The sequence below is a fragment of the Bubalus bubalis genome, chromosome 1 (genome assembly GCF_019923935.1).
Source record: "Bubalus bubalis isolate 160015118507 breed Murrah chromosome 1, NDDB_SH_1, whole genome shotgun sequence".
NCBI lineage: Eukaryota > Metazoa > Chordata > Mammalia > Artiodactyla > Bovidae > Bubalus > Bubalus bubalis.
In genome coordinates, this window is record NC_059157.1 from 47,523,056 (window position 1) to 47,667,234 (window position 144,179).

At 45.5% G+C, this 144,179-nt stretch overlaps 2 protein-coding genes and 1 pseudogene across 5 annotated transcripts; all 3 read right to left on the bottom strand.

Moving 5' to 3' along the window:
- Positions 1 to 3,511: 3,511 nt before the first annotated feature.
- Positions 3,512 to 32,586, bottom strand: IL10RB (interleukin 10 receptor subunit beta). 2 transcript variants are annotated; one of them, XM_025281485.2, is made up of 8 exons: positions 32,388 to 32,586; positions 30,002 to 30,125; positions 25,213 to 25,370; positions 23,542 to 23,708; positions 18,096 to 18,243; positions 10,448 to 10,605; positions 5,292 to 5,347; positions 4,388 to 4,519 (listed from the first exon to the last, which is right to left on the bottom strand). In XM_025281485.2, the coding sequence occupies exons 1-7, from the start codon at positions 32,434 to 32,436 to the stop codon at positions 5,306 to 5,308; spliced, it is 846 nt and encodes a 281-aa protein (XP_025137270.1). In that variant the 5' UTR covers positions 32,437 to 32,586; the 3' UTR covers positions 4,388 to 4,519; positions 5,292 to 5,305. The 2 variants fall into 2 exon arrangements, with proteins under 2 accessions (XP_006048306.1, XP_025137270.1); XM_006048244.3 differs by lacking the exon at positions 5,292 to 5,347 and having other exon boundaries at positions 3,512 to 4,519; positions 32,388 to 32,585.
- Positions 32,587 to 34,031: 1,445 nt separating this feature from the next.
- On the bottom strand, positions 34,032 to 68,391 carry IFNAR2 (interferon alpha and beta receptor subunit 2). 3 transcript variants are annotated; one of them, XM_006048245.4, is made up of 9 exons: positions 68,252 to 68,391; positions 57,466 to 57,557; positions 53,981 to 54,022; positions 52,254 to 52,377; positions 50,352 to 50,524; positions 48,100 to 48,254; positions 46,529 to 46,697; positions 39,999 to 40,129; positions 34,032 to 35,613 (listed from the first exon to the last, which is right to left on the bottom strand). In XM_006048245.4, exons 2-9 carry the CDS (start codon positions 57,518 to 57,520, stop codon positions 34,855 to 34,857), a joined length of 1,608 nt encoding a protein of 535 aa, XP_006048307.3. In that variant the 5' UTR covers positions 57,521 to 57,557; positions 68,252 to 68,391; the 3' UTR covers positions 34,032 to 34,854. The 3 variants fall into 3 exon arrangements, with proteins under 3 accessions (XP_006048307.3, XP_044795453.2, XP_025137291.3); XM_025281506.3 differs by lacking the exon at positions 39,999 to 40,129 and having other exon boundaries at positions 35,470 to 35,613; XM_044939518.2 differs by lacking the exons at positions 52,254 to 52,377; positions 68,252 to 68,391 and having other exon boundaries at positions 57,466 to 57,559.
- Positions 68,392 to 130,626: 62,235 nt separating this feature from the next.
- Positions 130,627 to 131,363, bottom strand: LOC102409091 (annotated as a pseudogene).
- Between the last annotated feature and the right edge of the window lie 12,816 nt (positions 131,364 to 144,179).

The following is a 144,179-nucleotide window of genomic DNA, read 5'->3' on the forward strand; positions in this document are numbered from 1 at the left end:
CCCAGCTGCCTGCTGTTTCTGCTGGCTTTTCCTTGTGACGTTTTCCTTTGGGGTTTTGTGATTTCTAGCAGTTAACCTCAAGTTTTATTTTGACCAGCCAGGAAGAAGGATCTGGGGCTGCAAATCTACAGTTTTGAGATTATAACTTCTCAGGAAAGATACTACTTTGCCTCTCCAATCAGAAACAAAACTGAAACCAAAAAGGTTCACTTGCAGACCCTAGTAGGCTGAATAACGACACTCAAAGGCACCGGGTCCTAGTCTCTGGCATCTGTGAATGTGACCTATTTGGAAAAGGGGTCTTTGCAGATGTGATTAAATTAAAGATCTTGAGTTGGGTAAGTTCTCCTGGATAATTACCTGTTCAGTTCTGTTCAGTTCAGTTGCTCAGTCGTGTCCGACTCTCTGTGACCCCATGAACTGCAGCACGCCAGGCCTCCCTGTCCATCACCAGCTCCCGGAGTTTACCCAAACCCACGTCCGTGGAGTCGGTGATGCCTGGGTGGGCCTTAAAATGCAACCACAGGTGTCTCTATAATACAGAGACAGGCAGAGGGGGAGAACCAGACAGAGGAAGAAAAAGTGATCTGAATACAGGCAGAGATAGCAGTGATGCTGATGCAAGCCAAAGACTGCTGGCATTTGGAAAAGGCAGGCGCAGACTGTCCCCTAGAACCTTTGAAGACTTTTCTGGCACCTTGAATTCAGCCTAGTGATACCGATTTTGGACTCCTGAAGTCCAGAGCTGTGAGAGAGTAAGTTTCTGTGGCTTTAAGTCACCAACTTGTGACACTTTCTTATGGCAGGAAACTGATATGGGGGTGGGATGAGATTCATTTATTCCTAGTTCACACTTACACGGGGTGGGGGGGGGATGCGCTTTGGGATTTCAGACTTATGGGGAGGTGTCCTTTCCACCCCACCTTGGGTGAGCCCCGAGTCTTGTCTTCTGTCCACTGCGTCCTTGCAAGGGGCTGAAATCCTACAGGGTTTGTTGACTGCCCTCCAGGGTGAAAGGTGGCATAGTTCTTCCTTCCTCACTAGGGATCATTTGAAATGTTGTGTTTTTAAATGTTATGTCCAGCATTCTACTTGACTTCGTCTGAGGGTCAGGGAAATTGCCGTACTATGGGACAGGGAAGCCTAGATGAGATTCCCTAAGATTGCTGACGTCTTGGGGGCCAAATGGTAGACATGTCCCCCTCCTATTCATTGTGCAGAGACATGAGCAATATTTCCTCATGAAAGAGGCGGCCAAGAGATACATGGAGTCGTGAGGAGGGTGGCGAATATGAGGGCGACTTGGGCAGACATCCATCATCAGTGGTGGGAGACAGGGGTGTGTGTGTGTGAGGTGTGCAAACAGACAGCGCATCCCCCAGTGTGGCTAGAGACCCTGGTCCCTGAGATGTCTCTGATTCCACCCCCACAGCACTGTATTCAGGGCAGGGCAGGCAGTAGCTCAGGGGTCAGCTCCTGGCCCAAGAGGGCCTGTGCCCTTCTCTGCCCTCATCTTAGCCGCACTGTGGTAGGAGGAGACACAGAACACGCAGCTTCGATCCCTGGGTTGGGAAGATAGATCCCTTGGAGGAGGAAATGGCAACTCACTCCAACATTCTTGCCTGGAGAATCCCATGGAGGGGGAGCCTGGCAGGCTATGGTCCATGGGGTCGCAAAAAGTCAGACAGAACTGAGCAGCTGAGCACGCACATATGGGCTTTGAATTCCCCCATACTTGGTAGGAGGCTGTTACCCTTGCGGTCTCCAGCCAGTCAGTCTCAGGCTTCAGCTGGTCCCCTTGAAGCCCCTCAGGACCTCCCAGCCCTAGAGGATGAGTGCTGCTGCCAGTCCCTCTGCTGGGGAACCACAGAGATGGCTCACCCCTGTCGTACCCCTACGCCCACCTGGGTGGGCTTTTAGGACTGGAAAATCCATATCCACTCTGCTTCGCTTTGGGAAGCCTGCTCAGGGTTTTAGCTGCAACCATTAGCAACTGACTGGCTAAAATGAGTGTCTCAGCCTGATTTGGGGGAGCTCACAGAATCTCAGGAAGGGTTGGAGGAACAGCCTTGGGAGGTGAAGGCAGGAACAATGTCCAAACCAAACCCAGCAGAGAATCTGCCTGCAGTGTCAGAGACCCAGATTCAATCCCTGGGTGTGGAAGATCCCCTGGGAAAGAGAATGGCAACCTACTCCAGTATTCTTGCCTGGAGAATCCCATGGACAGAGGAGCCTGGTGGCCTACAGTCCATAGAGTCGTAAAGAGTTGGATACGACTGATCGACTAACCCTTTCAACACTTAACTGCTGGTGCCGAGTCTCCCAGGCTACTGGATGCTTCCACTGGAACCCTGGCCTCTACTGCTGCCCTGCACGCCCCTCCCCATCTCCCAACTCAAAGTCCGGCAGCTAGGGGGCTGCAAAGGAGCAGGTGGCATTTTGAGCCCCTAAAAAGGGAGAAGGGTTCACACTTTCCAAGATGGAGACTCCTCAGACACATGAAGGGCTTTAGGCAAGGACTGGATGAATGGGCAATAAAGGAATATTCCTTTCCTTCTCTCCCAAGTCAGAGACATTCATGTGCATAGAACTTGATGGCCTTCCTGTCACATCTCCTTCAGCGACGATGAGCTGAACTGGGGAAGGGAACTGACTTCTCCCCTGTCGTTAAGACTAGCTCCAAACCCGAGTCAGGGGCTGAGAACCCAGAACGTGATTGCTCCCTCCATCACTGAACGTAGTTTAAAAACACTGAACAGGTCAACAAACTTTTGACCTTCCCCCCATGTTGTTTCCATTTAAAAAAAAATGTCAAATTACTTCAAAAAGTGTTTGTTTTTTTTCTCTATTTTGGGGAACTTTGATTGAGCAACCTGGCCCAGAGGAAGGGACATTTGTTGCTGACCTAGGTTTGTGAAGTCAGTCATACCCATGAGATGATGCAGCTGATAAGATGAGTTACCATTTATTGAGTGAATGCTATGCGATGGCACTGGGGTGGGCATTTTTCACTGAGTGTCACTAATCCTTGGGTATTTTCATCTTCATGTACAGATGAGGAAACTGTTAAGCATCTGAGGTGGAATTCAAAGCTGATGCATATGTGCTCAGCTGCTCAGTTCTGTCTGGCTCTTTGTGACCCCATGGACTGTAGCCCACCAGGCTCCCCTCTCCATGGGATTCTCCAGGCAAGAATACTGGAGTGGGTTGCCATTTCCTCCTCCAGGGGATCTTCCCGACCCAGGGATTGAACCTGTGTCTCCTGCATCTCTGGCATTGATGGGCGGGTTCTTTACCACGGAGCCACCTGGCAAGCCTGGAATTCAAAGCTGAGGGCCTTCTCTTTTCTGAAGCTTCCCAATTGCTGTCGGGCCCCTGTGCCTGGCACAGTTCCTGGCTGACCGCCAAGCAGGCACCGAGGAATATCCACTGAATGAGTGAACAGTAAAGACAGCATATGAGACCTGGTTCACACTAACAGCCACACAGATGGAGTGCCACTTAACGCATGTGGACTAAATAGAGAATAAGGCTTTAATTGAGCACCAGCATTATACGAAACGTGTCCGCATAGAAAAATAAACCCAGTCCAAGTGTCCCTGAGAATCCAGAGTCTTCGCTCTGTACAGTGCTTGGTGATAGCGACTTCTGAGTCGACGCCATTTCTCCCGTCAGAATGTCGGCACTCTCAGATTCCACAGTGCCTTGGTCTTTCTTCCTCATTTTATATATTTTTGTTTCTAACCATTTAAAACTTTTTGTTTTTTTTTGGTGGTTTTGTTTTTTTGCCACATGGCTTGTGAGGTCTGAGTTCCATGACCAGGGACTGAACCTTGGCCCTCGGCTGTGAAAGCATGGAGTCCTAACCACTGGACCTGCTGGGGAATTCCCTAAAACCTTTTTATATTAGTGAGTACACAAGACTGAGAATCATACCTCCGGTGGCCAACCTCAACCTTTGTTTTTTTTTTTTCTGGCCACATCATGTGATATGTGGGATCTTAGTTTTTCAACCGAGGATGGAACCTGTGCCCCCTGCATTGCAAGTGTGGAGTCTTTTAACCACTGGGACAGATCATCAGGGAAATCACAGTGGCCAACTTTTTTTTTCAAATCATTAAGGCCTCTAAAAAGTGGCAGGTTCCCAAGGTTTTGCCACATGAGCATTTGGAGTCCAGCTCCTTGGCAGTGTGGACGCTGTCCCAGCGTCTGTGTGAGCTCTCCATCTGGGGTTTACTCAGGCGGTCTCGGCCCGCTCTGGCTGGCTGCTCTGATTGCCCTTGCGGGGAGACAGGACAAGGAGGGGGTCACTGCGCCCGACTGAGTGTGCTCCCTCCTCAGACATCAGCTGGAAGGACCCCTGCCCACGTCAGGTCCTGAGACCGCAGCTGGCCCCAGGGTTCGGCTTGCAGCTTTCAGACACGTCTGTGATGACGCTCAGCTTGTCAAAGACTTCATTCTCATCAGACAGTGGGAAGGAGAATAAGAGAAGAGTGCTGTGATGAGGATGGCTCATGAACTGTAGGGAGGGAAAAAAGAGCCAATTAACAAATTTTCCCACTTCTTTTTCTGGGCTCACAATTTTCTACACAACTCCTGGCTGGAAAATGCTGTTTTAAAAAAAATGTAACAAGAGTATGACAGTTCCTCACAAAATTAAAACCAGAATTACCGTATAAACCAGCAATTCCACTTCTGGGTATACACCCGAGAGAACTGAAAGCGGTGTCTCAGAGAGATACAGTAATACATCCCCCTGTCTTCAGAGCGTCATAATTCATGAGAGCCAAAGGTGGGAGCGGGCCAAGTGCCCACCCACACGTGTGCATGCGCTCAGTCGCTTCAGTTGTGCCCAGCTCTGTGCGACCCCACGGACTGCAGCCCGCAGGCTCCTCTGTCCAAGGGGATTCTCCAGGCAAGAACACTGGAGTGGGCTGCCATGCCCTCCTCCAGGGGATCTTTGCGTGGATCAGTTTCTTCCCAGATATCAAACCCACGTCTCCTGGGTCTCTTGCATTGGCACGTGGATTCTTTACCACCTGGGAAACCCCATCCACGTATGACTGGACAGATATTGTGTTGGCCAAACATTTGTTTGGGTTTTTGTTATGTCTTCCAGAAAAATCCAAACCTTTTGGCCAACCCGACAGAATGTAGTCTATCCATATAATGCAAATTTTTCAGCCTCAAAATGTAATGAAGTTCTGATACATACCACATTGTCGAGGAACCTTATGCTAGGTGAAATACGCCAGACACAAGAGGACAAACAGGGCCATGATTCCACTTACATGAGGTACTTAGACTAGGCAAATTCCAGACAGAAAGTAACGGTGGTGGCCAGCGGCTGGGGGAGAAGGGAGAGGGGGACTTCTATTTAATGGATCCGGTTTGTTTTGTGAGATGAAAGAGGTTCTGAGGATGGAGGGTGAGGAGGGTTGAACAACAATGTCCATTTACTCTACCACTGAAGCGTACGCTGAAAACTGCATATGGTGCAAATTTTACGTTATGCGTGTTTTACCACAATTTAAAAAATTCGACAATAAATCTGCACCTCCTTTGCTTAGTGATCACAGGTCCTCCTCTGACAGTTCCTCTTATAAACCCGGAGGGAGACTTAGGGATGATCCCGATGCTGCCCGGGGCATCCTTGCCTCGAGGAAGCCGGCTTGGGATACCTGTGTCTTGGAATAAGTCACTCTCCTGTGCTCCCCAGCACCCCGAGTGTCCCTCTGTTCAGCCTTCAGCCCTGTGCCATTCAGTACGGCAGCCACCAGCCACATGGAATGTGGCTGGTCTGACTCTACGTGTGCTGAGAGGTAAAACACACATCAGATTTTGAGGACTTTGTATGAAAAAAAAGAACGTAGATGTTTCGACAAATGAAAAAAATTACTGATTCCATGTTGAAATGATATTTTGGATATATTGCGTTGCATAAAATGTACTACTAATATTAATTTCAGCTGTTCCTTTCTGTTTGTTATTTACTAATGGGAGTCTAATTGCCTTACAATGTGGTGTTAGTTTCTGCTGTACAGTGAAGTGACTCAGCTATATGTATACATACATACATGTACATATCTTCCCTTCCCTCTTGGGCCTCCTCCCCCTCCCCATCCTGTCCACCTACGTCATCGCAGAGCCTGAGATGAGCTCCTTGCGCTTACAGCTTGTTCCTGAGAGCTATCTGTTGTTGTTTTGTGTTTTGCTTTGGTTTTCTTGGCCATGCCTCATGTCATGCAGGATCTTAGTTCCCCGACCAAGGATGGGATCTGTGTCCCCTGCAGTAGAAGTATGGAGTCCTAACTACTGGACTACCACGGAAGTCCCCTGCTCCTTTTCACTTTTGAAGAAACTGTGCATGCATGCTCAGTGGCTCAGTTCAGTTCAGTCACTCAGTCGTGTCCGACTCTTTGCGACCCCATGGACTGCAGCACGCCAGGCCTCCCTGTCCATTACCACCTCCTGGAGTTTACCCAAACCCATGTCCATTGAGTCGGTGATGCCATCCAGCCAGGTCATCCTCTCTTGTCCCCTTCTCCTCCTGCCTTCAGTGTTTCCCAGCATCAGGGTCTTTTCCAATGAGTTGGTTCTTCAAATCGTGTAACCAAAGTATTGGGATTTCAGCTTCAGCATCAGTCCTTCCAATGAATATTCACGACTCATCTCCTTGAGGATGGACTGGTTCGATCTCCTTGCAGTCCAAGGGACTCTCAAGAGTCTTCTCCAACACCACAGTTCAAAAGCATCAATTCTTCGGCATTCCGCTTTCTTTATGGTCCAACTCTCACATCCATACATGACCACTGGAAAAACCATAGCCTTGACTAGACGGACCTTTGTTGGCAAAGTAATGTCTCTGCTTTTTAATATGCTTTCTAGGTTGGTCATAACTTTTCTTCCAAGGAGCAAGCGTCTTTTAATTTCATGGCTGCAGTCACCATCTGCAACACTGTTTCCACTGTTTCCCCATCTATTTGCCATGAAGTGATGGGACCAGATGCCATGATCTTCGTTTTCTGAATGTTGAGTCTTAAGCCAACTTTTTCACTCTGCTCTTTCACTTTCATCAAGAGGCTCTTTAGTTCTTTACTTTCTGCCATAAATAAGGGTGGTATCATCTATCTATCTAAGGTTATTGATATCTGTCCCAGCAATCTTGATTCCAGTTTGTGCTTCATCCAGCCCAGCATTTCGCATGATGTGCTCTGCATATTAAGGTAAATAAGCAGGGTGACAATATACAGCCTTAACGTACTCCTTTTCCTATTTGGAACCAGTCTGTTGTTCCATACCCAGTTCTGACTGTTGCTTCCTGACCTGCATATAGGTTTCTCAAGAGGCAGGTCAGGTGGTCTGGTATTCCCATCTCTTTCAGAATTTTCCACAGTTTGTTGTGATCCACACAATCAAAGGCTTTAGCATAGTCAATAAAGCAAAAGTAGATGGTTTTCTGGAACTCTCTTGCTTTTTCAATGATCCAGTGGATGTTGGCAGTTTGATCTCTGGTTCCTCTGCCTTTCCTAAATCTAGCTTGAACATCTGAAAGTTCACAGTTCACCTACTGTTCAAGCCTGGCTTGGAGAATTCTGAGCATTACTTAGCTAGCATGTGAGATGAGTGCAATTGTGCGGTAGTTTGAGCATTCTTTGGCATTGCCCTTCTTTGGGACTGGAATGGAAACTGACCTTTTCCAGTCCTGTGGCCACTGTTGAGTTTTCCAAATTTGCTGGCATATTGAGCACTTTAACAGCATCATCTTTTAGGATGTGAAATAGCTCAACTGGAATTCCATCACCTCTACTAGCTTTGTTCATAGTGATGCTTCCTAAGGCCCACTTGACTTCGCATTCCAGGATGTCTGGCTCTAGTGAGTGATCACACCATTGTGGTTATCTGGGTCATCAAGATCTTTTTTGTATAGTTCTGTGTATTCTTGCCACCTCTTCTTAATATTGTCTGCTTTTGTTGGGTCCATATCATTTCTCTCCTTTATTGTGCCCATCTTTGCATGAAATGATCCCTTGCATTTAGAAATTAGAAAATCTCTAATTTTCCTGAAGAGATCTCCCATTCTATTCTTTCCCATTCTATTGTTTTCCTCTATTTCTTTGTATTGATTAGTGAGGAAGGCTTTCCTATCTTGCTTTGCTATTCTTTGGACCTCTGCATTCAAATGCGTATATCTTTCATTTACACTGTTGCCTTTAGCTTCTTTTTTCTCCTTATTGCCAAATTCAGACTTAAATTGAAGAAAGTAGGGAAAACCACTAGACCATTCAGGTAGGACCTAAATCAAACCCCTTACGATTATACAGAGAAAGTGACAAATAGATTCAAGGGATTAGATCTGATAGAGTGCCTGAAGAACTATGGACAGAGGTTCATGACATTATATAGGAGGTAGGGATCAAGACCATCCCCAAGAAAAAGAAATGCAAAAAGGCAAAATGGTTGTCTGAGGAGGCCTTACAAAAAGCTGAGAAAAGAAGAGAAGCTAAAGGCAAAGGTTATATAAGTATGTAATATCTCGGGGCTTCCGTGGTGGCTCAGAGGTAAAGATCTGCCTGCCAATACAGGAGACACAGGTTAGATCCCTGGGTTGGGAAGATCCTCTGGAGAAGGAAATAGCAACCTTCTCCAGTATTTTGCCTGGAAAATCCCATGGACAGAAGAGCCTGGCAAGCTACAGTCCATGGGGTTGCAAAAGAGTTGGACACGCCTTAGTGACTAAAGACCAACAACCGCATACTACCTCAATCTTGATTACAAAGCCTAAAACAGTTATTATCCCAGAGGGGGACATTCCCACGAGGGGACACGTTAGGGATTCCATTAAACTATAAGTTATAGCTGCCATCTTCTCACGTCAGGATCCTTGTGCCAAAAAATTAGCCGGCCGGGAATGCAGTCAGGAGTCACTACTTGGGTCATCAGGAGGAGAAAAGGCTGCTGCTACATGATGGGGCCCGGGGGGAGGGGCGACTCCTGCCCAATTCTCATGGCACATGGAGAAGCACCAGAGCCGGGGTCTCTGGTGTCCTGTGACCAGGGGCTCAGTCTTTATAGAGCGGAGGGTCTGAGTCGCCCCCGTCAGGTCAGCAGCGGCTGGTCAGGCGAGAAGAGACAGCAGAGCAGTGAGATCACGGGTGTCACTTGTGCCTTTGGGACCAGCCGCAGCGGCGGGGCTGGCCCTGCTCCCTTAACCTTCCTCTTGTAGCCCTCCCCGGGGGAGGAGATCTACTCGGCCCTTAGAGAAGCTGCGCCCCGGGTCCTAGCGGTTTACGTGAGGCTGGAGCAGACGCTGCGATGCGCCACCCTCACCCCAATCTTTAAGGAAGCAGGGCTTGCTCCGTCAGCTGCTGGGAGTGGGGTCCCCCCACCCCCTACCCTGGGAGGGTCCCTGAGCTGAAGGAACTGCTCCATCCGAACTGTGCCTCCTTCCTGGGGGAGCCCACACCCAGCCCAGGGGAGATGCGGGCTTCACTTCACATTTCCTTTCACTTCATTTCTAATGAGAATATAAGCAAGATTTCATTTCTTCAAGCCGCTTCTGTCCTACAGGCTCTATCCAGGTACATTCTTTCTTCTACCCAAACGTTTTGAAAGTAGCTTTCCTGTAGTTCAGTTGGTAAAAAATCCACCTGCAATGCAGGAGACCCCGGTTCGATTCCTGGGTTGGGCAGATCCCCTGGAGAAGGGATAAGGCTACCCACTCCAGTATTCTTGGGCTTCCCTGGTGGCTCAGCTGGTAAAGAATCTGCCTACAATGCAGGAGACCTGGGTTCCATCCCTGGGTTGGGAAGATCCCCTGGAGAAGGGAAAGGCTACCCACTCCAGTATTCTGGCCTGGAGAATTCTATGACTGTATAGTCCATGGGGTCACAAAGAGTTGGACATGACCGAGCGACTTTCACGTTCCCTTTTTTTTGTTTTTTTCCACTTTTCTGGAGGAAAAAAAAGAAGAACTGCTTTCCTAAAGCCTGGGACACACATCCTGTAATTTCAGTCGCTCTCAGACACTCCCCGCTCTGACATTGCTCCTGCCCCTCTGCTGTCCCTGGCTGTTTTCTGGCACTCAGCCCAGAGTCCTCTCTTTCCCATCTTTTCTGCTCTGAGCTCGGCTTGGTCCCTTTCTGCTCCGGGACCAGCCCCTTGGCTCTCTGATGACTTGGGGCTCCAGGCATGGAAGGTCAGAGAAGGAACAAACATCCAGGCTGGAGGGAGGGCTTTTAGGAACAAAACCTTGCCCCCCGCCCCCTCCCTATAGAGCTGTTCCCTGAGCTCATACTTCTCTGAAAGGGCACCAGGAATGGGTGGGACCTGTGTGCAAGGCTTGTGTCATCCTCCAACAAACCACACCGGGCTGAGTTAGGCGGCTCTGATTGTGAAGGTCAGCGTGTTCTTACGCACCCACATCTGGCTCTGTGCCACTACCTACCTCTTTTAGGTGCTGTGGAAGAGAATTCCTCGGGGGGAAGGCGTGCCTGGCCTTCCTGTAAACACACCGCAGCAGGAAGAAGCAGCCGAGCAGTAGCAGGAGAGCGGCGCACACGGAGGCTGCCAGGACGCTGGCCACCATCCAGGACGGGGTGGTTTCTGCAGGGATGAAGGGCTCGGTCATATTCGCGTCATGCCCGGCTTGGGTGATGGTGACCTTAACGCTCTTTTCACCATCATCTTCTAATGGTAACCCCTTACCGCTGGGGTGGGGTCGGGGTGGGGGGCACAGGTGTGTCTCAGAAGGAAACACAGCAGCTATTTGAGGATCTGGAGGTTTTCAAGTCTCACCCTTTCCTACCATCCTCCAAGTTGGGTTTCTGGGGCATGATTACTGATACGCCCCAAAACGCAGCAGCTGCACGAACTCTGATCCCCATTATCTACCCACAGGGGAGCTATCAGCTCCCTGTTCTGCTGTTCCATCAGCAGATAATGGGGCTCCCCGGGCTCCAGAGCCCCAGGGACACACACGTGCTACAGTATTTTGTACTGAGAACTGCACAGGGGACCCCACCTGACCGCCTGCACGCAGAGACCTCCCCTAATGCTAGTGCGGTGCCCAGCAGCCTAAAGCTGATCTCTGGGTGGCCCCCTCCCTTCCCCAGCACCTCTGTGAGCTCCTGTCTGGAAAAACCCGAGGCTACCAAAAGAATTCACCTTTGTTCTACCAACTCTTGACATTCCTTTCTTAGTGCACTTTCCTAAAAAGCTCAGGACTGTAAAGCCTTCCTCTCTCCCAGTGAGACCTAAATTAGCTCCTACAATCCAGGAGTGTCTTTCTCAAGGATCTGGAAGCCAATCCTTTGACATGTCATCATCAGGATGGAGCATTATGACAGAGGAAGAGTCTCTGTCTCAGAGTCTCAGTGGGAAGAACACCGCAGGTGATAAAATCCAGCAGCAGATGCAGAAAACGGCCTAAGTGCATTAACACCACCTCATGTACCCACCCAGTTTCGGTCATTTGTCACTTCCGTGACCCCGATCTCTTTTCGTCCCGATTCTCAATTCTGTCTTTAAAATGCCCCATCAGCTCTTTCCCCTCCTCCAGTCACGAATGAATCAAATCTGTTTTTACCACCTTAACTGATGTCCAGCTTTATCTTGGACTGTCTCCAGGGGGTCACCCTTGGTGGCCCAGTTCTCCTCATTTAGCACCAGGCCCCTTTGCCAGCTGCCCTCCTGGCCTCCCTGTGACCAGCCCTGTCAGCCAGCACCACCCTCCTGATGCAAACTGAAAGCATTTGGTGCTGGGAGAGGCCAGGAGAATGAACCCTGCCCTGGAAGAGCAGGTCTCTCTATGGGGATTGCGGCAAAGTGTCAGCTCTTACTTCCCCAGGGCAGATCAAAGAACCCTGATGGGCACACAGTCTTGGAGCCACCTGGACGGCAGGCCCCCTGCTGGCCTCTCCCAGCACTTGGCACACTGTGTGGCCACAGACACTCCTTAAACATCTAGTGAATGGTGAGGGCACCCGTCATGGGGAAGAGGCTGGACGGGCCTGGGGCCCCTCTTGCACTGTGATTAACACCGACAGTGACCTTGCAGCCTGTCCAGCTTGTGCCCTGGCCAAGTTCAGCGAACTCACGCCTTATCCCTGCACCCTATGAATTCTCATTTCACTTACTAGAATCGAGTGGTGGTGCCTTTAGCAGATTCAACTCAGATGGGTTTTCTGGGTGGATACAGGGTCGTGGGGCAAGGGAACTGGTGGGGGTGGCCCCCAGGCTTTACGAGAGCTGATGATGGTAGGTCTGCTTGCGATCTGACGTCCCAGCTCTGGAGGAAGTTCCAGGACCCATCTATTCATCTCTCTATCTTTCCACTTAATATTTCTGTGGCTCTCTAATTTGCCATACATCAGAATTACTCATTAAACATTCATTAAACATTGACTCCTGGGCCCCACCCTGGCACGGTTGGTGACACTGTGATGATTCCCCTGGGGGCAGCTCCTGGGTCTCCTTGGGCCTCCAACCCAGATGTTTCAGCATCTTACACAGGACATTATTCCATGGGCACAACCAGTTGATGGTGATAAAATTCAAAAGATGCTTTTGTGACTTACCAAGAAGGGGGAATGGGGAAGGAGAGAAAGTTAGAAAGACAGTTAAGTCGCTCAGTCGTGTCTGACTCTTTGCGACCCCTGGCCTGTAGCCCACCAGGCTCCGCCGTCCATGGGATTCTCCAGGTAAGAATACTGGAGTGGGTTGCCATTTCCTTCTCCAGGGGATATTCCCGACCCAGGGATTGAACCCAGGGAAGGAGAGGGGATACTGCTTTACACAGGCTGTGACTTATGGAAGAATCTGGTACTGAACTGAACTAGTAATCAACACTCTCTGTGTGAAGCTCTTAACTTGCCTCAGTCTAGCTGGCCATGCCTCAGGTGAACTCCCTTTTCCTGTCTCACCCTCGGGCAAGTCTTGCCTTGGCTTCTGTATTTGTAGACATGGGTGGAGATGTTACTTCCTGTTATTTACTGGTTGAGCTGACTTCAGGCAAGTTACTTCATCTCTCTGAACCTTCACCTTCCTTCCGGGAAAAGGGAAAAGAACCTTTCCACACTTTCACTGAAAACTTGTGAGGTTTAAACAGGAGAACTACATTTAAACAAACAAACAAACAAAACCCTAAACTGATGTTCAGTCGGCTATTCTTTTCTTTTATAAAATGTCTGGATTTTGTTAGTTAATGAGTGATCATTTAGAGTTAGAAGATATTTGAAATACTTTTCTTTTTGGTCCAAGTGTGTGCCTCATGCCATGTTTCATGACATAAGCCTTAAGTAATATTTAAAGGTGTGATTTTATTTTTAAAAAATTTTTATTTATTTGGCTGTCAGGTATTAGTTGCAGGGCTCTAGAGTACATGGGCTCAGTAGTTGTAGCTCAAGGGCTAAGCTGCCCTATAGCACGTGGGATCCTCATTCCCCAACAAGGAATCAAACCTGCATTGCCTGAAATGGAAGGTGGATTTTTAACCACTGGAGCATCAGGGAAGTCCCTAAAAGTATGATTTGAATAATGTCCTTATTAATAACAGTAATGATACCTAACCTGTATTGTGGGCTGACTCTGTGCCTGGCACTGTCCTGGGTGACACCTTTGATTACTCTCATCTTGTAGATGAGGCAATGGAGGCAGTGGGCAGTTCAGGATCTGCCCCAAGTCACTCACTGTGTTGGAATTCACAGCAGGGAAGGATGGGACACGGAACCAGGCACGTACTCAGGCCTGGAGAAAGCAGTTGGCAGGTGTTTAAGAGGAAAGAGCGAAGATCCCAAAGTCAGGATTCTAGTGATTTAAACATGATGGGTGCTCCCAGGGCACAGAATTCTCATTCAAGTACAAATGATTCACGAGTGGAATAAAAAGGTAGGCTTCTGGGAGTTCTCCGGCAGGCCAGTGGGTAGGACTCTGCGCTTTCACTGCCAAGAGCCTGGGTTCAATCCCTGGTTGGGGAACGAAGATTCCCACAAGCCTTGCGGGGCAGCCAAAAAAAAAGGTTTTTTTTGGCTTTTATTAAGGCAGGCTTTTGTTATTTAGAGGCACTTGCTGAGAGGCTCAGCCACAAGGTGGAACACAGGCAGGTGGAACTTAGCCTCGGACAGCAGTGCCTCGGCACTAGCTGGGGGCTACAGAAAAAACAGAGAGGCAGGGAATCCCCGCTAGAGAGACGGCAAGACTCCATCTTCTATGCGGCTCTGTCATCCTGAGAAACTGTGCTTAATATTACTGCAGAATACTTCTGGATGACACTGGAAAGATCACGTGACCGGGTGAGATGAGAGATTTCTGGATTTGGGCAAGTAACTTTGTTCAACTACAAAACAAGGGAAATAAACCTCAACAAGATTCAGGAAACTCCAGGCTGGTAAGCCTGATTCAGTGTCCAGAAAAAAATAACAAAAATGGATCGTTAAGTGGCTACTTGTGGTTTAGTCACTAAGTCGTGTCCGACTCTTTTGTGATCCTCTGGACTATGGCCCACCAGGCTCCTCTGTTCATGGGATGTCCCAGGCAAGAATAACTGGAGCAGGTTGCCATTTCCTTCTCCCAGGATCTTCCCAACCCAGGGATCAAACATGCGTCTCTTGCGCTGGCAGGCAGATTCTTTATCACCGAGCCACTAGGGAAGGCCGAAATTATGGCAAAGTTGTGCTTGACTCTCTGAGATTCTATGGACTGCAGCATGCTAGGTTTCCCTGTCTTTCCCTATCTCCCAGAATTTGCTCAGATTCATGTTCACTGACTTGGGGATGATATCTAATCATCTCATCCTCTGCAGTGCCTTCTCCTCCTGCCCTTAATCTTTCCCACCATCAGGGTCTTTTCCAATGAGTCAGCTCTTGGCATCAGGTGGCCAAAGCATTGGAGTTTTGGCTTCAGCATCAGTCCTTCTAAAGAATGCTGCTACTGCTAAGTTGCTTCAGTCGTGTCCGACTCTATGCGACCCCATAGACGGCAGCCCACCAGGCTCTCCCATCAGGGTTAATTTCCTTTAGGATTGACTGGTTGGATCTCCTTGCAGTCCAAGGGACTCTCAAGAGTCTTCACAGGCACCATAATTTAGAAGCATCAATTCTTTGGCACTCAGCCTTCTTTATGGTCCAATTCTCACATCCATACATGACTACTGGAAAAACCATAGCTTTGACTATCCAGACCTTTGTCGGCAAGCTAATGTTTCTGCTTTTTAATACGCTGTCTAGGTTTGTCATAGCTTTTCTTCCAAGGAGCTGTGCTGCATTGTGCTTAGTTGCTCAGTCATGTTCGACTCTTTGCGACCCCATGGACTGTAGCTGGCTAGGCTCCTCTATCCATGGGGATTCTCCAGGCAAAAATACTGGAGTGGGTAGCCATGCCCTCCTCCAGGGGTTCTTTCCAACCCAGGTCTCTTGCACTGCAGGTGGATTCTTTACCATCTAAGCCACCAGGGAGGCATCTTTTAATTTCATGGCTGCAGTCACCATCTGCAGTGATTTTGTAGCCCAGTAAAATAAAAACTGTCACTGTTTCCACTTTTTCCCCATCCATTTGCCATGAAGTTTTGGGACTGGATGCCATGATCTTAGTTTTTTGAAGGCTGAGTTTCAAGCCAGCTTTTTCCATTTTCCTCTTTCACCCTCATTAAGAGGCTCTGTGGTTTCTCTTCACTGTCTGTCATTAGAGTGATATCATCTGCATATCTGAGGTTGTTGATCCTTCTCCCAGAAATCTTGATTCCTGCTTGTGATTCATCCAGCCTAGCATTTCACATGATATACTCTGCATATAAATTAAAGAAGCAGGGTGACAATATACAGCCTTGACATGCTTCTTCCCCAATTTTGAACCAGTTAGTTGTTCCATGTCTGGTTCTAACTGCTGCTTCTTGATCAGCATACACGTTTCTCAGGTAAGGTGGTCCAATATTCCCATCTCTTGAAGAATTTTCCACAGTTTGTTGTGATCCACACAGTCAAAGGCTTTGCATAGTCAGTGAAGCAGATATTTTTCTGAAATTCTCTTGCTTTCTCTATGATCCAATGTATGCTGGCAATTTGATCTCTGGTTCCTCTGCTTTATCTAAACCCAGCTTGTACATCTGGAAATTCTTGGTTCGCATACTGCTGAAGTCTAGCTTGAGGGATTTTGAGCACAACCTTACCGGGCTGTGAAACGAACACAACTGTACAGTAGCTGGAGCATTCTTTGGCATTGTCCTCCTTTGGGACTGGAATGAAAACTCACCTTTTCCAGTCCTGTGGCCACTGCAGACTTTTCCAAGTTTGCTGACATATTGAGTGCAGCACTTTCACAGCATCATCTTTTAGGATTTGAAACAGCTCAGCTGGAATTCCATCACCTCCACTAGCTTTGTTAGTAGTAAAGCCTCCTAAGGCCCACTCGACTTCACACTCCAGGATGTCTGGCTCTAGGTGAGCGATCACACCATCGTGGTTATCCCAGTCATGAAGATCTTTTTTGTACAGTTCTTCTGTGTGTTCTTGCCACCTCTTCTTCATCTCTTCTGCTTCTGTGACGTCCCTGCTGTTTCTGTTCTTTACTGTGCCCATCCTTGCATGAAATATTCCCTTGATATCTCCAATTTTCTTGAATATATATCTCGTCTTTCCCATTCTATTGTGGGCTTGTTTTTCTCAAGCTGTGTTCTTGGAAATGCTCCTTCTCAAAAAAGGTATTGAAAGATCAAATATGCTACAAATGCTCATATATAGTGTGTTTTTTTTCTGAGAGGGAGATGGGGTGAACCTTCATGTCCAGGTTCATCTGACTACAGGGCTCTTGTTTTGAGAAATATCCCATAAACACTCATGGGACACAGTTGGGACAATAAGCACTTGGCACTGGGTGTCGATTTCAGCTGATATTTGCCAAAAAGTCTTTCATGGTGACTTTGCGGACAGTCAAACACAACAGCTTACAAAATAGTCCAGTGTGTTCCTATGGATTGGTGACCATTAAATAGTTAAGGGGTCTAGAGAAAGGCATATCCTGGACACATCAACAGTTTAAACAACAAACTGTTAAAGATCCTGAAGCTCTTCCTAGGAAATCAGTTTTTCTTTGATAAGACAACACAAAATTGGGCAAGAAATATGTCCAATGACAAAAACCCACATTCGGGAAGAACTTGATAAGCTGAAGTGATGAAGCATCATGACGGCAGCAACACAGCGGCCTCAGGACTGCAGTGACGCAGAAGATGGAAAGTTCTCCCCTCTCTCTGCAGGAAATATTTTTTTTGCATATGGATACTCAGTTGCTGGGCATCATTCTTGTTGCTTTTTGTTTTCAGACCTTTTATTTTATATTGGAGTATAGCCAATTATTGGCTTCCTTGGTGGCTCTGACAGTAAAGCGTCTGCCTGCAATGCGGGAGACCTGGGTTCGATTCCTGGATCAGGAAGATACCCTGGAGAAGGCAATGGCACCCCACTCCAGCACTCTTGCCTGGAAAATCCCATGGACGGAGGAGCCTGATAGGCTACAGTCCATGGGGTCACAAAAAGACGGACACAACTGAGGACTTCACTTTCACTTTCATAGCCAATTAACAATGTTGTGACAGTTTCAGCTGCACAGGAGAGCGACCCAGCCGTACAAATACAGGCTTCCAGTCTCCCTCAAACTCCAGAGGGAATTCTTTGATTACAATTGCTCTCCTCTGTATTCTGCAATCCCCAGATCACTGCTTTGCTTTCCAAAGGGACTCCATAAATGAAAAGAGCCAGGATCAGACCTCCTTGTATGCATCTGAGCTGGTGGATCAGTCAGAGATGAACTGGAGTTTGAGCTGGGTGATAATCTCCAAGGAGCCTTTCAGCCGGCACAGTTGGTGGAAGTCTCTAAAGCCACTTAAGATGCTCAGAGGAGGGAATTCCCTGGCGGTCCAGGGGTTAGGACTCTGCTTCTACTGTAGGAGACACGGGTTCAGTCCCTGTTTGGGGAATGCAGATCTCACAAGCCTTGCAGCATGGGGCCCCACCACCATCACCCAGGTGCAAAAAAAAAAAAAAAAAAAAAAAAAGAGGATGCTCAGAGACACAGAGCTGCAGATGGTACGTCTCAAGACTCACCGTCAATGGTTGTTTGCTCGCAGACAGGCTCACTCCATTCTCCAGCTTTGTTCCGATCAGAAAGAAACCCTCGAACTTGAACACAGTAAGTTGTCTGTGACTCAAGATTTCGGAGGAACTCGAAGTCATACTGACCAGAAATTGAAAACTAGTAACAGAGACATAAATCAGAACATGCCTCAGCGGTGAAGGGACATCATTTCCCATTGCCCCACCCCACCCCGCCACCTGCCACTTACTGGTTATAATCTTTACTTTAGGCTCAAAATAGGAGGATAAAGGAAGCAGATGCTCCTCCCATGTCACCTCAGGTGACCCTGAGATCATTCTAAGTGGGGAGGAGGGGGAAGGGAAAGGACTGACCATGGTCCTGGCAAACTGCTTTATTCCCTGAATTCCCTAGTTTAAATGATATGCAAACCATCCCGCTTTCTTTTTCTCTTTTTTTAAAGGTAAACCAGTTGTATGGGTTGAATTTTGTCCTCCCAAATTCTTACATCAAAATCCTAACCCTAGTACTTTCAAAAGTGACTTGGTTAGACAAGTCTTTTTAGATGTAATCAATGTAAATGAGGTTATTAGCATGGGCCCCAATCCAGTATGACTGGTGTCCTTAAAAGAAGGGGACGTTTAGACACAGACAGGCACACAGAATGCCACATAAAGAGGAAGGTGGGGATTGGGCTGATGCCTCTATATACTAAAGGATCCAAAATTGGCCAGCACCCACCAGGAGCTGGGTGGGAGGCCTGGAACAGATCCTTCCTCTTAGTCCTTAGAAGGAACCAATCCTGCTGACACCTTGATCTTGGACTTCCAGCCTTTAGAACCTCAAGACAACACATTTCTGTTGCTTCATCCATCCAGTTTATGGTACTTTGTTACTGCAGCCCTGGCAAACGAACACACCAGCCATCTACAGTATGACCCGATGTGATTTCTGGCCCTAGCTGCCTGGGGTTCTCCTCTGAATCACCTCTCCATTCACGCACCTGGGCTGCCCTCCCCGAGTGGCTCGTCTCACCTCAAGGATATACACCATAGCCTGCCCCTGGTGGGGCCATCCCAGACTTATCTTAGTTTAATTTGAATATAAGATATCATAATTGATGACATATTTCTGAATTTGAGAAACCAAAATAGTGTTGTAGGGAAGAACAAAATCTGACTCCACATTGGATCTGTTTCTTTTACTTTAACCTTTGCTTCCTGCTGCTGCTGCTGCTAAGTCACTTCAGTCATGTCCAACTGTGTGACCCCAGAGACGGCAGCCCACCAGGCTCCCCTGTCCCTGGGATTCTCCAGGCAAGAACACTGGAGTGGGTTGCCATTTCCTTCTCCAATGCATGAAAGTGAAAAGTGAAAAGTGAAAGTGAAGTTGCTCAGTCATGTCCGACTCTTAGCGACCCCATGGACTGCAGCCTACCAGGCTCCTCCGCCCATGGGATTTTCCAGGCAAGAGTACTGGAGTGGGTTGCCATTGCCGTCTCCAAACCTTTGCTTCCTACGAGGATACTATTTGTTTTTGTTCACTACAAGCATACTATTTATACATAATGGCCTTCCTGGGGGTACCCTGCCCCTCTCCTTTACTATTAAACCAAAGTGTCTTTCTTTGTTCAGGATCCTGTCCACCTGTGAACAGCTGGCTATAGGAAGGAAGAAATGAACACATGCCCTCCCCCAACCCCTCCAAGGTTGGCCATTCCAGGAGATACTTGCAAGATTAATAGCCTTTTTACTTCCTCACTTCCTCTCCCTCTCTACTCTATAAAAGAACCTGGCATCCAGAGCCTGATAAGAAGTTTATTTTTGAGACATTAGTCTGCCATCTTCTCGGTTTTCTGGTTTTTCAAATAAAGTCATTTTTCCTTGGCTCAGTATCTTGTCTCTGATTTACTGGCTTGTTGTGTGGTGAGCAGAGTGAGCATGGAGTTGGTAACAATAGTTTCCAGCAAAATAAAGGGAATTAATAGAGTACATACAGGCTGTATTTCCAGCACGGTTACAAATTCCTTATAAAAGGGCCTTATGAAAAATTTGCCATGTGAATAGGAGTTTCAATAGAAACTGAACAGAGACTCTGTTTTTACTTTAGTAATTGTTTACTTTTCTTTGGGTGCTGGGTTTGCTGACAGCTTGTCTCTATTTTTTTGTTGTATTAGAAGCTGAGCTCACTGAAGGCAAGAACTGGATTTTACCAATTGAAACATGAACAGTATAGTATAACTTCTGATTAAAAACAGAAATAAAAACAAAAATCCCTGGCTTTCATTTCCAGAAACCCAATTATCTTGAAAACCTTACAATGCATTTTTTTTCAAGGCTAAACTCAGAGGCTGACACGTCAGAAGCAGATAGAGAAGAGATGTGAAGTCTTTTTTCTTTAACTTCTGGACAGCTTCTTCTTTTTATTTTTTTTTAAAAAGATTTATTTATTTTTTTTGCTGTGATGGTCTTTGTTGCTGTGCTCAGGCTTTCTCTAGTTCTGGCAAGCTGGGGTTACTCTTGGTTGAGGTGAATGGGCTTCTCTTGTGGAGCACAGGCTCTAGGACACATGGGCTTCAGTAGTTGTGGCAAATGGTTTAGTTGCTCCACGGCACGTGGAATCTTCCTGGACCAGGGATGGAACCCATGTCCCTTGCATTGCAAGGCCGATTCTTCACCACTGGACCACCAGGGAAGCCCCAACTTCTGGTTTTATCTCCCTGCTGTCTCCCGCCAGGAAGAAAGAATTTCTAGAAGCTTTTAATGTTTTTAGCTCAGGGACCTGAACTGGTAGCACGCTCTCAGAGACACCTGCATTCTAAAAGGGAACCATTTAATCCTATTTCTTTCAGGCTGCTGTAAACAGAATGCGGAAGACTGGGTGGCTTATTGACACACATTTCTTTCCCACAGCTCTGGATACTGTAAAGTCCAAGATGAAAGCACCAGCAGATCTGGTCTCTCAGGAGGGCCTGCTTCCTGGTTCATAACTAGATTTTCTTGCCAAGTCCTCCCCAAGGGGTGGAAGGGGTGAGGGAGCTCTCTGGGGCCTCCTTTCAAAAGGTGCTAAGACCATTCACAAGGGCTCCATCTTTATGATCTACCTCCTAATACCATCACACTGGGGATTGGAGTTCAACACGTGAATTTGCAGAAGGGTGAGGGTGGGGATGGGGTAAAGCAACACAAACAATGAGTTGATAGCAAGATAAACTGGCACAGGCAGCCTTGCAGGCACTAGTGAGAGACATGCACTGGGGAGCACGCAGCCTTTCCAACACTCTCTATGTTCACACCAAGGTCTTCCATACCCCAGGCAGAAGGAAGGGACAAATGTGTAACCAGATGCCAGTCCTGAGGGCATATTCTAGATAAGAAGCTAAAGATAGACTAGGTTTGCACTTCATGCCTGGGGCAGGAGGCACTCAGGCCTGGGTAACTGTGGAATCTGATTCTTAGGATGGGGAACACATGTACCCCCATGGCTGATTCATGTCAATGTATGGCAAAAACCACTACAATATTGTAAAGTAATTAGCCTCCAATTAAAATTAAAAAAAAATATCACAGTAGGCTGCTAGCTTCAGGAGTTATCTTTGTATCTCAGAGTTTAGCAGGGACCCCTGTGTTCAACAAGTGATCATAAAACTTATTGTTCTGTATTGCTTCCCAGGCACATGAAATCCCAGGGTCTTGATTATAAGCAAAATCATCTTTCCTGTGAAGAAGGCAGATATCCTGTATCATTTAACGAAGCATTTAAAAAAATTGAAGTGTAGTTTATACACAATATCTTAATGGTTTCAGGTGTACAACAGTGTGATCTGATATTTGTATACGTTATGAATTGATCACAACGGAGCCTTTTTTGGGGGAAATTAACTTGAGATTTTGGGGGACTACATAGTATGTAGATATAAATTTAATTACATCATTCCTCAGACAATACAGGATTCCCAGGTAGCTCAGCTGGTAAAGAATCTGCCTGCAATTCAGCAGACCCCGGTTCGATTCCTGGCAAGGGTTGGGAAGATCCACTGGATAAAGGATAGGCTACCCACACCAGTATTCTTGGGCTTCCCTTGTGGCTCAGCTGGTAAAGAATCTGCCTGCAATGCAGAAGACCTGGGTTTGATCCCTGGGTTGGGAAGATTCCCTGGAGAAGGGAAAGGCTACCCACTCCATTATTCTGGCCTGGAGAATTCCATGGACTATATAGTCATAGGGTTGCAAAGTGTCGGACATGACTGAGCGACTTTCACTTCAGATAATACAGATGGGTGACCTGTTCTTGCCAAATGCATGAGCATTAGTGATTTAATGTAGAGGAGATAACATATATGTAACGTAACTTACATAACATATACGTAAGTCAGTTTAGGACCAGAAATGACATTTGGCTCAGAAGCACTGGAAGAATTAAAGGTGATCAAAGATGAATGCAAACAGCATTTCCACCTGTCTACACAAGGGGAAGGGAATCACATGTTGACCCATAACACATTGTTCAGGCAATGGGGCACGTTTACCTCTCTTTTTACTTTTTTTCATGTGTCATTAAATTCCTCAACAATCCTGTGAAGTAGGTTATTGCTGCTGCTTAGATGCATCAGTCGTGTCCGACTCTGTGTGGCCCTATGGACTGCAGCCTGCCAGACTTCTCTGTCAATAGGATTATCCAGGCAAGGGTACTAAGAAGAGGTTGCCATGGCCTCCTCCAGGGGAGCTTCCTGACCCAGGGATCGAACCCAGGTCTCCTGCATTGCAGGCAGATTCTTTACTGCTGAGCCACCAGGGAAGCCCCAAAGTAGGTTATTATCCCTGCTTTATTAATGAAATGGATTATATGCCCATTTTTCAGACCTGAGAAGCTGAGGTCAAGAATGTGACCAGAGTCACACAGTGGCAGGGGCAACATGCCAGCAGGGTCTTTCCACTCCCAGCTCATGTTTTGAAAAGCATTGTTCCTGAAAGAGGAAGAAAGCAATGGGGAGAGGTGGGGTCAGTCCTATAAAATGTGACACCCACCATTCATCCAGGGCTGGGGCTGCCCTGACCATGGACTTGACCATTCTGTGGGGTATGTGGGCCCTCATGCCATGAAACAGTAGTCATTCACTGGTCACCTGATTCTGGTGACCCCAAGTTCCCCCAGCCAGCTGCTGAGTCAGCTTGGCCTTCTCCAGCAATTTCCCTCTGGGGAGAGAAAGGCTTGTTCTCCTGCACCAGACCACCCAGGAAGTCTGCCCTTGAAGCCCAGGAAGTGTGACCAGACATACCAGTCACCCCCAGAATGGGTAGCTTCTGGAGCTCAAAGGACCAGGCCTGAGAGCCTCTGGACCATAAGGTGCTGCCACCTGGCAAAGCTTTCCTCCATCATCATGACCTCCAGCCGTGCTCCAGCTGAGCAATGGACAGGGAGCTGACCTCTGCAATGCGCATGATTCACCGCACTTACCTTTTCATCAGAGCCATTTTTCCAATATCGCACATGATAAGTCCATGAGTTATAAATGTTCCTCATGGTCCACGGTTCAGGTTCATTCTCGATTCTTGGGGCAAAGAAACGCATATGTAAAGAATTAGCAAGTGCTTCTACTTGTATTCTGGGAGGTCCGATAGTGGCTGAGGAAGAGAACAAAGCAAAGTGACAATCAAAATTCACATGTTAAAAACATCAACATATCAACATTTACTTTTCGTAACTGAGCAGACCAACTGGGCTACTGAAATACTCTGCCCTTGATGCACCACTGGGGTGATGTTGACTGATGTGGCTAAGAACAGTTAGATTTTGTTTCTTAAAACCAAAAAAAAATCTTTTTACCTTTGCCTTTATTAATCAGGTTTGGTCCTTTTATATTAACTGTGATTTCTGATATATTTGCAATTACTCCAACTACATTACTTTGTTTTCTGTAAAGACTGCTTTTTTTGTTTTTAATGGCTCATTCCTCTCCCCCCGCTCCCTTTTATTTTTATTTATTTTTTGGTTGGGTTGAGTTTTCTTTATTTCCATTGCTGGGTTGGAAGCAAGAGATGGTATTTCTATTTTTAGTGTTTAACCTATATAATTAAACCACTTTCCAACAAATACATTTTCCAGCAAAGTCTGAAACTACTCCCCTGTCCCCAAAGCTCTTTTACTAGACATTCACATGATGGGTCCCTTCACTCATTTGGGTCTCTGGCCAATTGCTGCCACCTCGGAGAGAACTATCTCACCATGCTACATAAAAAGCAGCTCCCACCACTCCCTGTCCTGGCATCGTACTTTATTTTCTTTAGAGCCACGGTCACTACCTGTCATAAAATACGTATCTATCTATTTATCGTGTCTTCCCAATTGGAATGTACATTTCACCGGGGCAGGGGTTTTTGTCTTGTTCACTGCGGTAGCTTCAGCACACAGTAGGTGCTGGCACACGGAAGGTGCTCAGTAAGAACTGTGGAATGAATCAAGAACGGCCCCTGGCAATCATGCTGTTTGAGTTATACCTTGTGTTCTTGTCTGGCGACTGTTACATGTGGGGGGCTGCAAATAGGCCTGGGTTAGCATTCTACCCTATTTCTACTCTTCTAGAAGTTGAAGACCAGATAAGAACATTCATCATGTGTTTTACCAAAGCAAGTATAAATAGGTTCCCGTGACATTCTGAAGCACTCTCCCATCATATAAACTTCAAGAGGCAAATATCGGATGCGGGGTTGTCATTGCTGAAAGCCCTGCCACAGAGGAAGCCTGGGTGTGAATTTCTGTGCTGCTTGTTCATCACCCCTGTGGCCTTGGGGCAAACCACATATCTACTGATATTTGGCATCAGTTGCTAAAGAGAACTTCCATAAATGGGCCCTAAGATAGGATTTGGAACCAGTCAGGAACCTGTAAGTCTGCTCAGTGTAGAAGCAGAAACCTGTACTGTGTTTTCTGCCTTATGCTGATCCTGGCCTGTCTCTCCCACAAACTCCCTTAAGGTCACAGCCCTCTTTGTTACAACCCCTTTGCTCCTCATCCAAGGCCATCCACTTGGTGGGCACTCAAAGAATTTCTGCCCATGGGCCAACCAAGGGGGAAATAATCAAGGCAGGGTGATGACATTACAATGAGATGAGAACTAAGGTGGCTTACTGTCATCCACAGGACAGAAGGTGATGTTTATCCACTCTGAACTCTCATCAGCAAATTCAGCCCTGACTCTCAAGGTGTGGTCACCATACTTGGAAAGACTTGAGAAATCGCATTCCGTCAACAAAATACTCGTGCATGTATCTTGGAATTTCCTGTAACTACAAAATCAAAGAAAAAAAAATCATGAGAATTCTATTTGGGAAACTAAAACAGAGGAAGTCTTGTTCAGGCTTCAGAAGCAGGAAAGCAGGCCCTTGACCTTGCTTCTGACTTGCTTGGACACTGCCTGAATTCTATGCCTGCCCATAAGCACAGCTAGTCAGGCAGCATTTTAGATACGAAAGGGACTGGACCTTGGAATTCTTGAGCTTCTGGTGAAAGTCACTCACTTGTGTCCGACTCTGCAACCCCACGGACTATACAGTCCATGTTATTCTCCAGGCCAGAATACTGGAGTGGGTAGCCATTCATTTCTCCAGAGGATCTTCCCAACCCAGGGATCGAACCCAGGTCTCCCACATGGCAGGCAGATTCTTTACCAGCTGAGCCACCAGGGAGCTCCTGGAGGTCTGGCCAACCACTCCTGGTGTCTGGGAGTCTCAGTCTCAGTCTCTCTGAGGTTGTCATTGTATATGTGCATTTTCTAAACTGTGCTCCGTGGGACCTTAATGATCCCTGACGTATCATTAAGACATTTCAAAAATAATCCATCCCATGGTCAAACAATCTGGGGCAAAAACAAGATGAAACATGAATAGATGTCTCTTCTCAACAGAACTTCTCAGAGCACGTGTCTTTCCAAAAAGGGGTTACTGCTGCTGCTGCTGCTAAGTTGCTTCAGTCGTGTCTGACTCTGTGCGACCCCATAGACGGCAGCCCATCAGGCTCCCCCGTCCCTGGGATTCTCCAGGCAAGAACACTGGAGTGGGTTGCCATTGCCTTCTCGAATGCATGAAAGTGAAAAGTGAAAATGAAGTCACTCAGTCGTGTCTGACTCTTAGTGACCCCATGGATTGCAGCCTACCAGGCTCCTCTGTCCATGGGATTTTCCAGGCAAGAGTACTGGAGTGGGTTGCCATTGCCTTCTCCAAAAAGGGGTTGAGTATTCAACATATTTGACTGAGAAAGCTTCCCTTTTTGATTATGTATCTCTGAAAGTTGTGGGGCATAGTTTGTGAAATGTTGATATACACACATTAGCCAAAATAGGTATATCACAACGATTTCAAATAATGCCCTATATGCGACTATGGCTCAATCATGCTGGAAAAATTATAAAAAAAACTTACTGGCCTCAGATCTCCAGGCCAACACCCAGAGGGAGGGTGGCAGAAACATGGCGTGGAAGGAAAGGGATGTAACTTAACCTCATAATAGCCTCAGGAACTATAATCAGTGCCACCTGATGTAAGGAAATCCAGGATCTTGTCTTGCAAAAAGTAAGAATTTTGTCTGACTGGCACCTTCCTGCCTTGGTGCCAAAAACAATCTAGCTGCTCTCAGAGGTGACAACGAAGGTGATAAAAATAGTAACAACCAACATTTGTCAAGCATGCGGGTGTCCAGCAGTGTGCTACTTCAACAGTATTACCTCACTGAATTTTCACAGGAGGGCAGAAATGACATCACCCTTATTCTGCAGACAAGGAACAGGGGTGGAAAGTCTAGAAACTCGCTCATGGAACTCAGGTCTGCTTGACTTCAGAGCGCCACCTGCACACTCCACCCCACTCTCAGGAGGCAGAGATAATTGGGCTTACTGTCTGCTTTTTTCACTAAATAGGCCACGAACACTTTCTCAATCAATCAACTTTTTATGCTGCTTAACATCCCATCACTGGGAAAATCCAGGGGTCATTCCTTGAAGGGGCTTTTCCCCTTCCCACATGTGGCCATTTCTTCCATACATTTAAACTAACACATCAATTGAGCGGAACACAGAGTCTTTCAACAGTTATTCTGCAGTGACTTCCCTTTCATTAGATCATTTTTTAATAGTATCTACACATATTTTTCTTTCCATTAAGTAGTTAATGTGATCTGTTCCCTGTATTTACACCTAGTTGTTTTAGATGTTTCTATATTAAAATCACCAGTACATTCTCTGAAGCCCCACCCTTGGCCACCCCTATGCAATGCACACAGACAATGAGAGTTTGTGCTCTGTGACCACTCAGGCTGAATTCTAATCAAATGTTTTCTAGAGCCATAGAAGGGTAAACACATTTTTCAGGGTCAAATTTCTTCCACACCCAGTGTATGTTTTGTCTTCCTCAGCAGAGGCCCGGCTTGGTCTGCACGTCTATGCTCAGGAGACTGGAATCCAGGTTTCACTCTTAGTTATTTGCAGCTCTCATCTAAAAGACAAACATCTAAAACCAAACACTTCTACTCCAATGGCAAAGAAACAAAGAACAGAACAATAAGAAATACACTATAGGGAGAGAGAGAGACAGAGAGGAAAGTTAATTTTCCACAACGAAACCCCCAGAGCTATCAAGACAGAGTGGAGAAAACACAGAGATGAAATTAACCAATCAAGGCTAGAAAATACACAGCAGGAGAAAAAAATTAAGTCTCCGGCTGACCCATCTTAAGTCCTCAGGGAGACTGACAAAACTGGAACATGGACTGAGATGCCAGGACAGCACCACTGGCGAAACTGCCAAATCTTGATGCTGCTGCTGCAGTGAGGTAAAAGGTTATCCTTGCTCTTATGAAACACACAATGACATATCAAGGGGCAGAAGGCGTTATGTAGGACAGAGACACTATCAGTTCAGTTCAGTTCAGTTCAGTCACTCAGTCGTGTCCGACTCTTTGCCACCCCATGGATCGCAGCACACCAGGCCTCCCTGTCCATCACCAACTTCCGGAGTTCACCTAGACTCACGTCCATCAAGTCAGTGATGCCATCCAGCCATCTCATCCTCTGTCATCCCCTTCTCCTCCTGCCCCCAATCCCTCCCAGCATCAGAGTCTTTTCCAATGAGTCAACTCTTCGCATGAGGTGGCCAAAGTACTGGAGTTTCAGCTTTAGCATCATTCCTTCCAAAGAAATCCCAGGGCTGATCTCCTTCAGAATGGACTGGTTGGATCTCCTTGCAGTCCAAGGGACTCTCAAGAGTCTTCTCCAACACCACAGTTCAAAAGCATCAATTCTTTGGCACTCAGCTTTCTTCACAGTCCAACTCTCACATCCATACATGACCACTGGAAAAACCATAGCCTTGACTAGACAGACCTTTGTTGGCAAAATAATGTCTGTGCTACAGACACTATGCTGCTGCTGCTGCTGCTAAGTTGCTTCAGTTGTGTCCGACTCTTTGTGACCCCATGGACTGCAGCCTGCCAGGCTCCTCCATCCATGGGATTTTCCAGGCAACAGTACTGGAGTGGGGTGCCATTGCCTTCTCCCAGAGCCACTATGGCAGACCTTAAAAACCGGTGAATGTGGATATAGGCTATTTGGAAGTTTTCTGCATTATACTTGATATTTTGAAATGTTTTGTTACTTGGGAATTATTTTGAACTAAAAAGTTAAAAAAAATGTGTAAAGAAAGGTGATCTTATTTATCTTTCTCCTTCTTCTCTGACTCAGCAAGCTCTGGATATGGTGGTAAAACGAGGAGTGTAGGACCAAAGCACCTGAGACTCGCATCTCTCCCGGCTCACGAGGGTGTCTGCACCCCCTCCCAGCTCACTGAGGGCGTGTATCTGCCTTTATCTGTTTCTGAGCCACACAGGAAGCAGGTGTGCGACTCACTGCCCTTTGGCCTCCTTTGCTGTTTTGCACCTGACACAAAGATGCGTCACCTGCAGCCCAGCCTGTGACATATGGTGGCAGGCCTGGCACAGGGAGAAACTGACAGGGAGGGCAGGTCCTGGGAGCACGGAGCATCACTGAGGTCACACTCACCCTTCCTTCTTAAGCCTCTGCTGTCTTCAGAGGAGACAGCTTTCAACAGCCAGCAGCTCTCTTACAATTCAGTTTCGGGACACCACCTCAGAGTAGCTGAGCACCCACTATGCAAATGATCTGTACCCCCCCAGCACTGAGGTATGCAGTTTATAACCTAGGCGGGTGAGTGGTAAGCTAGCAAGAGGCTTCCTGCCTGCTTTGCATACCTCGGTTTTCTTGGATAGCTCCCACTTACAAACTGTTGACTTTAAGCAATATTACTCTGGGCCTCCCTGGTGGCTCAGACGGTAAAGAATCTGGCTGCAATGTAGGCGACCTGGGTTCAATCCCTAGGTCGGGAAGATCCACTGGAGAAGGAAATGGTTATTCACTCCAGTATTCTTGCCTGGAGAATTCCATGGACAGAGGAGCCTGGTGGGCTACAGTCCATGGAGTGGCATAGAGTTGTTCACGACTAAGCAACTAACACTCTCATTTTCAGCAATACTACTCTAATAACTGGAAGATGGTCTCATCATTGGCATTTTTCTCTTAAAAAACATCAACAGTGACAAGCCTGATAAGTTCACATTGCAGCAAGCTGCCTTGGTGGCTGATGACACCCACAATCTATAGGCTAAAATGTCTGTCACTCCATGAACCATCACAAGAAACAGGAGAAAGGATTTTACTGTCTGTTTTCAGGGAACAGAGCTTTCACAAGAATTCTGGGACAGAATGAAAAAGGCCAGGAGAAATGCTCTCCCTGGGCTGTTACAGTCACTTGGGTGACAGCAGTCAGGCTCTCTCCTTGGTCCAGCCCAGTGACCAGCCCTGCCAAGGCCACCATCCTTTGGTGCCCTCCTGCCAAGAGCAGCCCAGACTTGCCTTTGGTACTGAGCTGTGAACGTCAGATTCCCCTTGGGAAAAGCAGGTGACTCCCATCGTAGAATATTCTTGAAATTAACTGAATTCATTCTGACATTTTCAGGAGGTGGAACCATTCCTAATGCTGTAAACATAAAGGGAAAAAAGTTGGCAACTCTCTTTCTCAAAATAGTTGCCCAAGAAAATAACCATGTCCAATACTCAGGTCATGTACTCTGTGGCTCAAAGTCTTCACATGGGCTTGTGGGAGAGGGAGACACGCTTTAGCAGTGCTGAGGAGTCTGAGACTGTATTTGAAGAGAAGAAATTGCTAAGGGGAGAAGGACAGCAATAGAGACGTGAGGATGGATGAGGTGACCTGGAATTCGGGTGGTGGCAGAAAGGTGTGAGGGCTTTCCAAGTGGCTCAGTGGTAAGGAATCTGCCTGCCAATGTAGGAAACATGGGTTTGATCCCTGGGTCAAGAAGATCCCCTGGAGAAAGAAATGGCAATCCACTCCAGTATTCTCGCCTGGAAAATCCCATGGACAGAAGGAGCCTGGTGGGCTACAGTCCATGGGGTCACCAAAGAGTAGGACGTGACTAAGTGACTAAAACAACAACAGAAAGGTGTGAGGGGGTAGATTTTAAATCTATTTCCAGACGTATAAACTTTAGACTTCCTGATACATTTGGTGTGAAGAAGTAGATGTTAATAGCCACTCCCTGCTTAAGCACCTTATGCTCTGACTGGGGCTGGGGGGTGGAAATCAAATAACACTAAATATTCACTGGGAGGACTGTTGCTGAAGTTGAAGTTCCAATACTTTGGCCACCTGATGCGAGGAACTGACTCATTGGAAAAGACCCTGATGCTGGGAAAGATTGAAGACAGGAGGAGAAGGGGACGACAGAGGATGAGATGGTTGGATGGCATCACCAACTCAATGGACATGAGTTTGAGCAAACTCCAGGAGACAGCAAAGGAAAGGAAAGAGAAGCCTGGCGTGCTGCAGTCCATGGGGTTGCAAAGAGTCAGACACAACTGAACAAAAACAACAATTTTAGGATTTGCATTAGGTTTGAGATACTGAAGGATACATAAGTAGGAATGTCAGAGACAGCTGGATGAATAAGCCTGGGGCACAGAGGGTAGATTTGAGGTAGAGTTAGAAATAGTCGTTAAACTTTTTAACAGAAAATGCCAAACATACACAGAAGTACAGAGAAAAGTATAATAACTGCCACCGGACCATCACCCAACTAGCACCAACAGATAGAAATTTGAAAGTCATGAGCCCATGTTGTTGTTCAGTCGCTAAGTTGTGTCCGACTCTTCTGCAACCCCATGGACTGTAGCCCACCAGGCTCCTTCTAACCATAGGATTTCCCAGGCAAGATTACTGGAGTGGGTTGCCATTTACTACTCCAGGGGATCTTCCCTGACCAGGGATCGAACCTACATCTCCTGCATTGGCAAGATAAATTCTTTATCACCAAGCCATCAGGGAAGTCCAGTGTTAGTGTTACTCCCTCCACAGTGTTAGACTCCTTGGCACCCCATGGACTGCAGCTGGCCAGGCTCCTTTGTCCGTGGAATTCTCCAGGTAAGAATACTGGAGTGGGTTGCAATTTCATTCTCCAGGGGATCTTCCCCACCCAGGGATCGAACCTGGATCTCCTGCATTGCAGGCAGATTCTTTACCATCTGAGCCACCAGGGAAGCCCAGAGCTGGTATTTAATGCCAAAGTTCTGCTGGTAGAACTACTACCCAGAGGGGTAGTGTAGGAGAAGGAGAGAAGAGAGCTGGGTATGAACTTGGCTGAGAGAGGTGGAGAATCCCAGGGAGAAACAGCCTGATATAGGTGGGAGGGAAACCGGAGAATGAGAGATCCATCAGAAAGGAAGGAGGGATCCATAGTGTTATTTGAACCTGAGCAGGCAGTTTAGAGGACTGCCCTGTAGCCCACCATGAACCTCTAGAGAAGCCTGGCGGGCCCCAGTTCATGGGGTCGCAAAGAGTCGGACACGACTAAGTGACTAACACACACACAAGCAGTTTGGAGCAGGACAGGAAAGGTTTCACTGGATTTAGAACTCAGAAGCCCTAGAGCTGTAGGAGCTGAGGGGCAGAATTCAGACTTTGGAGTGCTGGGCCTAACGGCCCGCTCAGGAACTTAAGTCACTTTGAGTGCGCCTCTGGGGGTGCGCTCAGGGGAAGGCGGGGGGGTTGTCTTTGGGGGTCAACGCTGCCCGGCGTCGTAGCCACGCCTCCCGCTTCCCAAACGCACTTCCTCCAGTCGGGACGCAGAGCCACAGGCGAATCGGGATCCCAGCACTGGCAGCCGCGGGGGTCGAGACGACGCCCCGGAGGCTACCCTGCGTCCCCTCCCCGCAGACCCCTCACCTGACATCAGGAGGCAGCCGCCCAGCCAGCTCCAGAGGCTGCGCGCCATGGTCGCGCCGGGACCCAGGAGGGCGCTCAAGGGGGGAGCCCCGCGGACAGCCGCCGGGCACCGGGGCACACCCCCCCGACCCCTTACGCCGGGGTCGCACGTACGCGCGCCCGCCTGCCAACTCCGAGGCTGCTTCCGGGAACCGGGGGAGGGGCGGGGCGATAGAGGCCCCGCCCCGCAGGGCCCGCCCCCGTCTGGGCCCCTCCCCTCGCGCCCTGCTCCAGGGGCCGCTGTCACCCGCTTGACTGTGGCAGAAACGGAGGTGAAAGGGGACTTTTCGCCTGCGGGTGAGTGGAAAACACCGTTAGTAAAACAGGGTGCGAAACTGTACATGCAGTGTCCCCGATTACATTAAACGCATGCTTTGAAAGGAGCCCTCAAGTTAAATGAATACACTCCATATAGTAAAGAATCTGCCTGCAACGCAGGAGACCCGGGTTTGCTTCCTGGGTCAGGAAGATCCCCTTGGCGAAGGGCATGGCCATCCACCCACTCCAGTATTCTTGCCTTGAGAATTCCGTGGACAGAGGAGCCTGGAGGGCTGCAGTCCGTAGGGTCTCAAAAGAGTCGGATATGACTGATAGACTAACACAGAGCCAACCCAGAGTTGATATCTGGGTGGTGGGATTAAGGGTGGTGATGGTTTTTTTTTTGTTTTTTTTTTTTCTGTTTTTCCTGCTTTGTACTTTATTCAAAGAAGATGAGGAATGATCTTCAACATTTGGGAATACAGAGGTCTATCAGAAAATACAGCAATTCATTTTGAGCTAATTCTAATTCATCCTCTGTCTCTCTTTTTTTTTTAAATATATTTTTCCCTCCCTTCTTGCTGTTATATCAGGTTTTGTCCAGGTAAATGCTAACTCATATAGTGTTCAGTTCAGTTCAGTTCAGTTGCTCAATCGTGTCTGACTCTTTGTCACCCCATGAGCCGCAGCACACCAGGCCTCCCTGTCCATTACCAACTCCTGGAGTCCACCCAAACTCATGTCCATCGAGTCGATGATGCCATCCAACCATCTCATACTCTGTCATCCCCTTCTCCTGCCTTCAATCTTTCCCAGCATCAGGGTCTTTTCCAACGAGTCAGGTTTTTCTTAACACTGTACCGTATTCCCCAAATTTTCTCCAGTGAACAGTTGCGGTCTCTATGATCGCCTCTCCCCCGCAAATAAACTGATTTTAAAGCACTCCATTAGCAAATCTAGCTTGAGAGGATCTTCTTTACCGTAACTCCCCTCTCCCCCCAGGGATAAGCGGCAACAGAGAACCAAGTCATTAATGTGACCAGAATCATTTCTCACAAGACTGCTGACAAAGGCTTAATTTCCTCCTTTTCAATGCATTAGTAGCAGTGATGAGGTTGGAAAACCCAGAGCAGGGTAAGTACTAGGTGATGTAAGACACTGGCTGACTTCTGTCGCTAGAACATTCCACAGGAACACAAGCTCAGGAAGGCAGAAGGTCCCTTTGGCTCCCACAGGCCACGAAGTAGTTAGAGGGAGTTTTGTGTAACCCAGAGATGCCAGCAGAACTACACATCTGCTGCATATATCTCCTGTCTAATAAGAAACAAATGTGGAAACATTTCCAAGTTTATATTAAAAAGTATGTTTTATTTTTTACCAACCACTGTACAAAATTATATCTTAAAATATGACACAGACCTTGTCCCTCTCCCTCATGCAAATGTTTCTCTATTAGTCACCTGTCTGGCACCGGAGTTATTATGTGTGTGTGTGTCTGTCTTCCTCACTCAGATTGAGGAGGGCTGGACCAGGGGCTGAGAGTTGGATTCTCAAGAGTATAGGCGACACAATATTATCTAGGGGTGCCCCAGACTTGGTTGGGGCTTCCTTTTTTCCAATCCCAACCCAGAGCATGTGCTTCTGTTTCCTCGTGCGTGTCCTTGCTTTCTAGCTGCCCACCCTCCCTTCTCTTTTTCTGTGGCTTTTCTGGTCTTTCCTCAAGCCTGTGGGGGAAAAAAAAAAAACACTGCTGACTGCTCCTGCTATGAACTCTGCTGAATGTCTTCCTTTTCTCTCCCTACTCCACACTGACCCGATTTAATAATTTCCCAGAAATCTTACAGGGCCCTGGAACATCGCCTGAAAACCACAGGGAACTTTGTTCTTTAGTCTGGAAAACATGATGCAGAATCCTTAGACATCCATGCCAGGAAAGGGAACAGGCAGGACATTTTCCCCATCAAGGCAAATTGCCTTGAACAGGTAAACAGTGCACTGAATAATAGCAGAATGCTCTGTTTCCCACCTCCCCTCCCCCCAGAGTGAGCATTTGCATAGATGATGTCACCAGTCTCCTACTCCTCCCCAGGGAGAACACTCGGAGGCCCCAAAGGAGCAAGTGCAGGTGCTGGGGGTGGGGGGTGATGTCCGGAAGCAGCGTGTGTCCAAGTTAATTAAATTTTTTTAGATTCACTTGTCTTACTATATACCCATCCTCCATGTCAACATCTGACTCGGAAGTGTCACTTTTATCAGAAGGAGCATCTTGGGGCCTCGGGCACTCCGTAGAGCGGTTGGTGAAGGGCAGCTGTGTCCCTTCTTCACTGGCCACCAAAACGCTTGATTCTGTCTCGTTGAGGTCCTCCAGCTCGACTGTCTCTTCTGGACAAGATGGGGACATTAGAGTGACTTCTGAGTCCTTGTCGTCCTCAAGGGCTCTCACACACACAGAGTTCAAATTCACGTTGAAGACGATTCTGCCCTCAGACCCCTCCGTGGAGTCACTGTCCTCCTCGGAAGTGGGGTCCTGCCACAGAGTCCCTCTCGTCTGGTAGCCCCCACTTGTGCCTTCCGACTGCCAGGGGCCGGGCCCTGGTGCCATGGGGGTCTCGGCGTCCCCCTTGGGCTCAGGCAGATACGGCTCCTCAGCACTGGGCTCACTGCAGTCCTCCACGCTGCAGTCCTCCACGCTGCAGTCCTCCAAGCTGGCTGAAGTGGTGGAAGTTGGACACAGCTTGCCTGTTAGTCCGTGCTTGGTGTAACCACCTGAATTTAGGTGGGGAGCTGCCTCGTTTTCGGTGTCATTTTCATCGTCATAATTATAATTCCAGACTTTCTTCTTCCTGTTGACGTGAATGACTTCCACGGTAGCCACTGTTTCCAACGGGGGCAGCTCGGGAAACACCCAGACTGACAGTTTATAAAAATTCTTTAAAGAAAAAAAAAGAGAGAGAGGGAGAATGATCAGTCCCGAGTGTTTGTTCTCTATCTTTTTGACATCATAAAACTTAATGGAGTTAACTAACTGCTCAGAGATGGGAAAGGTGGTCATGAAGATGACGGCAGCAACTATAACAATAGCGGACAGTTACACAGGGTTCACTGCTTTTAGTAAACTACACGTTACAATTCATTTCATCCTCACGACTTCTCTATGAAGTAGGCTTACTAGTCTTGCTCCACTTTACAATGCAGAGAGGTTAAGAAACTTACCCAAGTTTCAAGGAACACTCAGTGGTGGAGGCTGGGTTTCAAACTAGGAGGCTGCCTGCAGTAGAGACTGGCCCACTCCTTCCCACTGCTGTCCCCTTGCTGCTTCTTGCTTGTTAGGGGAATCTATCCATCAATAGTTTTGATAGATGGGTAGATTTCAACTGGATAGATTTCACCTCCAGATTGCTGACATTCTTATGGGTGTCAGGGAACTGTGAGTAAGGAGAGATTCTAGGGAGCTGATCCCGCTGGGGTCAGAGATCCCTGGACTGGAGGACCTTAGAGATGCAGGTGACCCCTAAAGGGTCAGAGTTGAGAAGGAACAGAGAGACTGGAGGTTGCTCTAACCCAGCACCTCCAGGATACAACAGGTGAGGTGGGCTAAGGAGACCGGCTACAATGGGGTCATGGTGAGGAGGGTGGTCGCGAGATTCCCTTTGCAGACCGTGAATCATCATCAGCATCCTTCTCCTTTCCATTGTCTTGGTCAAGCTGCCCAATGTGACAAGCCTACTTTTCCCTGACTCTATTCAGATACAGCCTTAGGATGAATTGTTCTATTGGCTTGTTTCGTCATTTTTCTTATTTATTTATAGGGGCTGTTTGTATAACCTTGGGCTTCCCAGGTGGCCCTAGTAGTAAAGAACCTGCCTGCCAGTGCAGGAGACAGAAGGGATGCGGATTGGATCCCTGGATTGGGAAGATCCCCAGGAGTAGGAAATGGTAACCTGCTCCAGTATTCTTGCCAGGAAAATTCCATGGACAGAGGAGCCTGGCAGGCTATAGTCCATGGGGCCACAAAGCGTTGAACACGACTGAGTGACTGAGCACTTATAGAACCTAGATGTTAATTATTTATTGATTGTTTATGCTGCATGGATTTTCTCCTAGTCTGTGGTTTAACGTTTTACTCTTGTTATGATGACGTTTAATGGAAAGAAAATTTCCATCTTAATTTAAGAAGGTATATCAATTTTCTTTCTCCATGGTTTCTGCTGAATCTTCCTTACCTTTAAGTATGACTCCTATATGCCCTTCTAAAACTTTTAATAGTTTTGCTGTTCATATTACAGTCTTTAATATGCCTGAAATTGATGTCTGTGTATGGTGTGAGGTAGGAATCTGATTTCATTTTTCCCCACATGGGTAGCATTTACTGACCTCAATCCTTTCTCCACAGCAATTCCTACACATATGTGAGTCTGTCTCTGGGCTCCCCATTTGACTAGATCTTTGTTAATGTCTTTCAACAAGGTTTGATAATTTTCTCCACAATGGGCTTGTGACATCTTCTGTTAGATTTCTTCCTTAAATACTTTAAAAAATATTTTTATTACTGTTGTAATGATGTTTTAAAAACTGTATGATTTCGCATGATTCCACTGAACTGTATGATTCTAAGTTTAAAACCAGGTAAGACTAATCTATGCTGTTAGAGTGTAGAGAGTGGTTATCCTGGGCGTGGGCAGTGACTGAGAGGTGGAAGAGAGACTTCTGGAGGCAGTTGGTCATGTTTTCTTTCTTGATCTGGATGTGACTTATGTGGGTATGTTGAGTTTGTGAAAATTCAGTTTTTTGCTATGACTTGTGCACTCAATTTCTTGGATGTTGAAAAGCAACTTATAGAAAAACATATTTAAGTGACTGTTGCTAGGGTATAAAAAGCAGCGTTTTTATGTTGATTACTTTATGTGTAACAAACTTATTAGTATAAATAAGTGGCTAATGTGGCTCAACTTATTAGTCCTAATACCTCATCTCTAAATTCTGAATTTCTTACTTAGCCAGTCATATAATTTAATAATGATCATTGTCTCTACCCCCCATGTTTCAGACTTTAACCTCCATAAGGGCATCTTTTTTGTTTGTTTTATTCACCTCTAGATCCCCAGCATCCAGCACATGTGGATATACAGTAAATACACAACACATATTTGTTAAATGCAAAAGAGGAGGTGTAGGAGGAGGAAAAGAAGAGAAGGGGGAAGGCGGTGGGGGGAGAGGAGGAGAAAAGAAAAGAATTTAAAAATTTTAACTTCTGTTCTTGTTTAGACATACATACACAAACATACTAGACCTAGGGTGTTGTGTTTTACTCTTCCTAGAGTTTGTACTTAAACACAGAGCAACTCTTTTTCCTGGAGAAATAGCAGACTGACATAGGATGACAATACTCGCTTTCATTACTTGGAGATAACAGAAGAACTGGTATAAATATAATTGGCATATAATTTGGGTTCATTTTAAGGACAGGAAAAACTCAGGGAGACCTGGGAGAAGGGTTAGTAATGAGTTTAGGTAATTCAGGCAGAAAATTATCCAGGACATGATGGGTGTAGTGCTAGGGGGTTTTATATCTCAAGGCTGCATGAGAAACATCAGTTGGAGGGGGATTTATCTAAGAGCTCAAAGCCAAAGCTATACATGGCCAACGGAAGAGTTGGAGTGGAGGCTGAGAGTAAGCCTGCAACTGAACAGTAACATAAAAAACTCTAAAAGATACACTGTTAAAGCTACGAAAGATTAAGTTACACTGATAGATAAAAAAAACAGGACAGGGATCACAGTATGGATAAAATCCAACACAGAGCCATTTACTTCTCATAAGCCACAGCCAAATGCCACCTAGGTTCAAATACTAATTATAATAAAAAACTCCACAAGCGCCCTTCCTCCCAAACAGTCCATCCCCCAACTCAACCTAAACAAACAAGAACAAGAGAAAGAAGAGAATAGCAGTCATAACAAAGAGTGAAATAATGCCAGTTGCAAAGACTTGGATGGACCTAGAGACTATCATATTAAGTGGAGAAAGACATATTAAGTCAGAGAGAAAGACAGATATCATATGTTATCACTTATCTGTGGAATCTGAAAAAAAATGATACAAATGAACTTAGAGAATCCTGATGGGCTACAGTCCGTGGGGTTGCAAAGAGTCAGACATGACTGAGGGACTCACACTTTCACTTTACTTTTTCATTACTATATAAAAGTAGGTAAACAATAAGGCCTTATTGTATAGCACAGGGAACTATATTCAATATCTTGTAATAAGCTATAATGGAAAAAACTCTGAAAAAGAAATTATATATATTCTTTTTCAAATTCTTTTATATGTATTTATTAAACTGAGTCAGTTTCTGAATGCTTGAACACAGCATTGCAAATAAACTATACTTCAATTAAAAACATTTAAAGAAACAATAAAAAAAAAGGACTATACTTTTACCACCTATAGAGAGATATTTATTTGTGGCTATTTAAAAAATAGAGGGTGAATGAGTTCAAACATAGAATATATTCTAATGTAGAAGGAAATATCTGAATATCTTCTAAGGCAGAAGGAAAGTGACAGGATAGGGAAAATGAAAAATGATGGGCAAAGTGGTTGAATCAAAACATGTGAGGAGGTTTTAGAAATATGTAAGATCAGTACCTAGACTTGGTTGAGTGCCAAAGATTCTGAGCAGGAAGAATATGCCTCATGAAACACAGAGAAAACACAAGACAAAGTGGCTGGTTCCACTTACGAATGACACACATAAGAGACCCCTGGGGGACCGTTATACTATGATAAATGAGTACAAGTAGAAAAAAAAGATTAATCAATGTAAGCAAAGCTTTGGAGAAAGGTGTACACCATGATGTTGACACTAGCATTATAAATCAGTTCTTTATATTTTCATATAAGATATATTCACTTTGTGTATATATTCCATATAAGTAATCCAAACTAAAAAGACAACCTGTATTAAAATGTTCATTGTGTTACTCCTAATGGCCGAAGAAATGAAAGGAAAAGAAATAATGAAAAGGAAATCAATCCAAATGCCCAACAGCTGAGAAATGATTAAGGAAAAAGGAGACATTAATAACAATGGAACACTGTGACGATGGAAAATCATATGTGGACAAAGTATGAAAAGAAAGCAGAAAATGCAATATATAGGTTTATAGGAATGGTAAAGAACCCAGAGCGATACAACACCTTGATGTTTTGAGAAAATGGGGTTTCTTTTATGAAGATATTTAAGTGTATAATAAAAATTCTTAAGTCAAAATGAAAAATAAAGGTAGAAATGAAAAAAAAATACATACCAAAACTTTGGGGAAATCATTTCTTAAGCATATATAACCAATCCGTTTCAGTATCATTACAGTGCTTATGAAGACAGCAGTTATTAAAAACAGAGTAATTATTCCTCCTATTGTAGCAGATTCTGATGACTCTGTTGATGAAAAATTAAATGGCTTTATTTAAAAGTAAATCCAGTGAACAGTCACAGTTGGGAACAAATGTATATTAATCTGGTGGTGGAAGGGTTTATTATGGGGGCAAAAGTTGGAAAAACTACTGTTAAATATCAAAGAATGGAAAGTAATCCAAGTATACATTTTTAAAAAATGTTAAAATTCAGCTTCTAAAAGTAAAATTTCTTCCAGTTGATAATTATGCTTTATGACTGCATTGTCCAGTAATGTGGCAGTTTAGCCACATGTGACCATTTAAATATAAATTATCCAAAAAAAAAACCTGTTTCTGAGTCATACTAGCCAGGTCTCCAGAGGGAGTTGAAAAAGGGAGTTTGTCTGAAGATGACAATTGGGTCACGTGGAAGCTGGACTCTGGCCATGCCAGAACCCAGAATTGGGGTGTGGTAGATCTTGTTTTGTCCAGTTATGAGTTCTTTAGCTTCTTGTCAAAATGACTTTTCGAAAATTTCAATTTTCTGAATGTAAACAGCTTTTTCCTGTAAGTCCAACTAGGCTGAGAAGAAATCAGGACTTATAGAATTAAGGCTGTCTTTAATATCCAGAAAATCTTTTATTAATATTAATCCTATTACCACAGCCTCAAGCAAAACAATACAGGAGAAAAACAACTAAAGATGGCTCATATCTTTCTAATGTCTTTAAAAGGTTAAAGAATGGACAGAAAGAAACTCGGTGAAGATCTGAGCCCTTAGACGGCAGAAGACTCATGAACCCCTTTCATTCCCATCAAGAATGAATGGGCCATCATCAAGAAAATTTACAAATAATAAATGCTGCAGAGGGTGTGGAGAGAAGGGAACACTCCTATACTGTAGGTGAGAATGCAGACTGGGACAAACTTATGGAGAACAGTATGGAGGTTCCTTACAAAACTAAAAATAGAGCTACTATATGATCCAACAGTCCCACTCCTGGCCATGTATACAGAGATATATGCACCAATGTTCACTTCAGCACTATTTACAATCACCGGGACATGGTGGCAACCTAAATGTCCATCCACCGAGGAATGGATAAGGAAGACTGTGGTACATATATACAATGGAATATTACGCAGCCATAAAAAAGGATGAAATAATGTCATTTGTAGCAACACAGATGGATCTAGAGATTGTCATACTGAGTGAAGTAAGTCATATAGAAAAAGACAAATATATGATATCGCTTATATGTGGAATCTAAAAAAATAGTGCAAATAAAACTTATTCATAGAACAGAATAGATTCACAGATGTAAAAAACAAACTTATGGTTACCAAGGGGGAAGTGGGAGAGGGATAAACTGGGATCAACATATACACATTACTATATATAAAGTAACTAACTAATAAAGACCTACTATAATGCACAGGGAACTCTTCTCAATACTCTGTAGTGACCTATATGGGGAAAGAATCTGAAAAAGAGTGTATATATACATATGTATAATCAATTCACTTTGCTGTATACTTGAAACTAGAGTAATATTACAAATCAACTATATTCCAATAAAAATTAAAAAAAATGAATGAATGAAAATGTGTCATGTCAATGGCAGTTATAGAATCAGATCTAGTCATAAAGGCACACCTTTATAATACAAAATCCTTACACGTATGGAGCTTACATTCCTGAAGAGGATTCTGTGAGCCTACGTGGTTTCTTTGGAGGAGCAATATGATGTCATGGGATCTGGACCCATGGGTCCCACCCCTCTGAGTCCCTTGAATTAGAATTTCTATTTTGGCTCTGCTTCCAGGGAATCTAAACATGACACCACCCTATTTAATAGAGACCTGGGACTTCCCTGGTGGTCCAGTGGTAAAGAATCTGCCTTGCCATGCAGGGGATGTAGAGTCAGTCCCTGGTCTGGGAAGATTCCACATGCCATGGGGCAGTCATGCACTGCAACAAGGACTCAATGCAGTCAAATTTTATATATATATATATTCAAGTTAAAGAGACCTACCAGATGTTCAAGGTGGTTTTAGAAAAGGCAGAGGAACCAGAGATCAAATTGCCAACATTTGATGGATCATCAAAAAAGCAAGAGAGTTCCAGAAAAACATCTATTTCTGCTTTATTGACTATGCCAAAGCCTTTGACTGTGTGGATCACAATAAACTGTAGAAAATTCTCAAAGAGATGGGGATACCAGACCACCTGACCTGCCTCTTGAGAAACCTATATGCAGGTCAAGAAGCAGCAGTTAGAACTGGACATGGGCTAACCTAACTGGTTAGAACCAGTTAGGACTGGTTCCCAATAGGAAAAAGAGTATGTCAAGGCTGTATATTGTCACCCTGCTTATTTAACTTAATAAGGCTATGGTTTTTCCACTGGTCATGTATGGATATGAGAGTTGGACTGTGAAGAAAGCTGAGTGCCGGAGAATTGATGCTTTTGAACTGTGGTGTTGGAGAAGACTCTTGAGAGTCCCTTGGACTGCAAGGAGATCCAAGCAGTCCATCCTAAAGGAGATGAATCCTGGGTGTTCACTGGAAGGACTGATGCTAAAGCTGAAACTCCAATACTTTGGCCACCTGATGCAAAGAGTTGACTCATTAGAAAAGACCCTGATGCTGGGAGGGATTGGGGGCAGGAGGAGAAGGGGACGACATCACCGACTTGATGGACATGGGTTTGTGTGAACTCTGGGAGTTGGTGATGGACAGGGAGGCCTGGCGTGCTGCGATTCATGGGGTCGCAAAGAGTCGGACACGACTGAGTGACTGAACTGACTGACTGAACTGACCATCCTTTACCAGACATTACCTCTCCCCTGCCCTTTCTGCTTAATTTTTCTCCAGAGTATTATAGTATTATACTTAGCCATCCCTTAACACAATACATATTTTATTTTTTTGAATCTTGTTCTTTTGTCTCCCAATGTAAGCTCTATAAACTAAGGAATTTTTAATCTGTTTTATTCACTGCTGTATCCCCAGTATCTAGAAGAGTATCTGGCCCATAGTGGGCCCCAGTAAACATTTGTCAAATGGATGAGGACACCTTTCCCTGGGGAACTTACTGAAAAAAAGTCAGCCGATTAGTTTAAGATTTGACAAAAGGGAGGCATTTCTCCATTTCTCTGGAATAAATCCGCCTTTATCAATACTGCTTTAAGATACCAGTGTTTCACCACTGATATCCCAGTAACTTAACTCTGGTTCTAGGTCATCCTTCAAGAATCCCCCACCATCCAAACCTACCTGGTCCCTGGGTTTAGCTGGTTGAGGGTGGCTCACATGGCCAGTTTACACAGTGAGAGGGGTCACATGATCTGAACCTACTTGGTTCCTGAAGTTTCAGACAAGAATTGTGGCATGAAATATTTGGATAGCGAGGCATACCTGTACCTAAACTGTCTCATGTAATGATAAAAGAACAGACGCTGAAGTATACAAAGTGATGTGTTCGCACCACGGAAGCATGAAGTGATGGGCCAGCATGTTGCCATATGACCATTCTTAGCAGGTGAAACAGGGAAGAGTCAGGGGAGACACTGAGTCACCACAGAGCAAGGACATCACCTTCCAGTGCCTTTGGTCAAGCAATGGCACCCCACTCCAGTCCTCTTGCCTGGAAAATCCCATGGATGGAGGAGCCTGGTGGGCTGCAGTCCATGGGGTCGCTAAGAGTCAGGCACGACTGAGCGACTTCACTTTCATTTTTCACATTCATGCATTGGAGAAGGAAATGGCAACCCACTCCAGTGTTCTTGCCTGGAGAATCCCAGGGATGGCAGAGCCTGGTGGGCTGCCGTCTATGGGGTCACACAGGGTCAGACACGACTGAAGCAACTTAGCAGCAGCAGCAGCAGGTTCACCTAAGGGCAGACTGAGTTTCAGCCAACCACCGTCCATCATGCCCTATTTCTAATCTGAGTTTTTATTGCAGTGACACTCTGATTTATAATAAGAAGTACATATTTGGTCTTTGTCCTCAATTCTGAAACCCTTAGAAATTCCTAAATAATAAGAGCAAAGAAAGTGAAAGGAGCTTTTTTTGTTATTCAGAACAAGCCCCTCTGAACCTCACTTGGTTTATGTGAAACCCAAAATGAATAAACATAATTTGTGTCCTAACACCAATTCTCAGCATCAACTAGGTGTCCAGAGATTTGACTCGTTTCTGATAGTACCAGGAGTTAGTGCAGAACCCACAGGGCTATCTGTCAGCTTTGATGATTTGCTAGAATGGCTCACAGAACTCATGAAAACAGTTTATTCCCTAGATTCCTGGTATATTATAAAAGATTATAACTCAGGAACAGGCAGAAGGAAGAAATACACAGGGCCAGGTATGGGGCATGGAGCTTGGACTTCTGTGCCATCTCTGGGCACGCCATCCTCCCAGCATCTCATAATGTTCACCAACTTAAAGTTCTCCACCCCATCATTTACGTTTTTTAAGAAGGACTCGTTATATAGACATGACCAATTAAATTCGTGGCCACTGATGGTCACTTCAACCTCTAGCCCTTCTCCCCTCCGCAGAAGTCAAGGGGTGGGGCTGATAGTTTCAACCCTCTACATCACAGGGCTCGTTGCCAGGGGAACTTTCCAAATGTCAATGGATATGAACATCCACTGCTCATTATTTTCTCAGGAAGCCTATTGTTTTGCCCTGTGTATCTCTTCCTTCTGCCTGTTCCTGAGTTACAATCTTTTATAATATACCAGGAATTGGTGTTAGGACGCAAATTATGTTCATTCATTTTGGGTTTACATTTTTATAAGAGCCATAGGCATGAAGAGACTATATGCAGTTTTAGGTTTGTTCAGTTGCTAAGTCACGTCCAACTCTTTGTGACCTCATGAACTATGGCACACCAGACTTCCCTGTCCTTCACTCACTGTCTCCCAGAGTCTGCTCAAACTCATGTCCAATAGTTGGATGCCATCCAACCATCTCATCCTCTATTGTCCCCTTCTCTTTCTCTCAATCTTTGCCAGCATCAAGGTCTTTTCCAATGAGTTGGCTCTTCAAATCAGGTGGCCAAAGGATCGGAGCTTCCGTTTCAGCACCAGTCCTTCCAATGAATATTCAGGATTGATTTCCTTTAGGATTGACTGGTTTGACCCCCTTGCTGTCCAAGGGACTCTCAAGAGTCTTCTCCAGCACCATAATTTGAAAGCATCAATTCTTCAGCATTCAGTCTTCTTAATGGTCCAACTGTCATATCTGTACATGACTACTGGAGAAACCACAGCTTTGACTATACGGACCTCTGTCAGCTGCTAGGTTGGTCATAGCTTTTCTTTCAAAGAGCAAGCATCTTTTAATTTTATGGCTGCAGTCACCATCCACAGTGATTTTGGAGCCCAAAAAAGTAAAGTCTGTCACTGTTTCCCCATCTATTTACCATAAAGTGATGGGACTGGATGCCACGATCTTAGTTTTTTTAATGTTGAGTTAAATATGGGCAAAGTTTTGCCCACATGTAACTGACATTATAAGCATGATTTAAGTTAAAGCTGTGACATAGTTTTTCCTTTAAAATTGATCTGTGTATCCTTTGATTCTGAGTAACACTGGTGAATAAACTGACATTGCCTGGAGTTATAGCAAACACCAGGCACCTTGACATGCCAGCTGCTCATCAGTGGAGCTCACTTCATCCGCAAAGAAGCCATCACACTTAGTCACTCCCTTCTAAGTCTCATCTTATTTTGACTCTGGTAAATCAGAGCACTAAACTCTCACTGGGGTTGGGAAATTCACAAGGGCTTCTTTGGGGGAGATTTTCATAGATTTTCACTGTGGGCAAAACAGTTGGCTTCCTGAGAATAATGAGCAGTGGATGTTCCTAAGGCTGACTGTCCTTCCTGCAAATTCCTCCATTCAAAGGAAGGTTCGGGGAGGAGGTTGTATGCTGTTTTGACGCCTTGGCCACAGAAGGGCTTTCAGCCTTCGTCCGTGACCAGCTCATCCACACTGGCAAGTTCCATTTTCATCCATGAGTTAGAGCCGACCTTCTGGAGAGTCAGGCCACGTCTATGGACCTCACTGTGACTGTCGTCCTCCCCTTTGGCACCTCTGCAGGCGGTTGCTTCAGGAACCAAGCCTCCTCCACCACTTGACCTGAATAACGGCCAAACCAAGGCCACACAGAACTGAACCCGATGCTGCCCCAGAAATAAATCATTTCCACTTTAGCCTCCTGAAGTGGAAGTTACCTGACTGTCCCCATGGGATGGCAACATAAAAGCAGCTCTACCACATGGTAGAGTCTGACCAACAGAAGACATCTCTGTGATGTGCCTTGTCGGATGAAATATCTTTAGTGCTTCGCAATTTTCAGATTCTTTTCTTTAAATAGGTTTTCCCCCAGAGGAAAAGCAAACCATGAATTTTCAAAAACTGTCATACCTGATTCTCGTCTGGGTCGAAAGAGGGTACATTTTAAGGGAGATCTGTTTATTTTTCTTGGATCTTTAGGCTCAAAATAAACGGATATACAGTAGTTTGTGTTTGGAATTAACTTGTCGATGACATAATTGAAATTTTCCGTGATGTTTCCAGTTATTTGGGGTTGATGCTGTAAAAATGTGCAAAAAAGAAAAAAACGTCAGTAAGACATTAAGTGAGAATTTCGTTTAGAGGCAAGCCCTAAGAGAGTCTTTGAGAATTGGTCTTCAAATCTTAAAAACACAGATAGAAATATCATAGGCTTGGCAAGAAAAAGTTATTTATAAGTTACTCACGGAAATGATTTATTCAAAATTACATGCACGTGTATAAACACACACATCTTTAACCATGAAATCTAGTCTAGCAACTTCCTTTGACAAATGAGGAGAAAAAGACCCAATGAGGAATAAAGGTCTCCAGGATGTCATTTTTGTAAGGTGATGTTACTCAAGATCACCTTGCAAAAATCAGAAAATAAGATTATCCTACTTCATTAATGATATGAATCTACACTTCAGAAACTGCTTTCATATATATTAATTCATCTGATTATCAAAAGAGTCTGCAAAGTAGGCATTATTCCCGTTCTCCAGATGAGGAAACTGTCGCTCAGAGTGGTTTAGTAACCTCCTTAAGGCCACACAGCTTATCTGTGGCAGAACTGAAGCTGAGGTCTAATTTCCCTGTCCTTTCCCTAAAAACACCTTGCCTCTTCTTCTCTGGCTACTTCTGTTCCATTTTGGAATTAAAGAGATGATCTGAAGAGGTTCTTTCATGAAAAATAACTTTTGTAGAATGGTTTATAGTTTTTAAAGTACATTCTTACCAATGGTTTGATAAATGGAGCTTTCCACCAGCTCAAATACAGCATTCTATAATATTTTTCTGCAAGTTTCTATTTGGAAGGAAGAGGAATTTTTTTTTCTCACCCCACCCCCCAATAAACTAAAAGGTCATGCATGGTGGGACGGAGCAGAAGTGCCCTGGTGGGAGTGCTCTGGCCTGGAAGGGAAACCACCAAAGCATAGCTGGGCACCAGAACTCTGGGCCCCACACATGGCATGATCTTTGTGGTTATCATGTGATCTGCAGTCTGCAACGCTTGCTTCCTGTTTTACAGGAAGCTCCTTCCCCCTTGGTAGCCATGGACTCTGCCCCCCTCACTATGACTCAGATCGGTAGTTCCTGCTCAGAGCCAAGGTCAACCCCTGCCCAAGGTCATGAGAGTCTGCCCACTCATCTCCAGAACATCACTCCCCTCCCCCACTCCACTTACCACCTGGAACATTCCCTACGCATAGGGACTTGCTGTCATTTCTTCCATCTAAAAAGTCCCTCCATAGACCCCAACTTCCCCTTCCAGCTATCATAGCATCTCCCTACTCCCCTTTATAGAAAACCCTGGAGACGTCTTTCCTGAACTCAAATAGCAATGAAGCCCAGACCCTTCGGTTTTAATTGTCCAAATCATCACAGGTGTCTTTTAGCAATGTATTCATTGCCAAGTCAGAACTGTTTTGACCACTTACCCTCTTAACACTGTTCCCTGCATGCTCTTCAATAAATGCTAAGTAAAACTGTAATTCTTCACTTTGTATCCAGGGACTGTCGAATTGAAATTTCATATTCACACTGATGTGGTTTGTAAAACCAACAATCTCAAACTCTGGTGGGTCCAAAGGCTCTGTTTAGAAAATGAAATAAACCCCAAGGTTAATCAATAAATAGCATAACCGTAATGATAACCACTGTCCTGATACAACCATACCTCTTTACAGCTCTTTTTGATTACCTGTGGCCCTCGAGGCATGGGTTATATATATGCATATTTTAATTGGTGAAAAACTGAGAACAATAAAAGTGAAGTGATTTGTTTACTATTACCACAAGAAATGGAGGACAGATTTTGGGGTGAAAGTATTTCACAATTTTCAGGTTGTATTCGAAACTTAAGAGTGAAAATGACTTCTCATCTAATAATAATATAATAACAATACATAACCATTGCAGAAGTATCAGAAAATACAGACAGGCAATTGTCTTTGAATGCGGTTAATCCTCTTTTGCATATGCAGTATGTGGATAAATGCATACACACATATAAAACTGAACTAGTGTACACATGTACCGAAACTAAAATTAAATCATACTGTTTTACATGGTGTATATTTTCTCTTATTTCATAAACATATTAAATGCATGTTTGCCTATGAGCTGGCAAACTAGGGCCTGTGGGTTAAATTTTGCACAGCCTGAAAGTTGAGAATGGTTTTTATTTTTGGAAGGGTTGTGAACAAATTAAGGCTATGTGACAGAGACCATATATGGCCCAAAAAGGGCGAAGTTTTTTTCCCAGTCTTCAAAAGATTGATTCACTCTTTTAAACAGTTAGATTGGCTCTAATTTTTCTGAATGGAATCTGCATATCAGTGAGTATTAACAGAGCTCAGTCTTTGCATTTGGCTGTAATCATTTCTTTAGGACAAATTCTTGGAGGAATTTGGGATTAGAGCAGGCCCAGGTTAAGGTTTTCAACACATACTGCCAAATACCTTCGGAAAGACTGTGTCAAGGTATATTCTCTGCATTTCTTCTAAGTCTGGGTATTTACCTACTTTTTATATTTACCATTTGAGTCTTGAAAAAAGATATCTCATAACTCTGTTAATATACATTCTTCAATGGTCTGAGTAGTCTGAGTACCATGTTCTATAAGTTGGGCTTTTCTTTCTTTTCTACGAGGACACGTACACAAACACGCAATCCCACAATTCCGAGAATCTCTAAGTATCCAAGTTTGCTCCATGGGATTCAGCTATCATCACTTTGGAAGCACAGATGAGTGTGTGTGCACACCCACACAGCCTTTAACATGGCTCCTTTTGCTGCTGAGTCACTCAGGCACGTCTGACTCTTTGGAACCCCATGGATTGTAGCCCACCAGGCTCCTCTGCCCATGGGATTCTCCAGGCAAGAATATGGGAGTGGGCTGCCATTTCCTTCCCCAGGGGATCTTCCTAAGCCAGGGATCAAACCCATGTCTCCTGCTTGGCAGGCAGATGCTTTACCACTGAGCTGCCTGCAAAGCCCTTTGCAAGATCAGGATACCAGAGATGTGATGGAGTCTGGCAGAAAGCCACTGCCAGCTGCTCTGGAGCTGTTAACACAAAGGCCAGAAGGAGCCGCCTCCCATGGTAGGGAAAGGAAGAGCGGGCACGCCTACTCCTGGCATCCAGGCTTCTCTGTCTGGGCCCCGTGTGCACACACACCTGGGTGCTCACACATGCCAGCGCTACTGGGATCGGATCTGGGGGAGGGGCTGCAGTATTAAGGAAAACACAGACCCCCAAAGTTACGACAGCTCAGACACAGGCCTTTCTGAACCCCGTTCCACACTTCCTGTCAGGCTGAGAAACAAAGCAAAAAGTAGCAGCTACTGTATATCAGAAGTAAACACAGCATTCTAAATCAACTATACTTTAATGAATAATAGCTTCAAAAAAACATAGCAGCCGCTCCTGCCTGAGTGGTGGCCTTATACAGGCACAGAGAGCCCTTATTGTCAAAGAACAGGTTATCATTCCACTTTTTTGGAGAAGAAAACGGAGGCTCAGAGAAGCCAAGTAACCACTCCAGGGTGACAGAGATAGGAGGTAGCAGGGCTGGGAGGTGAACCCAGCCCTGCGTCTAAAACACCTTTACAGAACTTCTTGCTTTCTGGCAAGGCAAGTGACGATGAACTTGGCGATGATGATGAAGATAATAAACAAGACAAACTCACTGTCTGACACCAGGAAGAAGGAGCCTGTACAAGTGACCAGCTGTGCCTTCTCTCTGAATCCAACCACCTGGGGGATGTACATGTCCGTCGTGTTTACCCACACGTCTGTGAGGTCACAAAACGATCTTGTGATGTTTATACAGTCCTTGACGACCTTCATATCTTCTGGTTTACTTTGAAAGGCAAAGAGATGGTCAAAAAAAAGTGTTAGCCTGTATGTGATGAGGGTCCATTAACCCGAAGCCCCGATTGCATGTTCCTGTGTGGCTCTGCTCAAAGGTCCCTTGTGGGTTTTCTTTCCTTTAATTTTGAAATTTTAAACATTTTATTTTGTATGGGAGCACAGCTGATTAACAATGCTGTGACAGTTTCAGGAGGACAGCAAAGGGAAGTATCTCCGTGTTGTCACCGGCTCTCACCCCCCTATTTCAAATGGAACACCTTACCCCTCTCTCTTGATCCCTCTTTCCTGTCTTTATCTTTCTTCATACCACTTGCCCCCACCTGGCTTGTTATATCTTTGCTGACTGAGACCTCTGCCTACTTTTGGAATGTCTGCCCCAAGAAAACAGGGATCTGTGTTCCGAGCGTTATCCCTGGCATGTGGTAGGTGCTCAGTAAATATTTGCTGGGTGAATGAATTAGCAAATGTTGGGTGTTCATGGAAGAGGCCCCAGATCTCTCTAATTCTACAGGACAATCATGACTGCCCGTCCCTGAGACCCCTTCTTTCTCAGATTGAGGATGTCATGGTCTGGTCCTAAGTCAGCCTATATGGGACCAACACAGACATCTGCTCTCTTGAGCTTCAGAAAGGCAGGTGGATGATACACGTGACTGCCTAAGGCAGGGAGAAACTTACAGTGTTAGTAGGTAACAAAGAGAAACCCAATCCTAAAGGAAACCAACCCTGAATATTCATTGAAAGGACTAAGGTCACCTGATGCGAGGAGCCAACTCATTGGAAAAGACCTTGATGCTGGCAAAGATTGAGGGCTAAAGGAGAAGAGGGCGGCAGAGGATGAGATGGTTAGATAGCATCCCGGACTCAAAGGACTTGAGCAAACTCCAGAAGATAGCGAAGGACAGGAAAGCCTGGCATGTGGCAATCTGTGGGGTGGCAGAGTCAGACATGACCTAGCGACTGAACACCAACAACTTAGAGACGTCCACCAGAGGTCCTTCAGCAGGTCAGATAGCAGCAGTAAGAGCAATGAGATGAACAGCCGACTAAGGACACTCCGAGGGGCAACTGGACCAAAGTAAGGCATAGGAGTGTGATTGTTGGCTGTGGGAATAAGAGAGCCAAAGAGGACACTGTCCGTTAGACATGACTCCCTGCAGCCACCCCTGAGCAGGAGGATCGGTACAAGGAGGCTGAGCTCTGCGCCGAGGGCCACAGCTGGTTAGTGACCGAGCCAGACTTTGAACCTGGGCCTGTCCTCGTCAGGGCCAGGTGGGTTTCTGATGTCCCGTGTGCCTCCCTGAGTAGAGAGGAGTAAACATAACCCATCAATATGGTCAGCAGGTCTTTGGACTTCTGTCCTCAGAACGATGCAGCACTTTCGATGCCCAGACTTACTGAACTAGGGAAGTGATTGTGAATAATGACGATAATTATTTTGCATCTGAGGCTTTGACTGTAGAAATTGGCTTTGGTTCTCTAAGTACAGTGTGTCAAAAATAACTTTGGGGTGTTCAGGCATTCAGTGTAATTAAAAATGGAGGAGTCTTTTGTCTTGGACTTTTAAAGCTCTGAATAAAACACTGAGACTGAGAGGGGCTGAGTGAGGGGGAGAGAGAGAGAAAAGCTCTATCACAAGTAAGGTCACCTCTTCCCCACTCCCCACATAATAGGAACATGATATAATTAGCAAGAGAAAAACAGAATGTCAAACCTACCTCATGATTGTGTACCATAATGTATAGTGAGTTGGTACAATTGAATGGTTTTTTAATTCCCATGATAAGACTGACTGGAAATTTCGGAATCTCATCTTTAAAGTGCAAGGTTCATCTGAAGGAACTAAAGGGAACAGAAGTTAAAAAAAAAAAAAAGATTGAAATCTGGAACCCACTGTTGTTATCTTGGCCACGGTTCAAACTGTCCCTTGGGATCTGAACTCCCACACTTCTAGCAGAGAAGCCCCTCCAAGAGGGCTGGGATCTGGGAAACCCAAAGGAAATGGTTTTGTTGAACACTAGAAATGAGCTAATACAAGTAATATACAGGAACTCAGCACCGTGTAAAGAGAATTTGGTGGTAGTGCTTTAAGTGGTTAATTCATATCCGACTCTTGCAACCCATGGACTGTAGCCCACCAGGCTCCTCTGTCCATGGGATTCTCCAGGCATTTGGAGTGGGTTGCCATTTCCTTCTCCAAGGGATCTTCCCAATCCAGGGATTGAACCCGGGACTCTTGCATTGCAGGCAGATTCTTTACTCACTGAGCTACAAGGGAAACCAGAATTTGGGCTCACCCAAGTATCACAGGCTCGCAGCCGCAATTTGGATCAAAATGATCCATGTTATCCTGGGCCACCTCATGCTCTCAAGTCAATCCTCAACCCCTCCTCTGGTCCCCCCTACATAGCTCAGCCATGGCAAGCTTTCCTTCCTATGAATTTCCCACTGCCCTTGTTCCCCATCACACAGGGGAGGTGAAGACTGTGTGCCCAGATTGGCTCTTTCCAGGCATTTCATCCCTATGCCTATGCCGGAGTAGATTTGATTCACAGACCCATTTCACAGACTGTGAAATTAAGAAGTTGAGTTATGCAACTCAGCTGGGATGTGGCAGTGGCAAAGGAAACCTTACAGTTACATTTGTCAGCTCTGCCTTATATGGTTAAAATTTAAAAGAGCATCTTCTTTTCCTGTGGTTAGGACTTTTGCCTCTTGGTTGCCAAGCCTTCATCCCCCAGTGCTCATCACAAGGCTGGATACATATTTAACCCATAGCAAAGTTTTGTGGGAAGGTTTACATGTAGACAAGAAATTTAGTTTTAAAAAATGTATTTTCTCTTATCTGGTACCAGGTACCAGGTACCAGGTGGAAAATTGTAAATTAAAGAGAAATGATTTCTGGAAGATTTTTTTGTTTGGCACAGTCTCCTCATTCTTCTATTAGTGAGAAAATTAAGAGCTGGATATATTTTTAAGGGGCTTCCCTGGTGGCTCAATGGGAAAGAACCCACCTGCCAATGTAGGAGACCCTGGTTCAGTCCCTGGGTCGGGAAGATCCCTGGGGGAGAAGTGGCAACCCACTCCAGTATTCTTGCCTGGAGAATCCCATACACAGAAGAGTCTGGTGGGCTACAGTCAATGAGGTCACAAAAGAATCGAACGACTGAGCGACTAAACAACAACCACAAGAACAATTCCTTTAAGGGGTTTAAAAATTAACTCTAGTGTTAATTTCCTGTAATAGTTTTATGAGACAAATTTGAAAATCAGAATTGGCTAAATTCTCCTTCTACAGAGAAAGTATTTGAGGAAAAAGATTCAAACAAAATGGCAACAGATTTGGAGTCAGAAATCCAATTTCCCACATTTTTTGACTTCTAAATGGTTGTTCCCCCACTCACACCCTTAGACAAAATTTTGTTAAGTCAAGAAAATCTCTTACCAGGCACAACATACGAAATACCAAACACGAGGCTGATGTGCACTGGAAAGAAGAAAAACATGTTAGAAAAGCAAACAACACTCTCTCCAGGCTCAATTTATGATTGTTGCTCTGAGTCTGGCATTCTTCCACACATGTGTATTAATATTGGACTAAGACTTTCTTGTGCTAAAGAAAAAGGGTCAAGTAAATGGTTCTGGGCTTCCCAGATGGTAAAGAATCTTCCTGTCAATGAAAGAGACATAGGAGACTTGGGTTTGATCCCTGGGTTGGGAAGATAGGAAATGGCACCCCACTCCAGTATTCTTGCCTAGAAAATTCCATGGACAGAGGAGCCTGGCGGGTTACAGTCCACGGGGGTCACAGAGTTGGATACAACTGAATGAGCACACAAAATGATCTTAAAGAGTTGATGGTATCAGCAGTGCCTCTTCCGAGGATGTTTCGTCCTCAGTGGATCCAAAATAAGCTGTTTGGGAACTGATACTAGTAATGAGGGTTGGCTGGTTGGGGAACCATCCTGAGAAGCAGTCATCCATCTGGAACAATTCTCAGAATGTGAATAAGCATGTTGCTAATTTAAAAACTTCCGAGGCGAAGATATTTACCAAGGTTGGTGGAGGGAGAAAGGTCTCGGTGAAGGGAAGGGGGGATTCTCATTTGTTTTCTGACGTCACCACAACTCAGAAGTGGGAGGGCAGGGTTGGCATTTTTTAGTAGGTGAGGCCCTACTGTGCTCACTGTCACATACTCCCCAATGCATGACATTTCTTGGGGGAGAAGTGTCCCAACCATGGATCCCTTACTGATAAACTATGGAACAGATGACACAGAAATAGAACCAAAACAAAGGTAAAGAGAAGGCACAAATGAATAGGGCGATGGAAAAAAAATGATAATAAATGAAATGTGGAAACCAAATTTCAGGGGTGACATTTTGGTTTTGTGATGAGGAAGGAGATGGGAGTTTTTTGTTATTTAGTTATTAAGTCATGTCTGACTTTTTGTGACCCCATGGATTGTAGCCTGCCAGGCTCCTCTGTCCATGGGATCTTCCAGGCAAGAATACTGGAGTGGGTTGCTGTATCCTTCTCAGGGGATCTATTCCAGGTGGAATTTTTGGAGGGGTTTGAGATATCTGAGGTTATTGATATTTCTCCTGACAATCTTGGTTCCAGCCTGTGCTTCTTCCAGCCCAACATTTCTCATGATGTACTCTGCATAGAAGTTAAATAAGCAGAGTGACAATATACAGCCTTGACGTACTCCTTTTCCTATTTGGAACCCGTCTGTTGTTCCATGTCCAGTTCTAACTCTTGCTTCCTGACCTGCATACAGATTTCTCAAGCGGCAGGTCAGGTGGTCTGGTATTCCCATTTCTTTCAGAATTTTCCACAGTTTATTGTGATCCACACAGTCAAAGGCTTTGGCATAGTCAATAAAGCAGAAATAGATGTTTTTCTGGAACTCACTTGCTTTTTCAATGATCCAGCGGATATTGGCGATTTGATCTCTGGTTCCTCTGCCTTTCCTAAATCCAGCTTGAACATCAGGAAGTTCACGGTTCACGTATTGCTGAAGACTGGCTTGGGGAATTTTGAGTATTACTTTACTAGCGTGTGAGATGAGTACAGTTGTGCAGTAGTTTGAGCATTCTCTGGCATTGCCTTTCTTTGGGATTGGAATGAAAACTGACCTTTTCCAGTCCTGTGGCCACTGCTGAGTTTTCCAAATTTGCTGGCATATTGAGTGCAGCACTTTCACAGCATCATCCTTCAGGATTTGAAATAGCTCAACTGGAATTGCATCACCTCCACTAGCTTTGTTCATAGTGATGATTCCTAAGGCTCATTTGACTTCACATTCCAGGATGTCTGGCTCTAGGTGAGTGATCACACCATCGTGATGATCTGGGTCATGAAGATTTTTTTTGTACAGTTCTTCTGTGTATTCTTGCCACCTCTTCTTAATATCATCTGCCTCTGTTAGGTCCTACCAATTTCTGTCCTTTATCGAGCTCATCTTTGCATGAAATGTTCCCTTGGTATCTCTAATTTTCTTAAAGACATCTCTAGTCTTTCCCATTCAGCACAGGCTGGAATCAATATTGCCGGGAGAAATATCAATAACCTCAGATATGCAGATGATACCACCCTTACAGCAGAAAGTGAAGAAGAACTAAAGAGCCTCTTGGTGAAGGTGAAAGAGGAGAGTGAAAAAGTTGGCTTAAAGATCAACATTCAGAAAACTAAGATCATGGCATCTGGTCCCATCACTTCATGGGAAATAGATGGGGAAACAGTGGAAACAGTGTCAGACTTTATTTTTGGGGGATCCACAATCACTGCAGATGGTGAATGCAGCCATGAAATTAAAAGACGCTTACTCCTTGGAAGGAAAGTTATGACCAACCTAGATAGCTTATTAAAAAGCAGAGACATTACTTTGCCAACAAAGGTCCATCTAGTCAAGGATATGGTTTTTCCTGTGGTCATGTATGGATGTGAGAGTTGGACTGTGAAGAAAGCTGAGTGCTGAAGAATTGATGCTTTTGAACTGTGGTGTTAGAGAAGACTCTTGAGAGTCCCTAGGACTGCAAGGAGATCCAACCAGTCCATTCTAAAGGAGATCAGCCCTGGGTGTTCATTGGAAGGACTGATGCTGAAGCTGAAACTCCAATACTTTGGCCACCTCATGTGAAGAGTTGATTCATTTGAAAAGACTCTGATGCTGGGAGGGATTGATGGCAGGAGGAGAAGGAGATGACAGAGGATGAGATGGTTGGATGGCATCACTGACTCAATGGACATGGGTTTGGATGAATTCTGGGAGTTGGTGATGGACAGGGAGGCCTGGCGTGCTGTAGTTCATGGGGTCACAAAGAGTTGGACATGATTGAGTGACTGAACTGAACTGAAATATATTCTCCTGATCTGCTATCTCATTATTACCCTTTGTTGAATAGAAAAACATTTAATTTTCATAGAAGACCTTTTTTGGTCATGATGTGTGCTTTATAAGCTTTAAGAAATCGTTCTTTACACTTAGGATACATAGATATTGTCCTGCAGTTTGCCCGACCCAGGGATTGAACCCAGGTCTCCTGCATTGGCAGGTAGATTCTTAACCACTGAGCTGCCAGGGGAGTCCTAGGGGTCTGGCCTCTTTCCAAATATAGGAATGGAGTGATAAACTCCACCCTGGATTAGAATGAGAGTATTAAGGGAAATTCCTCTTCAAATTACAATGAAGCTAGCTCCCTTCATTATTGAGCCTCAAGTCTATGATTATTTAGTTGTTTTCCTAGAACACCAGTAGAACAGAAACCCAATGTATATCAATCCATCAACACAGAATTCCTATCTACGTTCCACTTGGCTCTTGACATTGGGCAGCTCATACTGTGTCCTCAGGACCGGGAAATCAACTGGCTACTTCCTAACAGGGTCCCTGTAGATGGAGCTGTGAGAAAAAGTGACACTCACCCATGGGATACAAATTCAGTGGTCCAATCGCTGACACATTCTGGCTCAAAAGCATTTTTGTTGTTTTATGTGTCCTTCCTTTCCTTTCACATCTGAAAAGAAATCAATATTAGGTGATCAGAATTCTGAAGTAGCTAATTAAACTGCAAAGACAACAGACAAAGACAATCTGTATGCAGGTCAAGAAGCAACAGTTAGAACTGGACATGGAACAACAGGCTGGTTCCAAATTGGGAAAACAGTACTTCAAGGCTGTATATTGTCACCCTGCTTATTTAACTTATATGCAGAGTACATCGCAAGAAATGCTGGGCTGGAAGAAGCACAAGCTGGAATCAAGATTGCCGGGAGAAATATCAATATCAGATATGCAGATGACACCACCCTCATGGCAGAAAGCGAAGAAGAACTAAAGAGTCTCTTGATGAAAGTGAAAGAGGAGAGTGAAAAAGTTGGCTTAAAACTCAACATTCAGAAAACTAAGATCATGGCATCTGGTCCCATCATTTCATGGCAAATAGATGGGGAAACAATGGAATCAGTGACAGACTTTATTTTTTGGGGGCTCCAAAATCACTGCAGATGGTGACTGCAGCCATGAAATTAAAAGATGCTTGCTTCTTGGAAGAAAAGCTATGACTAACCTAGACAGCATATTAAAATCCAGAGATATTACTTTGCTGACAAAGGTCTGTCTAATCAAAGCTTTGGTTTTCCCATTAATCGTGTATGGATATAAGAGTTGGACCATGAAGAAAGCTGAGCACCAAAGAATTGATGCTTTTGAACTGTGGTGTTGGAGGAGACTCTTGAGAGTCCCTTGGACTGCAAGGAGATCCAACTAGTCCATCCTAAAGGAAATCAGTCCTGAATGTGCATTGGAAGGACTGATGCTGAAGCTGAAGCTCCAATACTTTGGCCACCTGATGGGAAGAGCACATGTGAGCGACTGAACTGAAGTGACCTGGGTCTTACTTGTGGCGTGTGGGATCTATCTCGTTGCAGCATACGGACTCTTTAGTTGTGTCCCTTGGGCTCAGTAGTTGAGGTCTGTGGGCTTCATTGCCCTGTGGCATGTGGGTGGGATCTTGGCTCCCTGACCAGGGATTAAAACTGCGTCCCCTGAATTGCAAGGTGGATTCTTAACCACTGGGCCACCAGGGAAATCCCCAGCAGGAAATTCCTGATTCCAGGTTTCCTCTCTGCCCTTCTGGAAGCTTGATCATTCACCCCATTTACACAAGGAGCTTTATCTCAGCTTGTGGGACCAATAGCCATTTGGTTCCAAAAATTTAAATATATGAAAAAGCAAATTTTGAAGTGTCTTGCTCCCTTCGGAAAACTATTTTTATTTTTTTTGGTTAGTCCCTCAGAATATCTTCATACATGTTATTGTTCAATCGCCTGGTCATGTCCAACTCTTTGAGACCCTATGGACGGCAGCACGCCAGGCCTCCCTGCCCCTAACTGTCTCCCAGAGTTTGCCCAAGTTCATGTTCACCTTCGTGCATAAGCAAATACAAAAATGTGTTCTTATTCTCCCCAACCCTATTTTTCCAAATCAGAGATAGCAGGTAACGCTAGTGGTAGAGAACCTGCTTGCCAATGTAGGAGACAGAAGAGAGATCTTCTTGACCCAAGGGTCAAGGAGGGCATGGCAACCCACTCCAGTACTCTCGCCTGGAAAACCCCATGGACAGAGGAGCCTGGTGGGCTACAGTCCATGGGGTCAGAGTGGGACACAATTGAAGCGACTTAGTACACACGTAGCATATACACTGCCTGTCTAATTCCTGCTTTTTTCCACTTAAAAATAAATTTGGGAGCTCTTTCTGTATCAGCACCAAAGAGAATTTCTTTCCTTTTTTTTTTAAATAGTTACATATAGTCTACTCTGTGGACATACTGTGATTTATATGACTAGTCGCCACAAAGAACATTTGAGTGACTTCCAACTGTTTCTGCAGTGGATTCTCTTGAAAATACCTCATTCTGAGCATGTCAAGTCTAAGTGTGAGAAAGCTTCCCAGAAATAGTACTGCTAGGCCAAAGGGGGTTCAGTCGGGGTCCCGGCAGGTAAGAACACATTCAACTCGGGCTAAGTCAAGGAAGATTTTCATCAAGGGACTATTTAATACAAATGTGTGAGCAGGCTACAGGCCAACCATAAGGATGAGCGTAGCATCTGAAAGTAACAGCAGTGAGGGCTGTTATCGTGGGCTTGAGGTACAGAGGGAACGTCCCAAGCCTGGAATTAGAAAGGAGAGAGTCCAGCGTGAGGAGCACAGATATTCCTCACTGTCTTCCTTCTCCTCTCTTGGGGCTCCCCATTGGCTGACTCCAAATGAAGCCATAGGACAAGGCAGCTGGTGGCTGTACCTATACAAGATGGGATCCCAAGGCACAGTAAAAGGTGGGGAAGGTGGAGGCTTGGTTTGCAGGGGCAGGCAGAAGAGACCAGGCACAAAGTGACCATGCACGTCTTTTTTTTTTTTTTGGCTTCACTAAATGTGAGGCTTGTGAGATCTTAGTCCCTAACCAGGGATAGAACCCTGGCCCTCTGCAATGAAAGCCTCTCTGCAATGAAATCACGGAGTCTTAACCACTGGACCACCAGGGACATCCTTGCATTTGCAGCTTTGATAGAGACGGCCACACTCTCGCCCTTATGGCGGTAGTGGCTTACACAACCTCTTGCAGTGTGTGAGAGTTTCTGCTTCCCCACAAAGGAAGAGCTTGTAGGGAATGATAATGATAAATAATGATTATGATAATGATAACTATCAAGCTCTTGGATTTCTGAAAATCAAATTCATAAATGCCAAGTTGTCTTCAGACTTATATTAATTCTGTACTTCTCTTATTCTAAGTAAGACCGAGTATATATGGCAGAGGTGTTTCCTTTCGAGTTAACTGTCTATCTTTGAGTCTTTGCTTTTTTTTTTTTTTACATTGATTCTTAAATTTTTGTTTTGGAATATAGTTGCTTTACAATGCTGTGTTAGTTTCTGTTGTACAGTAAAGTGAATCAGTTATACGTATACATATATCCCCTCTTTTTAAGACTTCTTTCTTCACATCGGTTTGAAGGAACTTTTTAAGTATGAGGCAAACTGGCCCTTTGTGATATGAGTCACATCTTTTTTATTTTTCTCTGCCATTGTCACTTGTCCTTTGATTTGCCTGTACAGCTTTTTTTTTTTTTTTTTCTTTAACGGAAACTTCTGAGCTTTTAGACTTAAAGGTATTTTCTTTCTTAGCATCTGCATTTTGAGTAAGTTAGTCTTCTTCATTCCAAGGTAAGAAAGGAAGTCTTGAAACATTTTATGGAGCCCCCAGTCGGTCTCATTCCTTCTCTCCCCCAGATCTCTGTCTCCATCCAGACTACTGGGTGTTCTCCTGTCCCTGGGGTAGCACCAAGCCCCAAGTCAAAGTGAAAAATGACCCCCAAGTAGCAGACGTGAATTCAAGCTAAGAATACATTAAAAAGTCCCCTCGACTCTCACGCTATCAAGCCCAAAGACTCCAAGTCAAAATTGCCACCTGCCACCCATGAGCTATCCAGGCACCTCAACTTTTCCTGTGACATGTGCGTGCTCGGTAGTGTCTGACTCTTCACGACCTCCTGAACTGTAGCCCACCAGGCTCCTCTGTCCATGGAATTCTCCAGGCAAGAATACTGGAGTGGGTTGCCATTTCCTCCTCCAGGGGATCTTCCCCACCCAGGGATGGAACCCACAACCCCTGCATCTCCTGCCTTGGCGGGCAGATTCTTTACCACTGAGCCATCTGGGAAGTGTACCATCATTAGAACAACCACAGAGATGTGTTTATGACATGCGATGTTATCTGCCATCATCACTCCTCAGCAGAGGGCTTGCCTGGTCGTGGATGTTCTCTAGATGCTGGGAGCACCAAGACTGTGGAATACCACCTTGGGGGTGACTCGCTTCTACCCGACCACTTGTCCTGTGGCCTCTGGTCTCTCTGTTTTGTTCTGATGGCGGCACATTTTTGCCCTTGTTCTGCCTCTGCAGAAGCTTCCCTCTCTCAGCGGCTGAAAGTACACACACACAACCACACAACTAGAATCCCTCTCTCTTGCTCTGGGCCACAGGACGTTGCCTTTCTTTGTTCCTGGTGACTCATACTCCACTGCCAATTAGATTTCTGATAGCAGATTCTTGCTTGGAAAATCTAATTTCCCATCTTGGCATCCCGCCTGGAACTGTTCATGAAGCTCTTTAAAACTTTCTGACTCCAAGCAGCTCAGCCTTCCTAAAGCTCTGGTTACTCTTATCTCTGCAGCCAGAGCCGGCTTCAGCCACCCTAGGGGCCCTGCACACAAGAAGGGTCCCACCCTTGGTTTATTGCTCTCCTGTGGCCATCTTGAATCATGGTGCATTGATGCCCTCCTGGCGTGTGTGCAGGGAGGCTGGGCCAGGCAGAGTGGAAGCTATCCCTGGCCTGCCTTGCCTAGTGGGTGGCTACCTGGTCTGGCGGGAGCTAAATGTCAAGGTCAGTCTTGATTGGGGTACATAGCAGGGCCAGGAGCAGAGGTTTAAAGACTCTTCACTGTCTGCCAGCATGCTATGGGTTGGGATGGCAGATCCTTGGAAAGGGGAGACTCAGGGTTTGCCTTTTCCAGAGTCCATCTCAGGCTGGTGGCTAGTAGCTGAGGGCTGTGGGCAGCCTTCAAGTTCAAGTGCATGTGTGCCCAGGGCTGCCAGGGCAGAAGGGTCCCCGGCAGCTGTGGGCAGCGGCACTGGCCCTGGCTGTGTGCCCATGGGAACCCTCTCTTCCTCTTTGCTCCCCTCCTGAGTCTGGGCCTGAGTTTACTGCTTCCACCTACTTCTAGGAATTCTCCCAAGATGTGCTAGGAAATGCCAACTCTGTATTATTATTTGGTGAGTCACCATCAGGCTTAAATGCTTTTATATTTGCATTTAGATCTACTTTCAGTTCAGTCACTCAGTCGTGTCCGACTCTTTGCGACCCCATGGACTGCAGCACGCCAGGCCTCCCTGTCCATCACCAACTCCCGGAGTTCACCCAGACTCACGTCCATCGAGTCAGTGATGCCATCCAGCCATCTCATCCTCCGTCGTCCCCTTCTTGCCCCGAATCCCTCCCAGCATCAGAGTCTTCTCCAATGAGTCAACTCTTCACATGAGGTGGCCAAAGTACTGGAGTTTCAGCTTTAGCATCATTCCTTCCAAAGAACACCCAGGGCTGATCTCCTTTAGGATGGACTGGTTGGATCTCTTTGCCGTCCAAGGGACTCTCAAGAGCCTTCTCCAACACCACTGTTCAAGTGGCCACACAAGTGTCTCGCTCTGAACTCTGAACCACAAATCACACCTGCTCTGAACCTCCTATCACCACGACCCCCTCTCCCTTCCTCCCGCCCCCAACAGTCCTTGTCACTGATCCCCAGACAGACACTACTAATTTTCAAGGCCCAGCTCAAACAGATGCTACTGTGGCAAAGTGACTCTTCTTTGAGTTTCAACTCCTCCTAACAAAGACAGACAGACAGACAGGCAACCCTCACAGAACTTGCTGCCTGCTATTCTCCGGGTAGAGAGCAGAATTGTGTTGTTTCTTCTGTCCGGCGCAGCCTGACACCTGGCACATCTTTGCTGGTCAGTGAATGAATGGATCCAGAAAAACTCCACAAATAAAATGACATATATTTCCCCCTCCCCCCGGAAATTAAAAAAAATACAAAAAAGCACAAAGAAGAAAGTAACAAGCATCTTTATTTTTACTACCAGGCATCAACCATTGTTAATGTCTTGGCATATTTGTTTCTGGTTTACTTCTTGTTTTGGTAAGAATAGTTCAACTCACTCATTAAAAAAAATTAATAAAAATAAGGCATAAAAGTAAAATCTCAGCATCCAGCTAGTTCTATCATTAATGTAAATTAATGAACAACATAATCCCAGAGATCCTTCTATGTACACACGCAGCACACACACACAGCACACACACACACACACACACAGGGTATTTTTGTCTAAATTTAATTTTACTTGGAAAAAAACTGAAGCAAAGGCAGAAAAACTGTTGACATTTCAATTATTTCCATAAGAAAGAATGACTCCCTAAAATATCCCTCCAAAGTTAAAAAAATTACAAAGACATTGGAAGTTGGAATACAATATTCACATCTCTGTTTGCTGATCCACGCCTTCAAAGATGAGAACTATAGGGCCCACTCTCGTATTTCCTTCCATCTTCCTCTTCTGCCCCTACCTGATTACTTTTTCTTTTTGTGTGTGTATCCAGAGTTGCGTAATAATCACATTTTATTCCACAATTTCCAAAGATGTTTTATATTAATTCCACATTTACATAAATACTCATCAACAGTCCTTTTCTTTTTTTTGGCTGTGCTGGGTCTTCATTATGGCACTTGGACTCTCTATTGTGGCCAACAGTCCTTTGTATCATGAGTTCTTGGTGCCTGAGTTCTTTACTTTGACTTCTCTCTTTATTTACTATTTGCTGGATTTTATTCTCCAGCAGGTTTTTTTTCCATAAGGGCTCATGGGTGCTGAATCTCCCTTGTTCTTTTGAAGAAGCCCCTTTCTGTTGACTTTCAACCTGAATGACATCTTCTAGCTAGATGACACACCCTCTTGGGAAAAAGTTTCTTTCCCTAGAACTTTTCCCTTGGAACCATTGTCCTCTGGCATCTAGCACAGCCCTGGAGACATCTGAGAGCAACTTGATGTGATTTTTCTCTCCTTTATTTACTCTTTTTTCAATTCCTAAATAATAATAATTCTTTTCCTTTGCATTTAAACTACTGAAGACAATAAGCATTCCTATATGAAAATTTCCTGGAAAATGTCATGCTCTTTTGGCCTACAGACCATTTTGTCTTCATTTCAATAAAATTTATCTCATTTTTGTTTCCATTTTCAGTCCCATTTGTTGGTTTCATTATGTCAGGAAACTCACGTATCCTAATGCCTGACTGTGCTTTATCTGTCTTCCACATCCGATTCTTAATAAATGACTTCATGTTTGTCTCTGATTTTTTGGGCTTAAGAGCCTTTCCTCTGTTACAATATTTTTACTTTCAGCAGGATCTATTCTATTTTTTCCTCTTTTTCCTTCTGTAATTATGTTTCAATGATCTTCAGTGTATTCACGTAAGTCTGAAATCTTCTTTTCATCTCAATTAAAATTTTTCTTATCTTTGAGTTTCTTTTATTGAATTCATATTTTTAAATCAATTTTTGAAGGATCTAAAGCTATTGTGGTAGTTCAGACTGTAAAGAATTTGTCTGCAAAGCAGGAGACCTGGGTTTGATCCCTGTGTTGGGAAGATTCCCCTGGAGTAGGACATGGCTACCCACTCCAGTATTCTTGCCTGGAGAATCCCATGGACAGAGGAGCCTGGCGGGCTTTAGTCCGTGGGGTTGCAGAAGAGTCAGACACAACTAAACAACTAAACAACAACAACAACAACAAGCTATTGTAAAGAATGGCCTTCTGTCCCAAGAGTAATATTTTCTTTTTAGTAAGATTCCTGCAAGCTATCATTGGTGGCTCAGGTGGTAAAGAATCTGCTTGCAGTGCATGAGACCGGGATTTGATCCCTAGGTCAGGAAGATCCCCCGGAGAAGGGAATGGCTACCCACTCCAGTATTCTTGCCTGGAAAATTCCATGGACAGAGGAGCCTAGTGGGCCAGAGTGCATGGAGTCCCAAACAGTGGGGCACAACTGAGTGACTAACCCTGCAAACTATCATATTCTTTCCTTTCTTTTTTTTCACACCATTTCTGCTTACCTCATTCATACTTTGATTCCTTTGTCTCCTGCAATTGTGATACAGTGGAGTGAAATCCTGACCTCCTTTTAAAAACTGTGCCTGATTTCAGTTTGTTCTGTGAAGACTGGGCAGCTTCTCTAGCCCAAAGCATAGGTGCTGGGATGTGGGCGCACCTATCAAGGAAGTGTGGTCTGGGCTCTGCTTCCTCCTGGAACACCCGGTTAACTGTCCTGCAGGCATGGTCGAGGAGGGGTGGGTCAACCGTGGGGCCTTTGTGGGGTCCCCTGATTCTGGTGCTGGCTTCTCCTGTCCTGCACCGCCCCCCCCGCCCCAAGTATATTTCCCTCCCACCCCTGAGCAGAAAGTGCCTGCTGCTCCTTTGTCTGAAAAGGAAACAGCATGTATGGATGTGAGAGTTGGACTGTGAAGAAGGCTGAGTGCCAAAGAATTGATGCTTTTGAACTGTGGTGTTGGAGAAGACTCTTGAGAGTCCCTTGGACTGCAAGGAGATCCAACCAGTCCATTCTGAAGGAGATCAGCCCTGGGATTCCTTTGGAAGGAATGATGCTAAAGCTGAAACTCCAGTACTTTGGCCACCTCATGCGAAGAGTTGATTCATTGGAAAAGACCCTGATGCTGGGAGGGATTGGGGGCAGAAGGAGAAGGGGACGACAGAGGATGAGATGGCTGGATGGCATCACTGACTTGATGGACGTGAGTCTGAGTGAACTCTCAGAGTTGGTGATGGACAGGGAGGCCTGGCGTGCTGAGATTCATGGGGTCGCAAAGAGTCAGACACGACTGAGCGACTGATCTGATCTGAAGTCATGCTAAAACTCATGGTTTCATTCTTTCTTATTTATTAGGGAGCACTTTTAGGATTTTTGTGGATTCCCTACCATTTTTTTCTGGTGGTTGGATACACTCAAATTTTAAATATATTAAAAAAAAAACCCTCAGAATTAAAACAACAGTGTTTCAGAAAAACAGGGTTTAAGAATAACTCTCCCATGTACCAGTTTGTTAAACCCTGGCTCATGGGGATACTGAATGAATTCATTTTCCTGCTGGTTCTTGAAAAGATTCTCAATGGTTCTGAACTACTCCCTACCCAACATCCATCCATGTCTCTCTCTCCCTCTCTCTTTCCCTCTTTCATATTCTCCTTACTCCACTTCTTACCACCCTTACTTTGGCCAACTGCTCTCCCAGCAAACTGTTTTCATTTATTCTTCCTGAACTGCACACCACCAGTTTCATTCTTTGAAGCAATGAAAAGTTCTCAGGGAAAAGTATCATCAAGCTCTGCCAAGAGAGCCTGTCTCACAAATTATAAAACACACACTTCCTTCTGACATCTGAACATCTGTGAGATCAGGGTGCTCTGTATGGTGGCATCACATACCATAATTGACAGTGGTTTTTCCTACCCAGTGACATAAAAGTTTTTAAAGTACACCTTATATCCATCATTGTGTCTTACTTTTGGTAAAATATGATTGGCCATCAAAGAATACACATGCTTCAGGCTACAATAGTTTGAAAATTTGTAAATGTCACAGGAAGTCCAACATGCTCTGTGTATGCAAGTGGAGGAGAATGGAAAATACATTTTAATAAAAGTTTCACTTTCAAGACAGTACCTCCAGGCAATGATTCTTCCTCTATTTTTTTTTTTTTAAGGTAAATTACCAGGTGTCACATTTCAGGAACCAAATCTCAGGCAGATTGTCTTTAAGTTTGAAATAAATACATGAGAAACATTAGAAGAAATACAGGTAAGGATAAAAGAGTCACACAAATTTTTGATGATTCAACGTTGAAAAGCAACTCATGAACTAGAGAACTCTGAAGTTCACTTTCTTCCACAAAGAGGTCAAATCTTACCAACTAAGGTAAGGGCACACTGATAGATGTTTTCTTTAGAGCAAATTTTGCTGCGGTTTTGCTTTCACCCTTGTCCTCTCCCAGTCAGGACAGCAGGAGGCGGGTACTTTGAAACCTGGCCAAGATGCGGGGCAGGTGGCAGCCCAGTTGGTCTCGGGGTCAGTTTGCCTGAGACCAGGAGAGGGTACTCGGGGCTGGGACTCCAGGACTCTGGCAGCACCTGCCTCCGCAACTCCTACCTCGTTCCACTCAGTTTCTAAGACTTTTTTTTTTTTGCCAAACAAATGCAAGGAGATCAAACAAATATTAAAAAAGAAAGAGAAAGAGACACAAAGAGAGACAGGATAGCTAGAGGTCCTCAAAGCCATCGTTCGCTACGTTAAGTGGGTTGAAGGATCCAACTCCTAACTGGGTTTAACTGCTTCCATCGTTCAGAGTCGAAACGTGAAGCGTCGACTCGCACCCGGTTCCTCACTCCCTCCCGACCCCGGACGCGGGTCCATTTCTGTCTCCGCGACGCTGTCCCATCGCCCTGTCCCCACTCCAGCTTCCAAGCGATGGGTTTGTAAGGACGTAGGACCATTCAGCTTCGGGGGTCCCTCCGTACTCCTCTCCGGCGCGGGGACAAACTATGCCTAACCTTGTGTTCTGCTGGAGGGCGGACGGAAGACCCCGAACCGGAGACCCGAGCCGGTAACCCAGTTTTGCAGGGCGCTGTGGACCCTAAGGAATTTGACTCTCACCTCGAAGCGGCCAGGGCCCTTGTAGGGGGTCAGGTGCGGGTCCCTGGGGGCTGCGTGGGGGGCGATGAACGGAGGACGCCCGGATAGGGCCGAGGGCAGCGCGGCCGCAGGGGACAGTCAGTGGATGCTCCCCAGGAACCCTCCAGGGCTGCCGGGAGCTTGGAGAGGGGACGCCCCCGGGCAGGGGTGCAGCGGCGCGCGAGGAAAAACCCTGCGATCCGGGGCGCAGGCGGTAGGAGGAGTCCCGGGCAGACAGGCTCCAGGAGAGGGATTCCGGGAAACGGCGGCGCAGAGACGGCGTCGCCCGGTGCCCGCCCCACCCTGCCCCGCACCATGATCCCCGTCGCCCCCGCCGGCCCGCGTTACCTTGACAGTGTGGCCTCGCCGCTGCCCTCGGGGTGCCAGCCTCGGGCCCACCCGCTTCAGCCGGACTCCGTCGCCGCCGCTCCGCACCCCGGCTCGGCGCTCGCGGTCCCGATGCGGGCTGCTGTTGGCCCCTTCCGCAGGGACCGCCGGCGCCGGGCAAAGGGTAGCAGAAGGGGAGTGGTGGCGGCCCGCAGCCTCCGCACCCGGGGCGCCCCGGATGGATCTCGGGGTCTCCGCCCAGAGAGGTGGAGCAAGTCTCCGGCGCTGGCGCTGGTGCGCGCGCCCGGCTGCTTTCGGATAGCGCGCGCGGGTGGAGCCACTGGGGCTTATACTTCACCCGCGTGTACACCCTGGGGCCAGAATGATGTCTGTTCCTTTCCAAGGCAAACCGTTCCACATCACAGTAATCCAAGTTTATGTCCCGACCAATAAATGCTGAAAAGCTGAAGTTGAGCGGTCCTATGAAGACCTGTGAGACCTTCTAGAGCTAACACCCGCAAAAGATGTCCTTTTCATCACAGGGGACTGGAATGCAAAAGTAGGAAGTCAAGAGATACCTGGAGTAAAAGGCATTTTTGGCCTTGCAGTGCAAGGCTAATGAAGTTAATAGCAGGGCAAAGGCTAATAGAGTTTTTCCAAGAGAACACACTGGGCATAGCAAACACCCTCTCCCAACAACACAAGAGAAGACTCTACACATGGACATCACCAGATGGTCAATACCAAAATCAGATTGATTATATTCTTTGAAACCAAAGACGGAGAAGCTCCATACAGTCAGCAAAAACAAGACCAGGAGCTGACGTTGGCTCAGATAATGAACTCTTTATTGTCAATTTCAGACTTACATTGAAGAAAGTAGGGAAAACCACTAGACCATTCAGCTTTGACCTAAATCAAATCCCTTACAGTGGAAATGACAAAGATTCAAGGGATTAGATCTGATAGACAGAGTGCCTGAAGAACTATGGATAGAGGTTCATGACATTGTACAGGGGGCAGGGATCAAGACCATCCCCAAGAAATAGAAATGCAAAAAAGCAAAACGGCTGTCTGAGGAGGCCTTATAAATAGCTGAGAAAAGAAGAGTAGCTAAAGGCAAAGGAGAAAAGGAAAGATATACCCATTTGAATGCAGAGTTCCGAAGAAGAGCAAGGAGAGAGAAGAAAGCCTTCCTTGGTGATCAATGCAAAGAAATAGAGGAAAACAATAGAATAGGAAAGACTAGAGATCTCTTCAAGAAAATTAGAGATACCAAGGGAATATTTCATGCAAAGATGGGCACAATAAAGGACAGAAATGGTATGGACCTAACAGAAGCAGAAGATATTAAGAAGAGGTGGCAAGAATACACAGAAGAACTGTACAAAAAAGATCTTCATGACCCAGATAACCACAATGGTGTGATCACTCACCTAGAGCCAGACATCCTGCAATGTGAAGTCAAGTGGGCCTTAGGAAGCATCACCACGAACAAAGCTAGTGGAGGTGTGATGAAATTCCAGTTGAGCTCTTTCAAATCCTGAAAGATGATGCTGTGAAAGTGCTGCACTCAATATGCCAGCAAATTTGGAAAACTCAGCAGTGGCCACAGGACAGGAAAAGGTCAATTTTCATTCCAATCCCAAAAAAAGGCAATGCCAAAGAATGTTCAAACTACCTTGCAATTGCCCTCATCTCACACGCTAGCAAGTTAATGCTAAAATTCTCCAAGCCAGGTTTCAACAGTACGTGAACTTCCTGAACTGAACTGAACATTCTGGGATGGCTCAGCCATAAAGAATCCGCCGGCAATGCAGGAGCCATGGGAGACTTTTGATCCCTGCATCTGAAAGATCCCCTGGAAGAGGAAATGGCAACTCACTCCAGTATTCTCACCTGGAGAATCCAACAGACAGAAGTACCTACCTAGCAGGCTATGGTCCAGTAGGTCGCAAAGAGTCCGACATGACTGAAGCAACTTAGCATGCAGGCACACTTTACTAAGACCATGCCTTCTGCCCCCACCCATGTAAGCTCTATAGGGAAAGTTTAATTCAGTCACTCAGTCATGTCCAACTCTTTGAGAACCCATGGACTATAGCATGCCAGGCTTCCCTGTCTATCACCAACTCCTGGAGCTTGCTCAAACTCATGTCCATCAAGTCAGTGATGCCATCTAACCATCTCATCTTCTGTCGTCCCCTTCTCCTCCCGCCTTCACTCTTTCCCAGCATCAGGGTCTTTTCCAATGAATCAGTTCTTTGCATCAGGTTGGCTGAAGTATTGGAGCTTCAGATTCAGCATCAGTCCTTCCAATGAATATTCCCTTTAGTATTGCCTGGTTTGATTTCCTTGCAATCCAAGGGACTCTCAAGAGTCTTCTCCAACATCACAGTTTAAAAGCATCAATTCTTCACTGCTCAGCTTTCTTTATAGTCCAGCTCTCACATCCATACATGACTACTGGAAAACCATAGCTTTGACTAGATGGACCTTTGTTGGCAAAGTAATGTCTCTGCTTTTTAATATGCCGTCTAGGTTGGTCATGGCTTTTCTTCCAAGGAGCAAGCGTCTTTTAATTTCATGGCTGTAGTTACCATCTGCAGTGATTTGGGAGCCCAAAAAAAGAGACGAAGGATTTTGGTGGTTGTATCCTCAGGGGCTAGGACAGTGCACTTAGAACAATGCACTCAATTTAATCCATTCAATAAAAATGTGTTGAATAAATGAATAAAAGAATGAATAGTGAAAAAAAGAGGGAATGAATTCTCTCCTGCACTCCTCCCCCACAAAGTTCTACAAAACTGCTCAGATCATAATTTTCCAATCAATAAAACCGGGATAAAAATACCATTGAGTTGTAAAGGCTTGGTATAGTTCCAGGTTCAAGCAGTCCTGTGTCTACATTGCAAATATTGGCTCCCCATTCTCTGTGGGTCTTGCCCCTTGACTTCTGGTTGCCTATTGAACTGTGGTGCTGGAGAAGACTCTTGAGAGTCCCTTGGACTGAAAGGAGATCAAACCAGTCAATCCTAAAGGGAATCAACCCTGAATATTCATTGGAAGGACTGATGCTGAAGATGAAGCTCCAATCCTTTGGCCACCTAATGCAAAGAACTGACTCACTGGGAAAGACCCTGATGCTGGGAAAGATTGAGGATGGAAAGAGAAAGGGGCAAAGGAGGATAAGATGGTTGAATGGCATCACTGACTCAATGGACATGAGTTTGAGCAAACTTAGGGAGGTAGTGAAGGACAGGGAAGACTGGTGTGTTGCAGTTTATGGCATTGCAAAGAGTCAGACAAGACTTAGTGACTGAACAACCACTGATCAATGTGTTTGGGGGCAGGTAGAGAGGCAAGGCAGTCCCTCATTGTTTTGTTTACCTATTATTTATATCCTGTCAATTTCCAAATTAGAATACAAGGTAACTTACAATAAAACACATGTATATTTTAAACATTAAAGCTGCTGCTGCTGCTAAGTCGCTTCAGTCGTGTCCGACTCTGTGCGACCCCATAGACGGCAGCCCACCAGGCTCCCCTGTTCCTGGGATTCTCCTGGCAAGAACACTGGAGTGGGTTGCCATTTCCTTCTCCAATGCATGAAAGTGAAAAGTGAAAGTGAAGTTGCTCAGTCCTATCTGACTCTTAGCGACCCCATGGACTGCAGCCTACCAGGCTCCTCCATCCATGGGATTTTCCAGGCAAGAGTACTGGAGTGGGGTGCCATTGCCTTCTCCGAAACATTAAAGCTACTGAAATGTAAGTGTTAAAATCCTTTTGAAAAAGAAGGAAAAAATATACTTACTATATTGGTTATTCTAATTGAGCATTCACTTTCACTTTCAGCTTTCTAACAAAGGTGTTTCATACTTTTTGTAGATAATAAAAAGGAAATTTTTCATCCATCAAATAAACTAACATTTGCTAATGCCTCTCCATATGAAATGCACAGGGATGATCATAAGAGGATGTCAGAGTGAGCCTCAGAGAATCAGTGGACAAGGAACAGAAGCCTCAGGAGACAGGAAAGCAAACCATACCTGACTAATAGCTTGAGAGTCAGAAACTCCTGGAGACCCAGTTTTAGTGGAGTCCTCGTGCTTTCTTGAGCTTTTTTCACAGGTGTCCCACCAGGTTCTCATGGTGAACAACAGAGAAAGCTTCCTTCCTATTTGGCCAGAGGGAGGGTTTGATCCCTGGGTTGGGAAGGTTCCTCTGGAGTAGGACATGGCAACCCACTCCAGTATGCTTGCCTGGAGAATCCCGTGGACAGAGGAGCTTGGTGGACTACAGTCCAGGGAGTCGAAAAAGAGTTGGACACAGTTGAATGACTATACAACAGCAAAAACAACACCAGTTTGACCCAGCTCAAAGACAGTTAGACAACCCAGTCCCCTCAAGCTTTTCTGACATTAGGGGAGAAAAAACCCCAGCAGGGCAGAGGCTAAGAAGCTCCTCTGAAGGTCACAGTTTAGAGGTTCAGGCTCATTAAAAAGAGAAACAGGCTCTGAAATTTAACTTTGAGATTACTGAATGTTTCCCCTCCACAAAATCTTTCACCACACCCATAGGACTCCAGTGGATTACAACTCTGTTTAAGAAGGAGCTTCTAGGGAAACCCAGAGACAACAGGGAAGACAAAACACGAGGACACAGGAGGAAATGAAAGCATCAGACACCTATTGGTGCAGCAAACATTAAACACAGACTAACTCTTAGCCAGATAAGCATGGTGCTTCACAGTGAATGATTATTTATCTCAGCTCCTGTTATCTGACACATCATGTCCAGCTCTCTACAAAAAATATGAGGCATGCCAGAAGGCAGGAAAAACACAATCTGAAGAGACAAAGTAGGCTTGAGAACCAGACTAGGATCAAGAATTTGGAATTCTTAGCCTAGGTGGGTACATGACATCTCACCTTCATCAAAACCCATAGAGCTGTATAAGACACATAGAGAGTTCTAATGTGACTATTATAACATGTGGTTAATACCAATGTATCAATATTGGTTCATCAGTTCTCACAAATGTACCACACTAGTGCAAGATGTTAAAGATGGGGAAGCTGTGGAGGGGAAGGGGACTTTGGGACCTCTCTGTCCTATATGATCTGTGGACTGATGTTTTCTCCCATTTTTCTTTAAAGAGACAGCCTTCCCTGGTTTTTTTTTTTTTTTTTTTTTTGTAATTTCTGTTAACATGTGCATGCTCAATTGCTCAGTCGTGTCTGACTCTTTGTGACCCCATGGAGCCTGGCTCCTCTGTCCCTGGGATTCTCCAGGCAAGAATGCTGGAGTGGCTTGCCATTTCCCCCTCCAGGGGAGCATCCTAACCCAGGGATTGAACCCAAGTCTCCTGTGTCTCCTGCACTGGCAAGCAGATTCTTTACCTCTGAGACACCTGGGAATCCCCACTATATGCTCTATATTCCCATAAAGTCTACTATATGTTTAAAAATACACATTTGTTCATTTATTCAGGAATATTCATTGATGCCAAGCCCTGTTGTAAGTTTCAGAGACAGCACAGAACAGTCAGTCCCCTACATACAAACCTTCAAGCTGTGAACTTTCAAAGACTCAAATGTGTGTTCACATGTCCAGTCATATGTCTGGTATATGTTGCTGCATGATTGTGCTTTTGTGTGCTTTACTGTACAGTACTTATAGAGTATAGTAATCCACTATGTTTATGCCAAGCCCAGGATGCCTGGAAGCGATTGTGAAAGCAGCGGGGATGTAGCCAGTACTTCTGTAATTTTCAAGGTACTGTCAGTTCAGTTCAGTTGCTCAGTCATGTCCAACTCTTTGGAGTTGCTGCGACCCCATGGACTGCAGCACGCCAGGCCTCCCTGTCCATCACCAACTCCTGGAGCCTACTCAAACTCGTGTCCATTGAGTTGGTGATGCCATCCAGCCATCTCATCCTCTGCGATCCCTTTCTTCTCCTGCTTTCAATCTTTCCCAACATCTGGGTCTTTTCCAATGAGTCAGCTCTTCGCATCAGGTGGCCAAAGGATTGGAGTTTCTGCTTCAGCATCAGTCCTTCTAATGAATATTCAGGATGAATCTCCCTTAGGATGGACTGGTTGGATCTCCTTGCAGTCCAAGGGACTCTCGAGTCTTCTCCAACACCACAGTTCAAAAGCATCAATTCTTTGGCGCTCAGCTTTCTTTAGTCCAAGTCTCACATCCATACATGACTACGAGAAAAACCATAGTTTTGACTAGATGGACCTTTGTTGGCAAAGTAATGTACTGTAAGACTAAAAACATTTTCTTTGTTTTTCTGTGTGTGTATTTTTTGTTTTTTATGTACCTAGGCTAACTTTGCTGGACTTACCCAAACAAACTGGACTTACAAATGAACAGGATTCATCCATAAGTAGGGGACTTAATGTATATGACACAGGTCAAGTTCCTGCTGTTCTCTGGGCTTATGTTCCAGTGGGTGGGGAAGTTGGGGTGGTGGTGGTACAAACTCTAAACAAACAAAAATAACTGCAGTTTTAGATTTACAGTAAGTCTCCTTCAAGCTGCAAACTTTCAGAGACGTGAATGTGCGTTGCCACCTCCAATCACATGTTAATTCATGTGTCTGGTGTGCACCGCCACACGCGTGCACCTTCTACAAGTGATGGTGCTTCTGTGTGCTTTCCTGCACAGTATTGTACAGAGCGGGCTTCCCTGGTGGCTGAGTGGTAAAGAATCCTCCTGCCAATGCAGGAGACACAGTTTGGATCCCTCGTCTGGGAAGATCCCCTGGAGAAGGTGATGGCAATCCACCTCATTATTCTTGCTGGGAGAACCCCGAGGACAGAGGAGCCTGGTGGGTTGTGGTGCATGGTGTTGCAGAGTCAGATCGGACTTGTGACAGAACAAGAATAGCAACTGTATAGAGCACAGAAGTGCAGAGTCTTTTTGTCGAGCCCAGGATGTCCAGAAGCAAGTGTAAAAGCAGTGGTGATGTAGCGGGTAATTTTCAGAGTACCATTCTGTAAGATTAAATTTTTTTCTTTATTTTTTGTGTTTTTTTTAATGTATTATTTATGTGAAAAGCATCACAAACCTATCATACTACAGTACGTTAAAGCCAAGGGTTAGTTGGGTACCTAGACTAACTTTGTTGGACTTACGAACAAATTGGACTTAGGAACACACTCTTCAGAATGGAACCTCTTATTTCCCCTCCCTCCAGTTCCCTCTAGTAACATCTTGTAACAATGTGGTACATGTGTTATAATTGGGCTTCCCTGGGGCTCAGATGGTAGAGCCTCTGCCTGCAAGGTGGGAGACCTGGGTTCGATCCCTGGGCTGGGAAGATCCCCTGGAGAAAGAAATGGCACCCCACTCCAATACCCTTGCCTGGAAAATCCCATGGACAGAGGAGCCTGGTAGGCTACAGTCCATGGGGTTGCATAGAGTCAGACACGATTATGTTATAATTGGTGAGCCTATTATGCTTTGGTTGATACATTGTTATCAACTAAAGTCCCTAGTTTTTATTAGGACTCACTGTTCATGCTGTACATTTTTTCCCTGCTGTACATTCTGTAGAGTTGTAACAAAGGTATGATATGTATTCATCATTAGAGTATCACACAGAATAGTTTCTAAAAGTGCCCTGTGTTCCATTTGTTCATCATTTTCTCCTCCGTAGTCCCAGCAACTGCTGATCTTTTTACTGTCTCCAAAGTTTTGCTTTTTCTAGTATCACATACAATTGGGATCGCATAGTTCATAGCATTCTCATACTGGCTTCTTTTACTCAGCAATATTCATTTAAGGTTGCTCCATATCTTGTTGTGACTTAATAGTACCATTTTTAGTGCTGAGTAATATTCCACCATTTGTACCACAATTTGTTTATCCATTCACCTATTCAAAGACATATTGATTGCTTCCAGATTTTGGTAATTATGAATACAGCTGCTATCCACATCCATGTTTTGTGGCTGTTAGGTTTCGGTGTGAAGATTTCCAACTCATGGGTTAATGTCAAAGATTGCAATTGCTGGATCATATTTTAAGAGTTATGTTTAGTTTTGTGAGAAACTACCAAACGGTCTTCCAAGGTGGCCATACCATTTTGCACTCCCGTCAGCAATGAATGAGAATTTTCACTTCTGCACATCCTCACATCTTCAGCAGCATTTGCTGCTGTCAGTGTTTCGCATGTTAGCCATTCTAGTGGGTGTGTAGTGGCATCTCATTGTTGTTTTAAGGGATGGGTATTTTTAAGATGGGGCTTCCCTTGTGGCTCAGCTGGTAAAGAATCTGCCTGCAATGCAGGAGACCTGGGTTCAATCCCTGAGTTGGGACAATCCCCTGGAGAAGGGAAAGGCTACTGACTCCAGTATTGTGGCTTGGAGAATTTCATGGACTCTATAGTCCCTGGGGTCACAGAGAGTTGGACGCAACTGAGTGACTTTCACTTGAGTTCACTTCGTTTTTAAGATGGGAGAATACTATATGTGTTCACAGTCTATTGAAAATGGTCCCATAGAGAGTGGTAAATCAATTGTGGGGAAGAGATAAAGAGTGAAATTGTTGAGATAGGAGGAACACTGGGGGTGGCGGAGGCCTGTCTTAGGTGGAAGAGACCCTTTAAAGGTCTTTCGTAACAGGAGAAAGGAAGGCAGAGTGGGTAGACTTGGTGGCAAAGGTAACAGAGTGCCTGACAACTTCTACAAAAAGCAGAAGTTGTCAGGCAAAGTCATCTGCTGAAAACAAGATGTGTGAACAGGGTCATGAAGGTAGTTTGTAGAAAGAGAATTTCTGAATATGGAGTACTCTTAACGTATCAAAGGCTTCCAGACGGGAGGGGATCTGTGAAGGATCCTTCCTTTCATAAAACCCCACAGCCCTACACCTCTCTGCTCTCCTCTGTGTGGGGAAGAGTTCAGTGGAAAGAATGGGAAATCAGGGAGTCAGAGAACAGGATTCTGGTTTCAGCCTCAGTCAAGTTGACTCGTGAGGTCGAATGCTGAGTTCTAGCTTGGGCTCGGTGACTCCAGACCAAGAGTCTAGATGCTCGCCCACAGAGCACTGCGAATTTTCCCTCAGAGCTGCACGTGTGAGCGTGTTGGGGGTCAGTTCCTCCCCTGGGTCTCGGGCCCAGAAACCCCAAGCCCGGGTAGTTTGACCACATTTAGCCTCCCCATGCAGCTGCCCACCTTTGCCCAGGCAGGCGGGGGAAGTGGGGTAGCGAGGGGCTTGCTTCTTTCAACCCAGCTGCAGGTTGCCTCCGCTAATCGTTCAGAGCACTGCAGCCTGACACCTTGGGGCCCCGTGTGACTCGTGCAGAGTGGGCGGCCTCCATCATCCAACCCCAGCTAGGGGACTAGACCATAAGCACATGACCTGCTTTCCCCACATCCGGTTCTCAGAGTGAATCATTTCCTTCCTCCTTCACCCTCTTTTTAAGCCAGCACTACCCTCTAGGGCTTGGCTCTGTGCACACGCACACCCTTACACACCTGCATGGGGTAGTGGGGTAGTATACCAGGGCCCTGTGGCCACTGCGGTTGAGTGGGGTTGAGATCATCCCCCAGGCTTGCTTGGCAAATGGGAGCCACCAAGGCTGGAAAGTAAAGAAAAAAGAAAGCGGGGAATTTGAGACAACTCGCTCATCTAGAACATGCTGATAGACCACATGATTCCTAAAGACTCCTGAGACTTTGTATTGTGGCAATGAATTAATTTTGCATATGCATTACTAAATGTGTCATTTAGTGGATTACTGCATAAATGAAATGTAGATTGATTTTTTTTTAAAGCCTAAACCTCATTGTTTTCTCATGTACCCTAACTCTCCCAATGGCTCCTGACCATGTGTTGGGAGAACTCTGTGCACAGAAAGCTGATGGATATCCAGGAGACCCTGCCTTTCGAGGAGAGAAGCCCAGGAAGACAGGGCACTCATATGAGGCTGGTAGATCAAGGTGCCTGGACTCAATCCTAGGTCCCAGGGAGAATTCCGTCAGTGTTCACAGATGGAAGCTATAAGAAACTCCAAGACAGGGACTTCTTCCCTGGTGGTCCAGTGGCTAAGACTCTCTTCCCAGAGCAGGGGCCCAGGTTGGATCCCTGGTCAAGGAGCTAGATCCCACGGGCTGCAACTAAGAGTTTCCATGCTGCAACAAAGATGACAGATCCCAAGCACTACAACAAGACCCGGCGCAGCCAAATATATAAATAAGTAAATAGTAAAAAAGAAAAAAAAAGAAAGAGGCCCCAAGACAAATGCTATGAGCCCTCTTGATGGGCTTAGTGCCCTCTTAAGAAGAAGAAGGGGCTTCCTGGGTGACTCAGTGGTAAAGGATTTGCCTGCCAATGCAGGAGACATGGGTTTGATCCCTGGTCGGGAAGATCCCCTGGAGAAGGAAATGGCAACCCACTTCAGTATTCCTGCCTGCGGGATCCCATGGACAGAGGAGCCTGCGGGCAGACATGGGGTTGCAAAAAAACTGGGTCCGACTTTGCGACTAAACAACAACAAGAAGAGGAAGACTTTCCCCAGCAACCGTACTCATCAGAACCTGGATTGTAGGCTGCCAGCTTCCAGAGCCATGAGAAATAAAGACATGCTGTTTAAACCATTCCATTTATGGCATACTGTTATACCAGCCTGAGAAGACTTAGACATACAGTTTTAATATAATTGAATTTCCCAGAAATGTAACTGCTGTGTAAATTGAGTGAAGCTTGTGCTTTGTTTTGCTCAGAACTTTACCATGAGTTCTCCACTCTGGAAGCACACACCAATAACACCATTCGTGATGCCTGAGTCAGTGAGAGATCACGCCTGTTTCAACTTGTGTGAGAGCCGTGGCCTTCATGGTGAGTCCAGAGCAGGAAATTAGCACAATCCAGTTTACAGACTAACAAGTTCTCTCCTTGCTGTGTCTAGGACAGATCTAAAGTAGGAGAGACTGGATGCAGAGTGCAGTGCAGAGGTTCTTGCTGGACCAGGATTTTGGCAGTAGGGATGGATTAGAAATATTTAGGAAGAAGAATAAATAGAGCTGGGTGCTAGATTGACTGTGTGGACTGAGGGTTACATTAGAAGACAAGGCAAACCCCCAGCATCCTAGATTAGACATCTCTTGTTTGGTGGTGCCATTTTCTTTTCCTTTTTAAACATTTTTATTGGAGTATAGTTGATTTATAGTGTTGTATTAGTTTCAGGTATAGAGCAAAGTGAATCAGTTAAACATATACATATATTCCCTCTTTTTTACATATTTTCCCATATAGGTCATTATGGAATATTGAGTAGAATTCCCTGTGTTAAGTCGTATCTGAATCTTTGTGACCCCATGGACTGTAGCCTGTCAGACTCCTCTGTCCATGGGGATTCTCCAGAAAAGAATACTGGAGTGGGTAGCCTTTCCCTCCTCCAGGGAACCTTCCCAACCCAGGGATGGAACCCATGTCTCCCGCATTGCAGGCAGATTCTTTACCATCTGAGCCCCCAGGGAAGCCCTTGGGCTCTACAGTACATCCGTACTAGCTACCTATTCTGTATAGAGTAGTGTGTATATGTCAATCTCCAACCCCCAATCCATCCCTCCCCTCACTTGGCACCCCTGGTAACCATAGGTTTGTTTTCTGCACCTGTGATGTCTGCATTGCTTCTGTTTTGTAAGTTAATTCACTGGTGCCATTTTTTAGATTTTACATGTATGCAGTATCACATGACATTCATCTTTCTGTGACTTACTTCACTAGGTATGACAATCTCTAGATGCATCCATGTTGGTGCAAATGGCATTGTTTTGTTCTTTTTTTGTGCTTGAGTCGTATTCCATTGTGGAAGAAGGCAATGGCACCCCACTCCAGTACTCTTGCCTGGAAAATCCCATGGATGGAGGAGCCTGGTGGGCTGCAGTCCATGGGGTCGCTAAGAGTCAACACGACTGAGCAGCTTCACTTTCACTTTCCTTTCATGCATTGGAGACGGAAATGGCACCCCACTCCAGTGCTCTTGCCTGGAGAGTCCCAGGGACGGGGAGCCTGGTGGGCTGCGTCTCTGGACATGACTGAACCACCTCAGCAGCAGCAGCAGTGTTCCATTGTATGTATGAACCACATCGTCCTTATCCGTCCCTCTGTCAGTATTGTTTCCGTGTCCTGGTTACTGTCATCAGTGCTTCAGTGGACATTGGAGTGCGTATAGCTTTTCAAATTATGGTTCTTTCTGTATATGTGCCCAGGAATGGTGTTGCAGCATCATATGATAACTCTATGTCTAGTTTCGTAAGGAACTTCCAATACTGTTCTCCATAGCCACTGTACCAATTTACATTCGGTGGTACCATTTTCTAAGATGGTATGTGTGATGGTTAAGGTACCCAGGCTATGGTAGGTGATAAATAAATGTTCACATAGTGAGATATACGCAAGTCATTCTGACTTATTCATGAGTTAACTTGAATTTTATGCTGACTAAAACAATCTGTTTGTGGCCTACCAAACACACATTGTACATATGCTTTAATTATTAGAGAAAAGGGCATCAGAAAGAAAAGATAAAGAACGTCCATGTTAAGAATAAAGATGACTCAGTGGACATGAGTTTGGGCAAACTCCAGAAGATGGTGATATGGAAGCCTGGCATGCTGTAGTCCATGGGGTCACAAAGAGTCAGACACCACTGAGTGACTGAACAACAATGAAATTCTCTTAGCTATTGTATTTTTATATGTATTTTTTAAAAAATGAGAAGACTCAGAATCAGGAAATAACTAGTTCAAACTTAACAAAATTTAATTGATCTTCCAGTGGTTTTCTAGACTGTAAAACTACATATACCAGGCACTATTCTATTTTGCATGATGAAAACAATGAAACTTAATATTCCCCCACTCCCCAAGTCAAGTCTCGAATTATGTAGACCAACCAGCGTACATACTGAAATGAAGAGTGAATCTCATCACTTCATTATTTCAGGAGATTTGATTCCCTGATGATATTAGGAAGTGGCAAGTTGTCATGTCCTCATGAGCATAAGATTTTAAAAATAAAAGAAACCTTAGTGGTTAAAAAAAAAAAAGAATAAAGATGAAATGCATGTCATCCCGGGACACCAATGCTGGCATTCCTTTGATGCTAAGACAACCTTCCCAGGTGCCAAGGCCAGGCTGGCTTGCTGTATGTGTGCGCATCTGTGTGTGTGTGTTTTACCTTGGAGAAATCTATCCCTAATTTGTTTAATCTCCTTTGCTCAGACAAGATATAAAACTGTGCTGAAAAACCAGGCTTCTCTGGAGCAGCTTCTCAGATGAATCTAGGAAAATAGTTTCCAGGCTAGTCTTTGATTTGACTCAGAAAACTCTTTTCTATTCTTATTATAGGTTGTTTTTTGATTATTTACATAGGCCATGGTACCTAGCTTTACATTAAATCTCAGTCTAGATATAGTATGAAGGTACTTTTAAAGATGTGATTTATATTTAAATCAGTAGACTTTGAGTAAAACAGATCACCCTCCATCATGAGGATGGGCCCAATCCAGTCATTTGAAAGCCTTAAGAGGAAAGACTGAAAGTCCCTTGGGGAAGAAGGAATTCTGCCTTTAGAATGCTTTCACACTCAAGCGGCAACATCGTCTCTTCCCTAGATCTCCAGGACACCATCCTCCACGATCACTAAAACCAGATCAAACCAGTCAATCCAAAAGGAAACCAATCCTGAATATTCATTGGAAGGACTGATGCTGAAGCTGAAGCTCCAATACTTTGGCTACTTGATGTGAAGAGCCTACTCATTAGAAAAGACCCTGATGCTGGGAAAGACTGAGGGCAGGAGGAGAAGGGGGTGACAGAGGATGAGATGGTTGGATGGCATCATCAGGGACAGGAGCTTGAGCAAGTTCTGGGAGGCAGGGGAGGACAGAGGATCCTGGTGTGCTATAGTCCATGGAGTCTTAAAGAGTCAAACACGACTTATTGTCTGAGAAACAACAGCAGCAATGGTGTAATAAGGGCAACCGATGCCCCAAGAGCAAATGAGCTACTCCAGAGAGATGAGGGAGTAGGACCCAGGGACATGAAGACAGAGCCACAAGCAACATTTAACAGGTAGGGGACAGCAGAGAAAGTTGAGCCTGTGGATGAGACAGGAGAGGAGAGTCAGGGAGATGACAAAAAAATCAGGGTGCTGTCCCAGCTGCCAGGGGAAGAGGATGCACAGAGGAAGTGGCCCAGTTAAAGGGCACCAAAATGTCAGGAGAGTCAGGCGCTGAGCAGTCGCCTGTGACCCGGGGGAGCACACGTGTTGCCCAGTGAAGGGTGAAAGCGTGGGCTTAGGGCCGAGACGGAGAATGGAGGGGACGGGTTTGCAAGCTTTGCTGGGAAGGCGTGGGACGGAGCTAGTGCTGCACGTGTTGGCTGTAGGGAGGAGAGAGGTCCGGCTTCACTCTTAGCCTTTCTGTCGCCCAAATGGGAGAGCCATAAATGTGTTTGAAGGTTGATGAAAAGGACGCAGAGGCACTGGGGAGGCGGAGGCAATACAAAACCAGAGAGCCTGAGGTCTGAGTGCGTGGAAGTGACAGCCAATCTCTCCAGATATGTTCAGACTAGGGGTTCCTATGCTGGTAGTACAGAACCCGCCCGCCAATGCAGTAGACTCGAGACTCAGGTTCAATCCCTGGGTTGGGAAGATCTCCTGGAGGAGAGCATGGCAACCCACTCCAGTATTCTTAGATTGGAGAATACCATAGACAGGGGAGCTTTTCTAAGAATCAATGCTAATTTCCTCTTACATTTTGGAAGTTTTCCAGGGTGATGAGTTTGTCCTGAAGAAATCAGTCACTGCTTCTTTGATGCTATCTGGAAACCAAGGGCTTCCCCTGCCCTGCTTTTTTATTCCGTATGTTCTTTCATTTAAAAAGTATTCTTTCTTTTCTGCTTCATTTTAAATTAGATCCAAGGTACACTGAGTGGGAATAAATAATCATAATCATTCAGTTCAGTTCAGTTCAGGTGCTTGGTTGTGTCCGACCCTTTGTGACCCCATGAACTGCAGCACGCCAGGTCTCCCTGTCCATCACCAACTCCAGTTCATGACATTCTCTTATCATGAGTCCATATTTGTCCTGCTTCAAATCAATTAGTTATTTTATTTTGTTTTTAGTATTTATCCAGTTTCATTGAGATAAAATTATCATACAATGTAAGTTTGCTGTTGTTTAGTTAGTAAGTCCTGTTCAACTCTTTGTGACCTTGTGAACCGCAGCTTTACAGGCTTCCCTGTCCTTCACTGTCGCCAGGAGGCTGCTCAAATTTATGTCCGCTTAGTTGGTGATGCTGTCTAACCAACACAGCCTCTGCCACCTCCTTCTCCTGTGCTAAGTGTCTTCAGTCTTGTCCAACTCTTTGCAACTCCATGGACTGTAGCCCGCCAGGCTCCCCTATCCATGGAATTCTCCAGGCAAGAATACTGGAGTGGGTTGCCATTTCCTTCTCCAGGGGATCTTGTTGACCCAGGAATTGGACCCAAGTCTCCTGCATTGGCAGACAGATTCTTTACCACTAGCGCCACCTGGGGAGTTCCAAAATGAAGGTGAAAGTCGCTCAGTCCTGTCTGACTCTTCGCGATCCCATGGATTAGTTCTCCAGGCCAAAATACTGAAATGGGTAGCTTTTTCTCTTCTCCAGCAGATCTTCCCAACCCAGGAATCTAACCGGGGTATCCTGCATTGTAGGTGGATTCAGTCCGCCTTCTCCTCCTGCCCTCAATCATTCCCAGCATCAGGGCATTTTCCAGTGAGGTGGCTCCTCGCATTAGGTGGACAAAATATTGGAGCTTCAGCTTCAGTATCAGTCCAGCCTTTCTAATGAATATTCAGGGTTGATTTCCTTTAGAGTTGACTGGCTTCATCTCCTTGCAGTCTAACAGACTCCTGAGAGTCTTCTCCAGCACCACAATTCAAAAGCATCAATTCTTCAGTGCTTAATCTTCTTTATGATACAACTCTGATACCCATATATGACTACTGGAAAAACCATAGCTTTGACTAGATGGATCTTTGTGGGCAAGGTGATGTCTCTGCTTTTTAATACACTGTCTAGGTGTGTCATAGCTTATCTTCCAAGGAATAAGCATCTTTTAATTTCATGGCTGCAATCACAATCGGCAGTAATTTTAGAGTCCAAGAAAATAAAATCTGTCACTGTTTTCACTTTATCCCTTCTATTTGCCAAGAAGTGATGAAATCAGATGTCATGACCTTAATTTTTTGAATGTTGAGTTTTAAGCCAGCTTTTTCTCTCTCCTCTTGCACTCTCTCCTCTTCCTTAAGAGGCTCTTTAGTTTCTTTTGCTTTCTGCCGTAAAGGTGGTGTCATCTGCAGATCTGAGATTATTGATATTTCTCCCATCAATCTTGATTCCAGCTGGTGAGTCATCCAGCCCAGCATTTGGCATAATGTACTTTTGCATATAAGTTAAATAAGCTGGGTGACAATGTTCAGTCTTGATGTACTCTTTTTCCACTTTAGAACCAATCAGTTGTGCCATGTACGATTCTAACTGTTGCTTTTTGACCGACATACAGGTTTCTCAGGAGGCAGGCCAAGTGGTCTGGTACTCCCATCTCTTGAAGAATTTTCCACAGTTTGTTGTGATCCACACAGTTAAAGGCTTTACTGTAGTCAATGAGGCGAAGGTAGATGTTTTTCTGGAATTGCTTTGCTTTCTCTATGATCCAACTAATGTTGGCAATTTGATCTCTGATTCCTCTGTCTTTTCTAAATCAACTTGTACATCTGGAGGTTCTTGGTTCACATACTGATGAAGCCTAGCTTGAAGGATTTTGAGCAATACCTTGCTAACATGTGAAATGCATGCAATTGTGTGGTAGTTTGAACATTCTTTGCCACTGTCTTTCTTTGGGATTGGAATGAAAACTGATCTGTTTCAGTCCTGTGGCCACTGCTGACTTTTCCAAATTTGCTGACATATTGAGTACAGCTGAAACTCCAGTACTTTGGCCACCTCATGCGAAGAGTTGACTCATTGGAAAAGACTCTGATGCTGGGAGGGATTGGGGGCAGGAGGAGAAGGGGACGACAGAGGATGAGATGGCTGGATGGCATCACTGACTCGATGGATGTGAGTCTGAGTGAACTCCGGGAGTTGGTGATGGACAGGGAGGCCTGGCGTGCTGCGATTCATGGGGTCACAAAGAGTCGGACATGACTGAGCTACTTAACTAAACTGAGTGCAGCACTTTAACAGCTTCATATTTTAAGATTTGAAACAGCTCAGCTGGAATTCCATTACTTCCACTAGTTTTGTCAGTTGTAATGCTTTTTAAGGCCCACTTGACTTCAAGCTCCAGGATGTCTGGCTCAGGTAAGTGGTAACACCATTGTGGTTATCCAGGGCATAAGACCTTTTTTGTATTGTTCTTCTGTGTATTCCTGCCACCTCTTCTTAATCTCTTCTGCTCCTGTTAGGTCGTCACTGTTTCTTTTCTTTATTGTGCCCATCCTTGCATGAAATGTTCCCATGATCTCTCCAATTTTCTTGAAGAGATCTCTAGTCTTTCTGTTGTTTTCCTCTGTTTCTTTGCATTGTTCACTTAAGCAGGCTTTTTATCTCTCCTTGCTGTTCTCTGGAGCTCTGCATTCAGTTGGGCAGATCTTTCCCTTTCTCCCTTGCCTTTCACTTCTCTTGTTTTCTCAGTTATTTGTAAAGCCTTCTCAGAGAACCACTTTGCCTTCTTGCTTTTCTTTTTCTTTGGGATGATTTTGGTCACAGCCTCCTGTACGAACCTCCGTCCATAGTTCTTCAGGCGCTCTGTCTATCAGATCTAATCCCTTGAATCTATTTGTCACTTCCACTGGATAATCATAAGGGATTTGATTTAGGTCATACCTGAAGATCTAGTGGTTTTCCCTGACAAAACATGGTCCACTGGAGAAGGGAATAACCAACCACTCCAGTAGTCTTACTCTGAGAACCCCATGAACAGTGTGAAAAGGTAAGATGAGAATAGCAGGACAATTGAGAGAGGAGGCTGGGCACTGCCCAGACCACATATTTCTCATTCTTGAGAAGCCAGAAGACCTCCCCAACCACACATACGCAGAAGGGCTCCTTGGAGGTCAAAAAGGGAGGGATGTCAAGCGATGCTAAGCTACCCATAGGCCTTTGCAGTAATATCCACTTTGGCTAAGAGCGGACTGCACAGATGGGATGATCTTGAGATATCCCAAATATGGACTGTGACCAGGGCAAATCAAAAATGATTCGCCAAAGGAAATCTGGAAGAAATGCCCCATAAAAGTAATTCAAACAGCCACGAGGGTGCAATTCAGCGACTCTCTCTCCGAGTCTGCCTGTATGTCTATCCACACATACTGTACACTTTTTCCTCCTAACATTTACTTGCTTCCCTACTTTCTGTCTCTGTGGACTTTTTTTCCTGCAGAGCTGAGGGGCCAAGGCTCTCATCATTGACCACAGGTCTAATGGCTAGAATTCGGTGCTCTAACCACCAAGACTAGGCCTTAATCTCCGGCTGGGAACCCAAGCCCCATTGCAAACAATTTTGGGCCGAGGCCACCAGAGATCGGTCCCAAGGTCGGGGTGCCTGATGTGGGCAGAGCCGCTTCACTCCTCAGGGAGAAGCTCTGTTATTTGTGAGACTCCGTCCTGATGGTGGGTCTCCGCACCAAGGGTGGGGATTTTGGTGAGACCACATCCCTGCCTCTCCCAACTTCTTGATGTGCCTTGTTTACCCTTTGTTGTGGAGGAGTTGTTCAGCCAGTTTTCAGATTTTTTCCGAAGGGAATTGATTCATCTTCATCTGTAAATTTCCTGTGTCTGTGGAATGTGGGAAGTTCAGTATTTTCTTACACCTCCGTCTTTAACTGCCCCTCATCCCTTATTTCTCGACAATTTATTTGTTGTTGTTCAGTCACTCAGTCATGTCCAGCTCTTTGTGACCCCACGGACAGTGCACGCCAGGCTCTTTCTTGTCTTTCACTATCTCCCTGAGTTTGCTCAAACTGATGTCCATTTGAGTCGGTGATGCCTTCCAAACCTAGCTTCTTGGATTTTAACAACATCTCTGTTTCTGATGGGATCTGTAATCCAGTGTTTGTTTTGGAAATTGTTATGCTTATCAAATGTCTTTTGCTCTTTTGACCTGTGAGCTCATTTTTCCATCATGAGAGTGGAGGTCGGGGGGAGAGGGCTTGACCATCTTTGTTAGGCATTATCTACGGAAGAAAGCTGGACTCTAGTCCACTTGCCCCAGGGTGATAGGTAGAGACAGGATCAGTCCCAGAAGCCATGTCAACCCAGTCAGAGTATCAGGAGTTCTCTAAGCATTGAGGGAAATTCCAGAGGTGGAATTCCTACATGTTTTGAGCAGTGTCTGGCTGCCCAAACAGGCGTCTAAGAAGAGCAAAGAATGACCTTGGTCTGTGGGCTTTTGAAGTGGCTCTGTGAAGCATGAATCATTTCATGACTGTGAGCCCAGTTCTACTTAGGTCGGTTGGAAACAAGAGGCATTGAAACCGTTCACCTCAGATTGGGACTTCAACTTATGTGCGGGCACTCAAACCCAGACAGAACTCAGTTTAGGACTCAAACCCACGTGGCAAAGACCTGAACTCAGCCAAAACCCACAGTCTTCCAACTGAGATCACACACCTGGTTTCAGGGCTTAATGAAGCTCAGATGTTTGATGTCTTACCACAGAAAGAATCCAGTGAGAGACAAAGAGATAGGCAAGAAGTGGATTTGTTTAGAGAGAAGCACACCCCACAGACAGAGTGGGGGACATCTCAGAAGGTGAGAACAGCCTTGAAATATGGTGTGGTTAGCTTTTCTGGGCTGGGTAACTTCATAGGCTCAGTGCTTCCCCCTCAGGGCTTCCCTGGTGGCTCAACGGTAAAGAATTTACCTGCAATGCAGGAGACCGCTTTTGACCCCTGGGTCGGAAAGATCCCCTGGAGAAGGGAAGGGCAACCCACTCCAGTATTCTTGCCTGGGGAATCCATGGACAGAGGAGCCTGGCCTCCATGGGGTTGCAAAAAGTCAGACACTTCTGACCGACTTACCTTTGCAACTTCATAGGCTAATGAGTGGGAGGATGATTCCAGCTCCTTGGGGAAGGGGGTGGAGATTTCCAGAAATTGGGTCACTGCCCACTTTCTGGTCTTTGATGGCTGACCTTGGAACTGTTGCGGTGCCTGTGGGTCTGTCATCCAGCTTGCTGATGTGTTACAGTGAGCATACACTGAGGCTCACAGTCTAGTGGAAGTTGACTCATCCTCTGTCTTGAACCCATTTGGTTCTAATTAGTTTATGTTACGTCCTAGGGCTGTGTTGGTCTTTCAAAGGCTGTATCTTACCTGCTTCCCTCCTGTTTCAGAATCATCTGTTGGACTGAATATTTTCTAGGAAAAAAATTCATCCCAAAACCAAAGTACTGTGCTCTCGATGAGTCATCATCTGGCAGATTTAGTTAGAACTGTGGGCGTTGGATATTCTCTTTACTTTTCAGGCTGTAGTTTCCAGAGTTGCTCCACTCTGTGTTTCTATGTCTGAATCACTGGATGTGAACGATTCTCTCTGTCCTGCATTTATAGTTTCACTTATTTAATAGCTAGTTTGAAGAAAAGTTATATTAATAGTAGAAACACCTCAAACCAGTCAGAACTTGCCCTTCCTATGTGGCAAATGTGCTATTCTATTCCATTTCTTCTTTCCTACTGCCTGAGCCTCACTACAGTGATTTCATCATGCGCTTGACTCCAGGATGTAATTTGTAAAACACTGATTTGGAGGAAGGCAAAGGCAACCCACAGGCGTGCATGCTTAGTCCCTCAGTCTTGTCTGACCCTCGCGACCCACCAGGCTCCTCTGTCCATGGAATTCTCCAGGCAAGAATGCTGGAGTGGGTTGCCATTTTCCTCCTCCAGGGCATCTTTCCCACCCAGGGATTGAACCCATGTCTCCTATGTCTCCTGCACTGCAGGCAGATTCTTTCATTGCTGAGCCATAGGGGAACCCCCAGAGGAAACCCACAGGCCACTTTGTGTGAGGGGGTGATTAAAAACAAAAATAGGGGAGTTTACAGCTTAGGTTAAGATTAGCTAGGTAAACATGATGAAGGACCACCCCCCGCCCCCGCCACCAACTGTCCTGGTCAGCTGGGAGGCTCTGCACCTGCCCATTCTCGGTTGGGGCAGCCACGGTGGGGAGGGGGGTGCCCATGTGCCACAGCCATGTCCCAGGCTGCCCTGGGAGCCCAGCCAGCCAGCAGATCAATGTTCACCTCACAGCAACCTGTGGGTTTCCTCTGCTTCCTTCCAAGTTTGTTTTTCCAAAGTCTGATTCAGGACCTATTCGTGGGTTATGAAATCAATTTAGTGAGTCTCAGATAACATCAGAAAAAAAAAAAAAGAAATGGAGTGGAAAATAGCAGAGTACATTGTACATAGTAAGGACAAGTATTGACCTGTTTGAAGTGTGCAGTGTATGGTGTACATGCAGTGAGTGGTGTGTGTGTGTGTGGTAAAGGGTGTGTGGGAGTGTGTGTGGTATATGGCATGTGGGAATATGTGTGTATGTATATGTGGTGAATGGTGTGTGTGGTGTGTGTAGTTTATGTGTGGTATGGTGTGTGTGTATGTGGTGAGTGGTGTGTGGTGTGTGATTGTGGTGTGTATGGTAAATGGTGTGTGGGAGTATGTCTGTGTATGTATGTGTGGTGAATGGTGTGTGTGGTGTGTGGTATGTGAGGGTGGTGTGTGTGGTAAATGGTGTGTGGGAGTATGTGTGTGTATGTATGTGTGGTGAATGGTGTGTGTGTGTGTGGTAAATGGTCTGTGGGAGTGTGTGTGGTGTGTGTATGTGTGGTAAATGGCATGTGGGAATATGTGTGTATGTATGTGTGGTGAATGGCGTGTGTGTGTGTGGTAAATGGTCTGTGGGAGTGTGTGTGGTGTGTGTATGTGTGGTACATGGCATGTGGGAATATATGTGTATGTATATGTGGTGAATGGCGTGTGTGGTGTGTGTATTTTATGTGTGGTATGGTGTGTGTGAGTGTGGTGTGTGTAGTAAATGGTGTGTGGGAGTATGTGTGTATATGTATGTGTGGTGAATGGTGTGTGTGTGGTAAATGGTATGTGGAAATATGTGGGTATGTATATGTGGTGAATGGTGTGTGTGGTGTATTTTATGTGTGGTATAGTATGTGCGTGGCATATGGTGTGTGGGAGTATATGTATGTATGTATATGGGGTGAATGGTATGTGTGTGTGGTATATGGTGTAGGGGAGTATATGTGTGCATGTAGTGAATGGTGTATGTGGTGTGTGTATTTTATGTGTGTGTGTATGTGTGGTGAATGGTGTGTGTGTGTGTGTGTATGGTATATGGTGTGTGGCAGTATGTGTGTATGTATATGTGGTGAATGGTGTGGGGTGTGTTTGTGTATGTGTGTGTGTGTGCACAGTGTATGTGATACGAATATATTACGATGTAATCAGAAGTGACTTTACCTCAAGGATGATGGGGAAAATGTTCAAGTACTGGATTATGGGAAGTCATTCTGTCTTACATTAATATGTGGTTTGGCCTGAACTTTGTATGAACTAGAACGGCCTGACTCAAGGCCTGTCAAACGTACACAGCACGTCTCTAACCATCAAGGTCAAGAATGTCCAGTTTGGTGAGAGGATAAAAGACCCCCTTCCTATGTGTCCATGTTAACACTCCCCTGAAGATAAGACTCCCTTCCCAGACGCTAGGGCCCAGCCAGCTCACTGTATATGTAGTAAGCAGTCTCTTTTTTAAAAAAATTAAATAAAAAACTTATAGCTTATACAAGAATTTTTCTTTACACAAACAAGTATTTTCTTTAAAAAATGTTATAGGGGGATTTTTTTCATCAGCTCTTCATACAGTACAGTCCTTTTGTTGAACTAAAGTTATACTGGTAATGAGTATTTATGGATCCAAAGCAGACTGGAGCTCCTGATATGAAAAATTTAGCATTCATTCTAGTTCACCGATTAGTTGCAGAAATGAAACATCTGTCCAGATTTACACAATTCTGTAAAAAGTTGTCTCTTTTGAAACCTCAAAGGAATGTTCCTTGTCACATTAGATGTATGTCCTTTGTTCTGATAAGGTATGAATTTGCTGACGACCATGATTCTACGCATCAATTTCTCAGAACTACCAAGAGGCTGCCTCCAGGGCTACCATCCTTGGTTTGGCTCAAATAAAACTTTCTTCTGTTCCTTATTAGAGATTGATTATTGATTATTTGCACCATAAGGCTAGTGAACTTGAATTTCCAGGGCCCTAGCCACTTGGAAAGGCTAGTCCCTATTTTGTATTTGGAATGCCCTATTATTTTTTTAAAGAGGGGAAAGCTTTATTCTCCTCAAATGCTGGGCCTGTTCCAGTTGTGCAGTAGCAAGCTTTACTTCCTATGTGTGCGTGCTGAATTGCTTCAGTCGTGTCCGATTCTTTGTGATCTCTGACTGTAGCCTGCTAGGCTCCTCTGTCCATGGAATTCTCCAGGCAAGAATGCTGGAGTGGGTTGCCACGCCCTCCTCCAGGGGATCTTCCTGACCCAGGGATTGAACCAGCATCTCCTGCTTTGCAGGCAGATTCTTTACTGCTGAGCCACTGGGGAACCCCAAATGAAACATAATTCTCAATTTTTAGGTTGTGCATTTCTTTTCAGTCGTAAAGCCCAGGGAATGCCACACTTTCAGGAACATAGCTAACACCACATGGAGTATTGACTTGTCCCTCTGCTGTGTACCTGCCACACAGCGGTCTCCAGACACTCTTAGTCCATGTGGGCCTTGCTGCACAAGCCTGTCACATGCTAAGTCCTCCCTTCACTTCAACCCAATGAGTCAGGAACTGCTGGAGAGGGGGTATAAGACAGTTTCAAAGATGTGTTATGTTTTACACAACACAGGAAATATACTGTGTAATAACTGTAAATGGAAAGTAATCTTAGACAATGGTCTAAAATTTTTTAAAAATTAAATAAAAAATGTAATTTAAAAGAAGATTCAGATGCTGTTATCACCCTCCTCATTTTACAGATGAGAAAACAAAGGCCCAGAGAGGTTAAGAAATTGGCTCAAAGTCACACAGTAAGTAGTCAAGCCAGGATTCTAACTTTAGGGTTTGGCTCCAGAGTCCCCTCTGTGACCACAATGTAGAAGACATTTGATGGTTAAATGGGTTGTTAAGAGAACAGAAAATGTAAAAGCTGTATGTGACCTAAGCTGATCTTTAAAGAGAAGGTTTGGGTGAGCCCCCTGGTAGCTTCCCTGGTGGCTCAGCTGGTAAAGAATCCACCTGCAATGTAGAACACCTGGGTTCGATCCCTGGGTTGGGAAGATCCCCTGGAGAAGGGAACGGCTTACCCACTCCAGTATTCTGGCCTGGAGAATTCTATGGGCTGTATAGTCCATGGGGTCACAAAGAATCGGATATGATTGAGCCACTTTCACTTCACTTCACTTGGGTGTCACTTCACTTGGGTGAGCCCCCAGATGGGGTGGGGAATTGTAGGTAGCCTGGGGGCTGGGGAGAGCTGGCTTTCTCTGCAAGTGCCACTGTGGAGCTGGATGGGCTTCGAGGTAGCCTGGAGGTGGGGGAGCTCCAGGATGGAAGATGGGGCTCCAGTGGGGTGTGCACAGTGTGTGAGAAGTGGGGAGACTGGGGGCACTCGGACATCAGAGAGGAACCCCCCACCCCCGCCCCCCTGCAGGGCACTGGAGAATCAATATCTCAAAGCACATGTTGTGAGGCTGTTTGCTGTGGATTTTGTGATGGAACCACTGAGCCCTTTAACTTCTGCCATGATTCTTTCTGAAATGCTCACAGGGCTTTTTTTGTGTGAGCAGATTGCTCAGACAGAGCTCAGAGAAATCTAAGGATGCAGGCTCAGTGGGCTGACCTCAAAGGTCATGACAGTGATGGGCCTGAGCCCATCACACATGGACCTGCAAAGGCACAGGGGTCCTAGCCAACTTCTGGGGTCTAGAATGAACAGCTGAGTGAATCAGCCTTGATTCAGCGCTCCCCTCTCATTTCACTGGAACTGCCCCTCATCCCACAGCCCTGAGGGTTTGGAAAGACTGCCCTGCCTCTGGACCCAGACTCTAGTTTTTCATCTTTTTTATTAATTAATTTATTTATATTTTGGGCTGTGTTGGGTCTTAGTTGCAGCACATGGGATCTTTGTTGTGGCAGGTGGGCTTAGCTGCCCTGTGGGATCCAGTTCCCTGATCAGGAATGGAACCCTTGTCCCCTGCCTTGGAAGGTGGATTCTTAACCACTGAACCACCAGGGAAGTTCCCTAGCTTTCCATCTTTTATAAAAATTAAGCTCTACCTCCAATGTCCTGATGTGCCCAGTAAGTACAAGTAACCTTACTGTAAACCAAAGGCACTTTTAGCAAAGAATCCTAAGATCCCCTGGAGAAGGAAATGGCAACCGACTCTAGTATTCTTGTCTGAAAAATCGTGTGGACAGAGGAGCCTGGCAGGCTGTAGTCCACGGGGTCACAAAGAGGCAAAGCTGAGCACCACCCCTACTTTTAGCAGAGGATTGTTCTTTTCAGGTCATATTTGGGATATTAGTAGTGAAAGTGAAAGTGAAGTTGCTCAGTTGTGTGTGACTCTTTGCGGCCCCATGGACTATAGCCTACCAGGCTCCTCCATCCATGGGATTTTCCAGGCAAGAGTACTGGAGTGGGTTGCCATTTCCTTCTCAAGGGGATCTTCTCAACCCAGGGATTGAATCCAGGTCTCCCTCATTGCAGGCAGATGCTTTACTATGTGAGCCACCAGGGAAGACCCTGGTAATGGTATATTTTGCATAAAGTCTCTGATACATGGAGGCATAAAGTCATATATACAGAATCTTTCTAATGATGTTTGTTTGCAATGAACTGATTGCTTAGTAAGATGACTTTGGAGGCATTTGTCATCCTTAAGATAACTCTTTAGACTGGGTAGACCACAGTTTAACATGGCAGGGTGGGACCCAAGGTGGGCCTAGGGACCAGTTAGCCTGACCGCCCAGGACACCTGTCCCTGCCTTTGTTCCTTCTCAGAGGCTCTAAATTAAGGGTGTATTATTGGACTCCATTTGCCTGGGGGCAAGGGTGCTCCATTGTAGGCAGGTTGCTATTGTCTAACTGCAGGATGAATGAGGCTACCCCAGGCTCAGTGAAGCTTCTTGTGTCACCCCAGGCTAGCCAAGCAGCAGAACTGTTCCAGCCTTAGGGGGAGCATGTGTGGGGAAGGGGGAGTCGGGAGGGAAGAGAGAGTCCCTGAGACTGGGCTTGAGGATGTCCGGAGTGGCGCTTACCACCCTGGCCTTACCATCTGCAACTCCCCATTTGATGAGTCAGGAACCCAACTGGGCCTCCACAGATGACCGCCAGCTGCCCTGCTTGTGTCCTGAACTCACTAACTTTCTTCCGTATCTTTAGATACGGGAACTTGCGTGGCTTTCCTAAGAGTGACTGGGTCTGGGCTTTCTATTAATTTGAGCGCACCATTGATGCTTTCCAATATGGTGGTGGGGTAAAGACCTTTGAACCACAGGTTCATCATTATGGGAGTAAAAACAACATAGGTGATTTAATTTTTAGAAAGCAATGAAAATTGAAATGCACATATTTATTTTTAATATATAGTATGTGGGCTTCCCAGGTGGCCTTAATGGTAAAAACCCACCTGCAAATGAAGTAGACTGAATAGACACAGGTTCGATCCCTGGGTTGGGAAGATCCCCTGGAGGAGGGCACGGCAACCTATTCCAGTATTCTTGGCTTAAGAATCCCATGGACAGAGGAGCCTGGCAGGCTACGGTTGATAGAGTCACACAGAGTCAACTGAAGCATGCACACATGCATATGTAATATAAACAAAATGAATATATAATATGTAATATATATAACATATGGTCTTCCCTGGTGGCTCAGCAGTGAAGAATCTGCCTGTAATGGAGGCGCTGCCGGAGATGCGGGTTTGATCTCTGTGTTGGGAAGATCCTCTGGAGAAGGGCATGGCACCCCACTCCAGTATTCTTGCCTGGGAAATCTCATGGACAGAGGAAACTGGTGGGCTACATACAGTCCATGGGGTCGCACAGAGTCAGACACGACTAAAGTGACTTAGCGTGCATCCATATGTAATACATATGTAATGTATAAAAAGATATAGTTTAATAATGTATTAAAATGTTAAAAGTATTTTTCAGTTCAGTTCAGTTCAGTTCAGTCGCTCAGTCGTGTCCAACTCTTTTCGACCCCATGAATCGCAGCACGCCAGGCCTCCATGTCCATCACCAACTCCCAGAGTTCACTCAGACTCACGTCCATCGAGTCAGTGATACCATCCAGCCATCTCATCCTCTGTTGTCCCCTTCTCCTCCTGCCCCCAATCCCTCCCAGCATCAGAGTCTTTTCCAATGAGTCAACTCTTCACATGAGGTGGCCAAAGTACTGGAGTTTCAGCTTTAGCATCATTCCTTCCAAAGGAATCCCAGGGCTGATCTCCTTCAGAATGGACTAGTTGGATCTCCTTGCAGTCCAAGGGACTCTCAAGAGTCTTCTCCAACCCGACAGTTCAAAAGCATCAATTCTTTGGCACTCAGCTTTCTTCACAGTCTAACTCTCACATCCATACATGACCTCTGGAAAAACCATAGCCTTGACTAGATGGACCTTTGTTGGCAAAGTAATGTCTCTGCTTTTCAATTTGCTATCTAGGTTGGTCATAACTTTCCTTCCAAGGAGTAAGTGTCTTTTAATTTCATGGCTACAGTCACCATCTGCAGTGATTTTGGAGCCCCAAAAAATAAAGTCTGACATTGTTTCCCCTGTTTTCCCATCTATTTCCCATGAAGTGACGGGACCAGATGCCATAATCTTTATTTTCTGAATGTTGAGCTTTAAGCCAACTTTTTCACTCTCCTCTTTCACTTTCATCAAGAGGATTTTAGTTCTTAACTTTCTGCCATAAGGGTGGTGTCGTCTGCATATCTGAGGTTATTGATATTTCTCCCGGCAATAACAAAACTGAAAGCAGGGTGGCTAGCTGTTAAGGGCTGAATTGTATCCCTCCCCCCACCCCACTCCACCTCGCTCCAAATTCACATGTCAAAGTCCGAACCCCCAGGACGTCAGAATGTGACTGTGTTTAGAAACAAGGCCTCTGAATAGGTGATTAAGGGAAAATGAAGTCAGTAGACTGGGCCCTAATCCAATATAACTGGTGCCCTGATAGGAGGAAATTAGGACACGCACAGGGAAGCCCCTGTGAGGACACAGGGAGTAGACGGTCATCCACAAGCCAAGGAGAGAGACCTCAGGGGAAATCAACCCTGCCGACACCTTAATTTCAGACTTCTGGCCTTCGGAGCGGAGCAAATAAATGTCTGTTGTTTAGACTGCCCAATCTGTGGTACGCCGTTCGGGCAGTTTGGCCAGCTAAGTAGCCATCTTGTTCGTGTCTGTAGCATCCTTTAAGCTAGGGAAGGGCTCCCTCTGCTGTGATAAACACCAAATGCCCTGAAAACAATGCATTTCATGTTTGGACACCATAGAATTAAGAACCAAGTATTTAGATGCTTCTTTACAGCATCCTTTATAGAATCAAGAATATAGAATCCTCATCGAATTCTTTATAGATTCCTTCACCTGTAAGTTCAGTTCATTTCAGTTCAGTCACTCAGTTGTGTCTGACTCTTTGCAACCCCATGAATAGCAGCATGCCAGGCCTCCCTGTCCATCACCAACTCCCAGGGTCCACCCAAAACCATGTCCATTGAGTCGGTGATGCCATCCAACCATCTCATCCTCTGTCGTCCCCTTCTCCTCCTGCCCCCAATCCCTCCCAGCATCAGGGTCTTTTCAAATGAGTCAGCTCTTCACATCAGGTGGCCAAAATATTGGAATTTCAGCTTCAACATCAGTCCTTTCAATGAACACCCAGGACTGATTTCCTTTAGGATGGACTAGTTGGATCTCCTTGCCATCCAAGGGACTCTCAAGAGTCTTCTTTAATACCACAGTTCAAAAGCATCAATTCTTCAGCACTCAGCTTTCTTCACAGTCCAACTCTCACATCCATACATGACCACTGGAAAAACCATAGCCTTGACTAGATGGACCTTTGTTGACAAAGTAAAGTCTCTGCTTTTTAATATGCTGTCTAGGTTGGTCGTAACTTTTCTTCCAAGGAGTAAGCGTCTTTTAATTTCATGGCTGCAGTCACCATCTGCAGTGATTTTGGAGCCCAAAAAATAAGTAGGGGTGCTATTAAAATCTTCAGCAACTGGGGGTGGGGGGGTTTTCCTATTGTGCCAGGTGTGGAGGAAGGGGTGGGGAGGCCCTGAGGAAGGCCTCGGCTGGGTGGCCTGGGCAGGCTCGGGAGGATGAAGTTGGAGGGAAAGACTATGCACCAACCCCTTACAGAAGATGTGGCTTTTCGGGGTGTCCCATTGAAGATCAGTTTGCAATCACATAAAATCTTTTTCTAGTATTTCCTTTATGAAACTGGAAATCTTTAACCTAGTTAGTGCTCCTAGAAATAGTCCTCAAGCAAGTACTTTTTACTATGCAGGAAATCACTGTTTGGCCATGGTTTGTGGTTATTCAACACACATTCCTTGTAAGTCAGATTCATTCTATTGACCTCACCCTCCTTCTCGTGGAAAGTTCTATGAATGAGACAGCAAGTCTGGAAACTAAGTCAGGTGCATCACAGTTAGAGGGTGAAAGTCTCCATCTCTTCCATCGCTACAAAACAGAGGGCAACCCAAGCAAATTGTGTTCCTGAAAGCTACCAAGAGAATGGAAAGATCAGCCCCTAGATTGGTAGCACACAGTAGGTGTCCAATTAATAATTTTAAAATAAGCGAATAGTGGCCAGACACCATGAAATGGAAACGGTTGGCAGCCTGTGTTCCGTGGTCACTTGGCTATTGTAGATTATTTCTGCAAAGTAAGAGTCATCTTCTGTTGTTCAGAGAGCAAATAAGAAAACAGAGGGTGAAAGCCCAGAACATGTCCAGGCTCAGCCTCCATGATCCTGTCCGATACGTAGACTCAGCATTTTGAATAGGACCGCCTGGCATGTCCAGTCTTCATGGAGTGAGGAGTGTGGTCAAGCTATTCTGCTTAGAAGGATAAGGAAGCTTCTAATGAGTCCTGACTTGGGCCTCCCATCCGTTCCACCACCCACAGATTCAGGAAGCATTTACTGAATGCAGCCCACATGCAGGAGTTATGGCAATGAGCGTGACGGACACACATCCTTCTTTCTGGGAGCTTATGTGCTCATGGGGAGGACAATCACACACACACATGTGCTGTAATCGTGATGAGGCAAATTAGGGAGAAACACAGGGTAACATGAGCCTGGAAAAATGGGAGCAACTTCCAGCTGTGAGGGGCTGGGCAGGTTTACTAGTCATCTCTAAGGTGAGGCTTGGGAGGGGAGGCGGAGGGGGTGTGGTGTGGGGAAGCCTTTCACCTTGGGCAAATGTCTAAGGCAGCAACTCCCTCAGAGCAGACTCAGGAATGGCATGCGGGGCTCGAGTCCACATGTGGGGACGTGGGTTTACTCAGTCCCCGAGACGATGCCCATTCTTTGGTTGTCCTAGTCCAGAGGAGATGTCTTTACCAAACTGGCACAAGGGGACCTTCGGGCTGGCGGGACCTGAAGCCTGGCTCGTTCACGGAACTGAAAATACGACGGGTCACAAAGGGCTAAAACCTCTTGGTCAGTTACCAGCTGTCCCTCATAGATAATGGTCCTCACATTTTTACATGTCCTGGACTCTCTGCCCAGGCAAAGCCCCACTCCAACCACTGACCTACCCCTTAGGGAGGTATCGCTTATTCCCCTGCATAAGCTCTCATCTCCTCTGCTGCTGCTGCTGCTAAGTCGCTTCAGTCGTGTCTGACTCTGTGCGACCCCATAGACGGCAGCCTACCAGGCTCCCCCGTCCCTGGTATTCTCCAAGCAAGAGCACTGGAGTGGGTTGCCATTGCCTTCTCCGCTCATCTCCTCTAGATCCAACCAAATGCCTCATCTGCTTACATCCCATTAGAGTCACCTGAGACCTGGGTCTGTTCTGTCATCCCCCTATACCCAGCACATAGCACATAGAAGGTGTTCAGCTAAATGTGTTAGCTGAATGAATGGATCTGTTTTCAAAAACACAGGGACCTCTCTATGGGAACAGCTGTGCCTGAATACAGGCTTCATTATAACATGCATTTAGCACTCACTTCTGTGCACACTACTTGCAGCCATCAAAGGGGATACATACTCTTAATTTCTAACATTCCACCTCTCTGGGACTTACATCAGTCCTCCAGATGCCACCACGAACAAAATAAAGCCGTCTCAGAAAACAACGCCCTGACGACCATGCTCTGGATGCTGCAGAAACAACCGTCGGTACTCTCTGTCCTAGCTTATTAACCTTTATTTTACGAACAGTGATAACTGATATTCACTCTCTCTTGTCCTAGCCTCCTGCAGAATAGAAATTGTAGAAGGAAAGCTTGGGTCATGGGTCAAAGAGCGGAAAGAAGGAAAAGAGGAAGCTAGCAGGGTTAGACTCTTGGAAGACATTGACAGACGACAACAAATTGCTAATCTACCGTCATCATCACTGGGGCTTGAGAAAGATCTTACCTGGTTCCAAGCAGGGTTAGCTCAGACACAGCTGCTGCTGCTGGGGCCCTCAGCACAATACTTTCTCAGAGACACATGTCTTGTACACAGTTCTGCTTTTCTGTTCTAGTTCATCCTCGGTCGTTGCCTCTTTGGCATGACCATTAGCTGTCTGCCGCCCTGGCTTCCTTCTGTTTCCTCCTTCTCAGCCCTAACCTCCGAGACACCATGGAACCGACACATTCTGATTGCATGCAAAAAAAAAAAAAAAAAAAACAACTGTATACCAACTGTTAAGCCACCTGATGCGAAGAGGTGGAAAAGACCCTCATGCTGGAAAAGATTGAGGGCGGGAGAAGGGGACGACAGAGGATGAGATGGTTGGATGGCATCATCAACTCAGTAGACATGAGTTTGAACAAACTCTGGGAGATGGTGAAGGACAAGGAAGCCTGGCATGCTGCAGTCCATGGAGCTGCAAAGAGTCAGACACAACTGAGCGACCGAACAACAGCAGCAACAACCATCAAGCATTTGGTTCTCAATTTTTAATTAGCTGTAACTTGGTGATCACACAGCCTTGAACAACATAATTTCCTCTGAGTATAAGAAGAGATGCTTAAAACTGAGAAATTTTTTGCTTATGCCATTTTTCTTTTTCTGGCCTCTGCCTGTGGTTCAGCTGCCATATTTTAACTTCTTCTTTCTCAAAGGGTCAACTCCACGCTGCTGCTTTGTTCCTTCTGAACGTGTTCCCACTTCTACCCGCGATCCGGAGTTCACCAGTACTACCCTCACCCCCTCCGCCAGGCTCCTTCCTTGGGCTCTGTCCTAAGGTAACTTCATTGCCACTTCAAAGATGCCAAGTCACCCCAACTTGCATAATTTCCATTTTCTGCACATAGATCATACTTTTTTTTGTTACTAATATTTGTTGTTGTTGTTCAGTCGCTCAGTTGAGTCCAACACTTTGCCATCCCATGGACTGCAGCATGCCAGTCTTCTCTGGCCTTCACCATCTCCTGGAGCTTGCTGAAGCTCATGTCCACTGAGTCAGTGATGCCATCCAACCATCTCATCTTCTGTCATCCCCTTCTCCTTCTGCCTTCTATCTTTCCCAGCATCAGAATCTTTTCTAATGAGTCAACTCTTCACATCAGGTGGCCAAAGTATTGCAGCTTCAGCTTTAGCTTCAGCATCAACCCTTCCAGTGAATATTCAAGGTTGATTTCCTTTAGGATTGACCGATTTGATCTCCTTGGAGTCCAAGGGACTCTCAAGAATCTTCTGCAATATCAGAGTTCAAAAAAAATGAATATTTTGCTAACATTAGTAAAAATTCATATTTTTACTAATACGTCAGAAAATATTTAGTTACTTTGTATTTATGTGCCCAGTATTCTGTAAAGCATAGTCAGAGAGATAGACTGGAAAACTCAATCTTTCCAACTGGAGTCATCTCAGCAGATGTGAATACAGGAAAGCTTGAGATATGCAGTCTGGAGCACCTCGCCCTGGGTCAGGGTTCTGCACCTCTCTCCTCAGGGATGCAGGGGAACATGGTATTTCTAGCCATGATGCTTTTCCACAGTCTTGGGGGTGCTCTGCCCCTTTCCCCATCAAGAAAATTTAGGGAATGCTGCTGCTGCTGCTGCTAAATCACTTCAGTCGTGTCTGACCCTGTGAAACCCCATAGACAGCAGCCCACCAGGCTTCCCCATCCCTGGGATTCTCCAGGCAAGAACACTGGAGTGGGTTGCCATTGCCTTCTCCAATGCATGAAAGTGAAAAGTGAAAGTGAAGTCACTCAGTCGTGTCCGACTCCTAGTGACCCCATGGACTGCAGCCTACCAAGCTCCTCCGTCCATGGGATTTTCCAGGCAAGAGTACTGGAGTGGGGTGCCATTGCCTTCTCCAAGGGAATGATGGGATAATATCAAAGGGACAATCTTTAAAAAATCTTTGTTTTATATTGGAGTATGGTTGATTAACAATGTTGTGTTATTTCCAGGTGTACAAGTAGAGAAAAGTGATTCAGTTCTATACACACACATATCTATTCTTTTTAAAATTCTTTTCCCATTTAGGTTATTAAAGAGTACTGAGCAGACTTCCCTGTGCTATACAGTAGGTCCCTGTTGGCTATTTATTTCAAATATAGCAGTGTGTCCGTGTCTGTCTCAAACTTGCAATCTATCCCTCCAACTACCCTTGCCCCACAAGTTAACCATAAGTTCTTTTTTCCAGGTCTGTGAGACTGCTTCTGTTTTGTATATAAGTTCCTTTGTATTATTTGTTTTTTAAGATTCTCATATGAGTGATATCATATGATATGAGTCTTTCTCTGTCTGGCTTATGTCGTTTAGCATGATAATTCTAGGTCCATCCATGCTGCTGCAAATGGCATCATTTCATTCTTTTTAACGGTTGAGTACTATTTCTTCGTGTATATATACAACATCTTCTGTATTCACTCATCTGTCGATGGCCATTCAGATCGCTTCCATGTTTTGGGTATTGTGAACAGTACCTCTATGAACACTGAGGGGGGAGTTGCCTGTATCCTCTCAAACCATGTTTTTAGCTGGATGTATGCCCAGGAGTGGGGTTGCTGGATTATATGGTAGTTCTATTTTTAGTTTTTTAAGGAGCTTCCACTCCGTCCTCCATAGTGGCTGCACCAGTTTGCATTCCCATCAGCAGTGTAGGAAGGTTCAAAGGGACTGCTCTAAATATTCTGTCCTCCATTTCTCAGAAGAGTCATCGTTTTGAATCACCGTATCACACCTTACACTGAGCCTCATTCATGCAGCTTAGGGAGCTGGGCCCGAGTATGACTGGCCAAGATAGGGCTGTTTTCTAAGTGCAGATCACACTTTAAAGAAAGAAATTGAGTTCTTGAACTGCCTTTGCCTCCAAACTGCTGATTACATTTAGCGGGACAGCGCTGTGCTGACAGATAAGCCTTGGAAAGGGGTGTTTGTCGTCACGTTCTTGGTTGATTGTGGTCCCTCCTTACTCTGGAGCACTATGTGAACACGAATGCCTGCACCTTCAAGCTCGAAGGCTAGAATGGTCATTTCTCTGACTCTCTGAGTCTCCATTTCCTTGTGCTGAAACACGGGGATCTTAATACCCACCACACAAGGGCTGTGGTGGAAATTCAATAAAAATAATTCTATGAGAGCCCTTAGCACTGGGCTGGCATTAAGTGCTGGCTTGGTAAATATTCTGCTGAGCGGGAAGAGAATGGTGTTGCTTAGGAGCCCGCCACGCAATTTTTCTTGATAAAAGTTCACAAGTGCTGTCTCCCACTGACGTCTTGCTAAAATAAGAGCAGGTGGAAACTGTCTAAAGTGGAATCACGTACGGAAAAGATGTGTCCATTATCATTATTTTATGGGCTTCAGTTAATCCCGTGTGTTCCTGGCTTGCATTATTTTCCGGGATTTGTTCCGTGGGTGAACTTTGTGAGCTGGGGGCTGTGATAATTAGACCAAGGTCATGCGTCTGTCCCCTGTGGCCCAGTTAGCTCAGCTTGGCTCCATGTCCACACACATTGATCTTAACCCTGCTGGCAGACTCGCAAATGTGTGATCACGTCCCCAAGGACACCGTGGGGTGGGTTTCTGCGGATCTGGTGAACAACTCCTGTCTCCGGGGGGAGCAACCCCCAAGCAGCTCTCCGCTATGGTGATTGTGACCTGGAGGTGGCGCTGTTTCTCAAGGAAGGATGGCGTGGGATGCCCTCACCTCATTTTCCAGGCAGTATGAAATGATAGACTCAGAGTTACTGCTAGGTAATTTGGTTCAATTCTTTCATTTTTCCAAGCAAGGAAATTGAGATCCAGACATAGAGAACTCTTTCCTGAAGCCAAACCACAGAAGCAAGGCTGGATACAGGTCTCCCAGATGATACACTTTTGTAATTTTCACTAAGGGTTTCCTGGTCCGAATGATATTAAGCAATTAATAGTGTTTACAACAAAACAGAATGAATCATTGAATATACCTAAACTGGTGATGTTTCCAGAGTTATATCGTCATTGAATTTCAAATGCCTGTTGTTTCTAATCACAGGCCAGGTTGGATCTATTTTGGTTTTTTATTATACAAGGCATTTGTATGTATCTGTGTTTCAATGGATGATTTATTTTTCTCTTCCACACAAATGAAAGAAGGAAAATGATTGGTATGGGTGAAATTGTATTCTATACTGACTTGTTTGGGAAACGTAAACAGGATTTCTGTTTAAATGATCACAGCTGAGACGACATGTGGGTTTTTAAAAGGTGCTCGTGAATAGAAGGCTGATAATGAAAATACTTCCCAGGTAGCCATTTTTAGCCCCTTTCCTAATTTATGGCAAGTGAAACACATCGGGGGTGGATATAGTAGGAACATCCCCGCAGGCATGCATAGAATCAAAATTCAGTCTTTTAGAAGGTTTCCTCTGTGGAAATCACCTGTTTTTTTTTTTTTTTTTTTAAAGTAAGCTTTTGCTTACTTTCCAGGGAGACTGAGAGCTGATGGAAGTGAGAGAGGCGAGTCCTCCACTCTCATGAGGGCCTTGTTACGTGTGCTCACTGTGGTCCTCCAGGTGTTCGGAATTCAAGGCAGGGCCTGTGCCCCTGCTCTTGGCATCAGTTAAAACTTCTCTTGAGATGCTAACGGAATAGAAGACATTATCCCAGGGTGCGTGTGGGATGATCTGGGACATTGGGATTCACATATATACACTATTGATACAATGTATAAAATAGATGACTAGTGAGAGCCTGCTTTATAGATCAGAGAACTCTACTCAGTGCTCTGTGGTGACCTAAACATGAAGGAAATCCAAAAAAAGAGGGGATATATGTAAACATATAGCTGATTCACTTTGCTGTATAGTAAAAATTAACACAGTGTTGTAAAGCAACTAAACTCTAATAAAAATTAATAAAAATAAATTTAAAAAAAGACAGCCTCCCAGTGACAGTGGCATCTTTCCCCCATTCACCTTGGAGAGGTGGCGTTTATTAGTTCTGTATTTGTTTTTTTCCTTCAGAAATAAGGGAATCTAATGCAAGCAGATGTTTTCTTTTATAAAATTGGGGTCTACTGTATTCAGGAAGATCGGATTCCTACTTTTTTGAGAAATACTCTTTCTCAAGGAACTTAGATGTTTTTCTATTGCAGGTTCCTAAAATGTAACAGAATTGCAGAATCTTCCAGTAGTGATCTGCTTTTTCTTTGACCTCCAGCCACATGCTCTTAAATGACGCCCTTTGTTATATCAGCATTACCTGGAAGCCGGTGAGGAAGGCAGAACCTCTGGCCCACCTTGGACCCAGGGAAACAGTGTCTGACATGTCAGGTTCCCCAGGTAAGCTGCTGCTGCTGCTGCTAAGTCACGTCAGTTGTGTCCGACTCTGTGCGACCCCATAGACGGCAGCCCAAGCAGGCTCCCGTCCCTGGGATTCTCCAGGCAAGAACACTGGAGCAGGTAAGCTGGGCCCCCACAAATGTTAGAGGAGGGCTGTCTAGGACACACATCTATCAGGGAGCTGAGGTGCCTGGAAACATTTACCTTAGTTTAGTCTCTGTTTTCATCTCTCCCATTCATGCAATTCCGCAAATCCTTAGTGAGGTCTGTGATGCGGCTGAACGGCTGAGAGTAAAGATGACATAACCTTGGCCTCGTGGAGCTGATTACGGGAGGTAGAAAATAAACTTTAATTATATATACGGTGGCTCAGTTGGTAAAGAATCCACCTGCAATGAGGGAGACCTAGGTTCGATCCCTGGGTTGAAAGATTCCCCTGGAGAAAGGAACGGCTACCCACTCCAGAATTCTGGCCTGGAGAATTCCATGGACATATAGACATGTATGGCAATGGCAATGGCACCCCACTCCAGTCCTCTTGCCTGGAAAATCCATGGATGGAGGAGCCTCATAGGCTGCAGTCCATGGGGTCGCTAAGAGTCGGACACGACTGAGCGACTTCACTTTCACTTTTCACTTTCATGCATTGGAGAAGGAAATGGCAACCCACTCCAATGCTCTTGCCTGGAGAATCCCAGGGACAGTGGAGCCTGGTGGGCTGCCGCCTATGGGGTCGCACAGGGTCGGACACAACTGAAGGGACTTAGTAGCAGCAGCAGCATAGACATCATATTAAAAAGCAGAGACATTACTTTGCCAACAAAGGTCCATCTAGTCAAGGCTATGGTTTTTCCAGTGGTTGTGTATGGATGTGAGAGTTGGACTATAAAGAAAGCTGAGCGCAGAAGAATCGATGCTTTTGAACTGTGGTGTTGGAGAAGACTCTTGAGAGTCCCTTGGATGGCAAGGAGATCCAACCAGTCCATCCTAAAGGACATCAGTCCTGGGTGTTCATTGGAAGGACTGATATTGAAGCTGAAACTCCAATACTTTGGTCACTTGACGTGAAGAACTGATTCATTGGAAAAGACCCTGATGCTGGGAAAAATTGAAGGCGGGAGGAGAAGGGGACGACAGAGGATGAGATGGTTGGATGGCATCACTGATTCAATGGACATGAGTTTGAATAAGCTCCAGGAGTTGGTGATAGACAGGGAGGCCTGGCACACTGCAGTCCATGGGGTCACAAACAGTGGGACATGACTGAGTGACTTTCACTTTCACTTTCATGTCATAGGATGATACGCTATGGAAGACAATAAGGCAGGGTAAGAAGGTGGGAGTGTGGGAATGAAGGGTGCAGTGACATATGGGATGGTCAGGGAAGGGCTCTCCCACCAGCCGGGCCTCTGAGCAGAGAGGGGAGGCAGGTGAAGGTGGGCACGTGTCAGGGAGGGGCTGGGAAAACCCTCTGTGGCCCTCCTCTAAAGTCACTACGTGGGTCACTGTGTGAGAGGGTTGCTAGATTTAGCAAATAAAAAAACAAGATGCCCTGCATTTCTGAATTGAATTTGAGGTTGAATTTCAGATCTGTAATAACTTTTTGGCATAATATACTAACTTTTTATAATATATGTATATATAATTTAATACATGCGTTAGTACATCTTTGTCCTAAGTTACAGTATATATATATATATTTTAGTACATCCCATGCCATATTTGGGAAATATTCATACTAAAAAAATTTCGCCATTTATCTGAAATATTATATATAATATTTCATAATATATAATATATATTTATTTGAAATGTAGCATATACCCATCAAATTGGGGTAGGTGTCCTGTATTGTATCTGTGAAGAGTGGCCCCAGAGCAGGCCATATGCATAATAAATAATACATATTTATTTGAAATGTAACATATACCCATCACATTGGACTGGGTGTCCTGTGTTTTAGCTGTGACCAGTGGGCCCAGAGCAGACCATGGCTGGAGGAGGTGGCTTTCTCTGCAGAATCACTATTTCCTTTCTCCATCAACCCACAGCTTGCTTCGCAGGCCTTGGCCAGCGGCACCCAGGAGGCAGTGGTCGTTCACGACCTTGTTGTGTTATCCCCACAGGTGATGGCTGAACAGGGTTCTCCTGAGCCTGTCTTCTGCAGTCAGAAAAGAATTTTCTGAGCTAAATTCTCCTAAAAAGTCTTTCCTAGTAAAAAAAAAAAAAAAAAAAAAGCAAAATACAAAAGACCCACGTCTTAGAATACCTCTAGTTACACATTGCATTGTGACTGTATCAGTCATCACCCACTGGAAAAAAATTGCCAATCATTCCTTTGTCCATCTAGTATCTGTGAGAGAATCTCCTGATTTCTTTGCAGGCAACCTCTATACAACGTGTCATTTGCAGTTTCCTGAGTGCTGTTTTCAAGGAGGCAAGTGGCCCAGTGGCCCGCCCCACCACTTCTCAGAACACAGGGCACAACATCCCTCTACCTGTGCTCAGAGTCAAGACATGACCCTTCCACGTTTTTAAAGATATTTATTTATTTAATTTTGATTGTGCTGGGTCTTTGTTGCTGCGCGGGCTTCAGTAATTGCAGCACTCGGGCTTGGTTGCTCCACAGCATTTGAGATCTTCCCAGACGAGGGATTGAACCCGCATCTCCTGCGTTGGCAGGCGGATTCCGTACCACTGAGCCACCAGGGAAACCCCTTCCACACTTTCTAAATCAAAATTAATGTCATTTGTTTAATCAACTGCTTATCTAACATTTGACTACTGCGTCCATAGTCAAAAGGATAAAGTGATGCTCTCTTACCCTAAGGGTCATTGAGACCAGGGGTCCCCAACCTTCCTGTAGTCCCTGGTGGCTCAGATGGTAAAGAATCTGCCTGCAATCCAGGAGACCCAGGTTCAATCCCTGGGTCAGGAAGATCCCTTGGAGAAGGAAATGGCAGCCCACTCCAGTATTCTTGCCTGGAGAATCCCATGGGTAGAGGAACCTGGCAGGCTACAGTCCATGGGGTCTCACAGAGTTGGACATGACTGAGCGACTAACACTTTCACTTTCCCCACCCTCCAGCATCTAAGGCTGATGATGTGAGGTGGAACTGTAATAATAATAATAATATCATAATAATAATAGGACTTCCCTTGTGGCTCAGACGGTAAAGCGTCTGCCTACAATGCAGGAGACCCGGGTTTGATCCCTGGGTCGGGAAGGTCCTCTGGAGAAGGAAATGGCAATCCACTCCAGTACTCTTGCATGTAATAATAATAATAATAATAATAGAAATGAAGTGTGCAGTAAATGAAACGTGCTTGAATCATCCTGGACCTAGTCTTTGGAAAACTGTTTCCACAAAACCAGTGCCTGGTGCCAAAAAAACAGGGGGCTGCTGGCTTAGACCCTGCTTCCACATTTAAATAAAGGAAATCATCCTCTTGTTCTTTAATGATCTATTTTAAACCAGACCAACTGGCAGCAACAACAGTGCTGTGTCAGTCAGTTCAGTTCAGTTCAGTCGCTCAGTCGTGTCCAACTCTCTGTGACCCCATGGACCATATCACGCCAGGCCTCCCTGTCCATCACCAGTTCCTGGAGCTATGTCACTTTTCAGTAATTAGCTCTCACAGAGCCCAAGTCTGAGGAAAGACGCTTCTAGAACTAGAAGCTTTTGTGCTTTCTCACGAGGGGAAGGACGGCTAGACTCCCTACCTGATTTAGCCAGGATAGCCTGTGGGGCCACTTTGGCGTCTTCCCTTGCGCTTCTGAACACCTGCCATTGCAAGTTGCAACCATTCATAACACCCAATAAAACGAATTTCAGTTGCATTTTGTAATAACAAGAGTTTTTTTTTTAAACTATTTTGTATTGGGGTATCAGTTCAGTTCAGTTCAGTCACTCAGTCGTGTCCATCTCTTTGCGACCCCATGAATTGCAACATGCCAGGCCTCCATGTCCATCACCAACTCCCAGAGTTCACCCAAACTCATGTCCATCGAGTCAGTGATGCCATCCAACCATCTCATCCTCTGTCGTCCCCTTCTCCTCCTGCCCCCAATCCCTCCCAGAGTCTTTTCCAATGAGTCAACTCTTAGCATCAGGTGGCCAAAGTACTGGAGTTTCAGCTTTAGCATCATTCCTTCCAAAGAAATCCCAGGGCTGATTTCCTTCAGAATGGACTGGTTGGATCTCCTTGCAGTCCAAGGGACTCTCAAGAGTCTTCTCCAACACCACAGTTCAAAAGCATCAATTCTTCGGCACTCAGCCTTCTTCACAGTCTAACTCTCACATCCATACATGACCACTAGAAAAACCATAGCCTTGACTAGACAGACCTTTGTTGGCAAAGTAATGTCCCTGCTTTTGAATATGCTATCTAGGTTGGTCATAACTTTCCTTCCAAGGAGTAAGTGTCTTTAACAAACAATGTGATAGTTTCAGGTGAACAGCTAAGGGCCTCAGCCATACGTATACATGTATCCATTCTCTCCCAAACTTTCCTCCCATTCAGGTTGCCACATAACATCAAGCAGAGTTCCCTGTACTATATAGTAGGTCCTTGTTGGTTATTCATTTTTAAATACAGCAGTGTGCACATGCCCACCCAAACTCCCCGACTCCCCCTTCCCTCCATCCTCCCACTACCCTCCCACTATCCTCCCACTACACTCCCACTATCCTCCCACTACCCTCCCTCCATCCTCCCTCCATCCTCCCACTACCCTCCCACTATCCTCCCACTATCCTCCCACTACCCTCCCACTACCCTCCCTCCGTCCTCCCACTACCCTCCCACTACCCTCCCACTACCCTCCCTCCGTCCTCCCACTACCCTCCCACTACCCTCCCACTACCCTCCCTCCGTCCTCCCTCCATCCTCCCACTACCCTCCCACTACACTCCCACTATCCTCCCACTACCCTCCCTCTGTCCTCCCACTACCCTCCCACTACCCTCCCACTACCCTCCCTCCGTCCTCCCTCCATCCTCCCACTACCCTCCCACTACACTCCCACTATCCTCCCACTACCCTCCCTCCGTCCTCCCACTACCCTCCCACTACCCTCCCACTACCCTCCCTCCGTCCTCCCTCCATCCTCCCACTACCCTCCCACTACCCTCCCACTACCCTCCCTCCGTCCTCCCACTACCCTCCCACTACCCTCCCACTACCCTCCCTCCGTCCTCCCACTACCCTCCCTCCATCCTCCCTCCGTCCTCCCACTACCCTCCCACTACCCTCCCACTACCCTCCCTCCGTCCTCCCACTACCCTCCCTCCATCCTCCCTCCGTCCTCCCACTACCCTCCCACTACCCTCCCACTACCCTCCCTCCGTCCTCCCACTACCCTCCCTCCGTCCTCCCACTACCCTCCCACTACCCTCCCTTCGTCCTCCCACTACCCTCCCTCCATCCTCCCTCCATCCTCCCACTACCCTCCCAGCTGCGCCACAACCACAAGCCTGCACAGTAACAAGTGCGGCTCAAGAGAGGTCACGGCTGGTATTAGAAATAGAACTTCCTCTCTTTCTCCTGACTCGGGGCAGTGGCTGGCAGCAGGGACTAGGTGGCCTATTGTAATGAATTTCTAGATCCTTCTCTGTATGTGTCACAGGTCCTGGGGTGGGCCTGGAGCGAGCCAGACAATGGGATAACTTTGATAGAAGTATTTTGTACAAGTAACGCCAGCACTGTGAACTCAGCTTGAAAGTAATTGCAAAGACATGGATTCTAAAGTACCCCTGGAGGTGACAGTTTTCCCCATGTAATTAGGCATATACTTTATCTTTGTTTCTTGTGCTCTGTTTTCAGTGAACATGAGAAGGCCTATCTGAAAAGAAATTAATTTGCTGTTTACCTTAGTTTGTGGCTTTGTTGGAGGTGCAAACAGGCGTAGACCCCCTGTCTGCTCTTGTTTGGTGTGCCAGAGTATTTCTGTTGGATCAACTGATTTGCAATTCTAAAAACTAGTTTCAAAATTTGGGACTGTGAATTAAATTGATGTGTGTATTGCATTTGTATTTTTCACTTTCTACAGGCTTTTCTACTCATTAGTTATGGACTTAAATATGTGAAACTTGTACTCTTTGATGGAAACTTCAGAATAAAAGTAGAATACTCCATAAAAATGGAAAACAGGAAAACTACCACCAAAGATTAAACAAAAGCAATTAACCAGCCAACCAAAAAAGTAAACAAGAAGAAGAAAGAACACTTACATTTTAATTACTCACATTATATCAGCATGAATTTGAAAAAAATTAACTTACAGGTGAATTTTTTAAATATAATATTTAAGTAGGAAGTTTGATACCAGTTTGGGTTTTTTTTTTTTTGGTTGATGAATATAGTTTTCACATTAAGTAGCTTAGAAGAGAAACTTTATATAATTTGTACACTAACTGTAGAAGTCATGCTATTTGTAGCAGTTATATATTTTAAAATAATTCTTTGCTTAGTATAATATTGATGCATATATATTGTGGGGAATTGAGGACATAGAGATAAGCAAAAAAAAGACAATAATGATCACACCAGACAGGGAGGAACTTTGTGAATTTTAGTGTACCTCTTTCCAGTTCTTTTTTCTACATGTATTTTTTTAAAATAATGGTATTGCCCACATTCTTTAAAATTTCTTATTTAATTTGTATATTACATGAGGAAGGAAGGAGACTGGAATGGCGACCAAGAAAAATGAAATTTTGCAGTGACTCTGATAATAACACACGACACAAAGAGCTTCTAGACAGAGAAAAACAGAGTGCCCGTGTTCTCTGCAGCTTTTATTTATGTCGAAGTAACAATCCGTGGCGCCCTGAAAATTTCACCATCAGAGTTGTTTATATGTTTTGCTTGGATTGAAAGTATACATCTTCATGACGTAAGAAGGAAGGATACGTAAGATTAACTTTTCATTTTTAGTTGCGACTCATTTCAGAAACATTTGAAATTTCCATCATGACATATTTGAAGCTTGCAACCCATGTACCTGCAAGTCCACGTCATCCTTCATTACGTGGATTTAGGCAAGACTAGCACATCTTCCCCCCTGCTTTTAACAGGAATGTCTAGCTTCAAGCTGCCTGTGCTAGAGGCAGGCATAGCCAAGGAGAAGCTGAGAGGGGCCGGTGCAGTCAGTTCACCCCCAGGCCAGAGGCCACCGGGAGACCCTGCTGCGTTAAAGACTCGTTACAGCGAAACGTGCAGCCAAAGAAACTGAAAAACTTCACATGTTGGCCCAACCCCTGAAAATGGTCGGAAAAGGAGACTCCAGGAAACAAATGGACTTATGCTTCATCATCAGAAAGATCTGCTGTGTTTACACAGACAGAAGCCAGCATGAAAACAATAGGAACAAAAATAGCTGCGCATGTCAGCTGGGTGTGTCACCATATTGTACTCAACGTGAGGATATTAATTTCACAGTTTTCGTGGGTAAGTTTAAACATAGGAACATGTCACAAATAAGCAGCAAGCTCCATGAGGCTATATCAGCTGGGATTTCACAGTCTGCAATTTTTAAATTCAGCTGGGTCCCCAAGGGCCAATCAATATTGGTGGCAATTATTCTTAGTACACAGTCCAAATGAAATGGGTGTGTTTTTTTTCTTTTTTGTCAAGGTGGGAGATGGTGATATAGAAATAAGCCAGTCCCCTTGTGGATGGCAATTGGGCTGCCTAGCAGCTGCAGCCAGTCGGCTGTGCGTCTCTTCTGGCCGTTTCTCGGGAATAGTCCAATAATGACCCCATTATTTTAACCCTTCAGCGTGAGCTGTGTTTGGTAGCTAGCTTGGAAAAACCTGGCATGTGTCAAACAAAGAGAGAATGAAAACAAAACAAAATAACAACAACAATAACATAAAAACCCCAAACCAAAGCAGCAGCACCTCCCAAGGCAACTGCTCGGCCGTAGCACTACCTTATACACAGCTTTTATTTATACCCTGGTTTCTAAGCCGCAGCCTCTAGAGGGCCAGTGCTTGGGACACAGGGATGTTTTCACGAAGCAGAGTCAATTTTCATTCTAGAGCGAAAGCAGTTGAAAACTTAAAAAAAAAAAAATTTTTTTTTCCTCCAAAAGGTAGATACTGAATTATGTATATCCCTAGATTTTATTCATTGAAAAGTTAGCTTTTTTTCTTCTTCTTCTTTAACTTTTGTTCTATTTAGGGGGAGTTTGGGGAGGAGTTTGGGGGAGTGAGGGTAGAGATGGTGGGGAATGGGGAACAGAGAATCAGAGGAGAAGTGGATCCCAGAATGACGGCCCAAGTTCCTTTTCCTGGTGGGGCCCAAGTCTGAGTTAGTCAGCTCTCACTGGGAGGGATTTGGCTGGCAAGAGTCACAAAACCCAGGTCAGAGCGGGGCAGAGGAGCAATGGGAAAATGCACACCTTCCAACACAGTAGGGTCCTGTTTGACTTTCCTAATCCTTGGAGCAGGCTTCATTTGTCTTCAGCCTCGTCTCAGATTGGGCCTTTTCATTTTGCTTTTTATCTAATTAATCACTTAAGATATCAGAGTACTAATATCATTTTGTATTAGCTGATAGAACAAAACCCCAAACAAAACTGTCCTCTGACCCTACCTGTGTTTTCAAACTGCCAGTTCTCTTAAAAAACATTACAAGAAATGAAACATTCTGGAAAAGAGCCAAAGATATGAACAGAAAAAGGCCATAATAACAGCAACCCGGTGGTTCTTTCTACAAACCCAATAATCCATTAGCCACTTTGAAATTAGAGATTCTTCTGAGGGAATTTGGTTATTTTCCTCTCTTGATTTGAAATAGAAACTAGAATGAAAGGGAAATTTTAGAGGAGTTTTAAGGTCATAAAATTCTTTGTGCCCTCTGAAAGTTCCAGGTGCAGGTAGATAATCATCCATTATTTGGAGGGGACTCCAAGAAGGAGGTAAGGATGAATAAACAGAACTGGGGGCTATTGAGTTTAAAATAGTATTTAATTTTTTCTTGCAAAAAAAAAAAAAAAAAAGTATGGAAGCGGTACTCATTCACTTATTCCATACTGCCTTTTCCATAATCACTATTCTTTCAGTTTCTTTGAGTGAGTGGATCAAAGTCAACAGGAACTGGTGGTTAGAAGTCACTATTCTAAAGTTCAAAAATACATTTTCTTTCCCCCTTCCCCTACTTTGAGAATAAAGACTCCCAATTGCAATGGTGATTGGTAGTTAATGTCATTAGACTTCTGGTTTGGTTTAATGCTGCTAATTAGTTTCTGTCCTTGACTTTTTCCAATTAAAGCATAGAGGCCTTGGTGCTAAACACCTGGGCAGATTACCTAATTAGATGACAGAAACATACACAGTCATTCGTAGGTAATTGTTTTAACTTTCACTGCGTCTGTGGTATTAAACACACTGATGGAAAGGGCATACTTTTTGTACCCTACTCGTCAGAATATCAGTTCGTTGGCAAGGAAGCTGGTCCTGGTATTGCCTTCTAAATAGACAATGCAGAGTCCCTTTTGGGTGAATATGCTCAGAGGTGACAGATTTGAGCTTTTCCCCCTCAGACTTAGGAGAAAATACACACGCGAGTCGTTCCCACTCTGTCCCTCGCACGTTCCTTTGAGGAGGCAGTTTCCTCCAACGGGTCAAGTAGAACTTGAACTCTTTCTGTGGGTGAACAACCATACTGGACATTTTGGAAGTGTGCTTTTCGGTCCCAGTGCTGAATAATTTGGGCGGAGCCTCTTTGCTCTACAGGCAGGTTCGGTGGCTCAGGCGGTAAAGAATCTGCCTGCAATGTGGGAGACCTGGGTTTGATCCCTGGGTTAACAAGATCCCCTGGAGAAAGCAATGGCAACCCACTCCAGTATTCTGGCCTGGAGAATCCCATGGACAGAGGAGCCTGATGGGCTACGGTCCATGGGGTCATAAGAGCCTAACACGACTGACCGACTCACAATTTCATTGCTCTAAAGGTGGGATGTATTCTGTGGCTTAGAAATCAGAACTGAAAACCCAACTTCTGTTCTTTTTACATTCTTAAAAGTGTAACAGACTAAAAGCTACTGGGATCTTTTCAGCCGTGGCCGTGGCACCATGGATCGTTATTCCGAACTCGCAGGTGCACACAAGAAGGGTCAGGTCAAGACAGCACCTGCACTGGGACCCAGAGGACATTTCTACCCTTCAGAGCACATGTACTGGACTCTTGTGTCAAATCTCCACCCACTGTGGCAACTGGCCTCTGTGACCTCAGCCTCACCCAGTCCCTGAGGACCAGCTCAAGGATACCCCTGGCCATTTCCTAAGCCTTCTCTGGCTTTCCTTCCCTTGATTTTGCTGTTATTAATTCCCCTTCCAGTCAGACCACCTAGCACATCTTCATCCCCTGGGACCCTCTGTCCCCTTTGGGATCCACCTCCCCAAGATGCCCCTTCTGCAAAGCCTTTCCTAGAACTCTCAGTTGATGTGATTTATTTCTCTTGCCCTGGAAACCCTGTAGCTTGTGTTTCTCTCCCATGAGCCTCCCTGTGTTCTGGGTTATTATTTATTTTTTAATTGAAGGATAATTGTTTTACAATACTGTTTTGGTTTCTGCCATTCATCAACAGGAATCAACCATAGGTATACATGTCCTCTTCCTCTTGAGCCTCCCTCCCACCTCCCACCCCATCCCACCCCTCTAGGTAGTCATGGAGCACCAGTTTGAGCTCCCTGAGTCATACAGCAAATTCCCACTGGCTCTCTCATTCACATATGGTCATGGATATGTTTCCACGCTACTCTGTCCATTCATCCCACCTTCCCGTCCCTGCCCTGAGTCCACAAGTCTGTATTCTGTTTTGTTTTAGTGTTTTTTGAGGCCCTATCTTAACTATGACATTATCAGCCTCTTCATTAATTTGCTCAGCAAACGTTTACCAAGTGCTTGACACATGCTAGGTGCTGAGGATTCAGTGATAACAGAATAAACTTCCTGCCTGCGTTGACTTTACAGTCCAAGGAGGGCAGAGAGCAAACAAACAAAGGAACAAATGTATATCATTAGGTCATACAGTGATAATAGCCACGAAGGAAAGAGTATCACTAAACAGAGCGATGGAGGAGATAATTTACAAAATGATGACCCTCAGTGAGCAAATATGGTTGTCAACTGTATCCATTAGTCTGTCTAATCCTCACAACACAAACTACAAACTACAATTACAAACTAGATACCAGACCTGAGTATGATTCCTGGGTTGGGAAGATCCCTGGAGAAGGGAAACGCTACCCACTCCAGTATTCTGGCTTGGAGAATTCCATGGACTATAAAATCCATGGGGTCACAAAGAGTTGGACACGGCTGAGCGACTTCACTTTTTCACTAGTAATCCCATTCTAGAGAAGAGACATTGAGACCAGAGCGGTTAGGAAACTTGGCTGAGGTCACACAGCTGGTCAGTAGCCACCTGCTCACCTTCCTTTCTTCCTTGTCTGGCCACAACAGTGCCTGGAGCAGACCTTGGAGTAAAGATCTTGATGACCTACATGGGTCGCACATCTGTGGATTTCTTCCTCCTACATGACAGGGTGCTGGGTCAGAGGGGTGGACTTCCTGCAGCCCCAGGAGGACACCTCAACCAGGTGAGCCCAGCAGATGCTTGTCCCAAGAATTTGGCATGGGGCTGAGGCAGGCCTTAGGGGTGGCTGGATCTGAACCTGGACGTGGCTGCCAGAGGTGGTCATGTCCTGCAGGGGAAGTGTGAGAAACAGGCACAGGGCGGGAGGCATGCCCACCCCACCATCTCCTCCCACAGCACCTGTTCTCTCCACCAGCTTCACCAGCCACGCTTACCATCCACCTTGCACATCAGAACCCCCACTTCCTGGAAATCTGTCTAGTCCTGTTCGCACAGCCTAGAGCTTACTGTTGGGAGTTGGTGGTTGAATAAATGGATGTGTGGATGAGCGAATGCTGGGGAGAGAAGGCCTAACTACATCAGGGAAACATCTGGAGAAGGGGTTAAAATGTTGGTTCTCCGGCCTCATACCGATTTAGTCAGTCCCAGGGAGAGCCTGAGAATCTGCTTAGTTACGAGCCCTACAGCTATTCTGATACAGGGAGTGTGAGAATTACAGAGGTCGATCAGCTACGGTCTCCTGGGTCTGCTAATAACGCCAGTTCTCTGACAGCATCACCTGTAGCACACTGACTTTGTGCCAGGCTCGTGCTCAGACCCTCACACGTGTTTTGCACCCTGAGTGAGAGTTCTGCGAGGTGGTGGTCCTCTGGTTCCACAGTGTCAGATCACAGGCAGATTAAGTCCCTGGCCGCGGCCTCCAGGTGAGGTGTCCACAGGAGCTCTCTGGCCCTTGGCTCTTTTGAGCATCATCTCCTTGTTTGGAGACGTCTCCCTCCCCTGAGTCTGCTCCTCCTCCAGGAAGCACCCAGACATTTGCTTTCCCAGCCTCTCAGTGCCACCTGAGACCTGGCCCTACCAGTCAAATGTCCCAACTTGAAGTCTGGTTCAGGACCAACCCAAACCAAGAAGTGAGATCTGCATGGACCCTTGGGGGCAGCCCTGGCAGAGTTTCTAGCACTGAATGCGGTGTCCAGTGTCCCCAGTATGAACTTTGGGGGTCTCTACCCAGCAGGAGTGGCGCAGGCCTTCACTGCAGCACCCTTGCAATGCACTGTGTGCTATGCTCTTGTCTGTGGAGTTGTTGTTCTGGCGTCTGTTCCTGTGTAAGCTATCACTCCAGAACCTAGAGGCTGAAAGCAATGGCAATATTTATTTTGCATGTCAATCTGCAACTTGGGAAAGGCTCACAAGGACAATCATTTCTGTTCCACTCAGACTTGAAGGCATGACTTTCTATTCAAATAACCAGTACAAGGCAAGCGGGTGGGATGGTGAGGCTGAGTAGCTGGAGTGTCTTCACCATGTAGGTAGGAGCTGTGCCTGGTGACCCACCTGAGATTCTGATATAGGAATTTCCAGTGTGTGCAAAGTGGGTAAATGACCCAGGATTTAAATGATACAGTGTAATTATGCAGAACTGTTGTTTTTTGGTCATTAAGTCTTGTATATGACTCTTTGTGACCACATGGACTGCAGCACGCCACGCTCCTCTGTCCTCCACTATCTCCCCAAGTTTGCTCAGATTCATGTCCATTGAGTTGGTGATATTATTTGATGTCTAACCACCTCATCCTTATGAAGAATAAGGACAGGCAATTCTTGGTCTGCTTGGGTTTCTATAACAAAATACCAAAGGCTGAGTAGTTTAAACAATAGAAATGTATTTGTCATTATTCTAGAAACTGAGGAGTCCAAGATCAAGGTGCTGGCAAGATGAGTTTCATTCTGAGGTCTCTTTCCTTGACTTACAGGGGACTACCATCTTGTTACATACTCCTATGACCCTCTTCTTTGTGTGTGAGCTCAAGTGGGGAGAGAGAACAAGCTCTCTGGTGTCTCTTCCTTTTCTTATAAGGGCACTAATTCCATCATGAGGGCCTCACCCTCATGACCTATTTAACCCCAGTCACCTTCCAAAGGTCCCACCTCCAAATACCATCACATCAGGGTTTAGGGCAACAACTTACAAATTCTACAGGGCAGCAGGGACACAAACATTAGTCCATAATAACAGTGGATGTACAATGAAATTGCTAACCTACCTAAAGGTCAACCCTGTTACTATCCCTTTTCACATCTGATCGATCATCTGAGAATTTGAGGAGAAATGTGAAATGTAAGAGTATGTAGATTTTGCTTACTGAGTTCAAGAGGTTGAATGCGAAGTGAAGCGAAGTGAAAGTCGCTCAGTCATGTCCAACTGTTGGTGACCTTATGGACTATGCAGTTCATGGGATTCTCCAGGCCAGAATACTGGAGTGGGTAGCCTTTCCCTTCTCCAGGGGATCTTTCCAGCCCAGGGATCAAACCTGAGTCTCCTGCATTGCAGATGGATTCTAGATTTCGCTTACTGAGTTCAAGGGTTTGGCTATATTTCATAATTATGTATTATGGTCTTTGGTGTAAAGACTTGAATTCAGAGATTGAAAATGAGATTATGAAAAAACAAGTTGGCATTTAAATATCACAAGATTTCACATAAACTTCTAGATTTATTACTTTTCTTGAAACCTTGCAAGACCTGGTTCAGTGATGATATGCATGAAAAAGAGGCTTTTTCATCAATTAATTGAGCAGATCAATTAATTAATCAATTGTTGCTGTTGCTCAAACAACAGGGAGGGAACACAGCCCTGACCATCAACAAAAAATTGGATTAAAGACTTACTGAGCATGGCCCTGCCCATCAAAACAAGACCCGGTTTCCCCCACAGTCAGTCTCTCCCATCAGGAAGCTTCCATAAACCTTATTCTGTCAGAGGGTGGACAGAATGAAAACCACAGTCACAGAAAACTAATCAAACTGATCACATGGACCACAGCCTTATCTAATTCAGTGAACCTCTGAGCCATGCTGTGTAGGGCCACCTAAGACAGACAGGTCATGGTGGAGAGTTCTGACAAAACGTGGTCCACTGGAGAAGGGAATGGCAAACCACTTCAGTATTCCTTCCTTGAGAACCCCATGAACAGTATGAAAAGGCAAAAAGATATGATACTGAAAGATTCTCTCCTCAGGTTGGTAGGTGCCCAATATGCTACTGGTGAAGATTGGAGAAATAAAGCATGAAGATACAGAGCCAAAGCAAAAACAATGCCCAGTTGTGGATGTGACTGGTGATAGAAGCAAAGTCTGATGCTATAAAGAGCAATATTGCATAGGAACCTAGAATGTCAGGTCCAGGAATCAAGGTAAATTAGAAGTGGTCAAGCAGGAGATGGCAAGAGTGAATGTTGACATTTTAGGAATCAGTGAACTAAAATGGACTGGATTGGGAAAATTTAATTCAGATGACCTAATGGTGGGCAAGAATCCCTTAGAAGAAATGGAGTAGCTCTTGTAGTCAACAAAAGAGTCCAAAATGCAGTACTTGGGTACAATCTCAAAAATGACAGAATGATCTCTGTCCATTTCCAAGGCAAACCATTCAATATCACAGTAATCCAAGTCTATGCTCCAATCAGTAAAGCTGAAGAAGCTGAAATTGAACAGTTCTATGAAGACCTGCAAGATCTTCTAGAACTAACACCCAAAAAAGATGTCCTTTTTATCATAGGGGATTAGAATGCAAAAATAGGAAGTCAAGAGATACCTGGAATAACAGGCATTTTTGGCCTTGGAGTACAAAATGAAGCAGGGCAAAGACTAATAGAGTTTTGCCAAGAGAATGCACCAGTCATAGCAAACACCCTATTCCAGCAACACAAGAGAAGACTCTACACGTGGACATCATCAGATGGTCAATACTGGAATCAGATTGGTTATATTTTTTGCAGCCAAAGACAGAGAAGCTCTATACTGTCAGCAAAAACAAGACCAGGAGCTGACAGTGGCTCATATAATGAATTCCTTATTGCCAAATTCAGACTTAAATTGAAGAAAGTAGGGAAAACCACTAGACCATTCAGGTATGACCTAAAGCAAATCCCTTATGATTATACAGTGAAAGTGACAAATAGATTTAAGGGATTAGATCTGATAGACAGAGTGCCTGAAGAACTATGGATGGAGGTTCATGACATTGTACAGGAGGCAGTGATCAAGACCATCCCCAATAAAAATAAATGCCAAAGTCAAGATGGTTGTCTGAGGAGGCCTTACAAATAGCTGAGAAAAGAAGAGAAGGGAAAGGCCAAGGAGAAAAGGAAAGATATACTCATTTGAATGCAGAGTTTCAAAGAATAGCAAGGAGAGATAAGAAAGCCTTCCTCAGTGATCAGTGCAAAGAAACAGAGGAAAACAATAGAATGGGAAAGACTAGAGATCTCTTCAAGAAAATTAGAGATATCAAGGGAATTGTTCATGCAAAAATGGGCACAATAAAGGACAAAAATGGTATGGACCTAACAAAAGCAGAAGATATTAAGAAGTGGTGAGAATACCCAGAAGAACTATATAAAAAACATTTTCATGACCCAGATAACCACAGTGATGTGATCACTCACCTAGAGCCAGACATCCTGGAATGCGAAGTCAAGTGGGTCTTAGGAAGCATCACTACGAACAAAGCTAGCGGAGGTGATGGAATTCCAGCTAAGCTATTTCAAATCCTAAAAGATAATGTTGTGAAAGTGCTGCACTCAATATGTCAGCAAATTTGGAAAAGTCAGCAGTGGCCACAGGACTGGAAAAGGACAGTTTTCACTCCAATTCCAAAGAAAGACAATGCCAAAGAATGCTTCAACTACTACATAATTGCACTCATCTCACACGCTAGCAAAGTAATGCTCAAAATTCTGCAAGCCAGGCTTCAACAATATGTGAACCATGAACTTCCAGATGTTCAAGTTGGATTTAGAAAAGTCAGAGGAACCAGAGATCAAATTGCCAACATCTGCTGGATCATCGAAAAAGTAAGAGTTCCAGAAAAACATCTACTTCTGGTTTATTGACTACATCAAAGCCTTTGACTGTGTACATCACAACAAACTATGGAAAATTCTTAAAGAGATGGGAATACCAGGCCACTTTACCTGCCTCCTGAGAAATGTGTATGCAGGTCAAGAAGCAACAGTTAGAACTGGACATGGAACAACAGACTGGTTCCAAATAGGAAAAGGAGTAGGTCAAGGCTGTATATTGCCACCCTGCTTATTTAACTTATATGCAGAGTACATCATGTGGAATGCCAGACTGGATGAAGCACAAGCTGGAATCAAGATTGCTGGGAGAAATATCAGTAACTTCAGATACGCAGATGATACCACCCTTATGGCAGAAAGTGAAGAGGAACTAAAGAGCCTCTTGATGAAAGTGAAAGAGGAGAGTGAAAAAGTTGGCTTAAAGCTAAACATTAAAAAAAATGAAGGTCATGGCACCTGGTCCCATCACTTCATGGCAAATAGATGAGGAAACAGTGGAAACAGTGACAGACTTTATTTTCTTGGTCTCCTAAATCAGTGCAGATGGTGACTGCAGCCATGAAATTAAAAGATGCTTGCACTTTAGAAGGAAAGTTATGACCAACCTAGATAGCATATTCAAAAGCAGAGACATTACTTTGCCAACAAAGGTCCATCTAGTCAAGGCTATGGTTTTTCCAGTGGTCATGTATGGATGTGAGAGGTGGACCATAAAGAAAACTGAACACCAAAGAATTGATGCTTTTGAACTGTGGTGTTGGAGAAGACTCTTGAGAGTCCCTTGGACTGCGAGGAGATCCAACCAGTCCATCCTAATGGAAATCAGTCCTGAATGTTCATTGGAAGGACTGATGCTGAAGCCAAAACTCCAATACTTTGGCCACCTGATGCGAAGAGCTGACTTATTGGAAAAGACCCTGATGCTGGGAAAGATTGAGGGCAGGAGGAGAAGGGGACGACAGAGGATGAGATGATTGGATGGTATCACTGACTCAATGGACGTTGAGTTTGAGTAGCCTCTGGGAGTTGGTGATGGACAGGGAGGCTGGCGTGCTGCAGTCCATGGGGTTGCAAAAATTTGGACATGACTAAATGAATGAATTGAACTGAACTGATGAATTGATTTTGCTTAACATGAAACAGGAAATCTCCTTAGAAACTTTATATTAATGTGAAAGACTCTGAGAAGTCTTAAAGGTGTTCACTTAATCTTGTCTAACCGCTTGTTTCTCAAATATATTTGGAACCTCTTTTTATAGGGAAGAATGGCTGAAGTCATTGAAAGCTGCCCACTTCTGGTCATTCTAGTCTCCACCTGTCTTCAGTGGGACTCCCTGGGTAACCAACTTAGAGGGGGATTTGTAGTCAGGATTATTTTGGAGAGTGGTCTCAGGAATATGGGTGTCCCATGTGGCACAGTGGTAAAGAATCCCCATGCCAATGCAAGAGATGCAGGTTTGATCCCTTATTCAGGAAGATCCTCCGGAGAGGGTAATGGCAACCCTCCAGTATTCTTGCCTGGGAAATCCCACAAACAGAAGAACCTGGTGGGCTACCGTCCATGGGGTCACAAACAAATAACAACAACTCTGGATCGTTACTGGTAATGGCAGGAAGGAGGAAGGATTGGTTGGAGAAACTGAATAACAGTGAGGTGAATCAGTCACAACCAAGGTCTCGGCCCGTCCCAGAGGAGGAGGTAAGATGGTCTTTCAGGGCTGTCCTGTCTCAAGAGAATGGAGGCAGAACTTTATATCCCACTTTGACCATCCCTGGTCTGGGCTATCCCCAGGAAAGGGTGTGACTTTGGGCAAAATGGCAGTTTTCAGCTGAGGACAGTTCCCAGAGAATGACTTTGCAGAGCGCCACCAGCATCCACAGTCCGAGCAGTGAGTTCATCCTGCAGGGCATCTGGGCAGCATACCACAGTATCCACTACACCACCACCCCATTACCTCCCTGAGCCTGAAGCCAGGGTCATTTGTCATTTGTAGTTGCCCTTGAACTGTTGTTTGTCTGATGGTAGAGATTGTTTCTCTTTTACCTATGACTCTAGCAGGATTTGCGCTTCCCAGGTGGCTCAGTAGTAAAGAATCTACTTGCAATGCAGGAGACACAGATTCGATCATTGGGTCAGGAAGATCCCCTGGAGGAGAAAACGGCAACCCACTCCAGTATTCTTGCCTGGAAAACCCCGTGGACAGAGGAGCCTGGCAGGTTGCAGTCCAAGGGGTTGCAAAGGGTTGGACACAACTCCGTGACTGAGCATGCATGCCGTTAGCAGAAGTGACAACAGAATACCCAGGGAAAGCTGTCTCTTTCAAGAAAAATGGGCAAAGACATTGGTCCTTTTGGAAGTGAAGAATATTCATTCCTGTGTAATTGATTTGCAAACACTCCACCCACTCCATTCATCCGTATCATATGCCAGCCACCGTAAATATTTGAGTGCATGCCTGGGGAATGCTTGGGCCTGGCTAGGAGTCCAAGGGGCAATTAGTTCAACCAGAACCAAGGTTCCTCTGACTGCACTGCTCTTCACATCTGTCCCTAAGATGGACCAGGCCTGACTGGAAGGGCTTTTTAATGGAGTTCCTCTAGAGGCACTGATTCTGCAGAGTTTGCAATGGATTCTTTTAGTGTCCTGTTGTCTCCAGTAGAACAAGAACATGTGACGTATTTCTGTGTAGCACATCACCCCAAAATTTAGTGGCTGGCTTCAAACAATAACAACGTACTAGTTCTCAGGGTTCTATGGTTTAAGAGCTGAGACGGGGCTTAGCAGGCTGCTCTGCTCCAGGCAATGTCAGATCAGATCATATATATGGCTGCATTCAGTTGAGGCTGAAATGTCCAAAATACCCACTCATCCCCATGTCCTCTGTCTACATGGCCTCACCATCCAGGACTCCACCTTATGACATAGCAGATGAGCAGCGAGAGCAAAGAACCCGGAATGGGTGCCAGGTAACTCCCGCCCTGTGTTATTGGTCAATGCCGTTCTTAAGACCAGCTCAGAGTCAATGGGAGAAGCTGAAATAGACTCCGCCCCTCAATGGAGGCGAGGAAGAGAGGATGGCCATCTGAAATGCACTGTAGTGACGACCCTCTCATTTCTATAGAGTTCTGACGAATCGCTATTAGAAGCAGGTTTTTTAAAGAAGGGGCATATACCCATCCCTTTCATGTACCCTGAGTCTGGAAGCACACTTTTGGGAAACTCTTTCCAAAATACTCTGCTACAGACATAGAGAGATGGGCTGTCTCCTGGGAGGAGTTTTTCTATGCCACCCTAGGGAGGAGTCAACAGGTGTGTGAACTTCAGCATCAGGAGGCCTTGCTGTTTAGCTTCATTGCTGCTGCTGCTGCTAAGTCGCTTCAGTCGTGTCCGACTCTGTGCGACCCCATAGACGGCAGCCCACCAGGCTCCGCCGTCCCTGGGATTCTCCAGGCAAGAACACTGAAGTGGGTTGCCATTTCCTTCTCTAATGCATGAAAGTGAAAGGTGAAAGTGAAGTCGCTCAGTTGTGTCCGAGTCTTCGTGACCTCATGGACTGCAGCCCACCAGGCTCCTCCGTCCATGGGATTTTCCAGGCAAGAGTACTGGAGTGGGGTGCCACTGCCTTCTCCGGTTTAGCTTCACACCCCCCTGCATAACTCCGTTCGCTTCTCCCAGTTGTGACCATCACCATCGCCATCATGTCACCATTATTCATCATCAGGGCAGGCCCTTTATTAGGCACCCAATGGCTTGTCCAGTGGTGCTGGGAGATGGAGCGCAAACACAGGAAGGCTCAGAGCAGGGCTGCCTGGGGTGATGCCCAAGGCTGAATCGGAGGTTCCAGAACCCCTACGGAGGCCACACAGGCCAGAGCATGAAGGTTGAATGAGCGCCCCAATGCATAGCTGGGGGCTTACACCATGTAAGCTCAACAGAGGCGACAGGGTCAGAGGACCACAGCATAGCACTTTTTTTTTCTTCTTCTGAAATTTAATTTTCATTTTATCTTGGAATATAGTTGATTTACAATATTGTGTTCATTTTAGGTATATAGCAAAGTGATTCAATTATGCATATACATACATCATTATTTTTCAGGTTCATTTCCCATATAGGTTGTTACAGAGTATTGAGTAGAGTTCCCCATGTTATATAGTAGGTCCTTGTTAATTATCTGTTTTATATAGAGCAGTCTGTATATGTTAATTCCAAACTCCTAGTTTATCCCCCACCCTCCGCACCAAACAGCATGGCATTTTGCCTTCAAGTTCTCCTGGTCCTGCTGGTTACTGGGGCTCCAGTTCAGTTGGCAGAAAATTAATTCACAGAAAAACCCTTTGTAGAAACTGGGAAATAGATTCCTCAGTCTGGGTCTGAACAGATTTTGGCTTCTCCACCAAAGGCAGAGACACATGAGGGGCAGGACGTCCATCTGCAGTCAGAGAGGACAGTGAAACTCATACACAGGGCCGAACTCATGCGTTCATATGTAAAAATGTGATGGGCAAGTGCTTGACCCAGAAACGCGAAGCAGCAGCAGGGCCAACATACAGCTGTGCTGGGCCAACGGATTTAGAGGAAATTAACTGCAGTGAACGGAACTCTAGTGAATCTACAGGGAGATGAAGACTTCCATACATTGTCTGTCAATTCAGCAAGTTACTGAGTTGATCACTTGGCCAGTGCATGATGTGGCTGGCAGCTTTTTGCAACTCAGCGCATTTCCATGTGCCACTTGAGACCCCGAGCACATTTTCTCATTGGAGATGACCACTTAGTTGCTACCTCACAAGGTAAGGCAAGGTAGGAGAAAGGACTTTGGAAAGTGTAAAGTGTTCAAAAATATTAGTCTTTACAAACAGAAACAGACTCACAGGTTTCAAGAATGTGCTTATGGTTGCCGGGAGAGGAGAAGGCTGGGGTGGGGGGAGGCATAGTTAGGGAGTTTGGGATGGACTTGTACACACTGTTGTATTTAAACTGGATAACGAACAAGGACCAGCTATACAGCACAAGGAACTCTGCTCAATGTTGTGCGGCAGTCTGGATGGGAGAGGAGTTTGGGGAGAATGGATACCTATATATACACGGCTCAGGCCCTTCACTGTTCCCCCGAAACTATTAATATCCAACACTGTATGTTAATTGGCTATACCCCAATAGAAAATTAAAAAGTTAAAAAAATTAGTCTTTAAAGAGAGGAAATAGATGGGGCAATAGTGGAAACAGTGGGAGACTTTATTTTTTGGGCTCCAAAATCACTGCAGATGGTGGCTGCAGCCATGAAATTAAAAGATGTTTGCTTGGCAGGAAAGTTATGACCAGCCTAGACAGCATATTAAAAGCAGAGACATTACTTTGCCAACAAAGGTCCATCTAGTCAAGGCTATGGTTTTTCCAGTGGTCATGTATGGATGTGAGAGTTGGACTGTGAAGAAAGCTGAGCACAGAAGAATTGATGCTTTTAAACTGTGGTGTTGAAGAAGACTCTTGAGAGTCCCTTGGATGGCAAGGAGATCCAACCAGTCCATCCTAAAAGAGATGAGTCCTGGGTGTTCATCGGAAGGACTGATGCTGAAGCTGAAACTCCAATGCTTTGACCACCTGATGCGAAGAGCTTACTCATTGGAAAAGACCCTGATGCTGGGAAAGGCGGGAGGAGAAGGGGACAACAGAGGATGAGGTGGTTGGATGGCATCACTGACTTGATGGACATGAGTCTGAGTAAACTCCGGGAGTTGGTGATGTACAGGGAGGCCTGGCGTGCTGCAGTCCATGGGGTCACAGAGTTGGACATGACTGAGCGACAACTGAACTGAACTGAAAGAGAGGAGAAGGCTGTGGCAGAGGATGAGATGGTTGGATAGCATCACTGACTCAATGAACATGAATCTGAGCAAACTCCAGGAGATAGTGGAGGACAGGAGAGCCTGGCGAGCTACAGTTCATGGGGTCACAAAGAGTCGGGCATAACTTAGCAGCTGAATAGCAGCAACAACAAAAGAGAGGACTAAGTACATTTTAGCAGCAGTCAGTGTAAAGATAAGTTCACAGAAAGACTGGAGTGGATCACACTGACCTGGGAAGAGTGTGTGTGTGTGTGTTGGTCACTCAGTCATGTCCGACTCTTTGGGACTCCACGGACTGCAGCCTACCATGTTCCTCTGTCCATGGAATGCTCCAGGCAAGAGTATGGGAATGGGTAGCCATTCCTTTCTCCAGGTGGTCTTCCTGACCCAGGGATGCAACCCAGGCCTCCTTTACTGCAGGCAGGTTCTTTATCATTTGAGCTTCAGGGAAGCCTGGGGAGAGCGTGGAACCACCTTATATGGCTCTCGTCCTCTAGGTCTCTCTCTGCATCAGAAGCAGGTTCTGCTCCTCCGGGGGAGATTCCATGGTACAAATAGGCTTTCAGGAACTTCCTACTGTGATGTCTGATTAAAAACAGGCCTTTGGGATTCAAAAGCCAATCCTTGGCGAGGAATGGAACTGATACAGCTGTAGCTCTCAGATCTAGGAGAGGGATAATGATGTAAGAACCCAGAACCCTTCCTTCTGAATTAGAAAAGGATGCTCGTGGCTGTAGGGAAAGGATAATAGGAGAAATGAGTGCATGAATATTTGTGGTCCCTGAGAAAAAAAGGGTCCTCTACCCCTCTTCCCCACTGGCTGAACCCAGATGGGCGTTAAGAGAAAGGTCTATGGGCTGGATGAGGACAGGGGTTTGGCTTCATGCTCCAGATTCTAGCAGAGGCAGCAAGTACCCAGAGAGAAATGAGACTGTGGGTGTCAGCAGGCATATAGGTGGTCCCTGCTTTAGAAGCCTCACAATGTCCCCTGGAAGGCCAAGGGCTACATGATCCAGCAGCTGGAGCAGAGGTGACAAAAGCCCAGATGTGTGCACCCTCCTTTCCTGTCACCTGGGGGCCCTGGGAGCCTCCTCTTCCCCAGATAGGAATTACTCCTGGAGGAAATTTACCCAGGAAGTGGACTGAGGTGCCTTTCTGCCAGCTGAATGGGGCCTTGAAAGAGAATTCAGGTGACACTCCTGTTGTAGACAAGGGGCCTCCCTGGTAGCTCAGTGGTAAAGAATACACCTGCCAATGCAGAAGACACTGGTTTGATATTGGGGTCAGGAAGATCCCCTGGAGAAGGAAATGGCAACCCACTCCAGTGTTCTTGCCTGGAGAATCCCATGGACAGAGGAGCCTAGCTATCTACAGTCCATAGTGTGGCAAAGAGTCGGTCACGACTTAGTGACTAAACAACAACAACCCTGTTGTATAATAAAGTGTTTGGCTGGCTTTCATTTTCAGTTCATGAAAAAGAACCTCTAAATCTTTGGAATTTCCTAGGTGACAGGAGAGTCTTTGTTACTCATGAGCCTCTTGGATCACACCTAAGTTTATACTAAGAGTTATGATGACCCAAGGCTAGGACACAAGAAAGACCAATCACGTGATGAGAGTTGGGGTCTGACCGGTCTGACCTCGGCAGGGGTGGGGGTGGGGAGAGAGAGGGAGGAGGGGAGGGAGGTGGGAGATCGATTGCCCACATGGGCAATGAGTCAGTCTATCAGGCTGACATAATGAGATTCCTGTGAAAAACTCTGGACTTTGAGGCTGGATGGAGCTTGGCGGCTGGCGATCTCATTGATGTTCCAGGAGGGTGGCATGCCTGCGTCCACAGGGAGGATCACAGGGAGGACCACAGAAGCTCTGCATTTGGACTTCTCAGACCTTTGCCTATGTGAGCATTCACTTGGCTGGGCCTGTCCTGGCTCTTTTATAATAAAACAGTGATTGTAAGTAGAGCACCTTCCTGGGTCCTGTGAGTCCTCCTGGGGAATTACTAAACCCGAGGAGTTGTGGGAAGCTCTGAATTTGTAGCCAGTCATCAGAAGTGTGGATGGCCTGGGACCCCCCCAGGAGTGTGGCCAGAGTGTGAGGGAAGGGCTGTCCTGTGGAGGACCCAGACTTCAACTTGGGGTGCAGTGGGCCGGGGTGGGGAGGTGACTGGCTAGTCGTGCTAGAACCGTGTTGCAGTTGGTGGCAGAAGAGTTACCAAAGACTAAAGTTGCACACTCACAAAAGGAGATGTGAGTACCTCCTAGGGTTGGTTTCAAGAAGCAAGAAGAGGCAGGGAAAGCTATTCTCATGGTGCTTGGGACATAGAAGAGCTCAGTCACTGTCTACATGTATTGTTTACTGTTAATCTAATTTTGGGGAAAAGTCCACTCTTTCTCAAGATTATGGTTCCTTCTTCTCCCAGATCACCTTTTTTTTTTTTTCATGGTGAGAGGAGGACATGCAGAGGGGGACTAGAAAGATTCTTGGAATAGTCCTCTTCAGCTCTTGTTTTGCTTCCATGATCATTTGTTCACTTATTAATTTTTTCTCACAAATAATCCCTGATATCATAGGTAGGAAGGGGCCAGGAGACCAGGGGGAGGCTTTGGGAAGAATCCAGACATTACACCATGGTGGCCCGGATAGAGGTGTGAGAAGTGGTCATATTCTGGATATATTTTCTTCCTTTTTTTTTTCTAGTCCTTTAAAAAATACTTTTATTTATGGCTGTGCTGGGTCTTTGTTGCTGTGCAGACTTCTCTTGTTGCTGCTAGGCGAGGTTACAGTTGCGGTGTGAAGGCTCCTCGCTGTGGGCGCTCCTTTTGTGGTGGAGCACACACTCTAGGGTGTTCAGGCTTGTGGCCTGTGGGCTCAGTGCTTGTAGTGCTTGGGCTTAGTACCTCTGAGGCATCTTCCTGGCCCAGGGATCGAATCTGTATCTCCTGCATTGGCAGGCAAATTCTTTACCACTGAGCCACCTGGGAAACCCCTTTCTTTCTAGTTTTATTGCTTGAGTACGACAGACAAGTTTATGCAATCAAGCCAAAGGCTGCAGATGACGCGTATTTCCGGTTGAGGGGAAGGACTTGTTTGGTCTTGTAATATCCAGCCCACCAGTGAATAGGGCTCTCAGTCAGAATCAGATGCAATTGAGCATCTTTATCCTTTCTTTTCCTCTCAAGATGCTTTCAAACAGCAACTGCTTTCTTAATTAAATGGTAGAGATCCTCAGGAAAATCAGGAGCTAGTCCTTTAGACTTAGGAATTCTCAAGATTTTCCTGCCTGTCACAGAATGTACTGTGCAACAGCATGTGAGTCTCTGAGGACCACCCCGATTTGTGAGGGAGTCAGGCTCTTTTTGACCAGTTTGTAGGTCTGCTCCTTCATGACCTCAGGCATCAGCTTCAGCCAGGTGGGGACCCTGTGATGGGGGGACAGAGCCAACTGGGACAGGCCTTTCCGGGGAGCATGCACGCAACCCATGATGGAGGCGGTCTGGTGCCAAAGCAGAGAGATACACTTTCAAGTTTAGGATTTGCCGACAGATTGGATGCAGGGTTAGAGAGAGAGAGGAAGATGCCGCCCAGGTTTTGGCCTACGTCACAGCTGCCACTCACTGAGATGGGAAAGGTTGCAGTGACCTTTTGGGGACCATCTGCTAGTCCTGCAAAGTCACAGCCTGTTTGATCGTTCCCAGGTGGGTTTATCACTTTTTATTTTTTACCAAATTGAAGGCAGGAGGAGAAGGGGACGACAGAGGATGAGACGGTTGGATGGCATCACTGACTCATTGGACATGAGTATAAGCAAACTCTGGGAGATGGTGATGGACAGGGAGGCCTGGCGTGCTGCAGTCCATGGGGTCGCAAAGAGTCGTACATGACTGAGCGACTGAACAGCAACGATTTTTACCAAAATGGCCAGTTTGTTCCAGCCTTTGGTGGAACTTCCCATGGAGAGCTCCATCTTTACAGACAAATCAACTGCTTTTGATAAGGCTGATGTTTGGTTGGTCCATGGAGCGCTCCTTCACAATCATTCATTTTGAGTGTTTATTTGGAAAGTGTGTATATGGATACATTTAATGTGGTGGCGATTGAAAACAAATTTTAATTTTAGGTCCAGTCTTTGGAGTTGAACTCTCTTTTTCACATGGCTTCTGTCTCAGTGATAAAAAAAAAAAAAATTAATGTGCGATTTTTTTCTTTCTTAATTGAAACATATTTGACATGTGACATTGTGTAAGTTTCAGTTGTGTAACATGTTGATTTGGTACATACATATATTGTAATATGATTGCCACTGTAGTGTTAGTTGACACCTCTATGGCATCACATAGTTATTTCTTTTTTTTGTGGTGAAAATATTTACGATATAGTCTCTGAGCAAATTTGATGTTTCTAATAAAATATTTGTTGTCAGACATGACTGAAGAATTAACATTGTTATTTATAATCATCATACTGTGCATTAGATCTCTAGGACTTACTTATATACTAGTTGCAAATTTGTATTATTATTATTATTATTTTGGCCACTCTAGGAGGCCTGTGGGATCTTAGTTCCCCTACCAGGGATTCAACCTGGGCTTCCTGCAGTGAAAGTGCCAAGTCGTAACCACTGGAAAGTGAAAAAAAAAGTGTTCAGTCATTCAGTTGTGTCTGACTCTGCGACCCCAAGGACTGTAGCCCGCAAGGCTCCTTTGTCCATGGAATTCTCCAGGCAAGAGTACTAGAGCGGATGGTAGCGGTGGTGTTGGTCGCTCAGTCGTGTCCGACTCTTTGCAACCCCATGAACTGTGGCCCTCCAGGTTCCTCTGTCCACGGGATTCTCCAGGCAAGAATACTGGAGTGGATTGCCATTCCCTTCTCCAGAGGATCTTCCCGACCCAGGGATCGAACCTGGGTCTCCTGCATTGCAAACAGATTCTTTACCATCTGAGCTACAGGGAAGATCCCTAGAGAGGGTAGCCATTCCCTTCTCCAGGGAATCTTCCCAACCCAGGGATGGAACCTGGGTCTCCTGCATTTCAGGTGGATTCTTTGCCATCTGAGCCAGCAGGGAAGCCCCCTAACCACTGGACCATTGGGGAATTCCCACACATTTGTATCCTTAAATAATATCTCTCTTATCTCCCCTGGCCCCTGGTAACTATCTTTAAGTCTTTCCCCCAAACTCCAAAAATAATATATTCATTGCACTGAATTTCCAAGGTCATTCTGGAATGTGTTTGGGAATACAGTCTCAGCATTTGTGAAATGATTCTGCTTGTTCAAATCACAGGGTTAAGAAGAGTTGTGTGACTTTGCAGTGTGTTCCCTTTTGAAAATCTGCTTGTAATCTGTCTGTTTAACAAGACAGTTTGAATCATTCAGAGAGCATGCGGGAACCCATTAAAATGCCAAAACATGCTGACTTATTTTACCGCTCATATGAATGGCACTTATTTGAATATTTACATAGTCAATATTTAGGTTATTTAACTTTTTATTTTGTATCAGAGTAGAGCTGATGAACAGCGTTGTGATAGTTTCAGGTGGACAGCAAAGGGACTCAGTCATTCACATACATGTGCCCATTCACCCCCAAACCCCCCTCCTATCCAGACTCCACAAAACATTGAGCAGAGTTCCCTGTACTGTACAGGAGGTCCTTGTGGGTTGTCCGTTTTACATATAGCAGTGTGATACTTGTCTTCAAATTATGCTCGAGGTTTAAATTTCCAGGTACTTTAAAATTGTTTTCAAGAACTGAAAACAACTGCATGGAAAATATAGAATAAAACCCTTTACAAATGGTCAAAACTGAAAGCACCCGATAAACACAAACGCAGACACTAAAACAGCACCGTCAGAAGATCGAGTATTCGTGCTCACTGTCCTTGCTTTACATTTTGTGCAAGATTTCTTGAAGTAATGGAACTTTGCTAGAAATTGGTGGTTTGTGTCTCCTGCTAGATTTGTTTCTAGAATCAGTTTTCCTAAAGGATTTAATAGGGCTTCCCTGGTAGCTCAGTTGGTAAAGAATCTGCCTGCAATGCAGGAAACCCCGGTTCTATTCCTGGGTCAGGAAGATCCGCTGGAGAAGGGGTAGGCTACCCACTTCAGTATTCTTGGTTTTCCCTTGTGGCTCAGCTGGTAAAGAATATGCCTGCAAGGTGGGAGACCTGGGTTCAATCCCTGGGTTGGGAAGATACCCTGGAAAAGGGAAAGGCTACCCACTCTAGTATTCTGGCCTGTAGAATTCCATGGACTATACAGAGGTCGCAAAGAGTGGGACACGACTGAGCGACTGAACTGAACTGATACAGTCCATGGGGTCCCAAAGAGTTGGACATAACTAAGTCACTTTCACTTTCAAAGGGTTTAATGATTTCCTGAGTGCTGAGCCACAAGCCAAAACACTTTCTTTAGGATTGTTTGCTATTTTTTTCTTTTTAATTGGTTGCCATTGAAGAAGTCACGAAGTAATAATTTATCATCGCTCATATTTGGTGGGTTAGAGTTCGCGTTTGCAGGAGCATCAAGTTAGCACCAAAGAGCATCCCTGAATGCACGTGCTATGGGCTTCACGCTTCTTTGGCTGGACAGAGGGGAGATGTGGGTGAGCGTCCCTGTCGAAAAAGGGTGTGATACCAACCTTGTGAGTGGTATGTGTCACTTTCCCTAAAATTTCTACTTTGTTTCAACTAAATTTTTCCTAGGATAGGTACCCAAAACAAATGTATTATGGAAGAATTCAAACATATTTTTACTTTTTTTAAGCATATTTTTTAAATGTAATGCCCAAAGTAGAGAGAATGGTTTTTTATCAATCCTAGGTATCCATTGGAGAAGGCAATGGCACTCCACTCCAGTACTCTTGCCTGAAAAATCCCATGGATGCAGGAGCCTGGAAGGCTGCAGTCCATGGGGTCGCTAAGAGTCAGACACGACTAAGCAACTTCACTTTCACGTTTCACTTTCATGCACTGGAGAAGGAAATGGCAACACACTCCAGCGTTCTTGCCTGGAGAATCCCAGGGATGGGGGAGCCTGGTGGGCTATGGTCTATGGGGTCGCACAGAGTCGGACAGGACTGAAGCGACTTAGCAGCAGCAGCAGGTATCCATCAGCCAGCTCCACCAAAGATCCACACTCCTGGCTTGTGGGCTGGTGCTAATTCCAGCTTTATTTTGTCACTATTGACTTGCTACTTGGGACATGCTTTCCTATTCAATAAAAATGGATATATTAGCTATTCTGTGTGTATATCCTGGGACTATATTTTGAAAGCCGATTTATTTATCCAACAAATTCTGACTAATCCTACCGTGAGGCAGGACTGGGTTAAGTACTGGGGACTTGGAGGCAGAACGGCTGGCTCTGGGAAATCAGCCTGGATACAAAGACCTTGAAATGCTTTTCTGGCAGAGGTGTGTATGGATCGGTTTTTTGTCTGGGAGATATTTCTTTCTCTTGCTTACACTTTAGAAATGCACCTTGATCCGAGTTAAATGTCGCATGTGGCTCATTAATTAATCAGGGATATGCAACTTACAGCCCATTTGATCACAAACAGACAGACCAGAGATGCAGCTTGACGTGTGCAGCTCGAATGAAAAGGCTTGCACTGTTTCTCTCCAGCCTCGTCCCCAAACGGCACGTACATAGCTTCTGGTTTGGTAGCAGAAACACCTAATATGAGTTCTTTTCTTGGAAGAGGGGGAAGAGGAAAACAGGGAACATGGTGGGAAGGTTGGGAGGAGGAGGAGGAGGGCAGATACCAGCAGGGCCCTCAGCGTGCCCAAGTCCCCAAGGGCCTCCCCAAGTGGTGGGAGGTGCCAGCCAGTGCCTGGGTTTGGAGATGAAGTGACTGAATTGCTGTCAAATGCCTGTCTCATACACGCACACACATGCACACACACGCACACACACAGAGTCTCTCTGGAGCTCCGAGGGTCCCACTTTCATCACCTGGGTGTGGTGGGCCTAGCACAGGTGGGTGGGGGGCACAGCCCCCTTAGGACCGGGCTCCCTTACTGTCCCCCCTGCTGCGTCCTTCCCTCCTGTCTCTGCTGAAGAAGACCAGATCTGTCTTGGAAGCTGCTGCTCCCTGACCAGGGGAGTACGGTCATGATCTGTTCCTGTTCCCTCCTTCTCCCAGGCCAGAGGTCTCAAAGCTGGACCCGGGGTTGGTGGGGTCTCTCCCATGTGTGGCCACGTGTGCTCAGCACCCCGACCGGGGCTGCAGGGAATATGCTTGGACCCAGGACCTCAGCGACTGAGCTGGTTAGTGAACGCTGGTGCACAGGAAGCCCCATCTGCTCCCAGGACAACATGCCCCTCCAATCCCCGAAGCCCTCTGTCTCCCAGACCAGGCGGAACTCCCATCCCCTCCCCCGCTCTCCCTAGAGACAGTCACTCCCTAAGTGCCTTGTCGGTGCTAAGCATGCATGCTAAGTCGCTTCAGTCATGTCCGACTTTTGGCGACCCTGTGGACCACAGGGTCCTCTGTCCATGGGATTCTCCAGGCAAGAATATTGGAATGGGTTACCATTTCCTATTCCAAATGATCTTCCTGACCCTAAGATTGAACCCACGTCTCTTATGTCTCCTGCGTTGGCAGACAGGTTCTTTACCACTAGGACCACCTGGGCAGTGCCTTGTCATGGGGCCCCAAATCAGTCGTCATGGTCTGGGTAAATCTGGCTCTTTACCTGCCTGCAGAAGGGGTTGGAACAAGTACAGAGCAGGACGACAGGGAGACATGGGAGAGGCAGTGCCCACCATGATTGCTGGACCTTCTTGCACTGCCCACAGACCCTGGCACTATTGCCCTTCTTTGTCAAGTGCAGGCATAGCCCCCTTGAAGATGGTGCATGGTGATCCTGGCCACTTGGTTGCATTCTCCCAATGCAGAGCCTGAGACAAGGGTTTGGGTGTGGATGCTTTACTTGGGGGACACTCCAGGAAGCAGGGGTTGGGAAACAGAGGGAGGAATCACCAAGAAGTCCATGATGGAGATTGCTGCTGGAGGCAACAGGGATTTTGCCAGTGAGAAAATGCCTTCAAGAGAGTCCCTTCCCAGATGGGTTTAGAACATGTGAAGTCTTTCCAGGCTCCCCCATCATCATCATTCAAGTGGGCAGCAAAGTAAGTAGAGGGCCTGGGGAAGCCCTACATTGCCCTGAAATGTGTTCTAACCCAGACAGCAGGGCTAGATTCTCTCTCCCACTTCAAGTGACTTAAACTCATCCACTATAGCAAATACTGGTTCGACACATTCTCCTGGATTTAAAGGAATCTAAGACATCACTCCGCCTGCCAAGCAGGAGACGTGGGTTTGATCTCTGGGTTGCGAAGATCCCCTGGAGAAGGAAACGGCAACCCACTCCAGTATTCTTGCCTGGAAAATCCGATGGACAGAGGAGCCTGGGAGGGCTTACAGTTCATGGGGTTGCACTAGACTCAGACACGTCTGAGAGACTAACAACAAAAGACATCGCTGGCTGTAAGGCATGCTGTTATTCTCAGAAGCACTAAGGAAAATACTTTTGGTTATATTGTGATACACTAGCCAATGTAAGACACTTTCCTAGTTCAGAGATGAGAACGTGTGGAAAGAATGTGGGTCTTGGGACAGTCACTGTGTCCACCACACCCTAGTGGCTGTTGTGAAGATGATGAATGTGCTTTTACTCCCTAGAGAGGAGAAACGCCACGCACCATGCAGGGAGACGGCTGTGATAGCAAGATAGAATAGAATGACAAAAGCAAACCAAGTAAGTGCCTTCCCAGTACAGAGGAAGAAGAGGTGAATTCTGGTGGGGAGGAATTGGGGAGGCCTTCCTGGAAGAGGGGGTGTTATTTGAGGTGGGCTCAGAGGATGGCAGGCTTTGGATTATTGGACATGAAGGCAAAAGGTGCTCCATGCAGTGGAAACAAGATGGGTAAAGTCTCCGTTGTTGTTGCTCAATCACTAAGTCTTGCCAGACTCATGGACTGCAGCCCCCAGGTCCCTCTGTCCTCCACTATCTCCTGGAGTTTGCTTAAACTCATGTCCATTGAGTTACTGATGTTATCTCACCATCTCATCCACTGCCACCCCCTTCTCCTTTTGTCTTCAGTCTTTCCCAGCATCAGGATCTCTTCCAATGAATTGGCTGTTTGCATTGGGTGGCTAAAGTATTGGAGCTTCAACTTCAGCATCAGTCCTTCCAATAAATATTCACAGTTTATTTCATTTAGGATTGACTGGTTTGATCTCCTTGCTGTCCAAGTGATTCTCAAAAGTCTTCCCCAACACCACAATTTGAAAGCATCAATTATTCAGCACTCAGCCTTCTTTATGGTCCAACTCTCACATCCATTCATGACCACTGGAAAAACCATAGTTTTGACTATATGCACCTTTGCTGGCAAAGTGATATTCTCTGCTTTTTAATACACTATCTAGGTTTGTCATAGCTTTTCTTCCAAGAGGCAAGAATCTTTTAATTTCATGGCTGCAGTCACCATCCACAGTGATTTTGGAGCCCAAGAAAATAAAGGCTGTCAATGTTTTCATTGTTTCCCCATCTATTTGCCATGAAGTGATGGCACTGAATACCATGATCTTAGTATTTTGAAAGCTGAGTTTCAAGCTAGTTTTTTCATTCTCCTCTTTCACCCTTATCAAGAGGCTCATTAGTTCCTCTTCACTTTCTGTCATGTCATTAGATTTGTACTATCTGCGTGTCTGAGGTTGTTGATATTTCTCCTGGCAATCTTGATTTCAGCTTGTGATCCATCTAGCCCAGCGTTTCTCATGATGTACTCTGCATATAAGTTAAATAATCAGGGTGACAATATACAGCCTTGACATACTCCTTTCCCAGTTTGGAACCAGTCAGTTGCTGCAAGTCCAGTTCTAACTGTTGCTTCTTGACTTACATACAGGTTTCTCAGGAGACAGGTAAGGTGGTCTGGTATTCCTATCTCTTTAAGAATTTTCCACAGTTTTTTGTGATCCATACAGTTAAAGGATTTACCATAGTCAATGAAGCAGAAGTAGATATTTTTCTGGAATTTCCCAGCTTTTTCTATGATCCAGTGAATGTTGGCAATTTGATCTCTTGTTCCTCTGCCTTTTCTAAACCCAATTTATACATCTGAAAGTTCTCAGTTCACATACTGCTGAAGCCTAGCTTGAAGGATTTTGAGCATTATCTTGCTGGGGTGTGAAATGATTACAACTATATGGCAGTTTGAGCATTCATTGGCATTGCCCTTCTTTGGGATTGGAATGAAAACTGACCTTTTCCAGTCCTATGGCCACTGCTGAGTTTTCCAAATTTGCTGACATATTGAGTGCAGCACTTTAACAGCATCATCTTTTAGGATTTTAAATAGCTCAGCTGGAATTCCATCACCCCCACTAGGTTTGTTAGTAGTGGACACTGTGTGTCTCCAAATTTCCTTTTTACTTTTGGCTATGCTCTGCATGATATGCAAGATCTTAATTCCTTGACCAGGGACTGAACCTGTGCCCTCCACAATGAGAAGTATGGAGTCCCAACTACTTTTCCAAATTTCCTTTTTCTTTTTGAGGACACCTGGCATTAGATTTAGGGCCCACCTTACTCCAGTTTGGTGTTGTTACTCCCATCTTAACTCCATGGCATCAGCAAGGACCCCATTTCCAAATAAGGTCACATTTAGAGGGCCAAGGTTAGGATTTCAACATGTCTTTTTTATTTAAGATGTATTTATTTATTTTTGGCTGTGCTGGGTCTTCCTCGCCATGTGATGGCTTTCTCTTGCTGCAGCAAGTAAAGGCATTGGGTGGCTTCTTGTTGCAGTGACTTCTCTTCTCTGTTGTAGAGCTTGGGCTACAGGGCACGAGGGCTTCAGTAGTTGAGGTGATGGGCTTAGTTGCCCTGTGGCATGTGGGGTCCTCCTGGAGCAGAGATTGAACCTGTGTTCCCCACATTGGCAGGCAGACCCCCAACCACTGGGCCTCCAGGGAAGCTCTCAACACATCTTTTTTAGGGGATACAATTCAACCCCAAGCAACTGCAATTCACTGGACACCTTCTATGTGTTCAGGATCATGTTACGTGTGTTGACTGTAGAATCATATTTAATCACCCCCACAACCCTGCCAGCTAGGTTATATTATCACCCCAATTTCACACACAGGGACCCTGATGCTCAGAGAGCCCCCACAGCTAGTTAAGAAAGAAGACCACACTATGGCGTACATCATATGTCGCCACCTCTGTGGGCAATGTGAGCAGATGGTTCGGACGGGGATACGGGAAAAGTGGGCTTCCTTGGTGGCTCAGTGGTAAAGAATCCACCTTCATTGCAGGAGACTCAGGAGACTCAGAAGTGATCCCTGGGATATCCGCTGTAGGAGGAAATGGCAACCCACACCAGTATTCTTGCTGCAAATATTCCATAGACAGAGGAGCCTGGTGGGCTGCAGTTCAGAGGGTTGCAAAGAGTCAGACACTTCTGAGCACTCACTGCACAGAAAAAAAGGAACCCTGGGCTTTATCTTCAGCAAGCTGAAGTCTTGATGGTAGAGTCAGGACCAAACTATCCCAAGAAAATGGAAGAATGTGCATAGGACAAATATATATGCAATTACAAAACATCTCAGAATCAGAGCTTGAGCAAGGCTGGGCTACTTTTATTTTCTGAAGCTCCTGACATATTAAGAGACTGAAACAAGACATGCTGAAAAGACTTCTTTGAAGTACCGGTTACTTAATTTATTTTTTAAAGTCTTCATTGAATTTGTTACAATATTGTATCTGTTTTATATATATATATATATATATATATATATATATATATATATATTTTTTTTTTTTTTTTTTTTTTTGGCTGAGAAGTCTGTGGGATCTTATCTCCCTGACCAGGGGTCAAACTTTCTGACCCTCTGCACTGGAAGGCAAAGTCTTAACCACTGGATTGCCAGGGAAGTCCCTAAAGGATAAGGCATTTTAAATGTTTACATTGAGCCGCTGAACACTGTCAAAAATACAATGTCAGCGTATTAGAGATAACACGGAAGCCTGAGCAGTGAAGCTTTCTGAAATGTGAGCCTGCGGTTTTGGATGGAATGTGGACCACAGAGCAGAGCAGATGTGTTGGTCAAGCAGTGAGGAAGGGGTAGGCGCTGCTGGGCACCACGGTCCTGGGAGGACAGGCCGTCTCCCACCGCACAGTGGCCAGCAGGGAAGGGCCATACACATGAGGGTCAGGAAGGGGACGGGTGCACCTGGAGCAGGCCGACAGACCAATTGCTGACCCCGTTTCACTAGCTTTCAGCCGAAGATAACCCAGATGTCCTGGGAGAGCCGTTGAAAGCTCCCAGCTTTGGGTTTTCATGTCTCTGCCAGGCTGACACCAAAGAGCAGTCTCTGGCCAACAAATCTTTAGAGAAAACCCTTTCCTGGGGGACCTAAAACTTGTGGCTTCAGAGTTAATCCAGAAAAAGATCCCTTTTGTGAGGGGGTAAGGGAGCTTCCAACCTCAACACAGCTCCTTGTAACAGGTATTTGAGGCTTGTTAGTCACTCGGTCAGTCGTGTCCAATTCTTTGTGACTCCATGGACTGCAGCCCGCCAGGCTCCTCTGTCCATGGGATTTCCCAGGCAAGAATACTGGAGTGGGTTGCCATTTCTTTCTCCAGGGGATCTTCTCCACCCAGGGATTAAATGTCTCCTGCATTGCAGGCAGATTCTTTACTGTCTGAGCCACCAGGGAAGATTGAATTTGAGCCTTGGATTTGAGAAAAGCAGTCCCTTTCATCCTGCCTTCTGGTCTTCCTAGGACAGTTTCTCCACCTGCAATCAGAAATACCTAGCTCCCATTAGAGTCTGCTCAGTCAGAATCTAGGTAGAGTACTTCCCTTGTGGTCCAGTGGTTAAGACTCCACACTCCCATTTTGGGTTAAACAGCAGCCCTTTTATTGTCTCTCATAGTTTCTGTGGGTCACAAGTTCAGGAAAGGCTCAGCTGAGTAGTTTTGTTGGGGGTCTTTCATTTGGCTTCCCTGGTAGCTCAGTTGGTAAAGAATCTGCCTGCAGTATAGGAGACCCTGGTTTGATTCCTGGGTCGGGAAGATCCACTGGAGAAGGGATAGGCTACCCACTCCAGTATACTTGGGCTTCCCTTGTGGCTCAGCTGGTAAAGAATCTGCCTACAATGCAGGAGACCTGGGTTCGATCCCTGGGTTGGGACGATCCCCTGGAGAAGGGAAAGGCTACCCACTCCAGTAATCTGGCCTGGAGAATTCCATGGATGGTAGAGTCCATGGGGTCGCAAAGAGTCAGACACGACTAGGCGACTTTCACTTTCACTTGGCTGCAATCAGATGTTGTCAGAGAGCTGGCTTTCCCTCTCTTGGTTACTCTCACTTGCTTCTCCAGGAGGCCTTTCTGTGTGGGATCATTTGGGCTTCTTTACAACCTGGCTGCCTCATGGGCCCTTTTGAAAGCGTAGGGGCTTGGAGCTCTGCACAAGCGGTCCAGTGAACAAGGTGGAAGCTCCATCTCCCTTTATGACTCGGCCTGAAAAGTCACACAGTATCATGTCTGACACATTCTCTTGGTTACAAGTGAGTTACAAGCCTGTCTAGATTCAAAGAGAGTAGACACCACCTCTCAATGGAAGGACTGTCAGAGTGGTCATGGACTATAGAAGATCATGTGGGACAGTAGATGTTCTTGTAGCCGTCTTGGAACTTATATATGTATATGTGTATGTTGGTGTGCTAAGTCGCTTCAGTCATACCCGACTCTTTGCAACCCCATGGACTGTAGCTTGCCAGGCTCCACTGTCCACGGGATTCCCAAGGCAAGAGTACTGGAGTGGGTTGCCATTCCCTTCCCCAGGGGATCTTTCCAACCCAAGGACTGAACCCGCATCTCCTATGTCTCCTGCATTGTCAGGCCTGTTCTTTACCATCAGCGCCACCTGGAAAGCCTGTATGTATAAGTTTATATATAATATAAATGTTGGAACATTTTATATTATATACAATATGTATTCCAATATATATAATATATATTCCAATACATATATATTTGATTCTGGGTGTGAAAATATATATTATATTATGTTACACCCTGAATCAAAACATTGTTTTAAAAACAGAAAGTTCCCCAGCTGATCAGTCTGTTGGTGAAAGCCCCATGTCCTTGAACTGTTCTTAAGGAGTTGGAGCTTTTCATTTTGAAAGTGAGGAGCTGGGAGTCTTTGTTCATCTGAAAATATGTCAAGTGCCTTTTGAGGCCTAAACTGTAATTAATGTTTATTCAGGTATCACTTAAAATTACTTGCTTGATTATACTTGGATGGGTGCTTAAGAAATACTTCTTTCCATTTCATTGATGAGTAAACTGAGGTTCAGAGAACAGACCCAAGTCGCAGCATAATAACAGAACTGGGACTAACTAGGGCTAAGAATTCCTGGTTTCCACATGAATACTTAACACTACTGAACTGTACAATTAAAAATGATTAAGATGGTCAATTTCGTGTTGTGTGTGTGTGTTAACCACAGTTAAAAAGTAAATTCTGGATTCCATATTAGAGGCTCCATCAAGCGATCCCCCTGGGTGTGGAGAAGCCATTCCAGTTTCCAGGATTCATGTTGCAATGTCCAGGAGCTGATGATGCAATGTCCAAGACTCAGACAAAACCGAGAACAGTTTGCTTCTTTGCTCGGAGCTCTACAGCGGTTCCCGGCACACAGAGGATCAGGTCTAAATCTCTTTGCAGGATGTTCAGGGCTCTCCGGGTTCTGACACGCTCCCTCAAGGTCTGCCTTGGAAGGCAGAGATCAGATGCTTTGCCGTCTTCCCACAGCATCAGCGTCACCAAGGGGATGAAATGACCCAGTTTACTGTATGTGCATTCCTGGTCAGTTGCTAAGTCGTGTCCAGCTCTTTGCAACCCCATGTACGGTAGCCCACCAGGCTTCTCTGTCCATGGGATTCTCCAGGCAAGAATACTGGAGTGGGTTGCCATTCCCTTCTCCAAGGGATCTTCCCAACCCAGGGACCAAACCCGTGTCTCCTGTGTCCTCTGCATTGACAAGTGGTTTCTTATGTATATCATTCCTCAAAATTAATTCCTACTTGCTGGAGGCTGGCAGGCATTTGGTGAAGATAACAGTTTCTGGAAAAGCTTCTCCATCGTGCTCCCCACCCCTGACACCCACCCTCTTTTTCCTGAAGAGCTCTTGTGGTTTTTAAACAAAGGAGAGCGACCCAAATGTGAAAATTCCTTTGTTCTATCTGAGGCGTGAAGCTGAAGGAGCATGAGCGTGCCGTCTGCACTGGCAGAGGAATGATGGGGGCAACGGGCTGCGGAGGAGGCGAGAGGAATCTCGGGGAAGTTTCCATATGCCGAGGAGTTTAACTTGACGCCAACTGCGCCTTTTCGAGCAGAGCTTGTTCCGCACCGATCCGATGCGTCTCAAGAGGCCCATAAAATTTCTCCTACATTTTGTCCACCCGTGGATACTGCGACCTGACGTGACCCAAGCAGAGATACGTC

Excerpts from the sequence above, each read along its gene's own strand:
- IL10RB (XM_006048244.3), bottom strand. The coding sequence starts at position 32,436 with ATGGCGCGCAGCCTCTGGAGCTGGCTGGGCGGCTGCCTCCTGATGTCA. Across the intron at positions 30,126-32,387 it reads CGGCTGCCTCCTGATGTCAG|CATTAGGAATGGTTCCACCT; the intron begins GTGAGGGGTCTG and ends TTATGTTTACAG. Across the intron at positions 25,371-30,001 it reads TTCACAGCTCAGTACCAAAG|TTACAGGAAATTCCAAGATA; the intron begins GCAAGTCTGGGC and ends TTGATTTTGTAG.
- IFNAR2 (XM_006048245.4), bottom strand. The coding sequence starts at position 57,520 with ATGCTTTTGAGCCAGAATGTGTCAGCGATTGGACCACTGAATTTGTAT. Across the intron at positions 52,378-53,980 it reads TATTTCGTATGTTGTGCCTG|TTCCTTCAGATGAACCTTGC; the intron begins GTAAGAGATTTT and ends TGTTCCCTTTAG. Across the intron at positions 40,130-46,528 it reads TCGACCCAGACGAGAATCAG|AGTCATCAGAATCTGCTACA; the intron begins GTATGACAGTTT and ends TTTCATCAACAG.